This window comes from Mobula hypostoma, chromosome 3, assembly GCF_963921235.1.
Source record: "Mobula hypostoma chromosome 3, sMobHyp1.1, whole genome shotgun sequence".
NCBI classification, from domain to species: Eukaryota; Metazoa; Chordata; class Chondrichthyes; order Myliobatiformes; family Myliobatidae; genus Mobula; species Mobula hypostoma.
Window position 1 is genome coordinate 1,094,797 of NC_086099.1, and position 118,473 is coordinate 1,213,269.

A 118,473-nucleotide genomic window follows, 5' to 3' on the forward strand; every position below is an offset into this window, starting at 1 on the left:
TCAACTGTGACAGTGGAAAAGTGTGTATGGAACCGAAGGAAACAGCAGAGGTACTTAATGAATAGTTTGCTTCAATATTCACTACGGGAAAGGATTTTGGCGATTGTAGGGATGACCTACAGCGGATTGAAAAGCTTCAGAATGCAGATATTAAGAGAGGATGTGCTGGAGCCTTTGCAAGGCATCAAATTGCATATGTCAATGCGACCGGACGAGATGTTCCCAAGGCTACAGAGGGACGCGAGGAAGGAGCCTCTGGCAATGATCTTTGCAACGTCAGTGGGGACGGAGTGGTTCTGGAGGATTGAAGGGTTGCCGCTTTAGTTCCCTTATTCAGGAAAGAAAGTCGAGAGAGCCCAAAGCTCCAAAGGAGGAAAGAGGGCAGTTCCTCAGTGGAGTGACACTCAAAAGATGAACATGCATAGGATCCACAGAGAATAAAATGTTTGGATTCGGAATTAGCTTGCTCACAGAATACAAAGTCGGATGCGATCTGGAGGTGTGTCATTTCTGATGTTCTACAAGGAGCTGCTTGTGAAATATTTAAGTGTCTAGGATGGAAACGTTTCCAGGCGGGGTATGAAGTTTCAGAGAATATAAGGATTGGTAATGTTGTAATTAGTGTAAACGACAGGTAAATGATACAGTGAGATATTGGTTAGTTAAACCTATGGGATTTTACTGACAGATGGGATTTTACCACGTCGAAATGGTGGGTATTGCATTCTGGGACAATGATTACATTCACTGTTATTGGCAAGTCGATTAATATTGTTGATGAGATTCCAGTTCACATCTCCCTCGGAGTGTCTGTACAGGTGGTTGGTTTGTGATAAAGGTAAATGAGAAAGTTACATTTCTTATTACTGTCGAGGATGTGTCTTCAATAACCTGGATGCTGCTGCAATTTAAAATGCCAGTTCGGCCGCATTTGGAGTTGTAATTGCCCCATTATAGGAAGGATGTTGACGCGTTGGAGAGAATATGGTAGAGTTGCACTGAAACGCTGCATTGTGTTTACTAGTATGCTTATAGAGAGAATGTCTGATAATAGGAGCGGCTGCACAGACGTGTGTTTTCTCTAGACGGCAGAGGCTGAGGGCAGATATGATAAAGGTTAATAAGGTTATGAAGGGCATTCATGCAGCAGAAAACCTGTTTTTTTTTCCTCATCCGTAGGAATACAGACATGAAGCCGCAGAGATTCAGCACGACAGGCAGATTCAAGGAGATCTGGCATCGAGACCGGAAAGGAACAGGGAAGAAGACAGAATATGAACATAGGGAAATGGAATGAGTACAAGGCTTCAGCTGATAGGTGAAACAAAGTGTAGGGGAAGTTATCTGAGTGAGGGGGGGAAGAATTAAGAAGTTCTGACAAGATGGAAACATCTGACGGAAGAGGAAAGCCCCGCATGAGAGAATTGGAACGAGAACAGGCGCCAGTTAGATGTGATGGGCAGGCGAGAACAGAAGAGGCATGAGCCGCAGAGACTGAAGGCGGATCTGATAGTGGTTTATAAAATGACGAGGAATATTGACGCAGTAGACGGCTTGTGTCATGTTTCGAAGGTTGTAATGTCTCTTACGAGAGGGCTTGCAGTTAAGGTGTGAGGAGACAGTTCAAAAGGAGATGTCAAGCCAGTTTATTTTTACCACAGAGAGTGGTGGTTTCCTGGAATGTAAAGCCCATGATGATAGTGGAGGCAATTAGAATAGCTACGATAAAAATATTCCTAGATCATCCTTTGCAAGAGCAAAAATTCGCAGGACAAGGACGTTGAGTACGGAGTGAAACAAAGGAGATGATTTCACTTGACCATTATTGCTCTGGCCCCTGCACCAATGGCTTCACTTTCTTGGACTCTTCATCTAATGCTCTCGATGTCAATTACTTGTTTTCATTGTTACTTGCACAGTTGGTTGTCTCTGCACATCGGTTCAACCCCATGTTGGTGCGCTCTTCCATTGATTCTGTTATGCATATATTTCTATAAATTTATTGAGTATGCCCGCACTTAATTGTGTGGGCACGTGGCCAAGTGGTTAAGGCATTGGACTAGCTACCTGCCGGTTGTGAGTTCGAGCCCCAGCCGAGATGTGTTGTGTCCTTGAGCAAAGCACTTAATCACACATTGCTCTGCGACGACACTGGTGCCAAGCTGTATGGGTCCTAATGCCCTTCCCTTGGACAACATTGGTGTCATGGAGAGGGGAGACTTGCAGCATGGGCAGCTGCTGGTCTTCCATGCAACCTTGCTCAAGCTTGTGCCCTGGAGAGTGAAGACTTTCCAGGCGCAGATCCATGGTCTCGCCAGGCTAATGGGTGCCTTAATGCCCGCAAGAAATAAATCAGGGCTGTATTTAGTGATATATACTGTATGCAATTTGTTAATAAATGTCGTTGAAATCTGAGGAGGTATTGATTTAGTTGGACATTGGATTGCTAATTTGTACAACTCGGCACAATAGTGCAGACAATAGACCCGTTGTTTATTGTTTCAAGTGTATCTGCCTCACATACATTCGTCTGACATTTGTCTGTAGGACACCCTCTGGGTGATGACGTTATCCCCTGGGTATGTTTTAAAACTTTCCACTCTCACCTTAACTGTAAAAGTTGTGGTTTCGATGGTCTAATACAGCGATTGACCTGGCTTCATTCACCATATCTAAGCCCCACATAAGTCTTCACACTTTTCCGAGTCATCCCGCAAAGGGACAAAGTCCCAGCCTTCCCAGTGTCTCTTGATACCTCGGGCTGTTGCGGCCATGCAATATTCTCTAAATCGTCTGCAGCTTAATGATGTCCTTCCTCTACCAGTGTGACCAAGTAAGGTTTTATCAACATCTTGTAATTCTGCACTACAACACCCCTAACTGATCAAGGCAAGTGGGCAAGCACCACCTGAACCACCAATGTGAGGGACATAGATAAGGTGGATGGTAACATTTTCCCCTAGGGTCGGGGAGTTGAAAACTGGAGGAAATAAGTTTAAGCTCAGGAGCGAAGGTTTTAAAGGGGTCGCAAGGGGCACGTTTTCACATATGTGGAAGGAACTGCCGGAGGAATTGTCTAATGCAGGTACAGTAGCAGTGTAGCAGACTCGTACATCGAAAAGTTTTAACGGAACATAAGCTGGCAAATAGCTCTGGGAATCTGGGGCAGCATGGACCGGCCAGATAAAACACACAGCTCTGTGGAAGAATGCGTGGGACCAGGCGAGGGAAGAGACTGTCGTCTCACTAGGATCTCCACCCTCACCACCTCCTTTATGGTGAATCAATCTGTAAAGGATGCTTCCTGTGGTGGAGTGTGTAATGCTAGAGGGCATAGACTCAGAATAGAGAGGCGTCCGTTTACAACTAAGATAAGGAGGATTGCTTCAGCGGGAGAGTAGTGAATCTGTGGAATTCATTGCCACAGGCAGCTGTGGAGGCCAAACTTTTAATTATATCTAAGACAGAGGTTGATATATTAATGATTGGTCAATGTATGAAGGGATACGGGTGGGGGCGGGGTCAATGCTGAAGACAGGGACTGAGAAGAGAAATGGTGGAGCAGACTCGATAGACCAAATGGCCTAATTCTGCTCTTATATCATATGGCATTTTGGTAATGTACTCTATGTTCTCAAACTTTGTTTCATAAGTCAAGAATCCCCTTTTCATGGAAGGTGATGGGGATGTGATTTTAATTTGGTCGGAATGCCCCCCCCCCCCCACCTCCCACCACCTTTGGCACACACGATCTGCCGCCAATTCTACACCGCTCAGGCGGCATTGCACCGTCGCCATTCCCAGCATCCCTTGCTCCCGTCACATTTACAAACTCGTTTTCCACTCCATTTTGGCGTATTTGCACTGACAAATGTTTTAGCCCCCCTGGCTCTATGCACAGTACTATAGTTCCATGCAGAGTTTACCGTGGATGTTCTGCAAAACCGGACGCCTCTAAAATTTCGAAAAAACAATGGGCTTTGCTCAATCGCTGCCTATATGAATTTGTGTTTACCACATGACTTTATCAGATTACGAACGATGGAGAAGTAACATCTGTTCAAATGTCACAGACGCACAGTGAAAAACTGATGACAGGCAGGCTGAGGTGACAAAAGATTTTGGGGCTGGGTAATGCAATCAATTTTCTATAGCTTGATACCCCATTGAGAAATTTATATTACCCAACCCTTCCCGTTATCCTTGCCTTCAAAACGTCCGCTTTGCAAATTCCTCTTGAGACACAACCACCAGTTTACTGAGTCAACAGCGATATTATCGTACTTTCCCTGTTGTTCAAGGCTCTCCCTTTACTCTCATTCACCCAAAAATGTTCATTTTGAAACATCGGAATCTCTGTCAGTTCAGAAGCAATTCTTCTCCTTGTGATTGTCAAGTCTCTGTGATAATTTGGAATTTATTCAACAAATGTAACAATTGCGCCAGCTCATTCACCATTTGGCCAGTTTCCTACTTGAACTGTATGAAGTATGCAATCTTCCGCCGATATTTGGGATTTCAGAATGGTCAGCCACATGATTGTTTGAATTTATGACTACTTTTCCATAACTAATCATTTTGAAACTGTTTTGTTTGAAAACTCTACTGAATTCCAGTGGGACCTGGACATTATCTACAAAGATGCCCTTTTAAGGTAAACACATACTTCATTCCATTCTTGAGCTCTTTTCTGAATTTCTTCTGTGTCAGTGTATAGATACAAGTGTTAGTGCACATACTCAGAGTTTGCAACATGTACCCAAATTGCTGCAGTACATATACCGGGGAACTCAAATATCTGTTTTCAAAAGAATAATTTTGCGATTGCCAAATCAGGGAATGAACTACATAGGGTATCCAAAATAATATGAAATTAGCGGATATTGCAAACAACAAAATCATCGATTTTCTGCGGTTTTCTACCTCGGTATCCTTCTGACTATCACTGTTATTCCGAAGCCCTCGGCGGACTCTATTTGCCGCAATGATATATCTTACTGTTAACCCATTGAACACCAGAATTAAACCGATCGGTAGCAACGGTGTTAAAATGCTATCGAGTAATTCGTATCCTCTCCACAGTGGTGAAGTAGCGTATTTAGATGTGAAGGCGCAACGCCACGGTATGTTGTCAATAATGACGTAAGGTTCAATGGCAAAGTAATACGGGACACATTTGACGCAGCTCACTATAATCACGATCACGATAACTAGCGTTGCAGTTCGCTCAGTGCAGTATCGTTCTCCGAGCTTTCGACAACATATTGCGATGAAACGATCGAAGGTAAAACTGACCGTAAACCAAACAGAGCAGTCCCTGGTTATAACCCTAAGTACAAGTGTCAGAGCGCATACAGGAGTGATGAGCAGGGATCTAAAATAAATGTAGAATTTGTTGGTCCATTCCACTAAACCGAAAATTATAACCACCAATAGATCCGCTGTTGCCATTCCAACCAGGTAACGGGTGATGCATTTGGAGAGTCCACATTTTCCCTGAGATAGGATCACAATCGCCGTTAAATTAACTACCAGAAATTTGGAGAAACAAGAAAAAAAAACAGAATTATCGTTAGCTGCAAATGTCTGAATGCCCACCATTCTTCCAATGCTATGCAGTGTATAGTTATTTTGGAAGTGAAAAGCAGAAATTCAATGTGTGCGGACTCCGTCGGCGCACTCCGGTTGGTGGAGGATAATGGACAGGAGTGACGACTTTCGGACAGTTTAGAGCCGGCCATCCGATTTCCCTTGCTCACGTAGTAGTGAACCTTCGCTCGCTCCAGTAAACACGCTATTTCCATTATTAGAGGTGAAACAGCTGTAGTGAAATTCACGAGGTTCAATGTATAAGTTATTATTCAGTGATTTTTGGAAGAACAGACCAGAGTGTCGATATTCAACTGGAAGGTCATTTGAAAAAGCTGCCCATCTGCAAAACCGACAACTGTTGCTTCAGGATAACGAAGAAGATCAGACTATGAAACTATGGCAATATCGGTACCAAAGTATTTGACAAGCGGGGGGAAACAAAACATCACATCGAAAAAGTACGGAAACTGAAAAACAGAAATCAGATGCTTGAATCCTGAATTCTGGAAGCATGTTTCAGACGAGGGTAGCGTCTGTGCTGAGTAAAATGTCGAGAAGTGCAGCGAAACAAAAGCCAGAGTACGGCATCAGACATAGATTGACAAACTCCAGTAACTTACCTGGGACACCGATCGCTACAATTGCAGGATAGAAAATACCCACGATGTAGTAAATCGCTGGATATCCCATATTCCGTCAGAAGCAGCGATCAGTTGCACGGGATGTTCCAACTGCTCATATGGACTGGTGATCGGCTATACAGAGTTATATGCAAGTGAAAGTAATTCCACTGAGGAAATTAGGATGGTTATCACGTCAGCCACATAAGAGACAACCAGCTACACAAACACTGACATTAAAGTGTTTTCGCAGTCTGTCACTGTACCGTAAAGTCGTCTCCCCAAGGGATATTACAAGTTATTAACTTTTAAGTAAATATGAGCATTGCTAATTTAATTTCCAAGACACCTGGCTTCAGCTGCTGAAATGGGACATTTTCTGATCAGTGTCATGTCTAACATAAACAATCATCCTGAACAATCAACATGGACAATCAACTTCAAACTGATTTATTTTGTCACATTGGCGGAGCACATTCGCATCTAACATTGAAGGCGGGACATTAGCCCGGCAGGTTAAATGGACTACACTTTATTGAAGGGGTAGATAGGATCAGTTTTTTCTTAACGATCGTTCTGGTCATATCGAAACATTTGAATGACGAAAGGGACAGTAACAGCTGATACATGTATCACAATAAAACACGCTGTACATGTGCACTTCTAAGCATATAAAACAGTTCGAGAGCAATATTCCAGGGACCCTTGATAATACAAAGTTACGAGCCCACACCATATTCACTGCCGTTTGTGGACCGATTACTGAACCTTCTTTTCCTGCGCACACACACACGGGCCGCTAGGTGTGAGGAAATGAACCGCTCCTGGGGAAGGACTTGACCACTTTACCCATACCCGTGTCGTGCGGTGCAGTCTATTTAATTTTAAAGACATCAGCCAGAGCTGCCACAGCTCAACAACCATTTACTCATCCACATTCGCTTTGAACAGACGTAGAATTTAAAATCTCTGATCTATGAAGTTGCAGACTGGTCTATTATTTGCCATGAAGACATAATTAAATACTGTAAAATGCAAAGCATTATATTCGGACTGAAATTGTGCGCTGAAAAGCCAAAGTTGCTGATTTGGATCCAAGATCGGATTAGCAGAGAGTGGATGGTTGTTTTTTTTTTTAAACTGTCACTAGTTTGCCGTTGGGATTGGGGTCAGTCCCGTTGTTATTTATCATCTATGACAATGATCTGGTTGTCACTGTTGACAGGTAGATCAGAAAAAATGCGGACGGCCCCAAAATTGGGGGCGCCCTGTACAGCCAAGAAGGTTAGCCAAGCTTGAGCGTGACATTGGCTGGCTGGGAAATGGGTTGAGAAATGGCAGATGGAATTGAACAAATGTGATGCGGTCTGTGTTTGGAGAACAGCATACAGCAGAGAATGTTGCAGATTATCGGACAATGTACCAACGAGTGACGGAAACATAAGTGGAACGGTAACGCATGGAACCTTGGCTGTTGTTGTTGATTTCGTACTGATATCAGGAGTGACCCGGTGGTTAAGGAGAGATATTACCTCATTTTTTTATCATCACATTGGGTCGTCCTTATATTTCGAGGCATGGGCACGTATTTGTTTTCGTATATCTAAATGAAATTCGGCGATATTTATTTGCCTGCCCTTTTACACTCTTTTATTTAGCCATTCACATGAAAATAAATCCGGAGATTGTTCCGTGGATTTCCGGATTAAGAACCCCAAAGACGAAAATTGATGCAGTTTGTGTTCTGTATTCAGGTAATGGAAACGACCGGGGAACATATGGATGCCGAGCGTTCCGCATTTACACCTTGACATAACCGATGTGTTTTACTCTGATATCTTATAACAGAAATAAAATAGTAAATATAATTGTTAAAATACACTGTATATACGTAAACATACGTTTAACATACATAACTATTGAAAAAAAAATGTGCTGAATGCTGCCAATAAATGTGTATGTGTTTTTTTTCCCATCGGACTTAGTGATAACCACAAGGGAGAATTATTACACATCAGTAATCAGATTAATCACTGTTAAGGTGAGATGCAGTTAACCCGTTATATTTCGGCACTTGCAGAACTAGGGAATACGCTCTGTTATATGTTTGTAAAAATAAAATAAGACAGCTTTTTTCCATTAAGTGGTTTTGAAATACTTTGTAAAATTGCTCGAATGAGACAAATCATTGCAAGGAACAGAATAAAGCGGTCTCCGCGGATGGGCAGTAATGTAAAACACAGCCGGGTGAATACGCACAAACTCAGCACTAAGGACACTCACGGTCATTTGTCTGAGTTACTGGAGAGCCAATACCTAGATCTGGATTGGAGGTCAGCGTAGATAAAGCAGACACATTGTCTGTAATGTTGAAACGTCAGAACGATTACGGGGCTGGTTTATACTTCACAGAGACATATCGGCTCTCTATGCAGAATGATCCGAGCTTTGCTAACATGTCACTGACCATGCTGATGTAATCACTGTTTCTCTGAACCATCACTGAGCTGAAATGATGATATCATCGCTGGCCAGTCTGACAGCATCATTGCTAATCCTACTAACTATCGTCAACCCTACTGGTAATGTTGTCGCTTCTGCAGCCTCAACTGATCAAAGTGATAACGTCTTGGCGTAACTTCGACTTTCCTAAGACATGATACATTCCTAAGACATCCATATTTTGAAATTCTCATCCATGTACAAAATTCAGACAAGCTCCCCAGTCTTGCGTGCTCTAGCTGGGCACCGAAGGCGGTTGGCATGGCTGCAGCAGGTACGGTTGGCAGCCAGGAGGGCCCGCCATGCCCTCTTCCGGCAGTGGACCACCTGGGTCTTGACCAACGGGGCTTTCACCGAAGACTCCTCCGCAAAGAATGTTGGGGATTGGTAACCAAGAAGATAGTAAAGTGTGACATACCCGTTGCAGAGGAGGGGTGTAAATAGCGATCCTAGAGAAAGTAAATCGTCGATATTGAACGGTTAGAGTCGGCATGACAGCGCACAAATTTATATACCTGCCGATTTGCTCTTACTGGCCGACCGTACGTCTGTGGATTATAACAAAAGGAGAATCTGACTGAAGCGAGGAGTATCTGGTTCACGAAGGCTTGGAAAATAGCTGGACAGTTAGAAAATGGGAAAGGCGCAACTAGTCATTCGTAGTGAGCAGTGGGCGTTATGGTCGCCGTCTTCCATTCATCACCTGGCAGTTGCAGATCCACTGTACGCACGCTGTAGATCCGGACAAGTGAAGAGTGGAGCATTTTGAGTGTTTTACATCCGCTCCGGCTGTCGAGTAGTCATTCATGGCATTGTCTGCTGAGGGGTGAAGTCTCGGGGAGCAGTAATGCCGACAAGGAGATCATCGCGCAGCGTGTTGTCCGAGATGAGGCAAGTTGCTGGATTTCCATTTTCTGAAGGCGATAGCTAAGTCCTGATGTTCCAGTGGGAGTTGGCTGATGTCGAGGATTTCATTCGCCTCCGGGGTTTTACTGGGTGAAGTGAACTGAGGTTGCGGGCCAGTTGTCCGGTAAGTGAGTCAACAACTCAGCAGAGAAACGGATGACCAAGCGAAGTGGGGGTCGTGTGTGGAGAGGCAGGTTTAACCCACGATCAGAGGGGTGTTGGCTGAGTCGATTAGATGGAAAATGATGTATTTGTGGTACTCTATGATGCTCATGTGCACAGGCCGTGTGCGCGCCCTGACCAACCAATGCCTACAGGGAGTCCGGCAATGGCCCTGATGTTGAGGCAGTGTCAGAATGGCTCGGTGGGGAGCACAGGCAGCACACACAGAGTCCACACAAGCAGGTTGCTGCTGCGTTGGAAATCACCAGAGCTGACCAAGAACAGTCGTCGTGGTACACCGTTAAACGAGGGCAGAGCGGTGGGCGCCATTCACACAGGTGGAGGCCGTTAATATGGCAGGCTGCTCTGAATAGTTAGTTCGCATGGAATATAGGGAGAATTGGCTAAATAGATATATTGGCTTCAAGGTAGAAAGTAGAGGGCGATCATGGAAGGTTGTTTTTTAGGACTACAGGGCCCTGACTAACGATATGTGTCAGGTATTTGTTCCGGATTTATTGTTTTCTGATTTCTAATTCAACGGTCGGAAAACAATATACGTGCCATTGTTCGACATTTTGCAGAGGTTACCGGTATAGGTAGTTTAGTGGACAGTGAAGGGCGTTATCGAGATTCTCATTGGAATTTCTAGATGCTGCATTTGGAAAAGTCGATCAAGGTAGACTGTCCACTATAAACGGTTTGGCCCTGGGGTTTGCATTAGAATAGAGGGAGCGAAAGTCTATAGTTCCCTAAACGCGGCAGTGTAACATCAAGTAAGGCTGCACATGGACTAGTCTGTTCAGTTTTAGCCGGCCAGCTCCAGAAGAAGCTACGTTACACTGAACGTAGTGCTGGAGTGGTTTATCAATATGTAATAGAACACAAAAAATTCCAATGTGAGAGAAGTTGAACAGCGAGGGCATTTTTCTTTGGAGACGAGCAGAATGAAAGGACAACATATGGATGTGTCTGAGATAACGAGGAGTATCGACAGGGAAAATGCACTCAGTCTTTTTCCCATATTTGTGTAATATGCAATAAAATGGTATTCGTGAGCAATAAACAGCCAGCGAAAGCCGTGGAGACAGGCACAAAAACAACATTGAAAAGCAGTTGAAGAAATGCATGCTTTCGGAATCTTTGGAAAGTTATGCACCAGAACTTGGCTTAAGTGGGCTGCAAGGCCAACAGGATGGGCAGTAATGTGAATTCAACGGGGTGTGAGGAGAGAGCGTCAAACTGAAATAACTAACTTTTCTCCATCGACAGGTTATTTGTCTATTTATCCATTTAACAGCTGTGTAAGCGCAGGTGACTCCTACGGTTTATATATGTCCTGTCAACATAACGCCTTTCAGGCGAGCAGCCACTGTCTGCAGCAGCGCCAGACATGGGATGGACTATCCAGAGAGCCAATCCCCTTAAGGCTACCGACTAAGTCAAAATCCCAGAACAACTACTCACTCACTGTGCACACCAGAGCACTGATGGACATCTTCAACACCTTAGAAGCTGCTGTCCAGACGTATTAAGTCAGCCACTATGAAATATCAGCATCAATTAAGTTAATATTCTGTGTGAACTAAAATATTAAAGGGACGATGCAACACTCAGTCAATGACAATATATAGACGATAGACAATAGTTGCAGGAGTAGGACATTCGGACCTTCGAGCCAGCACCGCCATTCACTGTGATCATGGCTGATCATCCACAATCAGTATCCAGTTCCTGCCTTACCCCCATAACCTTTGATTCCGCTATCTTTAAGAACTCTATCCATCTTTTTCTTGAAAGCATCCAGAGACTTGGCCTCCACAGGCTTCTGGGGCAGAGCGTTCCATATATCCACCACACTCTGGGTGAAAAAGTTTTTCCTCAGCTTCGTTCTAAATGGCCTACCCCTTATCCTTAAACTGTGGCCTCTGGTTCTGGACTCACCCATCAGCGGGAACATGCTTCCTGCCTCCAGCGTGTCCAATCCCTTAATAATCTTATATGTTTCAATAAGATCCCCTCTCAGCCTTCTAAATTACAGAGTATACAAGCCCAGTCGCTCCACTCTTTCGACATATGACAGTCCCGCAATCCCGGAAAATAACCTTGTGAACCTACATTGCACTCCCTCAATAGCAAGAATGTCCTTCTTCAAATTTGGAGACCAAAACTGCACACAGTACTCTAGGTGTGGTCTCACCAGGGCCCTGTACAGCTGCAGAAGGACCTCTTTGCTCTTATACTCAATTCCCCTTGTTATGAAGGCCAGCATGCCATTAGCTTTCTTCACTGCCTGCTGTACTTGCATGCTTGTTTTCAGTGACTGACGTACAGGAACACCTAGATCTCGTTGCACTTCCCCTTTTCCTAACTTGATTCCATTTAGGTAATAATCTGCCTTCCTGTTCTTACCACCAAAGTGGATAACCTCACATTTATCCACAGTAAACTGCATCTGCCCACTCACCCGGCCTGTCCAAGTCACCCTGCATTCTCATAACTTCCTCCTCACATTTCACACTGCCACCCAGCTTTGTGTCATCGGCAAATTTGCTAATGTTATTTTTAATCCCTTCATCTAAATCATTAATATAAATTGTAAACAGCTGCGGTCCAGGCACTGAACCCTGCGGTACCCCACTGGTCACCGCCTGCCATTCCGAAAGGGAGCCGTTAATCGCTATTCCTTAGTCAGTACTCTGCTCCCAATACCATATGCCCTAATTTTGCCCACTAATCTGCAATGTGGGAGTTTATCAAAGGCTTTCTGAAAGTCCAGGTACACTACATCCACTGGCTCTCCCTTGTCCATTTTCATAGTCACATCCTCAAAAAATTCCAGAAGATTAGTCAAGCACGATTTCCCCTTCGTAAATGGTCAGACAGCGGACAGAGTACTGAAAGCGGTGTCAGGAACCTTATCCCGAAAAGAATGCGCTTTCATTGCAGACGGCCCAAATGTCGTACACGAGAGTGATCCCGAAATGAAAGGGTTAACGTACAAGGAGTGTTTGATGACCCTGGTTCCGTCTTCGCTGGAGTAAAAGAAACGAGAGATGGAACTCATTGAAAATTATATAATATTGAAAGATCGAGTGAGAGATTGGATGTGGAGGGAATAATTCGCACAGTGGGGGCGGGGTCTGGGAACAGACGACACTATCTCGGAATGCAAGGATATCCCGTTAGAAGAAAAATGTGGAGATAATTCTGCAGCTAAAGGGAGCTGAATCTTTGGAATTTATTCTCACAGATGCCTGTCGAGGCCAAGCCATTGGGTAAATAAAACAACAACAAAAAATGATACGTTACAGATTATTAAGGAGTCCAGGGTTATAGAGGGAAGACAGGAGAATGGGTTTGAGGGGAATAATAAAGCAGCCACGAGAAATGGCGGAGCAAAGTGGAGTCGACGGGCCGAATGGTCTAATTCTGCTCTCTTATCTTATGGCTTTGGTCAGTGCCATCCACTGGTACCGACGCCAATCATCCTGAAGTACTTCGAACTGCCACAGGGGGCATTCATCAAATTACTTACTGACAGAACGGCCCACCATCATTATTTGCCGTAAAGTATGTCGTGGGCAATGATAATGTCTATCACCGTGATTGTTCTTGGCATTTGTTTTCTACAGCAGTAATTTGCCTTTGCCTTATTGTGGGCAGTGTCTTTGCAAGATGGGTGACCCAGCCAAGATTAAAAATAGACAATAGACAATAGGTGCAGAAGTAGACCATTCGGTCCCTCAAGTCTGCACCGCCATTCTGAGATCATGGCTGATCATCTACTATCAATACCCGGTTCCTGCCTAGTCCCCATAACCCTTGATTTCCCTATCCATAAGATACCTATCTAACTCCTTCTTGAAAGCATCCAGAGGATTGGCCTCCACTGCCTTCTGAGGCAGCGCGTTCCACACCTCCACAACTCTCTGGGAGAAGAAGTTCCTCCTCAACTCTGTCCTAAATGACCTACCCCTTATTCTTAAACCATGCCCTCTGGTACTGGACTCTCCCAGCATCTGGAACATATTTCCTGCCTCTATCTTGCCCAATCCGTTAATAATCTTATATTTCTCAATCAGATCCCCCCTCAATTTTCTTAATTCCAGCGTGTACAAGCCCAGTCTCTCTAACTTCTCTGCGTAAGACAGTCCGGACATCCCAGGAATTAACCTAGTGAACCTACGCTGCACCTCCTCCACAGCCAGGATGTCCTTCCTTAACCCTGGAGACCAAAACTGCACACAATACTCCAGGTGTGGTCTCACCATTTCCCTGTACAAATGCAAAAGGATTTCCTTGCACTTGTACTCAATTCCCTTGGTAATAAAGGCCAACATTCCATTACTCTTCTTCACTGCCTGCTGCACTTGCTCATTCACCTTCAGAGACTGATGAACAAGTACTCCTAGATCTCTTTGTATTTCTCCCTTACCTAACTCCACACCGTACAGATAATAATCTGCCTTCCTATTCTTGCTCCCAAAGTGAATAACCTCACACTTATTCACATTAAACGCCATCTGCCAAGTTTCTGCCCACTCACCCAGTCTATCCAAGTCACCTTGAATTCTCCTAACACCCTCATCACATGTCACACTGCCACCCAGCTTAGTATCATCAGCAAACTTGCTGATGTTATTCACAATGCCTTCCTCTAAATCATTGACGTAAATCGTAAACAGCTGTGGTCCCAATACCGAGCCCTGTGGCACCCCACTAGTCACCACCTGCCATTCTGAGAAACACCAGTTCACTGCCACCCTTTGCTTTCTATCTGCCAACCAGTTTTCTATCCATGTCAATATCCTCCCTCCAATGCCATGAGCTCTGATTTTACCCACCAGTCTCCTATGTGGTACCTTATCAAGTGCCTTCTGAAAGTCAAGGTACATCTCATCCACTGGATCTCCCGCGTCTATCTTCCTGGTTACATCCTCGAAAAACTCCAATAGATTAGTCAAGCATGATTTGCCCTTGGTAACTTCATGCTGGCTCGGCCCAATCTTATCACTGCTATCAAGATATGCCGCTATTTCATCTTTAATAATGGACTCTAGCATCTTCCCCACTACTGATGTTAGGTTAACAGGGCGATAGTTCTCTGTTTTCTCATCAGGGTTTGTTTGCCTGTAGTTAGAAAACACATAACCAGGACTTGTGATACGCACCGGCTGCTCAGACAACCGTCCAACACCTTCTGCCGTAGTTCCATGTGACCTTGATCAGGGTGTTCAGCTGGTGCTACACATTTCCCAGGAGTGGCCAGCGGGCTAGTGAAGGGAAAGATCGCCTTGCACCTCGTTTTCTGGAGGTAAATCCCCACATACTCACGTATTAAATTTCTCGCCTATGGACATTTTTTACCATCACCATCTCAATATTTGTCCATTTTAAATGGAAACATGGAATGTAATTGAGTACCAGCACTGACAGCTCCAACCGAATATTGTAGCGGTTACCAAAACAGCATATTGAAATATGCGATATTTATTTTTAATATCGAAAGCAGAATTCAGCAATTCGATATATTTCTCGATGGACAATTTTGTTAAGCCGTGCCCACACGCTTTGGATTTTCTAGATTACCAGCAGACTAACCCTCCTCTCAATTGATATGATACGTGTTCTACCGAAGATCCCAGAAGGGAAATTCTGTGGAGGAGAACGACATTGCCGGATGTTATGCTAACTCCCGGGTGAGAGGTTGCTGGGTACTGTATCGCGGATCGAGTCCTTAAACTGGAGGGTAAACAGTCATAGCTTGTGGTACACTTGGCTATCGATGATCTCGGTAGGAAGAGCGACGAAGTTCTGCAAAATTGGTTTAGAGAGTTAGGTGCTATGTGTAAGAGTAGGTCTTCCAGGATTGCTACCACGTTCTAGTGGAGCCTGAAATAGGCTGAATATACAGCTTAACGCGGGATTATGAAAACTGTGGAGGAGAGAGGGCAACATATTTTTGGATCATTGTTTTCTCTTCCAGGGATGCCGGGACCTGTGCAGGGGGGAGAGTTTGCACCTGAACTTGAAGGGGACTAATCTGCGACTAGGAAGAATTTCTAGTGCTGCACCGGGCGCCGTGTGAGGGGTAAAAGAGAGTTGCAGGAAGTGGTAATACGACTATCAGAGTAGATATTGGAGAGGCTATGGACGCAGATGTTGTTAAGACCTCAAATAGAAATCTAATGATTGAGCATTGTGCGACAATATCGTAGGAAAGACAGATGAGCTCAGGTAAGGAAGCAACGCATGAAATTAAAGTATTGTAGCGATTAATGTGACTCGGTTTCAAGAGGGGCAGACCTGGCACCTTAATGTTTTGAAGTTCTCTGACATTATACAAGACAGAACGGGAGGGATTAGAGCGGCAAGTGTGGCGTTGCTAGTCACGGAAACTATCATAGAAACATAGAAACATAGAAAATAGTTGCAGGAGTAGGTTATTGGGCCCTTCGAGCGTGCACCGCCATTCAGTATGATCATGGCTGATCATCCAACTCAGAACCCTGTACTTGCCTTCCCTCCATAACCCCTGATCCCTTTAGCCACAAGGGCCATATCTAACTCCCTCTTAAATATAGCCAATACACTGGCCTCAACTGTTTCCTGTGGCAGAGAACTCCACAGATTCGCCACTCTCTGTGTGAAGAAGTTTTTCCTCATCTCGGTCCTAAAAGGCTTCCTCTTTATCCTCAAACTGTGACCCCTCGCTCTGGACTTCCCCAACATCTGGAACAATCTTCCTGCGTCTACCCTGTCCAATTCCTTTAGAATTTTATACGTTTCAGTAAGATCCCCCCTCAATCTTCTAAATTCCAGCGAGAATAAGCCTAGTCGATCCAGTCTTTCATCACATGAAAGTCCTGCCAACCCAGAAATCAATCTGGTGAACTTTCTTTATACTGCCATGAATTTGCCCACTCACCTAACCTATCCAACTCACTCTGCATCCCCTTAGCATCCTCCTCACAGCAAACACTGCCGCTCAGCATCGTGTCATCCGCAAACTTGGAGATGATGCATTTAATTCCCTCGTCTAAGTCATTAATATATATTGTAAACAACTGGGGACCCAGCACTGAGCCTTGCGGTACCCCACTAGTCACTGCCTGCCATTCTGAAAAGGTCCTGTTTATTCCCACTCTTTGCTTCCTGTCTGCCAACCAATTATCTATCCACATCAATACCTTACCCCCAATACCGTGTGCTTTAAGTTTGCACACTAATCTCCTGCGTGGGACCTTGTCAAAAGCCTTTTGAAAATCCAAATATGCCACATCCACTGGTTCTCCCCTATCCACTCTACTAGTTACATCCTCAAAAAATTCTGTGAGATTCGTCAGACATGATTTTCCTTTCACAAATTCATGCTGACTTTGTCCGATAATTTCACTGCTTTCCCAATGTGCTGTTATCACATCTTTGATAACTGACTCTAGCTTTTCCCCCACCACCGATGTTGGGCTAACCGGTTTATAATTCCCCGGTCTCTCTCTCCCTCCTTTTTTAAAAAGCGGGGTTACATTAGCCACCCTCCAATCCTCAGGAACTAATCCAGAACATAAAGAGTTCAGAAAACTTATCACTAATGCATCCACTATTTCTTGGGCTACTTCCTTAAGCACTCTGGGATGCGGACCATCTGGCCCTGGGGATTTATCTGCCTTTAATTCCTTCAATTTACCTAACACCACTTCCCTACTAACATCTATTTCGTTCAGTTCCTCCATCTCACTGGACCCTCCGCCCCTACTATTTCTGGAAGATTATTTATGTCCTCCTTAGTGAAGACAGAACCAAAGTAGTTATTCAATTGGTCTGCCATGTCCTTGCTCCCCATAATCAATTCACCTGTTTCTGTCTGTAGGGGACCTACATTTGTCTTTACCAGTCTTTTCCTTTTTACATATCTATAAAAGCTTTTACAGTCAGTTTTTATGTTCCTTGCCAGTTTTCTCTCATAATCTTTTTTCCCTTGCCTAATTAAGCCCTTTGTCCTCCTCTGCTGGATTCTGAATTTCTCCCAGTGCTCAGGTGAGCCACTTTTTCTGGCTAATTTGTATGCTTCTTCTTTGGAATTGATACTATCACATTTTACAAACTCTAAACCATCTGGACCCCTAACAGTATGGGAGTCCCAATCAATGTATGGAAAATTAAAATCCCCTAACACCACAACTTTATGTTTCCTGCAGTTGCCTGCTATCCTTCTGCAGATTTGCTCTTCCAAGTCTCGTTGACTATTGGGTGGTCTGTAATACAATCCCACTAATGTGGCCATACCTTTCCTCCACCCATAAGGACTCAATAGACAAGCCCTGTAATCTGTCCTGCCTGAGCACTGCTGTAATATTTTCCCTAACAAGCAATGCTACTCCCCCACCTTTCATTCCTCTGCCTCGATCACATCTGAAACGTCGGAACCCTGGAATATTAAGCTGGCAGTCCTGCCCCTCCTGTAGCCAAGTTTCACTAATTGCTACAACATCATAATTCCACGTGTCAATCCACGCCCTCAACTCATCCACCTTCCCCGCAATACTCCTAGCATTGAAATTTATACACCTCAGAAGATTTTTACCACCACTCACAACCTTTCTATCAGCGGACTTGCTTAAACTTTCAATATCATTTATTTTCACCCCAGTCACACTGTCAGCTCTGGCACTCTGGTTCCCATCCCCCTGCAAATCTAGTTTAAAGCCTCCCCAATAGCACTAACAAACCTCCCTGAAAGGATATTGGTCCCCCTGTGGTTCAAGTGTAACCTGTCTCTCTTGTACAGGTCCCACCTACCCCAGAAGAGGTCCCAATGATCCTGAAATCTGAAACCCTGCCCTAAACATCGAGAGCACCGGACGCAGTATATCACCCCGGCCGACTCACAGGTGAAGTGTCGCCTCACCTGGAAGGACTGTTTGGGGCCCTGAATGGTGCTAAGGGAGGAAGTGTAAGGACATGTATAGCACTGGTTCCGCTTACAAGGATAAGTGCCAGGAGGGAGATCAGTGGGGAGGGATGGGGGGGGACGAATGGACAAGGGAGTCGCGTAGGGAGCGATCCCTGCGGAAAGCGGGGGGCGGGGGAAAGAAAGATGTGCTTAGTGTTGGGATCCCGTTGGAGGTGGCGGAAGTTACGGAGAATAATATGTTGGACCCGGAGGCTGGTCGGGTGGTAGGTGAGGACCAGGGGAACCCTATTCCTAGTGGGATGGCGGGAGGATGGAGTGAGAGCAGCTGTACGTGAAATGGGGGAGATGCGTTTAAGAGCAGAGTTGATAGTGGAGGAAGGGAAGCCCCTTTCTTTAAAAAAGGAAGACATTTCCCTTGTCCTGGAATGAAAAGCCTCATCCTGAGAGCAGATGCGGCAGAGACGGAGGAATTGCGAGAAGGGGATGGCATTTTTGCAAGAGACAGGGTGAGAAGAGGAATAGTCCAGATAGCTGTGAGAGTCAGTAGGCTTATAGTAGACATCAGTGGATAAGCTGTCTCCAGAGACAGAGACAGAGAGATCTAGAAAGGGAAGGGAGGTGTCGGAAATGGGCCAGGTAAACTTGAGGGCAGGGTGAAAGTTGGAGGCAAAGTTAATAAAGTCAACGAGCTCACATGCGTGCAGGAAGCAGCGCCAATGCAGTCGTCGATGTAGCGAAGGAAAAGTGGGGGACAGATACCAGAATAGGCACGGAACATAGATTGTTCCACAAAGCCAACAAAAAGGCAGGCATAGCTAGGACCCATACGGCTGCCCATAGCTACACCTTTAGTTTGGACGAAGAAGATGTATTTGTTGAAGGGAGAATTCTGCTTCATGAGCGTGCATTTGAAGTCATTTGCCTGGCTTATGATATCCCTATGAAGCTTCCTGGCGAACATGTCCACACTCGGGAAACGAGGTATAAATGCCTGAAAGATGAAAATACCGTCGAAATGGGAACAGGGGTGTTCTGATACACCATTCCCCCTCTCTTAACACTGCTCTGCCATTCCATCACGTATCAGCTCATATCTGAGATCCCTTTCCGGTTCCCATCACTCGTACCCCACCTTCGAGATCAGCGACACATTCTCCCTTTTGTCAATCCTGCCTCACGATTCCGCAAAGTATTCGAATCTACTTGTCAGGCATGATTTCCCCTGAAATCTGAGTTCATCCTATTTAGTTGTGTGCCATTCAGTACCCGCAAAACTGGTCCTTATTAGCTGACACCAAAAGCGTACTGATGTGCAGAATTCCCCAACCTCATGGAAAACATTACTTTGTGCTGCGAGATCTCCGGACCTTAACATCCTACGCCAGGGCCGCTGCCAGTTCTTCCTCCTGTCATGGTCCGGTCCATGAAGTACGCGTTCTGGTTCACAGTCTGGTCCATGGACTCCAGACTCCGGCTCTTCCGGCTGTCCCTTGTTTCGGTTGGGATTAATCACAGGCACCTGATGCTCGTCTTGGGGCGGGAATATAAGTGGCCCTGGGTTCGAGTGTGGTTGCTGGTTCGGCTTGTCAGTATCCCGTCTTCGCCTCCGTGGGGTAATCAGGCCGTCTTTGTCATTACCCTGCGGTTGGATCTGTCCCTTCCTGACCTTGCCTCTGTTGAGTAGGCCAGGCCGTCTTTGCCGTTACCCTGAGGCTAGACTGTTCCCTTCCCTTCTCCTTCCTTCTGGAGCCTTGCCCTGCAACCTTGTCAAGTTCTACCACCGGAGCAAGAGAGGAACCTCTCTGTGTCAAGATAACGAACTGTCTATCGTTGAGTTGGAACTGTCTCTGTGTCCACGCCTTCGCTGGTAGGTCCGGCCGTTTGCCGCTACCTAGTGTTGGGAACCGTCTCGTCGTGTTCACCATTCTGTGTAGAACCCCTGTCCCAAGTCCTGTTCCCAAGGAGGGGTCCTGGCTCTGTGTTCCATTTACGAGTCCCGACCCTAAGTCCTGTTCCCAAGGAGCCGTCCTGGCTCTATGTTCCATGTCCCTGTGTTCCTGTCTCTCAAGTCCAAGGCTCCGTGTTCCCGTGCTCTAGACCGTGGCTCTGTGTTCCTACTTCCCCCAGGCCAAGGCTCTGTGTTCTGCGTTCCTGTCGTCCCAAGTCCAAGGTTCCGAGGTTCCTGTCGTTCCAAGTCCAAGGCTCGACTGTTCCTGAGTGCCAAGTTAAGGCTTCGTATTCTCGTCCTGTCAATGTGCTTCGTCCTGTGCTGGAGTTCCCTCATCCTGTACTGGAGTTCCCTCGTCTTGCCCAGGTGTCTCTCGTTCTGTCCTGTAGCCTCGCCTAGTCCTGTCTCCCAAGACCACGTCATGTCTTCGCCTAGTTCCGGAGTCCGAGCCCGAGTCAAGACACAGGTTCTGGGTCGTCGTCCAGTCTCTGGCTCGGAGTCCGAACCCAAGCCTTGTCATGTCCTCGCCTCGAAGAACCCAAGCCATGTCCAGTCCTGTAGCCACGTCATGTCCTCGCCTAGTTCCGGGGTAGGAGCCCGAGTCAAGATCCAGGTTCGGTGTCCTTGTCCGGTCTATGGCTCGGAGTCCAAGCCCAGGCTCCTAGTTCCCAGTTCCTTGGCCTGGTCCCGCTTGCCTAGCCAATGTCTGTGTTCTTGTCCCCACTCTCTAGTCAAGTCCTGTTCCTAATACTTCATTGTCTCTGTCTTGCATTTGGGTCCACTCTCAACGTCCCCCAGATGACACCTCCCGCACTAGAACTCGTAACTGGTTTCGATAGCTGAGACGCTGATGAAGTAATCATCAACGCGTACAGCAGGCCTGGGCATTCTCACTTCTCACCCACCTGTCTGGTCGAAGATAACAAAAAAAACAGAAAACATGCAGCCAGTCTGAAGGACACATTGAGGTTTTACAGGCAACTGGAATGGTCCCCGGTATAATAGGATAGACTCTTGACCTCACTATGTAATTCGATGTGATGTTGTACCATATGACTACTTGCACCCCACTTATGTAAACATAATGCTTTGTTGCACTGTGTTAATGTTTTGCCTCAATGAATAAATACAAGCATTGCATTTAACTTCTTAACCCTCCTGTCAATCTGTGTAGCCATGTTCAGGGAGTGATGAAGTTGGACTCCAAGACGTCTCTGCCCATCAACACTTCTGAGGGTCTTGCATTTAACAGTGTACTCTCTCTTTACACTTGACCTACCAAGATGCCAAGATGATGGTTACTACTCACATCTCACTGAGTTTTTTCAGGTCCTGTTGAATTCATTGTCAAGTGCACAAGTACGGGACGGTTCAGGTACCGAGAAGCATTGAGTTGCAGCAGCATCACAGGCAAGAACATTCAGATAATACACAGAGCATAAATTATGCAATTCCCTGGCATTACCAATATAGAATTATATATTTTGTGTCAATAATAGACTTCGAAATGTTGAATTTGCCCCCTCAGCCAAATTGTTGACACAATTTGGGAATAACTGGGCTCCAAGGCCCGGTTCCTACAACACCTACTGGGACATTCTGTCGGCCCGGGAAGGGACTGGTTATTCCTTCTCTTTAAACACATAGACAACAGGAACGGGAACAGGCCACTCGGCCCCTCCAGCCCATTCTGTCATTCAGTAAGACCCTGGGCTGGTCCATCGAGCCCATCACCACTGCTTTCCTCACTTTCCCCAGACCACTCACAGGTCAAAATTATGCTGGTGTTTGCCCAACGATGTGGTGAATCCCTCTGCTCGCCACCACTGTGAAATAAGGCATTTCGAAAGATGAATCCTTCCTGTCCACCCCACCATCCTGCACGGGGACAAACCTCCTGTCCGCCCCCTTTCACACCAGTTTTATTCTGGCAATAAAAACCCCTCTCCCCCTTCTGTCGGGAGTCATCCCCGGGGAGCCAGGATTAAGCCGATGGGCCGAGCGACTGCCTCCTACTACCCTGCGATGCATCAGATTCGGCCGCAGGAGACCGCTTCACAAGCATCTCCCACCCCTCCCCCTCCCTCAACATCCCTTGGAGGGAAGTGAAAATAAATGAAAAAGCAGGACATTTACTTTGAGATTTGTTCTGCTTTGACCAGGAGTATGGAGTAGGATCTGCTGATGGGCATCACCGGGCATAACGCCCTCTCGGCTGGTCACCTCTGCTATTGGGTGTAACCAGTAATTGACGTATCTTCACATCAATGAGAATAGCTCAACTGGTAAATACTGTTGTTGACAGTGGGGGTGGGGTGCGGGGAGGAGGCACGTGACAGTTGCTTAGTTGTTAAAAGGACCAAGCTCAAGCTGAGTAGCGTTGTGTGATGTAAGGCTGATCTTGGTGAAGTGAACCCATGTGTGACAACAGGCGCGTGGGGGCGGCAGTGTGATGTCACTTGTGGAAGAGCGCTCATATTTAAAAATACCTTAATGGATGCTTCTTATGATTTCCGTGGGACAACAAAATTAATCACGGGTTTCATCGCTGAATCCAATGTTTTCTGATGCAAAGTCCCCTGTTATGTGCCCATCTGTACCTTGTTGGTGATGGAGAAAACAGTTTGGTGTTTGTCTCAACGAGACTTGCCAGTGGGGTCCACACACAGTGTATTCAACAGGTCTAATAGGTTCAATGTGTGTATACAATATCAGATAAATGTATAAAATATACGTCATGAAATTCTTTTTATTTGCAGACATCCACGTAAGCAGAGATGCGTCCCAAAGAATGGATGTCAGTCAAAACATTGGAACACCAAAGACCCCAGATACCTAACTCCAACGCACAAGCAGCAGCAAAGAAAACACACCCCCACCTTCAGCGACTAAAAAAGCATCAGTCCCCTCCACCGAGCATGCAGCAAAGCATCAGTAAAGACACAGTCTTGCAGTATCCTCGATACTACTCATTCATGCAACAGTTCTGCACACCACAGGCTCTCGCTCTCTCTAATAAGGGAGAGCAGAGTTTCACAGTGAGAGCTGAGACATATTAGTCAACAGAAAGGTCGTAGTCCATATAGTCTTTGTTTCCTGGTAAACTAACACTGAAATTATAGACCATAGATGTCCCTTCCCTTTAAAATCAGTGAATCATTCAGACAGCTGATGGTTGAGAGGAATTGAGTTTGTTGGACATTAATGTTCACCCAGAGTGGTTCGGATATAGTTGATATTGAGTTCGGCGTTGTCACAGTGAAAGGGCCGGATGGCAGAACCCTCCCCATTGTTGAAAAAGTCCTTGCAGATGAGGCAACAATTGACCGCCAAATCTTTTGGGGTGGTCTACCATGTCTAGTGCTCTCGATGCATCCTCCTCTACACTGGCAACACCAGCTCCTGCGCATTTGTGTCGGCAGTGTTTCTGAGGGGTGGGGGTGTGTGTTGGGTTCGATGTTCTTGACCTGTTTTGTTCAAGCAGAGGTGGGTTATGGGGGTTGATGATCCGGATGCCATTCATTTTTACGAATGGAGAGGAGTCTGATGTTTCTGAACGATTTTCAATTGCGTTCTTTGTTTCGTGGCTATCTGCAGAAGAAAAAAAAATCAGTTGTATATGACACATTTTTATAATAAATAAACATTTGAATATCCACTACAAGCAGGATTTCCCGGTGTCCAAACATTTTAATTTTGATTCTCATTACCATTCCAACTCTCAGCCCATCACCTTCTCTTGTGCCAAGATGAAGCCACCCTCAGGGTCTAGGATCAGCACCTTATATTCGGTCTGTGTATCCTCCAACCTGATGGCATGACTATCAATTTCTCCTTCTGGTGAATAAATTTACCTCTCACCCCAACTACCTCCCTTCCGCTCTGACCTTTCAGTTCCTCTCACCTGCTTCTCACCTCTCCCTGGGTCCACTCCTCCGCACCTCTCTCCTATTGTTCACTTTCCTCTCCTATTCAATTTTTATTTCTTCAGTGCTTGAACTTTCCCACCAACCTGGCTTCACCTATCACCTTCTAGCTAGCCCTTTCCTCACCCGCCCCGCTTTTATTCACCCCCTTCCTTTCAGTCCTGAAGGAGGGTCTCAACTGGAAACGTTGACTATTTACTCTTTTTGATAGAATCTGCCTGATCTGCTGAGTTCCCTCAGCATTGTGTATGTGTTGCTTTGGATTTCCAGCATCTGCAGACTTCGTTGTGTTTGAGATTTCCCTCTCCATTGTCCTTCCAACCTCCGGGCCATTGGTCGCGCTGCAGAGACCTCCAACCACTGGTGGCAATGTGCAGACCTGCAGCCAAGGGTGGTGCTGCGTGATCTCCTTTTAAGCGCAGGAAAGGTGTGAACCCTAGGGGTTGCCGATGGTGAAGGGGTCGATCCCAGGTTTGTGTGAATCGGGGTTGCCGGACGGCTGGAAGCTCCGGGATCTCCAGTCATATCTGGTACCCACCTCTACCACTACATCTGGTGTCTTGTTCCACATATCCAACACTCAGGTGAAAAATACTAGCTCCTTGTCTGCACTGAAATCTCTCCTGTTGCACTTGAAGCCTGGTTTTAGACTTCCCTACCCTGGGGAAATGGCTGTGACCACCCATCTGGGATACTGTAAACTGGGGGAACAGAAATATGCTCGCATTGAGATGGGAGTGCCAAACTAATTTGGTTGTTAAACAGCTGCAAAGAGGGATACTTGTATGAGTTGCCTTACTTGGATGAACATAACAGGCAGGAAACAATATCGTAAAAGACTGCCAGTGAGTTAGAGACATACTCAGAAAATATGATTCATGTAAAAATTTAACATTTTATAGATGCAGCAATTCTGAAATAAATTCAGGGGAATGTTGGAAACACTTCGTTCTGTGGAAGAGGAAGTCGGTAAATCATCAAAGCACTGAAGAAGTGTCCCTCACCTATCCCATTAACAATGGGCAATCAGACCAGCTCAGAATGTCACATTTGTCACAATAATCAGGCCTGTTTCCTGACTCTGTCATTCTTTGATTGTGATTCTGCTACCCAGATCTGATAGATAGCATGGGAGCACAAATAATGAGATTTGTGATGATTCAAACAGAACCTATCTTGTTTGGAAACGCAGTCTCAAAGCAACAACTCAATTGAAGGTCAGGACATTTGTTTCTTCATGTCAATGCCAGGAATGACAAGTAATGCTGGTGGATGGGTAACCATTAGACTAACAGTTCAAGCTCCACCCCGGTAAAATTGGAGCGTTAAAGTCAGTTGATTAAAACAAAAGGGAAGTTATGAGCAGTATTGAGGGGGAACATTTGGGATATTCCCCCCTTCTCTTAAACAATGGGGTTGGGGGTTATGACTCCAATCCCAAAACTACTGTGAGGCGGCCAAAGTGATATGAGGGATGAGCAAAGAGCGACCGCCTTTTCTTTCTCTTTTCACCGATCATGGCAAGGCGAGTCTGCTTACAGCCACCAAGGATCACTTGAACATGTTACACAATTGGTAGCAGCAGCCACGGCCCCTGAGCTCCCTGACACTGACTCCGACTGTGGGGAACCTAGCAGTCAATCGCCAAGCCATCTCTAACTGCTCTGTCCAGCACCGCTCAGTACCTCACAGTGTCCAGCCTCTCCTTCATGGGCATTGTCTACATTTTGTGACACCTCAGTAAAATAGCAGCGCAATCAAGCAATCCACCTCTACTAAATATTCTGCCTTCTCACCACTCTCATCTGCAGTAAGATCTAAAAGTCTAAAGGAACATAACACCAGTATGAAATACAGCTTCTGTCCTGCTATTAAACTAGACAATTGAACATACCTCATCAGCTACAGATGAACTCTCCCAATCTATGGTACTGTGTTAAAGTCTTAGGGATATGGAACTACATTCTGAAAAGTAAAGATGACTTCAAAAATAATGAAATGAAAAGCTTTTAAATATCAGTTAAAACATAAAGAGCAGTAAACAGTAAAATAAAAGACTAAATTAAATCAGTATTTGCTGTGAGCACCTTCCATTTAAAACTTGATCAATTCTCTTGGGTTCAGGCTGCTGCAGTTTTATGAGTAAATCAGCTGCTATGTTCTTCCAAGCATCTTGAAGAACATGCCACAGTTCTGCAGACTTCGGCTGTTCTGCTTGCTTCTGGGCCTTCCGGCAATCGGAGACAGCCTCAACGATGTTTGTATTAGGGATCTGTGAAGGCTATATGAACTGTTGCAATACTCCTTGTTCCTCTTTTCACTGAAGATAGTTAACCTATGACCTTGGCCATGTTTCCGGGCTTATTTCCTCCCTGATTGTATTGTGAGATGGATGAGAATCTGTTGTTACTGCTCAGCATTGAGCACTCCATTACTTCTGGTCAGATCAGCAACTTCAAACCTGCAGGAAGCCATTACTGTGCTCCACTCATGGTTGCTGTGGCTCTCTCCAGCTCACTTACGGTCAAACTGTCTCCTGCTTGAGCCAAAATTTTCAATTTTTGACTTGTCAGTCCAGTGCACTTGCAGCCATTGTTCAGTATCCCAGTACCACTTTTCTTTTTCCCCATAGGTGAGTCTCCTGGCTTTGTTTGCATTTTGGACGGATGGCTTTTCAGTAACAACTCTTCCATAAAGCTCAGTTCAGACAAGACTTTTGCGGACTTGGGTTCCAGTGGTTTCTGAAAGTTCAGAGCTGAAAACAGTGCTGCCTTCTCCCAATTTATAAGAGCGTCAGTTTCATGTACCTTTCTCCTGCTGCATGCTGCTTACATGGCCGACCACTGCATTCTGATGCTCAGCTTTTCCCATTTCTTTGTGTTTCTTCAGGGAGATTGGACAGCACTTATTGACTCCCCTCTGCTGCAAAATTTCTGCTTTTGGGAGAGACCTTGTGATGCAGGTTGATCAACTTGTGTCTTGTTGCTATGCTCACTTTTGCCATGGTGTAAGTATTGATGAGTTTAAGGTTCAACTGTCACATCTCCGACAGCCCCCTGTTTGACACTGCTTGTACAGTTTGATACTTTCTATATGTTTCTGTTTCAGTTAATCAGTTTAGTAATTCAAAACATTAAGCCACTGATCATTAGCATTCTGTTTGTTAAATTTGCTTAATTATGCATTGAGTTCTATACCTATAAAGTAATCACGTTTTTAATTGAAAAGTGGTCTGTTACTGAATATGTTACTTCCTTTAATGAAATATAATTCATTCTCAGGTTTTGACATGTTTTTGCAAAATGAATGTTTGGAAATCTAAAATCTGCTCTTTTCTAATGAAACGCGGATGTTGAAGACTAAAAATAAATATCTAAAACAAAGTTAATATATAAATCAAAGGTGTCTAAGACCTTTGCACGATCTTACATTTTCCATGCTTTATTTGTCTACCTGTGATGGTAACATTATAGTCTGTCTCATGAAATCTAACATCACAATCTATCAGGATGGTGAAAAATAACGATGTTCATGATTACTATATCTTGGTATTTGAGGCAATAATAAACCAATTTGAAATGCATGCCTTAGAAAGACATAAACGAGGCCATCCAATTCATCTACTGAAATGGATTTCCCACAGCCAGATCCTCACACTCACTTCTGTGTAACCCATTCTCTGCCACAAGCCAACGCTATGCCTCCTGTCTGCACACTGGGGTATTCCCCCTTCCGCAAACATAATGCTGGGTAAAACAGAGAAGCCTGTATAGAGTGGTGAAGCCTATAATGCACACACACACAGACACACACCTCCAACACCCCCCCCCACAACACACACACAGACACACACCTCCAACACCCCCCCACAACACACACACAGACACACACCTCCAACACCCCCCCCACAACACACGCACAGACACACACCTCCAACACCCCCCCCTGCAACACACACACAGACACACACCTCCAACACCCCCCCCGCAACACACACACAGACACACACCTTCAACACCCCACCCCCGCAACTCACACACAGACACACACCTCCAACACCCCACCCCCACAACACACACAGACACACACCTCCAACACCCCACCCCCGCAACTCACACACAGACACACACCTCCAACACCCCCCGCAACATACACAGACACACACCTCCAACACCCCACCCCCGCAACACACACACAGACACACACCTCCAACACCCCACCCCCACAACACACACACAGACACACACCTCCAACACCCCCCCCACAACACACGCACAGACACACACCTCCAACACCCCCCCCGCAACTCACACACAGACACACACCTCCAACACCCCACCCCCACAACACACACAGACACACACCTCCAACACCCCACCCCCGCAACTCACACACAGACACACACCTCCAACACCCCCCCACAACATACACAGACACACACCTCCAACACCCCACCCCCGCAACACACACACAGACACACACCTCCAACACCCCACCCCCACAACACACACACAGACACACACCTCCAACACCTCCCCCGCAACACACACAGACACACACCTCCAACACCCCACCCCCGCAACACACACACAGACACACACCTCCAACACCCCCCCCCCGCAACACACACATAAGCACACACCTCCAACACCCCACCCCCGCAACACACACACAGACACACACCTCCAACACCCCACCCCCACAACACACACAGACACACACCTCCAACACCCCCCCGCAACACACACACAGACGCACATCTCCAACACCCCCCCCCCGCAACACACACACCTCCGACACCCCACCCCCGCAACACACACACAAGCACACAGACTCTGTCTCGCACACACTGTCTCATACACAGGTACACACAGATTCTGAGGCACTTTGACACACACATACACACAATTGCCCTCTTATTCACACCCACTGACATACTAACACATACAGACACTTGCACACTCACAGATACTGAAACTGACAGATGCCCACCCACACCGACAAACACTTACCTACGGACTCTCTCACACTCTGTCACACACACTGATGTTCACAAAAACAGAAGAATGCCGCCCAGTATTCAACCCGGCCATTAATTCCATTCTTTCCCCCATACATCATTAACATTGGAAGTATGTGGCAGTCTGATTGTCAAATCATCATCGAACCAACTGGAAGAATATAGACTGCCAGACGAAGTCAGTAGATCGAGCTGAATTTGTAGGGCAAGTGGGGGACATAGAGGAACTGTGGACAATTCCTTTCTTCTGGCATATGGACAAGTTTGGGACATTGAGGAACTGTGGACAATTCCTCTCCCCTGGCATATGGACAACTGGGGGACATAGAGGAACTGTGGACAATTCTTTTCCCCTGGCATATGCTGCTCGGCTCCACCCATCTGAGCTCTTCCTGCAGACTCTCTGTTGTCCTGGCATCTGGCATCTACAGACTCCAAAGTGTCAGGACCCTTGACTGGGTTCACTTCGACATCAACTGCTACCCGTTCCTGTCTGTAGATGTATCTGTAACCTCACATCTTGAAACATCATCAGGCTGAATGGCTTTCTGTAAAAGCATCCGATGCCTCTAGGCCTGTATCACTAGAATCAACAATAATGACGAGTGATTTCATTGAAATCAGTCGAATGGTGAAAGGTTTTGATCAATTGGATGTGGAAAGAAACTTTCCTATCGTGGGAGAGTCTAGGGCCAGAGGACACAACCACAGAATAGGGGGCATCCATTTAGAATGGAGATGAGGAGGAAATTCTTTAGCCAGTGAGTGGTGAATCTGTCGAATTTGTTGCCTCCGGCATCTGTGGCGGCCTAGTCTTTACATAAATTTACGACAGATGTTGATAGATTCTTGATTGGTCAGGGCATGAGGGATACAAGGAGAAGGCAGGAGATTGGGGTATAGAGGAAAACTGGATCAGCCATGCTGAGATGGTGGAGCAGACTCGTTGGGCCAAATGGTCTAATTCTACTCCTGTATCTTATCTTCGTGCACTTGGTAAGATAACTTTGCTATAAAACTTTCGGCTGTGGGGTATGGGGAAAGAACACAATGAAGTCACTGAAACCAAGAGTGGGCGACCTCAGAGGGCACTGTAATGGTTTCCAACAAGAGAATTCACGTTGTAATAATGTAACCTCAAGAGCAGGAAGCTGAGATGTCTTGTCTCGGGTTGCCATGGTTATCAGGAGTACAGTTGTGGAAAACTCCCCGGAGTTCCAACTAGTCGCGCCATGTATTGACGAAGGGTCTCGGCCTGAAACGTCGACTGCGCCTCTTCCTATAGATGCTGCTTGGCCTGCTGCGTTCACCAGCAACTTTGATGTGTGTTGCTTGAATTTCCAGCATCTGCAGAATTCCTGTTGTTTGCGCCATGTATTTACTGTTTATGATGTGTTGGCAGTTACTGGTTAGCAGCCTCATTAGTAAATGCTGGGGATGGCAGCAATTAAATTTTTATATTTAGAATTCTGCTGCCACCGCACTGCCAGTCAATCTTTGTCAAATGCCCCGCTGGTTGATGAGCTCCTTCAGATGACTTGTTACAGTGGCTGAGATGGCTGCAGGTAGAGAGGCCCATGTCTTGCCCATAGTAGCGGATCACTGGAGAGCAGCAAATGAGTTCTCAGGATGTGGTCCACTCTGTGTGTGTGTGTGTGTGGGGGGGGGTTGATGGGGCAGGAAGCTTATTCGTGATGGGTAGCCAAGCCACGAAAAGAAAATGGAATAACCCTCAGTGAGGGCTCTGAGAGCGAGAAAAAATAGGCATGCGCCCCCACGACTGTGTCAATCACTAAGCACCCATTTGCCCAAATCCTTGTCATTGGCAGAAGGTTGGAGCTTAGGAAGAAGTAGGCATGGATACACAGCCGGTATGCTAGCAAGGCCACACCGGGACTGACAGGCATGGATTGGGTTCATTTGTTTAAGGAGAGACTGGAACTGGAGGCAGTCGAAAGGAGATTCATTGTTCTGATACGTGGAGTGACAGATCATGACAGGCTTAGATAGAGAAACAGTATTATTTTCTTTGCATTGATATGTCTAAAACCAGAGGGCATGCACTTAAAGAGAGAGGGGATACATTTGAATGAAATGCGGGAACATTTTTTTTTACACAAAAAGTGGTGGCTGCCTGGGGTGGTAATGGAGTGATATACGATGGTGTTGTTCAAGGGGCTCTTGGATAGGGACATGAATGAACAGAACATTGGAAATCTATATTGCGTAGGCAGAATGGATCCATTTGGTCGGGTTTGGTTACTAATATAATGAGTCTGGCACAATGCCATGGGCCGGCGGGCCGGTTCCTGTGCTACATTGTTCTATGTTCTAATTCGTGTGCAAGTTGTCGGGCTGATAGAGGATTGGGGGTAACCTTACTGAAGCATGGTGGTCCCCGAGGGCACAGGACAGGATGGATCTGGATGTTTTACCCCTTGGGAGAGTCTTGATCAAGGGGTCAGTATTACCGGATTGGTGGGTGGGGGTGGGCAGGAACAGCGGTCATTTATCACTTTGAGAGCTGGGTGCTGCTGGCAGAGAATGGAGGATCTCCGGATTTCTCGGTCCTGATGTGAGGTGGAGGACAGATCATTGGTGAGGTGGGTTGAATGGAAGATTAAAGGCAAAGGGCAATTGGGGCAGAATGGGGAGCTGAGGACAGATGGCATTGAATTGTGGAACACGTTAGAGGGGCAAATTAAACAACTCCTGCCTCTAATTCTTGGCATTCTCATTAACTCCCACATCCCCAATGACTCCACCTGATGACTGATTAAAAGTGAATAAACCAACCTGCATCTTGTTGGGATGTGGAGGCAATCTCACTTGGTGAAATTTAGAACAAATTGAACAGGCAGATAACACTTAAGGTCAGGTTCAAACCCACGCCACTGGAACTAGCCACTGTGCCACCTGGTGATTTATAGTCACTCAGGGCTTTCTGAGGGGAAATTTACCACACAGGTCCACCAAGGTGATGACCTGCCATTGGACACATGCCATCTATATTAAAGTAATATATTTTGGAGTAATGAGTCCTCTTTAATATAGATGGCATGTGTCCAATGGCATGAATTTGACACTGAATCTCTTGAAGGGGCCTGAAAAAAATGCACATGAAGTGGAAAGCGGAAAACTAAGTTATTTGTAACAAAGCAGTGAAAGTCACTATCAGCCCAGTCTGACCCCGTCACAGAATTAATTCGATCCCTGTATGTCGAACAGGAGCAGAGCTCGTAGACAATACCAGTGATTACAATGAACACTGAATAGCTGACGGACTAAAGGCGAGTGAGGTTAAAGCTGGAATGATACACAGAATGACGTAATCTCTGGTTACACTAGGACATCAGGCATTGGAGAGTATTGTCAACATGCAGGGAAGGTTTGAATGAAATTTATTTACCTGCTTGTCATTGTCTTGATGAGCCAGGAAACGAATCCACTCGCCAGTGCCACTCCAGCAGCAACTCCAATCACAATCCCGGCCATCACTCCACGTGACAAACCACTTGGAGGTGGTACGATTTTTTCTGGAAAAGAAGACAGAGATCATGAGATACCAGTGAAATCTATTGAAGTACTGAAAGGCTGAGATAGAGTGGATGTGGACAGGATGCTTCCTATGGTGGGCAAGACTAGGTTTAGTGGGCACAGCCTCAGAGTAGAGTGATGTCCATTGGAATAGGGATGGGGAGGAATTTCAGCCAGAAGATGGTAAACCTGTGGAATTTACTGCCTCAGATGTATGTGGAGGCCGTCATTGAGTATATTTAAAGTGAAAGATGGCCAAGTCTAGATTAGTCAGAAAACTGAAGGTTGTGGGGAGAAGACCGGTGGATGGGGTTGGAGGGATTACACATCAGCCTCATTCAGCTCCTGTCTTAGGGCCTTTTGCGATGATGGGAATCCAGTGGAACACAACACAGTAAATATCCATTCTCCTTTGATTAACTTTGCTAACTAGGTGTTTTGTTTTAATGCAGTTTAAAATGCATACTCAAAATCTTAGTGGACACAGAGCAATAGAAATTTCCAGCGTGGACACAGGGCCTTACTGCGACTGGTCTACACCAGCTCAGATTCCCAATCACGGTCGTCCCAGTTGCCACGTTTGGCTCCAATCTCGCTAAATCTTTGCCTTTCTTATCCCCATACCTTTAATTATCATTACTGCCCCTATCTCAGACTCTTCCCCTGTCAGCTTGTTCCACATATCAATCACCTTCTTGGTGATAATATTGCCCTTGAGGTTCCTATTAGATCTCCTCTCTCTCACCTTAAGCCAATGCCCCAACTTGGGTGAAAAAAATATCTGTGACCAATTTTACACGTATATCTGGTCTGTTTAATATTTGAATTAACCCATAAAGTTTATGGATTAGACAATAAACTCACTCAATTACCTTTTGCCTTTGTTTTAAGCAACTTACGTGTTCATTCCAGAGCACACAAGTGGTGCAGAGACAAATTTTTACAGTATGTTATTGGAAAACATTGCTCAATGGGGACAGTAGTTTTGGTGGGGTGGAGGTTGTTCACAATGGAAAAGGCTTAAAACACTTACATATCATAACATTTGTCAATGAGATAGTGAGTCTGAACTGCTCTCTAACTGGGAATGGATCACAGAACATGCAGAAGTACATCATATAAACAAGGCCTTTGGCCCTTGACACGTCTGCTGACCACGGTGCCACTTTAAAACACACCTCCGCCTGCTCAGGATCTATATCATCCATTCCTGGTCTGCTCCTGTGTGTGTTTGAGTGCCTCCTAAACGTCTGTCCCGTCTCCCTCCACCACCTCCATCAGAGCCCTTTCCAGACATGCAGCTCGCAGTGCAAAAATAAAACTTGTCCCGCACATCTTTAAATTTCCTGCTTTGGTTCATGAAACTCTGGTCTCCAGGGTGACATTTCTGCAGTAGGAAAATGACTCTATTCACTTTTGTCATAACTTTATAACACCTCTGTCATGTCTCCTCTCAGCCATCAATCCTCCATAGAAAAGTCCAGTTTTGTCCAACCTCTCTGCCAGGCAGCATTCAGCTGAACATTTTCAGCACTCTATCAAAGACCTCCATTTACTTCCAGTAATGAGGTGACCAGACTGCACAGAGTACTCCTGATGTGACCTGTCTAAAGTTCTGAACACGGCATCATTACTTCCTAACCTTTAAACTCAGTCTCCTGACCGATGAAGGCAAGGATGATGTGTGTCTTTCCACTTGTGTTGCCAATTAATTGTCCTCTCATTCACAAGTAGGGTCCTAATAAAGTCAATAATTTCCACAAAATGTCCCTCCCCTACTAGTGTGGTGGTCTGCACAGTGGATTGCATATAAACACAGGTAACAAGTTGAAGGACCTTTCATATGGTCACCCTCTTCTACATATGCCATAGTTAATCTGGAAAGAGTACCCTAAAAAATAAATACGAGTATGTTGGCAGGACACGAATACCTGGGTTAGAGCGAGTGGTGATGAAGGTTACCAACGTCACAGAAACTGCACATGGTAAAGGCCTTTTATCAAGGTTTGGGTAGTCCAAAGCAAGGAACAGGTGTATAGGGTAAGAAGAGAATGATGTAAAAGAACTCGAGACATAGGGTAGTGAGTACATAGAAAGAGCTGCCACAAGAAGTGGCTGAGGAAGGTACAATCGTATCATTTAAGAAACACCTGGATAAGGATGGGTTTGGAGGTGCATAGGCTGAACACATGAAACTGGAACAAGGTGGATGGGCACTTTGGTCAGGACGGACTGAAGGGATGTGTCTGTGCTGTATTGCTCTCTGATACTGTGACTCTATAACTAGTAATTATTCTGATACTGACTCTAATTGATCAATACCACCATCACATACATTTATGAGTTTATCTCCACTTAGAATGACTATGTGCCTGCCTTTGTTAAAACAAGTTGCTGCATGATTTGATCGTTAAATGGCTACTTGAGAAGTTGATATTGCTTGTGGTTTGAGTCAGTTGATAAACAGTAGCAAAAAAGCGCAGGGCTTATTTGATTTGCAATGTCAAAAGACACCCATTTCCAGAAAGGTTATTTCAAATAAAACTCAGCTGAAATTTCATGAAATATTTGAATATACTATTATAGTTTTTGAGCGCTATCAACTTCTCCCTTAAGTCTGATATACAAGATGGGAGCTGACGCCTGTCACATAATCGTGCTGTGAATCAGTGTAGGGAGACATAATGGAGGCGCCCTGCTTGGCAATTGACGAGGAGAGGCCACTGCACAGGATCGGAAAAAGCTGTTGATACGTAGTTGTAAACTCAGCCAGTTCCATCATGGGCACGAGCCTCCCCATCATTGAGGACATCATAGAAACTTGGTGTTTTGAGGCAGCACCCACCATCAAGACCAAGTCATCTTCTTGACCTGGGGGAGGTACAGAAGGTTGAAGACACACACTCAGCGTTTCAGGACCAGCTTTTTCATCCAATTGATGATTGTACAATGAATACCTACTCACTATTTCCCTCTGTTTTTGTACTACTTATTTATTTATCCATATTGTAATTTATACTTGTTTTTCTAATGTTGTATTGCAGTGTACTGCCACAAAACAGCAAATTGCATGATATATACCAGTGAAGTTAGAGCTAATTTGGTACCGATTCTGTATTATTCCAGTTTTCATGTAGAGGGAAATGATTTAGTCACAGTACAATGCAATATTAAAATCACTCTTTCAATTCTTGCTTTAAGCAAAGTTATGCCAAAAGAAAAACAATAATAATAAAACACAACGGGCACAATCATTTGGAGGTCCTTGAGATTCCAAACCATGTCATACCAACACAAGTGGACCACTCAGCCCTCTGAGTCCATGCTATCTTCCAGCAGTGTGATCACCTCCATCCCACTCCCACAGACCGCGCATGTTTGTAATGTGTCCTGTCCTGCAGAGGTGTACACTGTTTACTATTGTCACAAACACCATGGTACATGTCTTTTCTTGGATACTGTTTACACAGATCAAATCATTAGGCAGTACATTGAGTGAGAATAAGATAAAAGAGTAACGATGAAGAATAAAGTGTAACAGTCACCAAAAAAGTGCATCACGGTCAAACGCTAAGGTAGATTGCAAAGGCAAGGTTCCATCTTATTAGAAATAAAGGTCCAATAACAATGAGATGGAATCTGACCTTATGCCTGTTGGTACATGCTTTCAGGCATTGTATTGTCTGTACGAGGGAAAGGGTCAGAAAAGAGAGAAGAGGGAATGTCCATTGTGGGTGGGGTTTGATTACGCTGGCTGCTTTATCGCTGGGTGTCCAGCAGGGAGGATTAACTGAAAAGTTAGTTATATCGCTGCTTGATCGCTGGGTGTGTACGTCACTGGTCCTCCGTGCACCAGGGAGGATTAACTGAAAAGTTAGTTTCTTTTACCCATTGATTTGGATTTAACAGAGTTTTAAGAAAAAGAGAACAGAAACTTTGGAGATGCAGGAAATCCCAGTAAACACTCCAGCCATCAGGTAGCCTCAGTGCAGCAAGAAATGATTGAAGTCAAAAATTCTCTGTCAGAATTGTTTGAGGAATTCTATTCCTCTCCAGTGATGATTCATTTCACAATTGAATGTTGCATTATTGTTCTCCCGCCTGCCCGTCCTACATTGGGATGTCAACTGCTGTATCTCTTTTCACTAAACTTCTGAGTGTTTCCAGTGTTTTCTGACTGTACTCCTGAACGTTGTGTTCCTTGAAACTCTGTAAAAGCTCCAAGACTGGTTTGTTAATTTGTTCAGTGGCTGTATTTAATTCCCGAATGGGTTGTTTCCTTAACTTCGTGAAGTTACATTCGCACTGCTCAGGGTTCTGTATTCAGAGAAACATTCCTACTTCTCAGAATTTCAGGAGCTTCACTCCACAATAGTCCGTAATGTCAAATGAAGCTGCATGGTGAAGACTGGAATTGAACGATTCTGCTTACAGGCAAGGGCACAGTATGCCTCTCGGTTACTGCAGCAGATAAACAGACAGCTTTCATCCTCCATCGCTCCAAGGAGAAAAAGCCGAGTTCACTCAACCTATTCTCATAAGGCATGCTCCCCATCCCGGCAACATCCTTGTAAATCTCCTCTGTACCTTTCCTATGGTTTCCACATTCTTCCTGTAGTGAGGCGACCAAAACTGAGCATGTTACTCCAAGTAGGGTCTGACCATGGCCCTATATAGCTGCAACATTCTCTCTCGGCTCTTAAACTCAATCCCACGATTGAAGAAGGCCAATACACCATATGCCTTTTTAACCACGGAGTCAACCTGCACAGCGGCTTTGAGTATCCTATGGACTCCGACCTCATGATCCTTCTGATCTTCCACCCTGCCAAGAGTCTCAACATTAATGATATATCCTGCCATCATATTTGACCAAACAAAATGAACCACCTCACACTTATCTGGGTTAAAATCCAACTGCCACTTCTCAGCCCATTTTTGCATCCTATCAATGTTCCGCTGCAACCTCTGACAGTCCTCCACACTATCCACAACACCCCCAACCTTTGTGTCATCAGCAAATTTACTAACCCACCCCTCCACTTCCTCATCCAGATCATTTATAAAAATCACAAACAGTAAGGGTCCCAGAACAGATCCCTGAGGCACACCACTGGTCACTGACATCCATGCAGAATATGACCCATCTACAACCACACTTTGCTTTCTGTGGGCAAGCCAATTCTGGATCCACAAAGCAATGTCCACTTGGATCCCATGCCTTCTTACTTTCTCAATAAGCCTTCCATGGGGTACCTTGTCAAATGCCTTGCCGAAATCCATATACACTACATCTACCGCTCTACCATAGAAACCAAAGAAACTACAGCACAGAAACAGGCCTTTTGGCCCTTCTTGGTTGTGCCGAACCATTTTCTGCCTAGTCCCACTGACCTGAACACGGACCATATCCTTCCATACACCTCCCATCCATGTACCTGTCCAATTTATTCTTAAATGTTAATAAAGAACCCGCATTTACCACCTCCTCTGGCAGCACATTCCATACTCCCACAACTCTCTGTGTGAAGAAGCCCCCCCTAATGTTCCCTATAAACTTTTCCCCCCTCACCCTTAACCTATATCCTCTGTTTTTTTTTTCTCCCCTTGCCTCAGTGGAAAAAGCCTGCTTGCATTCACTCTATCAATACCCATCATAATTTTATATACCTCTGTCAAATCTCCCCTCATTCTTCTACGCTCCAGGGAATAAAGTCCTAACCTATTCAACCTTTCTCTGTAACTGAGTTTCTCAAGTCCTGGCAACATCCTTGTAAACCTTCTCTGCACTCTTTCAACCTTATTTATATCCTTCCTGTAATTTGGTGACCAAAACTGAACACAAAAATCCAGATTCGGCCTCACCAATGCCTTATACAACCTCATCATAACATTCCAGCTCTTATACTCAATACTTTGATTAATAAAGGCCAATGTACCAAAAGCTCTCTTTACGACCCTATCTACTTCTGACGCCACTTTTAGGGAATTTTGTATCTGTATTCCCAGATCCCTCTGTTCTACTGCACTCCTCAGTGCCTTACCATTAACCCTGTATGTTCGACCTTGGTTTGTCCTTCCAACGTGCAATACCTCACACTTGTCTGTATTAATCTCCATCTGCCATTTTTCAGCCCATTTTTCCAGCTGATCCAAGTCCCTCTGCAGGCTCTGAAAACCTTCCTCACTGTCTACTACACCTCCAATCTTTGTATATCAGCAAATTTGCTGATCCAATTTACCACATTAACATCCAGATCATTGATATAGATAACAAATAACAATGAACCCAGCACTGATCCCTGTGGCACACGACTAGTCACAGGTCTCCACTCAGAGAAGCAATTCTCTACCACCACTCTTTGGCTTCTTCCATTGAGCCAATGTCTAATCCAATTTACAACCTCTCCATGTATACCTAGCGACTGAATTTTCCTAACTAACCTCCCATGCAGGACCTTGTCAAAGGCCTTACTGAAGTCCATATAGACAATATCTACTGCCTTCCCTTCATCCACTTCCTGGTATCCTCCTCGAAAAACTCCAATCGATTGGTCAAACATGACCTACCACGCACAAAGCCTAATAAGTCCCTGTCTATCCAAATGCTTGTAGATTCTGTCTCTTAGTCCTCCCTCCAATAACTTACCTACTACCGACGCTAAACTCAACGGCCTATAATTTCCCGGATTACTTTTCGATCCTTGTTTAAACAACAGAACAACATGAGCCAGTCTCCAATCCTCCGGCACCTCACCCATAGACAGCGACATTTAAAATATTTCTGCCAGGGCCCCCGCAATTTCAACACTAGTCTCCTTCAAGGTCCGAGGGAACACCCTGTCAGGTCCTGGGGGATTATCCACTTTAATTTTCCTCAAGACAGCAAGGACTTCCTCCTTTTCAATCTGTACAGTTTCCATGATCCCACTACTTGATTCCCTCAATTCCAAAGACTTCATGCCAGTTTCCTTAGTAAATACAGATGCAAAAATCCTATTTAAGATCTCCCCCATTTCCTTTGGTTCCGCACATAGCTGACCACTCTGATCTTCAAGAGGACAAATTTTATCCCTTACAATCCTTTTGCTCTTAATTTACCTGTAAAAGCTCTTTGTATTATCCTTCACTTTGACTGCCAAGGCAACCTCATGTCTTCTTTTAGTCCTCCTGATTACTTTCTTAAGTATTTTCTTGCACTTCTTATACTCCTCAAGCACCTGATTTACTCCCTGCTTCCTATACACGTCTTACAACTCCCTCTTCATCAGAGTTGCAATATCCCTTGAGAACCAAGGTTCCTTATTCCTATTCAATTTGCCTTTAATCCTGACAGGAACATACAAACTCTGCACTCTCAAATTTTCCCCTTTGAAGGCTTCCCACCTACCAATCACATCTTTGCCAGAGAACAACCTGTCCCAATCCACACTTTTTAGATCCTTTCTCATTTCTTCAAATTTGGCCTTCTTCCAGTTCAGAAGCTCAACTCCAGGACCAGATCTATCCTTGTCCATGATCAAATTGAAACTAATGGTGTTATGATCACTGGAACCAAAGTGCTCCCCTACACAGACTTCCGTCACTTGTCCTAACTCGTTTCCTAACAGGAGATCCAATCTTGCATCCCCTCTAGTTGGTCCTTCTATATATTGATATAGAAAACTTTCCTGAACACATTTTACAAACTCTAAACCATCTAGATCCCTAACAGTATGGGAGTCCCAATCAATGTATGGAAACTTAAAATCCCCTACCACCACAACTTTATGTTTCCTGCAGTTGCCTGCTATCTCTCCGCAGATTTGCTCTTCCAATCCTCGTTGACTATTGGGTGGTCTGTAATACAATCCCACTAATGTGGCCATACCTTTCCTGTTTCTCAGCTCCGCCCATAAGGACTCAGTAGACAAGCCCACTAATCTGTCCTGCCTGAGCACTGCTGTAATATTTTCCCTAACAAGCAATGCTACTCCCCCTCCTTTCATTCCTCTGCCTCGATCACATTTGAAACATCGGAACCCTGGAATATTAAGCTGCCAGCCCTGCCCCTCCTGTAGCCAAATTTCACTAATTGCTAAAACGTCATAACGTCTACCTTCATCAATGCGTTTAATTGCATCTTCAGAAAATTCAATCAGGCTGGTAAGGCAGGATCTGCCTGTGACAAAGCCATGCTGACTATTCCTAATTATGTTATGCCTCTCCAAATGTTCATAAATCCTGCTTCTCCTGATCTTCTCCGTCAACGTACCAACCACTGAAGAAAGACTCACTGATCTATAATTTCCTCGGCTATCCCTACTCCCTTTCTTGAATAAGGGAACAACATCTGCAACCCTCCAATCCTCCGGAACCTCTCCCGTCCTCCTTAATGATGCAACGATCATTACCAGAGGCTCAGCAGTCTCCTCCCTCGCTTCCCACAGTACGATGGGCTATATCCCGTCTGGTCCCGGTGGCTTTTCCAACTTGTTGCTTTCCATAAGACCATAAGACAAAGGAGCAGAAGTCGGCCATTCAGCCCACCGAGTCTGCTCCACCATTTTATCATGAGCTGATCCATTCTCCCATTTAGTCCCACTCGCCTGCCTTCTCACCATAACCTTTGATGCCCTGGCTACTCGGATACCTATCAATCTCTGCCTTAAATACACCCAATGACTTGGCCTCCAGTGCCGCCCGTGCAACAAATTCCATCGATTCACCACCCTCTGGCTACAAAAATTTCTTCACATCTCTGTTCTGAATGGGAGCCCTTCAATCCTTAAGTCATGCCCTCTCGTACTAGACTCCCTCATCATGGGAAACAACTTTGCCACATCCACTCTGTCCATGCTTTCAACATTCGAAATGTTTCTATCAGGTCCCCCCTCATTCTTCTAAACTCCAAGGAATACAGTCCAAGAGCGGACAAACGGTCCTCATATGTTAACCCTCTCATTCCCGGAATCATTCCAGTGAATCTTCTCTGTACCCTCTCCAACGTCAGCACATCCTTTCTTAAATAAGGAGACCAAAACTGCCCACAGTACTCCAAGTGAGGTCTCACCAGTGCCTTATAGAGCCTCAACATCACATCCCTGCTCCTATGCTCTATTACTCTAGAAATGAATGCCAACATTGTATTTGCCTTCTTCACTACTGTCTCAACCTGGAGGTTAACCTGAAGGGTATCCTGTACGAGGACTCCCAAGTCCCGTTGCATCTCAGAACTTTGAATTCTTTCCCTATTTAAATAATAGTCTGCCCGTTTGTTTTTTCTGCGAAAGTGCATAACCATACACTTTCCAACATTGTATTTCATTTGCCACTTCTTTGCCCATTCTTCCAATCTATCCAAGTCTCTCTGCAGACTCTCTGTTTCCTCAGCACTACCGGCCCCTCCACCTGTCTTCGTATCATCAGCAAACTCAGCCACAAAGCCATCTATTCCATAATCCAAATCGTTGATGTACAATGTAAAAAGAAGCGGCCCCAACACGGACCCCTGTGGAACACCACTGGTAACCGACAGCCAACCAGAATAGGATCCCTTTATTCCCACTCTGCGTTTCCTGCCAATCAGCCAACGCTCTATCCACGTATGTAACTTTCCCGTAATTCCATGGGCTCTTAACTTGTTAGGTAGCCTCATGTGTGGCACCTTGTCAAAGGCCTTCTGAAAATCCAAATATACAACGTCCACTGCATCTCCCTTGTCTAGCCTACTTGTAATTTCCTCAAAAAATTGTAATAGGTTTGTCAGGCAGGATTTTCCTTTAAGGAAACCATGTTGAGTTCTGCCTATCTTGTCATATGCCTCCAGGTACTCTGTAACCTCATCCTTGACAATCAACTCCAACAACTTCCCAACCACCGATGTCAAGCTAACAGGTGCACAATTTCTTTTTTGCTTCCTTGTCCCCTTCTTAAACAGCGGAGTGACATTTGCAATCTTCCAGTCCTCCGGAACCATTCCAAAACCTCTTCCTTAATATCTAAATACTCTAGTTTTCAGTCCACTGCAAGTCATCCCTACAATCGCCAAGATCCTTTTCCGTAGTGAATACTGAAGCAAAGTATTCAATAAGTACCTCTGCTATTTCCTCCGGTTCCATATGAACTTTTCACTGTCACACTTTATTGGTCCTATTCTCTCACTTCATATCCTCTTGCTCTTCACATACCTGTGGAATGCATTGGGGCTTTTCTTAATCCTGTCCACCAAGGCCTTCTCATTAGCCACATTTCTTCCGTACGTTTCCCTGAGAACATCTGTTTCCAATTTATTCTTCCAAGTTCCTGCTGATCGCTTCATATTTCCCCTTACTCCAATTAAATGTTTCCCTAATTTGTCTGTTCCTGTCCCCCTCCAATGCTATGGTAAAGGAGATAGAATTGTGATCACTATCTCCAAAATCCTGTCCTACTGAGAGACCTGACACCTGACCAGGTTCATTTCCCAATCCAAGAACAGCCTCTCCTCTAGGCCTATCTACATATTGTGTCAAGAAATCTTCCTGAACACACCTAACAAACTCCACCCCATCCAAACCCCTTGCTCTAGGGAGATGCCAATCGATAGTTCGGAAATTAAAATCTCCCACCACAACAACCCTGTTATTATTACTCCTTTCCAGAATCTGTCTCCTTACGTGCTCCTCGATATCCCTGTTACAATTGGTTGGTGTATAAAAAACACCCAGTAGAGTTATTGACCCCTTCCTGTTCCTAACCTCCACCCACAGAGACTCTGCAGATACCCCTCCATGGTTTCCTCCTTTTCTGTAGCCGTGACGCTATCTCTGATCAGCAGTGCCACACCCCCACCTGTTTTGCCTCCCTCCCTGTCCTTCTTGAAACATCTAAAGCCTGGCACTTGAAGTAGCCATTCCTGTCCCTGCACCATCCAAGTCTCTCTAATAACCACAACACCATAGCAACAAGTGCTGATCCACGCTCTCAGCTCACCGGCTCTATTCATAATACTAACTTCAATAATTTGGTAAATTGGATCAAATTCGATGATAAAATGCTGCAGCAGACTCCATGGGCAAAGTGGCCTAATTCTGCCCTTATATTATAAGAAATGTCTTATAATAGCCCATGATGTAATGCAGAGACGGTGTTATTGGTCAGACAGCACTTGGAGTACTGTGAGCAGTTTTGTGTTGCACTTGTGAGGAATTGTGCCTCGCGTTTGGAGAGGATCCAGAGGGTGTCAACAAGTAGGGCTCCCCCTGAGCTGTGCAGATGGGCGTCCAGGCAGTAGCTGAAATGTTCCCGCGCACATAGCTGTTGTGACCGCGCAGCTAGAATTCTCTTTTATACTGTATAATGTTAATTTAAAGTGCTTCACATTTTTTCAGGTTTTTTGCAGCTCAGAGTTATTGTTTGGCTGCACAGCTGAAAAAAAATCATAGGGATTGTTCTTCACAAGAAAGATTCCAGGACTGAAGAGAGTGGGGAATGTATGATACCTCAAGGTGTGTAGTCACAATACTTTAGAAAACTAAGAGGACATCTCATTGAAACACACACAAATTAAAAGTACTAAAGTCCTAGATGGAGTAGATAATGCGAGTTTCCGTGTTGTATGACTCTATGAATCTATAGTATTCTTCTCTGCTGACAGAAAGAGAAACTGGCATAAATGTCTGACTTTGTTACTACAAGCATAACCCATAAATTGAAGAGTACAAAGTTCCTCACTCAATAACCAAAATCTAGCTCCCAGGCAACAATGAAATGTGTGTACAGCTTTTGAACACGAGTGTATACTGGTAACCAATGCTGGTATCATTGTGTTTCCACACATGTAGGAAGTAGTAACCCTGAAAGGGTTTTCAAAGCTTGCAAATATTTACTTTAACAACTCAAAAGCTGTCTTGTAGATTTATCAAAGTATAGTGTTGTCTGCATTCAACTCTGAACATACACTGAAGACTTGATAGTTTCTAGGCTCACACAGGAGACTTTCAAATAAATCCACCTTGTCTGGTGATGATTGTAGGTCCCCTACAGACAGAAACAGGTGAATTGATTATGGGGAGCAAGGACACGGCAGACCAATTGAATAATTACTTTGGTTCTGTCTTCACTAAGGAGGACATAAATAATCTTCCAGAAATAGTAGGGGACAGAGGGTCCAGTGAGATGGAGGAACTGAGCGAAATACATGTTAGTAGGGAAGTGGTGTTGGGTAAATTGAAGGGATTAAAGGCAGATAAATCCCCAGGGCCAGATGATCTGCATCCCAGAGTGCTTAAGGAAGTAGCCCAAGAAATAGTGGATGCATTAGTGATAATTTTTCAAAACTCGTTAGATTCTGGACTAGTTCCTGAGGATTGGAGGGTGGCTAATGTAACCCCACTTTTTAAAAAAGGAGGGAGAGAGAAACCTGGGAATTATAGACCGGTTAGCCTAACGTCGGTGGTGGGGAAACTGCTGGAGTCAGTTATCAAAGATGTGATAACAGCACATTTGGAAAGCAGTGAAATCATCGGACAAAGTCAGCATGGATTTGTGAAAGGAAAATCATGTCTGATGAATCTCATAGAATTTTTTGAGGATGTAACTAGTAGAGTGGATAGGGGAGAACCAGTGGATGTGGTATATTTGGATTTTCAAAAGGCTTTTGACAAGGTCCCACACAGGAGATTAGTGTGCAAACTTAAAGCACACGGTATTGGGGGTAAGGTGTTGATGTGGATAGAGAATTGGTTAGCAGACAGGAAGCAAAGAGTGGGAATAAACGGGACCTTTTCAGAATGGCAGGCAGTGACTAGTGGGGTACCGCAAGGCTCAGTGCTGGGACCCCAGTTGTTTACAATATATATTAATGACTTGGATGAGGGAATTAAATGCAGCATCTCCAAGTTTGCGGATGACACGAAGCTGGGTGGCAGTGTTAGCTGTGAGGAGGATGCTAAGAGGATGCAGAGTGACTTGGATAGTTTGGGTGAGTGGGCAAATTCATGGCAGATGCAATTTAATGTGGATAAATGTGAAGTTATCCACTTTGGTGGCAAAAATAGGAAAACAGATTATTATCTGAATGGTGGCCAATTAGGAAAAGGGGAGGTGCAACGAGACCCGGGTGTCATTATACACCAGTCATTGAAAGTGGGCATGCAGGTACAGCAGGCGGTGAAAAAGGCGAATGGTATGCTGGCATTTATAGCGAGAGGATTCGAGTACAGGAGCAGAGAGGTACTACTGCAGTTGTACAAGGCCTTGGTGAGACCACACCTGGAGTATAGTGTGCAGTTTTGGTCCCCTAATCTGAGGAAAGACATCCTTGCCATAGAGGGAGTACAAAGAAGGTTCACCAGATTGATTCCTGGGATGGCAGGACTTTCATATGAAGAAAGACTGGATGAACTGGGCTTGTACTCGTTGGAATTTAGAAGATTGAGGGGGGATCTGATTGAAACGTATAAAATCCTAAAGGGATTGGACAGGCTAGATGCAGGAAGATTGTTCCCGATGTTGGGGAAGTCCAGAACGAGGGGTCACAGTTTGAGGATAAAGGGGAAGCCTTTTAGGACCAAGATTAGGAAAAACTTCTTCATACAGAGAGTGGTGAATCTGTGGAATTCTCTGCCACAGGGAACAGTTGAGGCCAGTTCATTGGCTATATTTAAGAGGGAGTTAGATATGGCCCTTGTGGCTAGGGGGATCAGAGGGTATGGAGGGAAGGCTGGTGCAGGGTTCTGAGTTGGATGATCAGCCATGATCATAATAAATGGCAGTGCAGGCTTGAAGGGCTGAATGGCCTACTCCTGCACCTATTTTCTATGTTTCTATGATGCAGGGCTGTGGTCAAGTTGCAACAGGGTGTACATTTTCCCATTCCGGAGAATCTGGGAGCACAGATCGGAGACTGAACAGGAACAGAACATGGTTTACTGAGAACATTATTGATCTCTGAGAACGGCATCTGAGGAAATGTCATCCATCTGAACACCTATTGCGTTACATTTCTCTCTTCATCGTTTCTGCCTAGCTTGCTGATGTTTCTGATAATTTGTCTTTTTAATTTCAGAGTTATTGCATCCACATTATTTTGTCTTTTCATCACTAGAGAAAAAGAAGGCAATTTCCTCTGTGGTTATTTGAGATGGCTGAGCAGAATCTGAATGCTCAGATTACATAGCATTGGTTGCATCATCAGATTTTTATTTTCAGGACAACTAGTGTGGTTGAATAGATTTTCTGGTAGTTGCTTTGCACTGAAAGCTAATGGGCATCCTTCACCTGAACACCATCCTTGCCAACAGCAACAGAAGCAACTTTCTAGTTAAACACGTGAGCCATTACACACGTGACATTTGATCAGGTTGATCATTTCATCAGGAGCCAAAACTCATTCTTCTCACCTCTGAGGAACACATTTTTTCACAACCTCTGTTTTCCTATTAATCGTTTTATATTTCAACGCAGGATCATCATCTGATTCTGAACTTCTGCGTTATATGTCTATTTTGAAAGAGTCTTTCAGTGTTCCAGAGTGGTGACATTGTTGGCAGTGCGTTCCAGGGCGTCACAGGACACTTCAGCTGACGTGCGGGGGGTTAAACTGCCCACAAGATCACACAAAGCAATTATCAACTCAACACCACACACACACATGAACAGTCACACACACACACACACACACACACACACACACACACACACACACATACACGCATGCACACAGGTGCTAAAGAATTAATGTGATTCAAAACACGGAATGAGTTTGAATACTGAACAGTAATGAGTGAAACATTGAAATAAGTTCTGTATCGAAGAGTAGTTCTTTTTTGAAGTAAACTGGCATAATCATGCCGGATGTGAAAGTTAGGCTGAGCTGGGGGTCACACGGCCTCGGGTTCCACAGCCACAAGCCCCCACGATCTTATTTTGTCCACCCAGCTGACACCCAACTGGCAAGATCCCATAGTAACTGTCGGGCAGAGTTATCCTATGCATCGGCTAACATTTCCCAATCAACAAAAGATGAACCATCAAGACGTTAGTGACTTACAGTGTAACAAAGTAAGTTGGAAAGTAAAGATAAAACAAAGAAAAATAGCAGCCCTCCAATACATGTGCAAACAAGACCAATGTCTGACTTACCAGTGACTTCGAGAGTGATGGTCACTAAGGTTTGTGGGCCACGGGTTGGAACCATGTTCACGTGGTATTCCCCACTGTCTGACTTCTTCACCGACTTCAGCAGTAGCGACCCGGTGGAGGTGAGTAGCTCAGCTCGCGATGTATAGGAGTTATCAATAGACACGAGTTCATCGATCCACTGACAGACTGTTTTCTCGTTAAAGGTCCAGCTTCCACTGGAGACCTTCCCCAACGGCTGCACTGAAAACAATGCATCTCCCCCGACAGTTGCAGATATTTTCTTGTGCTGTACCTCGATGGTAAAATGCTGAGACCCACCTGAGGAAGAGAACATCGTATGAGGGTAAAGCGACAAAGGTGCAGAGACTGGAGAAATATACGTAGCTCAATAATTACAGATGTTTAAAATCTAAACACAACTCAATACGCAGATCCTGTCTTGTAAACTAATCTTCTATCCTACATCCACCCACCATTCTGTTAATTCTCTGAAACCCTCACCAGCAGTTATGAACAAGCGTTGGAAACCACAGCAATGCCATATCAAGAGAACAGCGTCTACCTTAACAAAGAAACATAGAAACATAGAAAACCTACAGCACAATACAGGCCCTTCAGCCCACAAAGATATGCCGAACATGTCCCTACTTTAGAAATCACTAGGCTTACCTATAGTCCTCTGTTTCTAAGCTCCATGTACCTATACAATAGTCTTAAACAACCCTATCGTATCTGCCTCTACCACCATTGGCGGCAGCCCATTCTACGCACTCACCACTCGCTGAGTAAAAAACTCACCCCTGATGTCTCCTCTGTGCCTACTCCCCAGCAACTTGAACCTGTGTCCTCTTGTGGCAACCATTTCAACCCTGGGAAAAAGCCTCTGACTATCCACACGATCAATGCCTCTCATCATCTTATACACCTCTATCAGGTCACCTCTCATCCTCTGACACTCCAAGGAGAAAAGGCCAAGTTCGCTCAACTTATTCTCACAAGACATGCTCACCAATCCAGGCAACATTCTTGTAAATCTCCTCTGCACCCTTTCTATGGCTTCCACATCCTTCCTGTAGTGAGGCAACCAGAACTGAGGACAGTACTCCAAGTGGGGTCTGACCAGGATCCTATATAGCTGCAACATTACCTCTCGGCTCCTAAATTCAACTCCACGATTAATGAAGGCCAATACACCGTATGCCTTCTTAACCACAGAGTCAACCTGCGCAGCTGCTTTGTATGTCCAATGGACTCAGACCCCAAGATCCCTCTTATCCTGCACACTGCCCAGGGTCTTACAATTGATACTGTATTCTGCCATCATATTTGACCTACCAAACTGAACCACTTAAGACTTATCTGGGTTGAACTCCATCTGCCACTTCTCAGCCCAGTTTTGCATCCTATCAATGTCCCGCTGTAACCTCTGATAGCTCTCTACACTATCCACAACACCCCCAACGTTTGTGTCATCATAAAACTTACTAACCCATCCCTCCACTTCTTCATTCAGGTCCTTTATAAAAATCACGATGAGTAATGGTCCCAGAACAGATCCCTGAGGCACACCACTGGTGACCGACCTCCATGCAGAATATGACCCATCAAGAACCACACTTTGCCCTCCGTGGGCAAGCCAGTTCTGAATCCACGAAGCAATGTCCCCTTGGATCCCATGCCTCCTTACTTTCTGAATAAGCCTTGCATGGGTACCTTATCAAATGCTTTGCTAAAATCCATATACACTACATCTACTGCTCTTCCCTCATCAATGTGTTTAGTCACATCCTCAAAAAATTCAATCAGGCTCGTAAGGCATGACCTGCCCTTGACAAAGCCATGCTGACTATTCCTAATCATATTATACCTCTCTAAATGTTCATAAATCCTGTCTCTCAGAATCTTCTTCATCAACTTACCAACCACTGAAGTAAAACTCACTGGTCGATAATTTCCTGGGCTATCTCTACTCCCTTTCTTCAATAAAGGAACAACATCCTTTATTGAGGTATTGAGCAATGAGGAAGGGTTAATTAGCAATCTTGTCGTGAGAGGCCACTGGGGTAAGAGTGACCATAATATGGTGGAATTCTGCATTAAGAGGGACAGTGACATAGTTAATTCAGAAACAAAGATTCTGAACTTAAAGAAGGGTAACTTTGAAGGTATGAGACGTGAATTAGCTAAGATAGACTGGCAAATGATACTTAAAGGGTTGATGGTGGATATGCAATGGCAAGCATTTAAAGATAGCATGGATGAACTACAACAATTGTTCATCCCAGTTTAGCAAAAAGAATAAATCAAGGAAGGTTGTGCACCCGTGGCTGACAAGGGAAATTAGGGATAGTATCAATTCCAAAGAAGAAGCATACAAATTAGCCAGAAAAAGTGGCTCACCTGAGGACTGGGAGAAATTCAGAGTCCAGCAGAGGAGGACAAAGGGCTTAATTAGGAAGGGGAAAAAAGATTATGAGAGAAAACTGGCAGGGAACATAAAAACTGACTGTAAAAGCTTTTATAGATATGTGAAAAGAAAAAGATTGCTTAAGACAAATGTAGGTCCCCTACAGACAGAAACAGGTGAATTGATTATGCAGAGCAAGGACAGGGCAGACCAATTGAATAATTACTTTGGTTCTGTCTTCACTAAGGAGGACATAAATAATCATCCGGAAACAGTAGGGGACAGAGGGTCCAGTGAGATGGAGGAACTGAGGGAAATACATGTTGGTAGGGAAGTGGTGTTAGGTAAATTGAAGGGATTAAAGGCAGATAAATCCCCAGGGCCAGAAGGTCTGCATCCCAGAGTGCTTAAGGAAGTGGCCCAAGAAATAGTGGATGCATTAGTGATAATTTTTCAAAACTCTTTAGATTCTGGACTAGTTCCTGAGGATTGGAGGGTGGCTAATGTAACCCTGCTTTTTAAAAAATGAGGGAGAGAGAAACCGGGGAATTATAGACCGGTTAGCCTAACATCGGTGGTGGGTAAAATGCTAGAGTCAGTTATCCAAGATGTGATAACAGCACATTTGGAAAGCGGTGAAATCATCGGACAAAGTCAGCATGGATTTGTGAAAGGAAAATCATGTCTGACACATCTCACAGACTTTTTTAAGGATGTAACTAGTAGAGTGGATAGGGGAGAACCAGTGGATGTGGTATATTTGGATTTTCAAAAGGCTTTTGACAAGGTCCCACACAGGCGATTAGTGTGCAAACTTAAAGCACACGGTATTGGGGGTAAGGTATTGATGTGGATAGAGAACTGGTTGGCAGACAGGAAGCAAAGAGTGGGAATAAACGGGACCTTTTCAGAATGGCAGGCAGTGACTAGTGGGGTACCACAAGGCTCAGTGCTGGGACCCCAGCTGTTTACAATATATATTAATGACTTAGATGAGGGAATTAAATGCAGCATCTCCAAGTTTGTGGATGACATGAAGCTGGGCGGCAGTGTTAGCTGTCAGGAGGATGCTAAGAGGATGCAGGGTGACTTGGACAGGGTAGGTGAGTGGGCAAATTCATGGCAGATGCAATTTAATGTGGATAAATGTGACGTTATCCACTTTGGTGGCAAAAACAGGAAAACAGATTATTATCTGAACGGTGGCCGATTAGGAAAAGGGGAGGTGCAACAAGACCTGGGTGTCATTATACACCAGTCATTGAAAGTGGGCATGCAGGTACAGTGGGTGGTGAAAAAGGCGAATGGTATGCTGGCATTCATAGCAAGAGGATTCGAGTACAGGAGCAGGGAGGTACTACTGCAGTTGTACAAGGCCTTGGTGAGACCACACCTGGAGTATTGTGTGCAGTTTTGGTCCCCTAATCTGAGGAAAGACATTCTTGCCATAGAGGGAGTACAAAGAAGGTTCACCAGATTGATTCCTGGGATGGCAGGACTGTCATATGATGAAAGACTGGATCGACTAGGCTTATACTCGTTGGAATTTAGAAGATTGAGGGGGGGTCTGATTGAAACGTATAAAATCCTAAAGGGATTGGACAGGCTAGATTCAGGAAGATTGTTCCCAATGTTGGGGAAGTCCAGAATGAGGGGTCACAGTTTGAGGATAAAGGGGAAGCCTTTTAGGACTGAGATTAGGAAAATCCTCTTCACACAGAGAGTGGTGAATCTGTGGAATTCTCTGCCAAGGAAACAGCTGAGGCCAGTTCATTGGCTATATTTAAGAAGGAGTTAGATATGGCCCTTGTGGTTAAAGGGATCGGGGGTATGGAGGGAAGGCAGGTACAGGGTTCTGAGTTGGATGATCAGCCATGATCATACTGAATGGTGGTGCAGGCTCGAAGGGCCGAATGGCCTACTCCTACACCTATTTTCTATGTTTCTATCCGCAACCCTCCATTCCTCCGGAACCTCTCCCATCCCCACTGATGATGTAAAGATCATCACCAGAGGCTCAGCAATCTCCTCACTCACCTCCCACAGTAGCCTTCTACTACACTCGGAGACAAAAGCGCACTTCCTGGTCTCCGGGCTACATCATTTGATTCAGTCGTCAGAAGTACCAGAGCTCATTGGACCAAACCCCGTCCAGCAAATCTAATTTGCTTGCACACACACGCGACACACACACACACACACACACACACACACACACACACACACACACACCTGTCATGTAAGACCCTGATTTTCCTGGTGATGTTGTTAGTGAGTCTGCTTACAGTTCGTTCTACCCAATTATCATACCACCCACCTATGACTCTGGTGTTTGAGCACCTTCCCAGCTCAGCATCAGAATCAGATTTATTATCGATAGCATGTGTCGTGAAATCAGCTACTCATTTGTCACCGCTCAGGATTTATTAGTTTCATGTAAGCTCCTGAATCGGTGTGATTTGGTGGGGGAGGATATCCAAAACCAGAAGAAAGGTTCTGAGTGAGTCGTCATGCAATCATGGACGTGTTTTTACTCAAAGCGGGTGGTGAACACTTGGCATTCTCTGACTTGGAGAGCTCTGAATATGGTGCTGGTTGGAGTCAGGGAGGGGGGACGCTTAGTATTGCTATCATTCAGAATTTCCAACCGAGTCTGAAGAGTGCTTGGACTTCTTGGATGCTGTATGTATCGGAGCATGGATATGAGACAAAGGTCAGATTAGCCTTCATCGTCTCTTGGGAGGAGCGAGACGGGGGAGCCACACGTTCTGCTCCACGTTCTCATGTTTAGATCTTAGTAATGGCCGTTTCTCAAGTCCGGGTTTCGATCTTAGAAAAAGGGAGTGCAAGTCAGAATTTTCACTATCTACCTTATCAATCTCTCTCAGCATTCTTATACATGATCAATGACTATCCGGTTGGCGTGATATCTCAATGCATGTCTGCCTAACCCTGATGTAATGTACGCTGGATTTCATGTGTAATTCCCCCCAAGCCCTGTGCAGTTTAAGCTATATTTCAGATCTTGATTTTCCAAAATCGTTGTTATAACACCACCATCACGTATGTTTTCAGAGCATGCTATAGGTTCATGTCAAATTAACATTATTCCCCATATTTACTCAAATAAATCCTCCTACCAACACGAACAAAAATACACACCTATTCACCATTATTTCTGCAAAGTAGAATTTGCTTAGTGTATTCATGGAAACTGCGACTGTTGCTACAAAATATCCTTTTGAAAATCAACATGAATAAGCAACAACTATATTTTTAATTCTGTGGAGCATATAATCATTAATTTAGCTGCTGTGACCATGGCACATTTTGGTCCAACATAAATAATTGTTTGTTTTTTTGTCCCCTGTGCCTCCCTATTCTGGGAATGAAGGTGAAAGTGTTGTGAAAGTTCAGATAGTTCTGATGTTATCTCCCTTTGTAATCGGTTCATTCACCATTAACCAAACTCAATAATGTGGGTTCTCTCCACCAGCTTCCCATGTAGATAATGATTAGTGTAGTCTCCTAACTACAAAGAGAAAGACATGCTACCCATTTTCAGAATAAATTATGAAAGAGAATTAAGCAATGATACAGAGTGGTTCCCATCTATGAAAAGGGTATTCCTGTTCTCGGCAGCTTCATTTCCAAGACTTTTAATCGATGCACATAGTATCCATGACTTCTTCAATGCGCCATGTCTCAAAAAGGCGACGTGCATCATTGAAGACCCACAACACAAAGGTCTTGCCCTCTTCTCAGTGGGGCAATCGGGAATGAGGTAGAGAAGCCTAACAGCGCACACTTGACGATTCAGGAACAGCTTCTTCTTTTCTGCCACTCGATCTCTGAATGGGTACTGAACCTATGAACACTACCCTGTACTTTTTTCATGACTTGTGCCAATATATTGCACCTGATTCTGACAAAAGGAGATTCACAACTGCACACTGTGATAACTGCCGTCGGTGATAATACAATACCGGCCGTACTTTCAGTGTCTCAGTTGAAAGAGCAACTGCACAGAACGCAGGCAAGAGCATGGTCCTACAGGGGGACAGTGCACAATCCGCGGGCCTGGGGTCACTATGGAAGGCAATGGTCACTTGCGTCACCAAGCCATCTCCACCTTGCAGGTTGGTCTGATCTGATCTCGCACCTCGGCTCCCCTATCTGCAGAATCTTTACTGTCGCCTTAACGACGAGTAACACGACACGACTATGGCATCCTTGACACAGTGGTGTCAAGAAAACAACCTCAATGTCGCAAAAACAAAGCAGTTGATTGTGGACTACAGCAGAAATGGAGCCAGGCTAACCCCTATTGACATCAATGGATCCGGGGTTCAGAGGGTGAACAGCTTTAGGTTCCTCAGCATCACGTCACCGAGCATCTCACGTAATCTGTACATACCAGCTGTAAGAGGTGCTGTTGCGCCTTTTTCACCTCAGACAGCTGAAGAAGTTTGGTATGGGCCCCCAAAACCTTAGAACTTTTTACAAGGGCACAATTCAGAGCATCTGACAGGCTGCATCACTGCCTGGTATGGGAACCTCAATCGCAGGACTCTGTAGATGTGAACTTCCCACTATTCAGGATATATTCAAAGACAGGTATGTAAAAATGGCCCGAAGGATCGTTGGAGGCCCGAGTCAGCCCAACCACAAATGTTCCAGCTGCTACCATTCGGTAAATGGTACCGCAGCATAAAACCCAGGACAGCTTCTTCCACCGGGCCATCAGACTGATTAATTCATACTGATACAGCTGTATTTCTATATTGTATTGACCGTCCTGTTGTTTGTACTATTTATTATAATTTACCATAAATAATTGCACATTGCACATTCAGATGGAGAGGTAAGGTAAATATGTTTACTCCTCATGTATACGAAAGATGTAAGTAATAAAGTCAATTCAGTAATTCAATTTATTCCTGGCCAATGTACCTTCACTGGAGTGCAAGTCATAGGAGCTAGGGGTAAGACTGCTGTATTGGAGGGACACAAGTGATTATTGTGTTTTCTGTTTCACTGAGACACTGCTCACCTCTCAGTCCACCAGATGGACCGGTCAGCAGCATCAGGTATGAACAGAGGCAGCGGCGGAGTCTGCTTCGTCATTAACTGATCACGGCGCTCAGACGTAGTGCTCTTGTTTCATTCTCGATCTCCAGACCCAGACCATCTAGTGATTATATGCCGACCATCCTACATACCGAAGGATTTCTCTGCCACGATCCTCACTGCCGTTTATGTACTGCCAAAGGCAGATGTCAAGCAAGCACTGGGTGTATTTAATGTCATTATAAAGAAACAAGAAATGGCATATCCCAACGGCTTTCATATCTTTGCCGGACACCTTTAATCAGGCTAGTTTGAATAAGTCTCTGCCCAACTACATTAGCACATCACCTGCGGTACCTGAGGACCCAGCGCACTCGACGATTGATGCACTACTATCCAGAATGCCTGTTGTTTCATCCCTAGACCACATTAGCGGAAATCCGACATCTGACTGCCCTCACCCTACTTGCACACAGGCAGAGACTAAGCAGCCAGGCAGCAGGTATTATTCCAATAAAGTGTTTGTCCTGGGTGGCTAATCAGCTGAGTGTACTGTCCCGGACATCATTGTCTACATTCGGCGGCCTGATGTACCACACTGTTTCAGGCAAGCTGCAGTCGTACCAGTCCGCAGAAGATCCCGGTCATCTGATCAAAGACTAACATCTTGTTGCACTAGCATCCATTGTGCGAAGTGCTTCCGGATGTTGCTCCTGAAAAACACGAACCCGTGCCTGAGGAACGAGGTCATTCTTTTCCAAATTGCCCAGCGTCACAGCTGGTCAACACCAGATGTAATTGAATTGGCTGGTCACTCAGTACTGGAACATCTATATAATAAATATTCATAGGTCAGAGTGATTTAAATTCATCACAACTCATCACCCCCTCAAAACAAATCATTAGGCCCCACAAACGGCCCGATAGCTTCCTGATCAACTGGATCCTCGATTTTCTCAGATGCAGACACCAGTAAGTACAGATTTAATACAAAAAAAGACATCCGTGGGCCTGATTCGAGATATCCCTGCTCCTGGCAACAGGGAAGCAACATTATCATCCGGGTGTTTCCTTTACGTCAACGGAATCTCCTTTTTGATCTTCTGATTAAGTAATCTCCTGTCACTATTGTGCTCCTGTCTCCCCCATTTTCCTCTGAGCTACAGAGCCAGACTCAGTGCTGGAGACATATACGGCTTCCTTCTGGTAAGACGTCTCCCCAACAGTATCCAAAGCAGTGTACAGTACTGAATATTGAGGGGTAAGGCTACAGGGGCATTCTGCACACGTCAACTATCCCTTTTCCGTCTCCTGACTGTTACCCAGGGACCCTCCTCCTTCAGCTTAGGAGTGACCTATCCATCACCTCCTCATTCTTCCGTTTGGGTCAAAGTTCAGCGAGCTGCAGCTTCAGTTGCCTAACACGGTCACTTAGAAGCCGCAACTCGATTAATTTCATGCAGATGTAATTGCAGGACCTTCATTGCTGACCTGAACGCTCGCAGACCGCAGTACGTAGATAAGTAAGAATTAAGTGCATAAATACTTAAGTAAGCAAGTGAATGAACAAATCAATAAATAAGTAAACAAATAAGAAAATGAACAAGTAAATAAACGAGTGAGCAATGAAAGAAACAAGGAAATGAATAACTAATATTGCTGATATAAATAAATTCACAAACAAGAAAGTAAGTAAATAAAGGAGGAAACAAACAAATAAAAGAGGAATTCGGAGGCCCTGTTCATGGGTTCTCGGACAGTTATTGCCTATACCGTGACCGTATTGCGAGCTCCGTTCCAAATCTACAGTTTACTACAATTTCTACAATTTCCTTCGCGTTTTCTGTTCAAGTAGCTGACAGTCACATCACATAAGATAGACTGACCCTTCTGAACAGTGGAAAGATGTTACTTACCCACTATGTGCCGCCTTTCCTACGCTGGGATCCCCTGCTTGTGCGATCCATGGGAGACTCATCTCGTACACTGCCACTACCTCGGAGGAAGGGATGAGATGGTGAGGCTCTGCCTCTGCCTCTGGTGAGGCTGAGACGGCGTGCTAATCGGCCGCGGCTCCCTTGCATATCCCTGGCTAACGTTCAGTCCCTGGACAACAAGTTATGCGAACTGAGAGCCAGAATCTTCTACCAGCCAGAAACAAAGGAATGTAACATTTTGTGGCTCGTGGAGACCTGGCTGACGGAGGAGATACCGGACCACGCTGTTGAACCCTCTGGGTTCTCCCTGTTCCGGGTGGATAGTCAAAAAAATCTCTGGGAAGAGTAATGGAGGAGGGATATGCTTCATGGTCAAAAATGTTTGGTGCGATCCCCGGAATGTGCATGCCCTCAAATCCTTTTGTTCCCCAGAGCTGGAATAATTGGTGCTGTTGTGTAGACGCTACTGGCTGCTGAGGGAGTTCATCACGGCTGTTATCATCACAGCGATGTATATTCCGCCGCAGGCTGATACTGACCTGGCTCTCAAGAAACTGTACCATCAACACGCTGGAGACTGCGCTACCAGAGGCCGCCTTCATCACCGTCGGAGATTTAAATCAAGCGTCGCTGACGGAAGTCTCTCTGAAGCTTTGTCAGCACATCCAGGTGAGCTCTCTGGGAGATAGAACACTTGACCACTGCTACTCTCCCTTCCGCAGCACCTACAAAGCTCTCCTTCGCCCAGCTTTTGGAAAATCAGATCACTCTTTGTTCCCGTTTCTCCCGAGGTACGGGCAGAAACTGATACAAGAGGCTATCATAGTTACAACTGTCCACAGTTAGTCTGACCAATCGGTCTCCATGCTACAGGATTGCTTCCCTGACGAATATTGGAATGTTTTCCATGATAAGGATCTCTCTGAGTTCACGGATGGAGTCATGTGCGTCATCGGGAAGTACATCAACGATATGGTCCCCCAGAAGTCGGTCAGGGCCTTCCCGAACCAGAAACCCTGGATCAATGGTTCCATGCAAGCAGGATTTACCGCTGGACACAGAGCTTACGTTGCCAATGATCAGCAGGAGCTCAAGAAAAGCAGCTACAATCTGTGCAAAGCCATCAAGGCTGCGAAACAACAATACAGGGACAAGACTGAGTCAAGAGTCTCTACGAATAGCACATGTGACTTGTAGCGAGGGTTGCACACCATCGCAGACCGAAACCAAACGTAGTGGCGCCAACATCACAGCCTCTCTCCCAGGTGAGCTCAGTCGCTTTTACGCTCCGTTCGATGTCGCTAACTTTGAACCTCCAAGGAAAGCCACTGCTACAACCTGCAACGTGGTCATCTCCAAGGCTCTGGTACACAGGTGTTTCCAACGACTGGATAGTCACAAGGCTGCAGGATCGGAAGGCAGCCCAGGGTGAGTACTTAAGATGTGCGCAGCACAACTGGCAGGTGTGTTTACAGACATTTTTAATCTCTCCCTCTCCCAGTGCCGAGTATCCTCCTGCATCACATTGTCCACCACTAACCCTGTACTAAAAAAGACCAAGGTAACATGTCTGAACAACTGGTGTCCTGTTGCACCCACCTCAATAATAAGCAAATGCTTTGAGGGGCAGGTCAAGGACTGCATCTGCAGCTTGCTACCACCAAAAGTGGACCCCCTACAATTTGCCTACCACCACAACCAATTGACGGACGACGCAACAGCCACTGTTCTACATACCATCCTTGCACATTTGGAGAAGGAGGATGCTTATGTGAGAATGCTGTTCTTGGACTACAGCTCTGCATTCAACACCATAATTTCTTCCAGGCTCGACAGGAAGCTCAGAGACCTCGGCCTTGACCCTGCCTTATGCATCTGGATCCTGGACTTCCTGTGAGATCGCCGGCAGGTGGTAAGAATGGGCTCCCTCACTTCCAACCCTCTGACTCTCAATACAGGAGCCCCAGGGCTGTGTACTGAGTCCCCTCCTTTACTCTCTGTATAGCCATAACTGTATCGCCACCCACAGCTCCAATCTGCTAATTAAATTTGCCGATGACACTACATTGATAGGCCTTATCTCAAATATTGATGAGGTGGCCTACGGGGAAGACGTCATCTCTCTGACACAGTGGTGTTAAGAAAACAACCTCTCCCCCAGTGTCGCAAAAACAAAGGAACTGGTTGTGGGTAACACGAGGAATGGATACAGGCTAATCCCTATTGACATCAATGGATCTGGGGTAGAGAGGGTAAACAGCTTCAAGTTCCTCGGCATCCACATCACCAAGGATTTCACGTGGTCGGTACTTACAGCACTTCTTTCACCTCAGACAGGTGAAAAAGTTTGGTATGCGCCCCCAAATCCTAAGAACTTCCAATAGAGGCACAACTGAGAGCATCCTGACTGGCTGCATCACTGCCTGGTATGGGAACTGTACCTCCCTTACTCGCAGGACTCTGCAGAGAGTGGTGCAGACATCCCAGCGCATCTGTAGTTGTGAACTTCCCATGATTCAGGACATTTACAAAGACAGGTGTGAAAAAGGGCTCGAAGGATCATTGGGAACATGAGTCACCCCAACCACAATCTATTCCAGCTGCTGCCATCCGGGAAACGGTACCGCAGCACAAAAGCCAGGAGCAGCACACTCCGGGACAGCTTCTTCCACCAGGCCATCAGACTGATTAACTCATGCTGATTTAGTGTTAGATTGTAACATTCTATGTTACATTGACTGTTCTCTTTATTATAAATTATTGTAAATTACTATGATTGCATATTGCACATTTAGACGGAGACGTAACATAAAGATTTTTACTCATGTGTGTGAAGAATGTAAGAAGAAAAGTCAATTCAATTTTGTTCAATTCTGTAACCAATGACTTTTTAAAAGCTTCACCTTTGTCCGGCATCCTTTACTCATTTAACATTTGTGAGTTTTTGCCTTATGCCACCGGAATTTGTTTTCACAACATTTCGGTCTTTGACTTGAATGTTTGTTTTGTATAACAACCTGGAAACGAGGTCATTGGTCATGAGTCCCAAACGATTTCCACATGGACACATAAGCCAATCACACATTCTCATTCACTCACAAGTGGTCCAATCTGACCATTTGACTTTCGGTACCATTTGCGTCATACATCATAATACATTCCTGGAGGCAATCTAAACGGTTGGCACTTAGACGGCCCAGGCAATTCGCTTCGGGAAAGACGGGTAATAGTGGATATGACGCTGGAGAAGTAATAATGGGAACAAAGAAATGGCGGATGATCTTAATAATTATTTTGCTTCATTCTTCACTGTGGAAAACATCAGCAGTCTGCCAGAAATTGTACAGTGTCGGGGAAGGATTGACTGTAGTTGCTATTACTAATGAGAAGGTGTTGGGTAGTTGAAAAGTCTTAAGGTAGATAGGCCACCCAGACCAGATGGGCTATGCCCCATTTCACAAAAGTGGCAGCTGAAGAGATTATGGAGGCATTGATAGTGATTATTTAGGAAGCACTAGAATTTGGAATGATTTCCGAGGACTAGAAAGTTGCAAAAGTCGCCCCACTCGTTAAGAAAGGGAGGACCAAAAAAAGGAAATTATAGGCCATTTACCTGACTTCAGTGGTTAGGGACTTGTTGGGCTCCATTATTAAGAATGATGTTTTGGGATACTTGCAGGCACATGGTAAAGTAAGCCAAAGTCAGCATGGTTTCCTTAAGGAAATATCTCCACCTGACAAGTCTCCTGTCATTTTTGAGGAAATAACTGAGAAGATAGACAAATGAGATTCAGAGGATGTTTGATAGTTGGATATGCAGGAGGCCATTGATAAGGTGCTGCACAATCGAGAGGCTGCTTAACAAGATAAAAGCTCATGGTATCACAGGAAATATGGAAACATAAAAAGATTGCCTGATCGGCAGGAGGCAAGGAGTGGAGACAAAGGTGTATTTTCTGATTGGCCGCTGGTGGCTGGCAATGTTTCTCGGGGGTCAGTATTGGAATTGCTTATTTTCACGTTCAAAGCTCCAAGTTGCAAAGGGAATTGTAGGTCCTCTTGCAGGGTTCCCTGAAGGCGAGATTATAAGTTCCGTCCGTGAGGAGGAAGGAAAATGGAATGTCAGCATTCATTTCAAGACGGCTAATACAAAAGCAAAAATTGCCGTGCCAAGCCTTTTTAAGGCACGTATGGTCCCCCAAGCATTAGTTTGAGCAGTTTTGGGTCCCTTACCTAAAACAAAATGTGCTGACATTGGAGGAAGTTCACAGGTGTTCACAAAAATGAATGTGGTATTAAATGGCTTATCGTATGAGGAGCGTTTGATGGCTCAGGGTCTGTTCAAACTAAAATGAATGATGATTTCATTGAAACCCATCTTATGTTGAGAGGCCGAGATAGGGTGGATGGTGTGAGGACGGTTCGTGTACTTGGGGAATCTGGAACCAGAGGTCGTAACCTCACAAAGCAGGGACGCCCATTTAGAACGGAGGTGAGGAGGAATTTCTTTAACCAGAGTGTGGTGAATCTGTGGAATTCATAGTCACGGGCAGCTATGGAAGGCCATATCACTGGGTCTGTTTATGGCTGAGGTTAGTCGATTCTCGTCAGGACGAAGGTTACGGGGAGAAGACAGGAGAATGGGGTTGAGAGGGAAATGGATCAAACGTGATCAAGTGGCGGAGCAGACTCGATACGCCCGATGGATGAATTCTGCGTCATGTCTCATGGCCTTCTCTAAGGAAGGATTTGCTGGTCTTCCAGAGGATCTACAGGAGGTTTTCGAGAATGATCCCGGGAGTGAAAGTGTTCATGCATGAAGAGCGTTTGATGCCGCTACGCCTGTACATGTCATGATGGAGTTTAGAAGAATGAAGGGGGATCGCATTGAAACCTATTGAATATTGAGAGGCCAAAATAGACTGGAGATGGAGAGGATATTTCCTATAATGAGGGAGTTTAGGATCAGAGGGCAAAATATGGATTAGACGGGCCTCTCTTTTTAACAGAGATGAGGAGCAATTGGCTTAGCTGGAGGGTAATGATTCTGTGAAATTATTTGCTGCTCAACATTTTTTTTGCGGCACTGAAGGATCAGGTCTGGACTATTTTTCTTCTCTCGTGGCTCTATCATACTGACATCTTTATATGGTTGATATCTTGTTCTGTGTGATGTGTGCTTTGAGCGGTGCAACTGTTGGCACCGTGTTTTGCACCTTCACCCCAGAGTACCAATGTCTCATTTGTCTGTATTCATGGACACTCATGCATGGTTGACTGACAATTAAATCTGACTTGATTCAGACAAAAACCTTGACAGCCCTGCCTCGGCTTTGTGAGGCCAGTCCAGTGTGGAATCAGTGGAATCAGTCTACTGAGACTCTGACAGAGGGACTTGGCCTAAATTATTGATTATTCCCCACCCTCCATGCATTCACCTAACTTTCAGCACTTTGTTACATTACCCTTGTTTAAACACATAACATGCACTGGGATTCTATTTAATCCTACTGGTTAAGTATATTTTATTGCCCTGATACCCCTCCGGTTCCTTGTGCAAGCCATTGGTTATTTACATCCTTCAGAATCCTATCCTATTTCACCGAAGAACATGAAACATTTTTTGAGGAATCCAATTCACCTTTGGTCCTCAGGCCAAACATTCAGCAGTGCAGCAACACATCAGAACAGACCATAAGGTCAGCAAATGCAACTTATCTACAGTGAGCTGTCTCCTGACCCTACACCACCTCTCACCATCCCCTTCATCTCAGCCAGGAAAACACACTACAGAAACTTCCCTCATCTCCTCTGGGCAACAACAGGGAAAACTGATGACAAATTGACTGACGCCCTTCCAGAACACAAACTAGACTCTCGCATTTGTGAACTCCTGGAAATACAACAATCACCCGATGTTACTTTTATAATTGCAAGATGGAAGAATCTACCACTTTAGAAACAGTCTACAGGTGAAACAGACCCTGTCTATTCCCTGGACTCTTACATCGCCCATAAAAACCGTTGTCATAATGTTGTTGGCACTTCATCCATATCCGCCTGATTCAGGAGATCCTCATCCCTTACCTCATAAAGCTTTGCATGGGGAGAAGAGTAATTCGACCTGTGCCTGTTTGATTGTTCCAGTACTCAAGGCCGCTTTACAGGATTGATGAACCCATTAGATGGCATTTCTCTCTGTTCCCCTTAGCGCTCGTGTATGTCTCTTTCACTGGTCTTTTTGGCTATATTTGCACCATCAGGACAAACGTTTAATTGTACAGATCCCAGTGATCATACCTGTGTCCATTCTGATTCTGACTGATGATTACTGATTGTCGTCTTCTTGATTACACTTTTATCCCGGTGCAGGAAGCCTCCATCTGCTGGTGATTCTATGAATTACACACAACAAGCAGACAGTAAGTCATTGAGAGCAGGATTACTTTGCAAGGTATGATGGTATCTCCATCCCCTGTATCAGAGCAGCAGTTGGCTTAGGCACCAAGCTTCCCCCATTACCATCAATTTCCACGTCATGTCTGTGTGTCTGTCCAGTGATATCTAGCGCCTCCCAATGATAGAGTCACAGTGCAATACCCGACGGAATCAGACACTTTGGCCCACTGAGACCATGCTGACGATGATGCCCACCATGATGGTCCTAATTTCCTGTGATGGGCCCACATCCCTCCATGCCATGCCTCTCCATGTACTCGTGCAAACTGCTTCTGCCACTTCCTGCGACATCTCACTCCACATAATCAGCAGACTCTGCGTGAAGAATATTGCTGTTCATATTCCTTATAAATCTTTCCCTCTCACCCTAAATTGAATTCTCTCGTTTTGGTCTGCATCTACGAAAAGGAAACCTGCGAAGAGTTCTGTCACCGAACCAGGTTCATTAGCTTGTACTAGATACGGTATGGCACATCTCCCAGCTGGCCCATCCACACAGTAAGTCAGGAATCCTTCCTGGACAACAAGCATATTTTGCCCTGTTTAACATTTTTGAATCAGGAGGTGAGAATCAACATTAGGGAAGTTGATGTCAACAAAGACAATGACTCTGCGATATTTGCATCTTTCCAAAACATGTCAACTTATCTGCTCCTCATTGTTCCGGTGGGCTTTTTAGTGGTGGTGGGGGTTTGGGACTATAGAATCCACTGAGAGTGATTACTCTTTCCCTTCTCTGAATTTCACCCACACTAGACACCCCCTCCCCCTTCATTTCTGCAGCTGTGGATTACCAATTCCACTTGTCTTCCTTTCACTTCTCTCCATGTGCCTTTGAGACAAATAAACCCTGTTACATCAGACATCCAATCCTGCCCATCTAACAGTCATGTCTGTGTAATGGTGATAACATGTATCATCCACAGACTGAATCAAGTTCTAAATTATTTTTATTTTAAATATTGTACTGAAGCAAACAGATTTCAACCCATCCAGTGATGTCCTTTCCACAGCCCATCATTCCACAGACTCTCTGACATCTACCTTTATATCAACTGCTCCACTATCTGACCTAACATTCTCTTTCCCATCCCCTGACCAACCGAGTTTAAACTGACCTCGGAAGCTGTACCAGTCCTGCCTAGAAGGACATTGATTCATTCCAAGTACAGGTATAACCCGTCCCTACGATACATTGTCAAATAGGAACATAATTTCCATCTAAATCACCCTTCTTCTTAATTGCAGATTCATATGCACTGCATATTTAATTAGCAGAAAAGTACTCAATGAGGCCTGGTGTATATAAATGTAAATTATTGGTTGGCAATTGCTAGTTTGGACTGAAGGAGAAGTGCTGTTGGATGGTTCTGGGGTTCTCCATGGGAGCAATTCGGCTGTACCTCTGCTTAACAACCAACTAGGCTTACTGGACTAACTTGAATGTTGAAATGCCAAGCATAAGCAATTGTCAATACTTGGCAATTTTCCTCAAATCGTGCATTTCTCATCAAAGAATCAGTGGAGGGTGAGTGCTCTGGGAATGGAACCAATAAGTGAAATAAACAGATAAAAACCAATTCACTGGTCTGTAGAAAAAGCAGATTTATTCCATCCTCATGTTGTTTTAGGATCTATAATAGTGAAAAAGAGAGTGAAGTGTGTTTGAAGTTTCAAACACAACTTGCTACGTGTGTGATTCTCACAGCTATGGAAAAATATGCACCATAATATTTAATTTGGAGTTGCTTCCTGTGCAAATATGAACAATGGTGCTCGTGGTTTCCATCTACAATCTTACATGCAAGGTTTCAAGAGTAAATTGTGGACATTCACTGAGAATATAGCACGTTGCTCATGCTAATGAATTGGCAATGTGATACAATAATTGAAATCAGTTCACAGCACATAGTTTCACCAATGAATGAGCTATGAAAGAAGAGCCCCAGACATGAGACTAATCTCTTGACACCATTTGTAAGAGTTTTTTAGCTGCTTCCAATCAGTCATGTCAGGTGTGTGATGGAATACGTTTCACTTTTCTGGGGAGGAGTATGTCCTCACAGTTATTTTGCAAGTCCATTGTTACTGTGAACAGGTAGGAAAGTGGAACTGAGGCTAAGACAGATAGATCGATACTTTTTGACCCCAAAGGAAATTGCAGTGTCACCGTAGCATTACAAATGCATAAATATTAAAAGAGAAGTAAGAAAGAAGGAAAAATAAGTTACCTCAAACAATCTAACTGAAGGGGATATCCACTTCCCAAGTTATAGAGTGACTCATTAGAGAGCTTAATGGCCGAGGGATAGAATGACTTCATAAAACACTCTTTGAAGCAGTGCATGCCTTAGCCATCACTGAAGGTGCTCCTCTGTTCAGCTAAGGTGACATGCAGGGGGTGAGAAACATTGTCCAGAATTGCCAGGATTTTCCATAGCATCCTTTGTTCTAACTCAGCCTCCAGTGTGTTCACTTTGACTCATATAACAGAGCCAGGCTTTCTAATCAGTTTATTGAGCCTGTTGGCATCACCCGTTTGATGCCATTGCCTCAGCACACCAACGCATAGAAAATTGTTCTGGCAACAACAGACTGGTAGAACATGTGAAGGAGGGACCTGCATACTACAAAGGACCTCAGTCTCCAGAGCAAGTAGAGGTGTCTCTACCCTCCTCGTACACAGCCACTGTGTTGGTCTCCACACAAGCCTGTCATCCAGGTACTGGTAGATTCCCACCACATCCATACCCTCACCATCAATAGTAACAGGGAGCAGTGCTGGCTTAGTCTTCCTAAAGTCCATCACCATCTCCTTGGTCTTACTGACGTTAAGCTGCTGATGATTCAGCTTGCACCTTTTGTCAAAGTCCTCCACCAGGGCCCAGTACTCATCCAACCATCTTCCCTTTACCCAACCATTGCTGAGACAGCAGAGAATTTCTGCCGATGATATGGCTTAGGGTTGTATCTGAAGTCCAAGCTAGGTACAGGGTAAACAGGAAGGGATGCAATGTAGTCCCCTGTGGGGCCACAGTGCTGCTCATAGCCATGTCTGACACACAGCTCTGAAGCTGCACAAACTGTGGTCTGCCAGTCAGGTAGACCCACATAGTCCAATGGAGCATCGAATGGTCAAATGGCCACATCATTGGGTTTACGTACATTATGCTCACTGTATGAAGATTATGACGGAACAGTAAGTATGGGTCTTGCCAGAGCTGCTCTTGACCAGAGTGTAGGTAACAATAAATGTACCCTCCCTATATTGGCGATAATGAAATGAAAAGTAATTAAATAATATGCTGGCTGCTGTCCTTTCAGGAAGGGAACCTCCTCTCCAAATATCCATCAGGAAACCCCAACCTTGGAGATCATTTATACCGTCCTCCTAGAAATGACTTAGTGATACTTTTAATACAATGGTATTTAGAAACAGGAAATGAGGCCGATCTTGCACGCAATGTCACATCACACAAACGTATAAACGAAACAAATTCCCAGGTGCCGCCACCCTCCCGGGCCCGGTCTCAGTGATCCCAGAAACTGAGATCAGTGCGAAGGGTGAACCAACCTCCTGCCACTGGAAACACTGGTGAGTGGAGATGGTCTGGGCTGCGCTGTCCTTAAAAATCCGTAGCTCTGGCTCGACGTTCAAAACTGCAAGGGAAGGGGGACAATTTCATTAATATTTCAAACAGCAGTGGGTGCGGGAGTAATACAGTACTAAGCAATTTTGTTAATTAAAATCGTGGAAGAACACCTTTAAGAATCAATATGTCACATATCCATTGTCTATTTGATAATTTAGTAATTTCTGAGCATTACTGTTCAATTACTGTTCAGTGCCTTGATAGTGTGAGCGGACAGTGATGGAGAGGAAGACGATGGATGACTTCTCTCAGTATATTACCTCGTGTGTACCCTCCTGATTCTGATCCCAGCAAGTCAGCGTTATGGTTGCAGAGGTAAATTAACAAACACAAGTAAGTTTCAGCTCCGTTTGGAAAACATTAACTAAGTTCACATCTAGCTCCTGGGCTCAGTGATTGCTCGGAATCAAGCTGTTCGCTGCAACTTGGACTTTTGGAGTAAATTTGTCAGTTTACTCACTTTTCTTATGTCCATGTCTGGTAACAGTAACTATGCTTTGTTTGGCCCTTCTGTCTGTGCTTCAGAGGAAGCATAGCGAGATCAGGCCCAACACAATATTATTCTTCAGTCGCATTATACTTTTCACAACACAACTCGTTTATTACCCACAGCAAACTCCAGCTGATAGGGGCCGGGGTTACTGTAACATCACTGGCCCCCAGACACCAATAGAATGCGCATTGCTTGCTAAGTATTCGATTGTTTTTCTCTTGTTATTTCCCAGATACTGATTGTACACATTCAAACTGTAGCTGGGCTGAAATTGGCAAAAAAGGACGTGAAGAAGCAGATCTGCTCCTGATTATTGCATTTAAAAAGAAACCACATGTTCCAACCTGGATGCAAGATATTGATGAGGCTGCAGAGAAGGCAAGCTATATTTCATTCAGAGCTTGAGATTTGGTTTGTCACCCAAAATACTCGAAAACTTCTACAAATGTACCGAGGAGAGCATTCTGACAGGCTGCATCACTGTCTGCTGTGGGGGAGGACGGTGGGTCCACTGCACAGGACCAAAATGAGCTGCAGAAACTTGTGAAATTAGTCAGCTCTATCATGGGCACTAGCCTCCGTAGTATCCAATACATCTTCAATGAGCGGTGCCTCAGGAAGCCGGCGTCCATCATGAAGGACCCCGGTCACGCAGGACCTGTCCCTTTCACGTTGTTCTCATCAGGAAGGAAGTACAGAATTCTGAAGGCACATTCAGCGATTCCAGAACAGCTTCTTCCCCTCTGCTATCCAATTTCTGAATGACACAGAGCCCATGAACACCACATCACCACATTTTTATTTGTTGTTTTTACACTATATACTGTATTTTAACAGAATTATTTAATACACATACATACAGAAGATGGCGTGCGACACAGCTTGCGCGGCCACTCCGGTGAATGATGTCTGTAATCTGTCAAGTAGGGTGCCGTGCACAATCCTGATTTGATGGAGACAGACGTGAGAGCACGGGTGAACATCTGGAGAAACTTCTAAAATGCCTTTTTCGCTGCCACTGTTACTGTGTGGTCCAGAATCTCCGGAGGGGAAGGCCCCGAGTCCTCGGCTTTGCTTGTTGCTTGGCGGCCGGGGCGGGGTCAAAACGCTCGGCAGAGATGGTGCTCAGTGTCGGAGGCTCTAAGTTTTCGGACCGACTCAGGGTCGGCTGTGGTCAGGTGCTTCCAATGCATCGATAGTTGTTGGTGCCTGGAGGTTTATGGCAGAGACAGTTTCTCCCTTCTGCCGCCTGCTATCGGTGAATATCGGGAGTCAATCAGAACTTTGAGACTTATTCTTACCGTTCCCATGCTCTGCTCTTTATCAAATTATGGTATTGCTTTGCACTGCTGTAACTATATGTTATAATTATGTGGTCTTGTCAGTGTTAGTCCTTGGTTTGTCCTGTTTTTTTTTGTGATAGCACTCTGGAGGAACATTGTATTATTTCTTAATGCATGCATTTCTAAATGACAATAAATGAGGACTGAGTGTCCTCATAATCTAATCTAATCTATACAGACCGGAATCCAGTATTTTTCTCTATATTTATTGTAAGGTACTAGATATGACATCCATTATATGCACTTGGGTAAACAGGGTCTAATTGGGGATACTCAACATGGCTTTGCCTGTGGCAGATCACATCCAATGAATTTTACAGATGTTTTTGAAGCTGTTACCAAGAAGTTAGATGAAGGGAAAGCTGAATGTTGCCTGCATGATCTGTGACAAAGTACTCCACGGGAGGTTGGCCCAGAAGGGGTAAGTTATTTGGCATTCAGTCAACTGGATTCAATGTTGGCTTAGTGGGAGAAGCCAGTATATAGTGTCACTCTCTAGTCCTGTGTTCTGCAGGCATTGGTGCTGGGTCTGGGTCTGTTGTTGTTTATCATCCCTATGAATAATTGAATAATAATGCGGCAAACAGATTCAAAAACTTGCAGAAGACGTTAACATAGAAACATAGAAAATAGGTGCAGGAGTAGGCCATTCGGCCCTTCGAGCCTGCACCGCCATTTATTATGATCATGGCTGATCATCCAACTCAGAACCCAGCCTTCCCTCCATACCCCCTGACCCCTGTAGCCACAAGGGCCATATCTAACTCCCTCTTAAACATAGCCAATGAACTGGCCTCAACAGTTTGCTGTGGCAGAGAATTCCACAGATTCACCACTCTCTGTGTGAAGAAGTTTTTCCTAATCTCGGTCCTAAAAGGCTTCCCCTCTATCCTCAAACTGTGACCCCTCGTTCTAGACCTCCCCAACATCGGGAACAATCTTCCCGCATCTAGCCTGTCCAATCCCTTTAGGATCTTATACGTTTCAATCAGATCCCCCCTCAATCTTCTAAATTCCAACGAGTACAAGCCCAGTTCATCCAGTCTTTCTTCATATGAAAGACCTGCCATCCCAGGAATCAATCTGGTGAACCTTCTTTGTACTCCCTCTATGGCAAAGATGTCTTTCCTCAGATTAGGGGACCAAAACTGCACACAATACTCCAGGTGTGGTCTCACCAAGGCCTTGTACAACTGCAGTAGTACCTCCCTGCTCCTGTACTCGAATCCTCTCGCTATAAATGCCAGCATACCGTTCGCCTTTTTCACCGCCTGCTGTACCTGCATGCCCACTTTCAATGACTGGTGTATAATGACACCCAGGTCTCGTTGCACCTCCCCTTTTCCTAATCGGCCACCATTCAGATAATAATCTGTTTTCCTATTTTTGCCACCAAAGTGGATAACTTCACATTTATCCACATTAAATTGCATCTGCCATGAGTTTGCCCACTCACCCAACCTATCCAAGTCACCCTGCATCCTCTTAGCATCCTCCTCACTGCTAACACTGCCACCCAGCTTCGTGTCATCCGCAAACTTGGAGATGCTGCATTTAATTCCCTCATCCAAGTCATTAATATATATTGTAAACAACTGGGGTCCCAGCACTGAGCCTTGCGGTACCCCACTAGTCACCGCCTGCCATTCTGAAAAGGTCCCGTTTATTCCCACTCTTTGCTTCCTGTCTGCTAACCAATTCTCCACCCACACCAATACCTTACTCCCAATACCGTGTGCTTTAAGTTTGCACACTAATCTCCTGTGTGGGACCTTGTCAAAAGCCTTTTGAAAATCCAAATATACCACATCCACTGGTTCTCCCCTATCCACTCTACTAGTTACATCCTCAAAAAATTCTATGAGATTCGTCAGACATGATTTTCCTTTCACAAATCCATGCTGACTTTGTCCGATCATTTCACCGCTTTCCAAATGTGCTGTTATCACATCCTTGATAACTGACTCCAGCAGTTTCCCCACCACCGACGTTAGGCTAACCGGCCTATAATTCCCCGGTTTCTCTCTCCCTCCTTTTTTAAAAAGTGGGGTTACATTAGCCACCCTCCAATCCTCAGGAACTAGTCCAGAATCTAACGAGTTTTGAAAAATTATCACTAATGCATCCACTATTTCTTGGGCTACTTCCTTAAGCACTCTGGGATGCAGACCATCTGGCCCTGGGGATTTATCTGCCTTCAATCCCTTCAATTTACCTAACACCACTTCCCTACTAACATGTATTTCACTCAGTTCCTCCATCTCACTGGACCCTCTGTCCCTTACTATTTCTGGAAGATTATTTATGTCCTCCTTAGTGAAGACAGAACCAAAGTAATTATTCAATTGGTCTGCCATGTCCTTGCTCCGCATAATCAATTCACCTGTTTCTGTCTGCAGGGGACCTACATTTGTCTTTATCAGTCTTTTCCTTTTTACATATCTATAAAAGCTTTTACAGTCCGTTTTTATGTTCTCTGCCAGTTTTCTCTCATAATCTTTTTTCCCCTTCCTAATTAAGCCCTTTGTCCTCCTCTGCTGAACTCTGAATTTCTCCCAGTCCTCAGGTGAGCCACTTTCTCTGGCTAATTTGTATGCTACTTCTTTGGAATTGATACTATCCCTAATTTCTCTTGTCAGCCACGGGTGCACTACCTTCCTTGATTTATTCTTTTGCCAAACTGGGATGAACAATTGTTGTAGTTCATCCATGCAACCTTTAAATGCTTGCCATTGCATATCCACCGTCAATCCTTTAAGTGTCATTTGCCAGTCTATCTTAGCTAATTCACGTCTCATACCTTCAAAGTTACCCCTCTTTAAGTTCAGAACCTTTGTTTCTGAATTAACTACGTCACTCTCCATGTTAATGAAGAATTCCACCATATTATGGTCACTCTTACCCAAGGGGCCTCTCACAACAAGATCGCTAATTAACCCTTCCTCATTGCTCAAAACCCAGTCCAGAATAGCCTGCTCTCTAGTTGGTTCCTCGACATGTTGGTTCAAAAAACCATCCCGCATACATTCCAAGAAATCCTCTTCCTCAGCACCTTTACCAATTTGGTTCACCCAGTCTACATGTAGATTGAAGTCACCCATTATAACTGCTGTTCCTTTATTGCACACATTTCTAATTTCCTGTTTAATACCATCTCCAACCTCACTACTACTGTTAGGTGGCCTGTACACAACGCCCACCAGCGTCTTCTGCCCCTTAGTGTTACGCAGCTCTACCCATATCGATTCCACATCTTCCCGGCTTATGTCCTTCCTTTCTATTGCGTTAATCTCTTTTTTAACCAGCAACGCCACCCCACCTCCCCTTCCTTCATGTCTATCCCTCCTGAATATTGAATATCCCTGAACGTTGAGCTCCCATCCCTGGTCACCCTGGAGCCATGTCTCTGTGATCCCAACTATATCATAATCATTAATAACAATCTGCACTTTCAATTCATCCACCTTATTACGAATGCTCCTTGCATTGACACATAAAGCCTTCAGGCGCTCTTTTACAACTCTCTTAGCCCTTTTTAATGCTTGCCCTGGATTTGTCGGCCTGCCACTTTTACTTTTCTCCTTTGTACTTTTTGCTTCTACGCTCACTTTACACCCCTCTGTCTCTCTGCACTGGTTCCCATCCCTCTGTTGTGAACTAACCTCCTCACGCCTAGCCTCTTTAATTTGATTCCCACCCCCCAACCGTTCTAGTTTAAAGTCACCTCAGTAGCCCCCGCTAATCTCCCTGCCAGGATGTTGGTCCCCCTAGGATTTAAGTGTAACCCGTCCTTTTTGTACAGGTCACGCCTGCACCAATAGAGGTCCCAATGATCCAAAAACTTGGATCCCTGCCCCCTGCTCCAATCCCTCAGCCACGCATTTATCCTCCACCTCATCGCATTCCTACTCTCACTGTCGCGTGGCACAGGCAGTAATCCCGAGATTACTACCTTTGCGGTCCTTTTTCTCAACTCCCTTCCTAGCTCCCTATATTCTTCTTTCAGGACCTCATCCCTTTTCCTACCTATGTCATTGGTACCTATATGTACCACGACCTCTGGCTCCTCACCCTCCCACTTCAGGATATCTTGGACACGATCAGAAATATCCCGGACCCTGGCACCAGGGAGGCAAACTACCATCCGGGTCTCTGGACTGCGTCCACAGAATCGCCTATCTGACCCCCTTACTATCGAGTCCCCTATCACAACTGCCCTCCTCTTCCTTGCCCTACCCTTCTGAGCTACAGGGCCAGACTCTGTGCCGGAGGCACGGCCACTGTCGCTTCCCCCAGGTAAGCTGTCCCCTCCAACAGTACTCAAACAGGAGTACCTGTTGTTAAGGGGCACAGCCACCGGGGTACTCCCCATCACCTGCCTTTTCCCCTTCCCCCTCCTAACCGTGACCCACTTGTCTGCCTCCCGTGGCCCCGGTGTGACCACCTGCCTTCCACTCCTCTCTATCACCTCCTCGCTCTCCCTGACCAGACGAAGGTCATCGAACTGCAGCTCCAGTTCCGTAACGCGGTCCCTTAGGAGCTGCATCTCGATGCACTTGGCGCAGATGTAGACGTCCGGGAGGCTTGAAGACTCCAGGGCCTCCCACATCCGACACCGAGAACAGCAAACTGCCCTCACAGTCATAATGCCCCTCTCCTCAAATAGCAACAGAAAATGAATGTCTAACCTTCCTCGCCTCGCTCGCTTCCGCCTAAGCCCGGTGAGCCGAAGCCCTTAAGTCTTCACTCTGCTCCCGGCTCACTCCGCCACCCGCAAACTACGCTGCCCGCTCTATGAGGCTCTGTTCCTTTTAAATCTGCCGCGCTGCACAGCCCGATGTCACACGCCTGCGCAGTCCCGCCTCTCAGAAAGCCGTTGGAGAAAAAAAATAACGAAAATTTCAAAAATCTCTTTCTCGGCACTCCCACTCAGACTCTCAGACTCCTTCTTCGAATCAAACCCGAAGCAGGATGTCTGCCCTTTTAAATCTGCCGCGCTGCACTGCCCGACGTCACACGTCAGATTAGGGGTGGAGTGGAGAGGGCAGAAAGTGATCAAAGCTTGTAAGCTGATCTAGACCAGCTGGGAAAATGGGCTGAAAAATAACAAGTGGGGTTTAACATAGACAATTGCAAGGTGCTGCACTTTGACAGGACAAGCCAGGCTAAAACTTACAGAGTGAGTGTTCGGGGACTGAGGTCTGCGGTAGAACAAAGGGACCTTACTGACATGGTGCCAAAAGAAATGTTGAAGTTTTCCAAGGTGGGAATTAACTGTTCATTCTAAACTTTGCAGTTACTTACTAAGGTATTGAAAGAAGAAAATTACAAGCGTGGATTTTTGTTCAGTCCTGTCCTTGTTTTTGTTCAGTGCTTCTTTATGTTTTTTCCATGAAATTGTTTCACAGATAGACCCAGATTCCACACTGGCCATGTAGAATCCAGGTTAAGGTAATGGAAATTTCTGCATCTCTATTCCAGATATGAGATGCCCTCATTTCAGAGGGAAATTGCTCATGGGTAGACAGTTAAATTAGGAATTTTAAGTTAACATTTTGGAAGATTGGAATATTTGCGGAACAATCCTAAAAGTTGTTTTTACTCACAAAACTGCCTTCTTTTTATAAACATAAAATATGTTGCTCAAGACTTTGGACATAGTAATTTTTGCATTTGCATTTCTTTTAAAAATAGTTATGATGCAATCATAGTATTTGTCATGCAAATTACCAATTTAAATATTGGGCTGTTTCAAAAAGCAGTTTGCCATTAATTCCCTCACCATCTTAACATACTCATTTATCCAGCTGTTGCTGGGTGGTCGAATCGAAATGATTTGGTCAGTCTGCCCTGACACTGTAGGGATGAGATGCAGTTGTAAAGGGTACAAAAATTTTCTACCTTCCTTGCAGAAAACCTTCACGTACTGGAGAAAAGCACGGACATCATGATATGACAGCAGATTATCTCCAGGGACCATTTGTATCAAAACAAAAATAGAGAAGTTGGAAGGAGATTAGCAATGCAAAGTGATTTAAATGGGCAGGAACAGCTGCCACAGACTGGCGAGATCGGAAGGTAGAAGGAACAACAGCTTAAACTTACGGGTCTACCAAAGAAGAAAGAGGACTCAAATATGTACTATGCTGGGGAGAATGGTGTGACGGGCGTGGACAAAAACTTTCCGTATTCCAGAAGCTGCAAATGTACAGTTCTGAAATAAAATTCTCAAGATGAAGTATCGCAGAGGAAATAATAATTATCAGCTTTTAGGCCCAATTATTAGATTATGAGAACACTCAGTCCTCGCTTATTATCACTTAGAAATGCATGCATTAAAAAATGAAACAACGTTCCTCCAGAATGATATCACAAGAAACACAGGACAAACCAAGACTAAAACTGACAAAACCACATAATTATAACATATAGTTACAACAGTGCAAAGCAATACCATAATTTGATAAAGAGCAGACAACGGGCACGGTAAAAAAAAGTCTCAAAGTCCCGATAGACTCATCATCTCACGCAGGCGGCAGAAGGGAGAAACTCTCCCTGCCATGAACCTCCAAGCGCCGCCAACTCACCAATGCAGCACCATTGGAAGCTCCCGACCGCAGCGGACTCTGAGTCCATCCGAAAACTTCGAGCCTCCGACCAGCCCTCTGACACAGCCTCTCCGAGCACCATCTCTGCCGAGCGCTTCGACCTCACTCCGGCCACCGAGCAACAAGCAAAGCCGAGGACTTGGGGACTTCTCCTCCGGAGATTCTGGATCACACAGTAGCAGCAGCAAAGCAGGCATTTCAGAAGTTTCACCAGATGTTCCCCCGTGCTCTCACGTCCGTCTCTATCAAATCAGGATTGTGCACAGCATCCCACTCGACAAATAACAGACATCACTACCGGAGTGGCCGCTGCGAGCTGCATCGTGCCGCCATCTTCTCCTCCCGCCTATTGAACAGCTTTCGGGTAATGATGGCTGTGGTAAGGTTGCAGTACAGTGGGAGCATACTCATGTGAACATTGAGCTGGACAGTAACTCGCATAAGAGGCACATCGGTTGAGGTGGGCACGCCAAGCATTTTTCGAATGTTGTTTCAATCATTATAAAATATTCACAGGAGGACATCGTACACCAGGATAGTCAGTGGAAAGGGCATTGAAGGACATGGATAAGTGATTCTTTCAGGACCCAGGACCCTTCAGATTTTTCAAAACTACTAGACAATCGACCATCCCACACCCTTAAGTAACTTAAATGATACCAGAGCCCAGGGTAACACAGAGGGGTTGGGATCAGTGTTAGGAGATGTGAGCAAATTTGTCACTTTGGTACTTGGATACCAGCACCTGTGGGTAGTTTTTAATCAAACCAAAATAATGGTGCTCGCCTGCAACAAGACAGTTATTTACTCACATTCTTAGAAGGCAGTGAAGCAGGAGAGAGTTTAAACCTGTCAAAGATAGAAGGAAAAGGGGACTTTTAGAATTACTGAGACCAGGTTATGCCTCGGGGTACTCACTGTCAATACCTTAAATACAATAGAATTAGAAAGCTAGATACAGTCCCTTCAGTAGAAAATACAGGATATTCCTGGAGAACGTTATCGAGATCAGTACCAGACTAATCAGATTGTCCGTGGTGTATCCCAGGTAACTCTGGATGTAGTGAAGCCCCTTCAAGATACAATGAACCTGGTTACTGACCACATAGACTCAACTATGAAGGAAACACAGAAGAGTGAGATTTGTGCCGAATAGTCTACATGATTAATAGCCATGATTGGCACAAATTTATTACAACTTGATCCATATCAAGTACCAAACTGGGCATCAGGAGGCAGAGAAAAGAATGGCTTGAAGTCAAGGTACCCTTATGTCACATTACACGTCTTACACCAACCAACAGTGCACTGGGTACAGATGGTGATAGTAAAGGGAGGTTTTAATGTTACTGCAGAGTTCCACATTCCGCAACAGGGGAATAATGTAACCTGCCCTTTGAAAGGGATTCACATTGTTGTCAAGTGTCGTGAAAACAGTTGTGGGTTCAGTACTAAAGAGAATTGTTCATTGTCTATTCTGCCTATGAATAATCAAGTCTTTCTTGCCATATGCATTGGTGGAACAGTCATATTACATAGTGGGCACGTGGCCAAGTGGTTAAGGCATTGGACTAACGACCTAAAGGTCGTGAGTTTGAGCCCAGCCGAGGCAGCGTGTTGTGTCCTTGAGCAAGGCACTTAATCACATATTGCTCTGCGACGACACTGGTGCCAAGCCGTATGGGTCCTAATGCCCTTCCCTTGGACAACGTTGGTGTCGTGGAGAGGGGAGACTTGCAGCATGGGCAACTGCTGGTCTTCCATACAACCTTGCCCAGGCCTTTGCCCTGGAGAGTGAAGACTCGGAAGACTAACGGATGCCTTTACTTTACTTTACATATTACATAGCAACAGCAGGGACGAGTCCTCCAAGGGCTGGAAACAGTGTCCCCTAAAGTAAATGTTACCTCTATCTGTATACAATGTGATTGTAGCACACCTGCTGGGTGTCCATGAATAGTCAACAGAATGAGTGGAGGATCATGATCCTAAGATTAACATCCTTGGATCAAGATGAGGGAGATGTTGGCCAGACGGAACTACAAGAGTAAACCCTACATCAGACTGCCTTTTGATGATTACAGCTTCACATTCAACACAAATATACACTCAGTTCTAATCGACAAGCTCCAAAAACCTGAGTCCCTGTTCCTCTCTCTGAACTGGATTGTTAATTTCCTCACCGGGAGAGCACGGTCTGTGCAGATCGGAAACAGCTTCTCCTCCTTCCTGACAGTCAACACTGGTGCACCTACGTGCTTAGCCCACTGCTCTACTCTCTCTATACCCATGACTGTGTGGCTAGGCACAGCTCAACAGTCAACTAGAAGTTTGCTATTGTTGGCAGGATTCCAGATGGTGATAAGGAGGTGTGCAACTGTAACATAGATCAGCTGGTTGAACAGTACCAAAACAACAAGCTTGTACTCAGATCGGTAAGACAAAGGAATTGATTGATTGTGGATTTCAGGAAGGGGAAGTGGAGGGAAGAGCAGTGAAGGGTGGTGCTAGCAGCTTCAAGTTTCAGTTTGTCACAATCTTTGAAGATCTAAGCCGGCTCTAACATCTGGATACAATTACAAATAGCATGACAGCCGCTGTATTTCATCAGGAGTTTGATGCGATCCTGGATGTTACCAGACTCCAGAAAATGTTAACGGATGCACCACACAACAACAAGTTTCACAACGTACGCCAGTGACATTGAGCGCTGATTCAGTTCTCGGTACCGATTTTGAGAGGGTCTGAGACCAGAGGTCACAGCCTCAGAATGGAGGGACGGAGATGAGGATGAATGTCTTTACCCAGAGAGTGATGAATCTGTGGAATGCTTTGCCACAGGCAGCTGTGGAGACCAAGGCTTAATGTGTATTTAAGGCAGAGTTTGATAGATTCTTGATTAGTCTGGGCATGAAGGGATACGGGGAGAAGGAAGATTAGACCAGCCATAACGTAATGGCCGAGCAGACTGAACGGACCAAATAGCCTAATTCTGCTCCTCTGTCTTTGAGACTAGTAGACAGGTATATGGAGGAATTTAAGGTGGGGGCTTATATGGGAGGCAGGGTTTGAGGGTCGGCACAACATTGTGGGCCGAAGGGCCTGTACTGTGCTGTACTATTCTATGTTCTATGTCTTATGGAGTAGGTTTGGGCTAGCTTGTCTGCAGGATATTCAGGGATGGTTAAGCCGTGTGGGGCCCTGGTGAACTTTTTAAATTACAATAAATTTGAGAGGCGGGATCTGGCTCCTGTTATCCTTGTATTGCAGTGGGCGGCGGTAATGCTATAAAGAGGAAGAATCAGGAATCACAGGCTGTACATAACAACAGAGGGAGTCAGATCTGTATCTCATCGCCTTGCCTGAACGGGCCGACAAGGCAGAAACTCATACAAGTGGAGCTGCGTCCGGGAAGTACAATTTCTCCATCTTTCCGTTCGGTGAATTGAACTGGGGACACTCTGCCCGATATCAGACCAGCAACACTCCGCGACGGGCGCAAATACTCACGGAGGAGCCGAGAGCCTCTCTCGACGGGCGAAAACTTTGCCCCAACTCCGGACCGAGGTAACACTGAATGCGGAAGCACGGAAGGAAACGGCCGCCCGCTGGCGGTATGCGCATGCGCGACATGATATCCGAGACCGTGTGCTTCCCGGCGCAGCAAATTCCGTTTGACTGGCTCTACACTCAACCCTGGAGCATCGGACAGCAAAGCTACAAACATCCGAATGCTCTTTATCGATGGCAGCTCGGCATTCGATACTATCATCCCCTCAAACCTAATCGATACGTTTCAAACTTGGTCTCAATATCCCCTTGTGCAACCTGGACACGCCGGTTGCTGCCTTGCAGACGCCAGTCAGTTTTATATCGATTGTTATTGCTATTAATTAATCATTGCCCGATGTCAGTTATCGAAAAGTAACTAATCATGTAGGGGTCGTTTAGCGGATAGATTCTGAAATGGTTTCAGTAGTGGGAGAGACATATTTACAAATTAAGGGGCCAATCAGTTAAAATCAAGGTGTGCAGAAGTTCCTTCTCTCAAAAGAGTATTGAATCTCTGGAATCCTCTGCTCCTACTTGTGGTGGGGACCAGTTCATTATCGTGCAGATTCACAAAAGTTTGTTTTCATTCAGTTCAGATTGGCAACAACATCTGCTCCACAACCTCATCAGCACAGGTCACCACGAAACTGTGTGTTTAGCCCCCTGCTTTACACCTATGACTCTATGGCTAAGCACAGCTCCGATCCATATTCAAGTTTGCTGACGACAGCCCTGTCATAGGCCGAAACAAGTGTGGTGATAAATGTAGGAAGGAAATTGAAAATCTGGCCGAGTGTTGCACAATAACAACATCTCACTCAATGTCAGCAAGACCAGGGAGCTGATTATTGTCTTCAGGAGGAGAGTCCAGACGTCCATCGGTGGATCAGAGGTGGAGGGGGTCAGCAACTTTTTATTCCTCACTGTTAATATTTCAGAGGACCTGGCCTGGGCCCAGCAGGTGCGTGCAATTATGAAGAAACTACCGCCGTATCTCTTCACCCTGAGGATTTTGTCAAGATTCTTCGGCAGGACATATAAAACTTTGACAAATTTCTATAGATGTGTGGTGGAGAGTATATTAACAGGCTGCACCGTGACCTAAGAGGGAAACACCAATGCCCTTTAAGGGAAAGTCCTACAAAGAATTGTGGATAGAAACCAGTGCATCACAGGCAAAGCCCTCCCCACTATTGAGCATTTCTACATGGACAGTTGTTACAGGAAAGCAGCATCCAACATCATAGCACCCACCACCCAGACCATGTTCTCCTCTTGCTGCTGCCATGAAGAAGAAGGTACAGGAGCCTCACGACTCACAACTCCAGGTTCAGGAACAGCTATTGCCCCTCACCCAGCAGGATCATGAATCAAAGGAGATAACTTCACTCAATTTCACTCATCCCATCACCACAACCTATGGACTCACTTTCAACAACTCTTTATCAGATGATATTTTTGCTAACTTTTAAATTATTATGATCATCATCATCATTATCATTTCATTTTTACTTTTTTATTTACACAATTGTTTTTATCACAGTGTTTGCTTGTCGGCCTTGTTGGGGATGGTCCTTCGTTGATTCTATTCCGGTTCTTCAATTTAATGTGTATACCCACAAGAAAACAAATCTCAGGGTTGTATAGTGACCTGTGTGTAATTTCATTGCATATTTCAAAGTAAGTTTATTTTCTGATCTCCCAGGCCTGATCACTACTTCCACCCTTCTCTCCTCCATCGTTCATCACCCTCCTCACCTGGATCCATCTCACACTTCGCTAAATCTTCCCAGCTCTGCCCCCACCCCTTCCCCTCACCATACTAATCACCGTCCCCTGACTCAGTCTTGGCCTGAAATTTCCCTCCAGCTGTTCATTTCCCTCCACAGATGCCGCCCTGATGTTTCTGCCGGATCCTCAATTTTGTGCATCCTGCAGTCTCTGCTCATCTGCTGACCTCTGCTTTTTGTGAGGAGGCTGACTGAGTATTCACTGCCCTTTTGAGTCTCGTGATTCACAATACTCTGAGGGAAGACAATTCCCCTCCTCCCAGTCCTGAACAGTCCACCCCTTTTCTGAGACTGTGGTCCCTGGTTCAACCAATCAGTTCAATCAGTTTGTCTCTCAGACCTACATTCTCTAAACGGAACAGTTCTCGCATTTCATCTTTCTTCTGGGATGACAACACCACTCTGGGATCACTAGGAAGAATGCCCTCTATAACAAATATTATCTAACCTCTTTTTTAAACCACTGTGTAATTATTTTCCATCTTCCACAGCCCTGTGTGACTCCGAACGCTCACCTCCGTCCACTTGTCACTACTTCCAGCTTCTCACCTCCCCTCTCCTGGATCCAGCTCTCGCTGAATAGTTCGGCCCTTTTTCTCTCGTCATCTCCCCTCCACTTACAGTCCAGAGGGAGAGCATCGACCCAAAATCTCGACTGGCCATTTCTGTCACCAGATGCTGCCTTTGCGGCTGAGGCCCAGTCCTGATGAAGGGTCTCGGCCCAAAATTTTGACTATTTCTTCTTTTCTGCAGATGCTGCCTGGCCTGCTGATTTCCTCCTGCGTTTTATGTGTGTTGCCTGAGGTGTTCCAGTAGTTCATTATTTGCACAACTAAACTCTGTGAGGAAAGAGAGCAGGATTTTACACAGTATTGTGGGTGCAGTCTGAAGGAAGAGTATGAGGATAGTTTCAGTCTTATACCCAGTAACTCCTCCAGTAAATACCTTTCACCTCCCTCCCTACCCACTGCACATCAGTCCCTCACCATTTAAACACACTCAGTGTTTCTGTGTCTCCTGCAGAAGTGGGTAACCTCTCCTTGCCAGCTGACCTGTCCCCGTTCATTCAGTTTCCCTTTGTCACCCTGAAGCTACTACTACTATGTCGACTCAGGCCTAGGGGGCCGGCGTCCGGCATGATGATGGACTCTCCGCTTCTCCATCTCCCTCATCAGTGTGTTCAGTTCATCTACATTAGTCGCACTGCTGTCTTCTAGGAGCGTGTTGACCATAGTCTTGGGAGGGCGCCCAGGGTTCATCCCCCTGTGCTTGGGCTCCCATATGATGACTAGGCTGGCAGGTAGATCGGGGTGGCGTAGACAGTGCCCCGCTAGTTGCAGTCTTCTCACCTCAATTTTAGTGGTGAGCATCACGATATAGAGCTCAACGTTTGTCATGTACTGTTGCCAACTCACGTCAAGAGCCATCCGGAGCATTCGTGTATAGCAACCATCTAGAGACTTTCGCATAGTCTTGGTGAGTGTCCACACCTCACATCCGTGCATGAGAATGGACGCTGAAGCTTCTTGATGATACAATCACTACTCAAACCTCGGGGTTTTCTCACTTTCAGTTGAGTTTAATTGCTGAGTGCACAAGTCCAGGGTGCTACAGGCACAGCGAAACACTTACTTGCAGTAGCATCACAGATTTGTTATTGCCCCACAACCATCAGACACTGGAAGCAAAGGAGATAACGTCACCCACCCCATCACTGACCCGTTCCCACAATCCATGGAGCCACCTTCAAGGACCTTTCACCTCATGTTTCCGACATTTTTGCTCAAGTATTTATATATTATTATTATTATTTTCTATTTTTTTGGATTTGCACAGTGTGTTCTCTTTCCTACATTGTGTCAGTCCTGTTGTGTCTGGTCTTTCACTGAATCTATTGTGTCTCTTACATTGACTGTGTATGCCCACAAGACAATGAATCTCAGTATTGTATAAGGCAACGCATTGTACTTTGATAATAAATTTATTTTGAACTTGTACTTTGGAATGTAGATTAGATAAATTATACAGATCTGTGTCACCCAAAATTTAAAAAATGAATTTTGCATCATTTTGCCATATAAATGTGAATTCACTGTCAACAACAGACTCAGAAATGTACAGGTACAGAGGAGATGAGGAGATGTCAGGGGCAAGTTTTTTACACAGAGAGTGGTGAGTGCATGGAATTGGCAGCCAGCGGCGGTAATGGGGGCAGAAACGATAGAGTCTTTTACAAAACTCCTGGATGGGTACATGGAGCTTAGAAAAATAGAGGGCTATGAGTAACACTGGGTAATTTCTAAGGTAGGGACATGTTCAGCACAGCTTTGTGGGCCGAAGGGCCGGTATTGTGCTGTAGGTTTTCTATGTTTCTATGTAGCATTTGGTATCTCAGCCAAATTGTTGATCGAGTTTGGGAATAACTGAGCTCCAAGCCCCAGTCCCTATAATACCCACTGGGACATCCTACAGGTCCGGGAAGGGTCTGGTTATTCCTTCCCTGTAAGCACAAGGACAACAGGGACAGGAGCAGGCCACTCGGCCCCTCCAGCCCATCCTGTCATTCAGTAAGACCTCGGGTCTGTCTGCCGTTGACCCCCAACACCCCACTTTGCCCGGACCATTGGCCCCACTTGCAGGGCAACAGTCTGCCGGTGTTTGCCCCCCAATGTAGTGAATCCCTCTGCTCGACACCACTGTGGGCTCAGACATTTCCACAGATGAGCCCCTCCTGTCCCCACCGGGACAAACATCTTGTCCAGCCCCTCTCACACCGTCTTCATCCTTCTAATAAAATCCACCCACTCCCTCCTACCTGAGGGAACTGGCATCAAGCCGATAGGCCAAGCGGTCTGTTCCTAAATCAAACTCTGACTGCAGCAGATGCTTCACAAATGCCCCAACTTCCCTCGGAGGGAAATAGAAATAAATCAAAATGTGGAACCTTTACTTTGAGTATTGTTCGGGTTGAACGGGGAGCACAAATGCAGCAGACACCAACAAAATCAACAAACTCATTCATAAGGCCAGTGATGTTGCGGGGATGGAACTGGACTCTCTCACGGTGGTGTCTGAAAAGAGGATGCTGTCTAAGTTGCATGCCATCTTAGACAATGTCTCCCACCCACTACATAATGTACTGGGTGGGCACAGGAGTACATTCCGCCAGAGACTCATTCCTCCAAGATGCAGCACAGAGCGTCATAGGAAGTCATTCCTGCCTGTGGCCATCAAACTTTACAACTCCTCCCTTGGAAGGTCAGACACCCTGAGCCAATAGGCTGGTCCTGGACTTACTTCCTGCATAAATAATTTACATATTACTGTTTAACTATTTATGGTTTTATTACTATTTATTATTTATGGTGCAACTGTATCTTGTTCCTTGCCATAGATGGAGTACAAAGAAGTTTCACCAGACCTTGCCATAGAGGGAGTACAAAGAAGGTTCACCAGATTGATTCCTGGGATGGCAGGACTTTCATATGAAGAAAGACTGGATGAACTAGGCTTGTACTCATTGGAATTTAGAAGATTGAGGGGGGATCTGATTGAAACATATAAAATCCTAAAGGGAACACACATCAAAGTTGCTGGTGAACGCAGCAGGCCAGGCAGCATCTGTAGGAAGAGGTGCAGTCGACGTTTCAGGACGAAGGGTCTCGGCCTGAAACATTGACTGCAGTCCTGAGGAAGGGTCTCGGCCTGAAACGTCGACTGTACCTCTTCCTACAGATGCTGCCTGGCCTGCTGCGTTCACCAGCAACTTTGATGTGTGTTGCTTGAATTTCCAGCATCTGCAGAATTCCTGTTGTTTGCGTTTAAAATCCTAAAGGGATTGGACAGGCTAGATGCAGGAAGATTGTTCCCGATGTTGGGGAAGTCCAGAACGAGGGGTCACAGTTTGAGGATAAAGGGGAAGCCTTTTAGGACTGAGATTAGGAAAAACTTCTTCACACAGAGAGTGGTGAATCTGTGGAATTCTCTGCCACAGGAAAAGGTTGAGGCCAGTTCATTGGCTATATTTAAGAGGGAGTTAGATATGGCCTTTGTGGCTACGGGGATCAGCGGGTATGGAGGGAAGGCTGGTGCAGGGTTCTGAGTTGGATGATCAGCCATAATCATAATAAGTGGCGGTGCAGGCTCGAAGGGCCGAATGGCCTACTCCTGCACCTATTTTCTATGTTTCTATGTTTCTATGTAACGAAAACCAATTTTCCCCGGGATCAATAAAGTATGACTATGACTATGACTAGATTCAGCCGGACTAACGCCCTCTCGGCTTGTCCCGCTCCGCTATTGGGTGTAACCAGTGATTGACATCGCAAGCACCAATGGGAATAGAGTAGATCCGAAATACTCTGTTGGCTGGGAAGGTGGGGAGTGTCAGGTGATCGTCTGCTCTGCCGTTGAACCGTCTCAGCGCGTGTGGAGCTCGTGTATGTAACGTCAGCCGCGTGTGGGTGCCAGTGTGACGTCACGTGTGTGTTGGAGGGCGATCTTAATAGATGTTTCTTATAACTTCAGTGTTAATAAGGGTTTTCATCCTAAATCCAAATCTAAAACAGAATTGCTAGCGGGATGTATACACAGTCTATTCTTCAACAGAATACCTTTGACTGTCTCGCCTGATTAATTAACTCTGACAATGTTGAGGTGACCCTTCCCCTAACAGCCAGAGTCATTCAGACAGTTGATCGCTGAGAAGAATTATGTTTGCTCGTCTTTAAAGTTCACCAAGAGACGGCTGGACGAAGCTGATGTGGAGGTCAGAGTGTCTCAGTTAAAGGGCCGAACCTCCTGCGGTTGCCGCTGCATCCTCCGACCACGGATAGCGCCGTGGGGGCCTCCGGCTACCGGTGGCGCTGCGGGGAGCTCCAGCCACGGTTGGCGACATGGCGACCTCCGAGCACTGGTGGCGCTGCGGCGAACTCCTGGTAAGCGCAGGCGCAGTGCCGCCCCCAGGTGATTTTGGTGGTGTTCCGTTCGGTCGCAGGTGAGGAAGTGGCTGGTCTCGGATTTGTGTAAATTGAGGGTCGCTCGCAGGCCCGCAGCCCCGATTCCAGTTTTACGCCCGAGCCCGGACTGTGGGATCAGTCAGTTTTTGGGAGGGGGGCTGTTGCTAGAATGTGCTATGATTGATTTCACGTTGCGTGACCGTGGGGTGAATGGGTTCTGGGGCAAATTGAACGGTAAACCAATGAGGAGCTGGTCCATTTGGTCAGACAGCATGAGTGTCCTTTCAGGAAACTGCAATTCCCTCTTCATATTCATTACTGTCTAATCTTGCTGTTAACATTGTGTTTACAGAGCCCAGAGTCTGGGAACAGCTGTCACGGTCATGGGCTGCGAGTGCATATTGGGGGGGACGGGGGACGGGGGCGGTGAAGTCAGTGACCTCTGCAGCAGAAAAGGACATGGGTCTGAACAGCCTTCTGTGATCTATAAATATCCCTACAGTGGGTTCGGACCTGGTGACATAGAAACATAGAAAACCTACAGCACAATATAGACCGCAAACAACAGGAATTCTGCAGATGCTGGAAATTCAAGCAACACACATCAAAGTTGCTGGTGAACGCAGCAGGCCAGGCAGCATCTCTAGGAAGAGGCACAGTCGACGTTTCAGGCCGAGACCCTTCGTCAGGACTTCTCGGCCTGAAAATTCGACTGCACCTCTTCCTAGAGATGCTGCTTGGCCTGCTGCGTTCACCAGCAACTTTGATGTGTGTTGCACAATATAGACCCTTCGGCCCACAGAGTTGTGCCGAACATGTCCCTACCTTAGAACGACCTAGGCTTTATCCATAGCCCTCTACCTTTCTAAACTCCATATAGCCATCCAGGAGTCTCTTACAAGACCCTATCGTTTCCGCCTCCACCACCATCACCGGCAGCCCATTCCACGCACTCACCACTCTCTGAGTAAAAACTTACCCCTGGCATCTCTTCTGTACCTACTTCCAAGCACCTTAAACCTGTGCCCTCTTGTGCTAGCCATTCTCAGCCCTGGGGAATAGCCTCTGACTATCCACTCAATCAATACCTCCCGTTATCTTGTGCATCTGTATCAGGTCACCTCTCATTCTCCGTCACTCCAAGGAGAAAAGGCCGAGTTCACACAACCTATTCTCATAAGGCATGCTCCCCAATCCAGGCAACATCCTTGTAAATCTTCTCTGCACCCTTTCTATGGCTTCCACATCCTTCCTGTAGTGAGGCGACCAGAACTGAGCACAGTACTCCAAGTGGGGTCTGACCAGGGTCCTATCTAGCTGCATCATTACCTCTCGGCTCCTAAATTCAATTCCACGATTGATGAGGACCGTTGCACCATATGCCTTCTTAACCGCAGAGCCAACCTGTGCAGCTGCTTTCAGTGTCCTATGGACTCGGACCCCAAGATCCCTCTGATCCTCCACGCTGCCAAGAGTCTTACCATTAATGCTATATTCTGCCATCATATTTGACCTACCAAAATGAACCACTTCACACTTATCTGGGTTGAACTCCCTCTGCCACTTCTCAGTCCAGTTTTGCATCCTATCAATGTCCCGTTGTAACATCTGACAGCCCTCCACACTATCCACAACACACCCAACCTTTGTGTCGTCAGTGAATTTACTAACCCATCCCTCCACTTCCTCATCCAGGTCATTTATAAAAGAGTAGTGGTCCCAGAACAGATCCCTGAGGCACACCACTGTCTGGAGAAAGGGAGAGAGTGGATACTACAGATCTATTATTTAAATGGAACTAATATTTTGAAAAGCAGGATGATTTCCAATCCTGGTAGCATCTGGTAAAACTCTCCTGCACCTTCTCCGAGTTCTCCAGATCCTTCCGGTAATGGGGCGACAGAATTGAACCAATACTCCAAGTGCAGCCAAACCAAAGTTTTATACATCTGTAACGTAAGGCTTCGATACTCAGTGCTCCGAACAATGAAGTGAACTATGTGGTCGTATCTTCTTCATTTACTTGCGTTGTCACACCGAGCAAGCTACAGACATTGACACCAAGTTCCCTCTGCACCTCAATGATGTTAGCGTCTGATATCTACTTTAAACATCCCCCATACCTTCACACCTTTCTGGATTTAACTCTATCTGCTATTTCCCCACCCGCCTCTGCAATTTATCTATACCCCACTGGACTCTTTGAGAAACTTCTTCACTCTCCATAACTCAATGTCTCACCACAGCTTCAGAAACCATATATTTCATTTTCAGACTACATTTACAAGATCTCTCGTCACGGTCCCGGGACGTTGACGAATGAGACTCTAATCCCCTTTGAAACTCGCCAGTTCAAAACTCTGATCAGCTGATATGTAAACGACTCTCACCAGACAGGGATTTGCCCTGTCACAGCTGCTCCCAACCTGACCCCTACCGTTTCATCTGCCTTTGCCAATTTAACATCCCCACACTGTTTATCACCTAAGCTGATCACCTCTCCTTATCCATCACCATCTCAGAACTTGAGTTGTCTTCATTGTTCCTGAAGCCTCTCCCACTGAAACCCGAGCACGTCCTGAAATAGGGGAAGGCCGATGTCAATGTAGGACCGGGTCTGGATGAAGTGTGGGAAAGTTACTTGCAGTGAAAGTACACCCGAAGAATGTGAAACCTCACAGCATGTCAGGATCCTGACAGGAGAGTGCGGGACCTCAGAGTGTGCCAGAGCCTTGCAAAGTGGGTAAAGGGTTTCACATCGTCTGAGGGCTCTAGCAGGAGTGTGCGGCATCTCGCAGCATGTCGGTAGACTGCAAGAGGTTCGTGGAGTCTCGCAGCGTGTCAGCCCCTGCCAGGGGTGTGCGGGGTTTCACAGCGCATTCGGATCCTGCCAGGGCTGTGTGGGGTTTCCCAATAACAGGTATACTCTTTATAGAGGTTAACAGATCTTGAAAATGTCATTTTAGTCTTCACCATGTATGAGGGGCCACCCAACAGAGTTTATATCATCTTCTTAGAGAGTTGAGGGTTCTGAGGAAAACAGTGGTGATCTGGCGCTAAACAATGCAGACATGTTTTCTCAGTATTCATTCATTCAATGTATTCTGCTGAGATAGAGAATGTAGGAAAGCATGGATTGTACAAACAGTTACATTAGACAATGCCAAACTAGTCGAGAAGATGTTCTTCAATGATCCAGGGGAGTATCTATTTCATGTTCAGAAGTGATTACTTGGAGTGCCAGGCTTTAGATGTTCCAGAAAGGACAGGGAGGGAGACAAAAGAGGTGGGGGCATGGCACTGTTGATCAGAGATAGTGTCGCGGCTGCAGAACAGGAGGAAGTCATGGAGGGATTGCCTACTGAGTCTCTGGGTGGAGGTTAGAAACAGGAAAGGGTCAATAACTCGACTGAGTGTTTTTTATAGATCACGCAATAGTAACAGGGACATCGAACAGTAGATAGAGTGACCGATTCTGGAAGGGTGCAATAATACTGTAACTGGGTTGGCGTGGTGGGAGATTTTAATTTGCAAAATATTGATTGGAATTACCTTAGAGCAAGGGCTTTAGGTGGGGTGGAGTTTGTTAGGTGTTTTCAGGAAAGTTTACGAACATAATATGTAGATAAGCCTATAAGAGGAGAAGCTGTACTTGGTCTGGTATTAGTAAATGAACCTGGTCAGGTGTCAGATCTCTCAGTGGGAGAGCATTTTGGAGATAGTGATCACATCTATCTCCTATTATGGAGATAGTGATCATCATTCATAGAATAGTACAGCACATTACAGGCCCTTCGGCCCGCAACCATCAAACCCTGCCTCCCCGATAACCACCCCCCCGCCTTAAATTCCTCAATATACCTGTCTAGTAGTTTCTTAAACTTCACTAGTGTATCTGCCTCCACCACTGACTCAGGCAGTGCATTCCACACACCAACCTCTCTCTGAGTAAAAAACCTTCCTCTAATATCCCCCTTGAACTTCCCAGTTCTTATCTTAAAGCCATGTCCTCTTGTATTGAGCAGTGGTGCCCTGGGGAAGAGGTGCTGGCTATCCACTCTATCTATCCCTCTTATTATCTTGTACACCTCTATCATGTCTCCTCCATACTCCTTCTCTCCCAAATGTTTCCCTTCCAAACAAGTTTGGCCAGCTTCTCTGTCAGACACATGGAGAAGTTCAGTCTGGAAACAGGCTATTTGACCCATCTAGTCAATACTGAGAAAACATTTAAACTGTCTAATGCAACTACCTGCACTGGGACCATCACCCTCCATACCCCTACCATCCAGGCTCCCATTCAAACTTCTGTTAAATGGTGAAACCGAGCTCATATTCACCATTTGTGCTGGCATCTCATTCCACACTCTCACGACCATTTCAGTAAAGAGATTTTCCACATGTTCCCATTAAATTTTCACCTTCCCCACTTACCCATGACCTCTGGTTGTTGTCCCACCCAACCTCAGTGGAAAAGCTGCTTGCTTTTACCCGATCTATACCCTCATAATTTTGTAGACTTCTAACAAATACCCAAAGCAATGTATAATTTACTTGTTTATGTTTAGAGCCTTTTTTAGATGTATAAGATGATGAGGGGCATTGATCATGTGGATAGCCTGAGTTTTATTCCCAGGGCTGAAATGGCTAACACAAGGGGGTAGAGTTTTAAGGTGCTTGGAAATAGATACCGAGGGGATGTCAGGGGTAAGTTTTTTCACACAGACGGTGGTGGGTGCGTGGAATGCACTGCCGGCTATTTTTGTGACAGTGTTTCAGTTACTGTGGGGCCAGGAACCCATGCAGCTCAGTGGGAACAGGGAATAATACCAATGGAGAGAGTCAAACTGAGCCAGGTCACAGATTGGAGATGGCAGAAATTCCCCATTCTTATAGAGACGGGAAGAGCATCAGAGAATTTGTTGGTCACTCCAGATACCAGCACTGTGCCCAGTTAGAAGATGATTTCTCTCTCCAACTTGGGTTGAACTTCACTGTAACAGTGTGATGCCAGATCACACCTTGACAACTCAAGTGATCTCATCTGAAATGTTGTCCTACAGCCATTGATGGATTTTGTAAATCTTTTTACAGGTTAAAAATGACAAGGAATTTGTCTACGGGAATCTCAAACACAACACGCCAGTTTTGCTGTTTCTGTCCAGATGTTTAAGAAGTGGAGCAAGGGATTCACTTGATCATCCTTCCTGCTCAGACTGTGGGGAGCGATTCACTCGAACATGTGACTGACTTTGATTTTACACAGGGGGGAGCCCACTCATCTGATCAGACAGTGAGAATGGATTCAGTCGGTCATTTCAACTGAAAGTACATCAGCAAGTTCACACTAGGCAAGGCCATTCACCTGTTCTGTGTGTGAGAAGGGATTCAGTCAGTCTTCCCACCAGTGGACACACCAGTTAGTTCACACTGGGCAGAGGTTGGTCATCTGCTGAATTTGTGGGAAAGGATTCTGTCAGTCATCTGACCTAATGGCTCACCAGCGAGTTCACACCGGGGAGTGGCTGTTCCCCTGCTCAGACTGTGAGAAGGGATTCACTTGTTCATCTAAACTGAAGGTACATCAGAGAGTTCACACTGGGGAGAAGCCGTTCACCTGCTCAGACTGTGAGAAGGGATTCACTTGTTCATCTAAACTGAAGGTACATCAGAGAGTTCACACTGGGGAGAAGCCGTTCACCTGCTCAGACTGTGGGAAAGGATTCACTCAGTCATCCCACCTACAAGCACACCGGTCAGTTCACACAGGGGAGAGGCCATTCACCTGCTCACTGTGTGGGAAGGGATTCACTCGGTCATCTCAACGACAGAGACACCAGCGAGTTCACACTGGGGAGAGGCCGTTCACCTGCTATGAATGTGGGAAGCTATTCACTCAGTCATCTAACCTTATGTAACTCTCGCTTCGGCTAGCAGCTTAGTATAGGGGGTGATAGCACCCCCAGCCCAGCCAAACTTAAGAAATCTCGTTTGGGTGGATGCTGCGTGATGTGTCCCCTGTTACAAGTCAGTACCTCAAAATAACAAACGGTACACAATATGCGAGTAAATGATTGAGCTTTATAATTCTTACTTTGACTATAAGGTTAGTGAAGTAAACAAAAAAAAAGAAAAAGGGCCCACTCTCACCATTCACGTCTTCTCATCTCTCCCCAGCAAAAGACCACGAAAATCTCTCTTCCAGACTCACAAGAAAGAATATTTCTCTCCTTGGATAGCCCCACATTCCAAAACCCTGTTATCTCCAGTCATAACCTAAACATTGCTGCTGCAGAGAAACCATTACCTCAGCAGTGAAACATTACAGAGAGGCCATTACATGAGCAGTGAAACCTTACAGCATGTTACACTTGTGACACACTACCGGGTTCAGACTGGGGAGGAAGTTTCAATAAGCTTTATACTGGGTATTTGTCCATCACCATTGCTGAATGCAATTTCGAGAGTGACTGTCAGTGCTGAACTCTGCAATTATTGCTGCTGCTCACAACACCCAGTTCTGCACTCTGGTCACTGGGCATTGGAGGAGTTTCTTCTGCAGCATATTCATCTTTAATGGGACTGGAGTTTAATATTCTGGATCTGAGACAAATGAATCAGTTCTATTTTCAACTCTGTCTTCGCTACTTAGTGAATTTATAACACAACTAGTGTACAGTAGAGAGCCAACTCAGGCTGGCTGGATCCTACCAGTGATTCAGTTCCATGACAGTCCTTTTAAATCCTCCCCTGTGGTTCCCCTCTCGCTCTCCCTGTGGTGATGAGTTCCAAACAGTCATCAATCTGTGGGTGAAGAGGTTTCCCTTGAATTTTCCGCAGACTGAAGAAACATAGAAACATAGAAAATAGGTGCAGGAGTAGGCCATTCGGCCCTTCGAGCCTGCACCGCCATTTATTATCATCATGGCTGATCATCCAACTCAGAACCCCGCCCCAGCCTTCCCTCCATACCCCCTGACCCCCGTAGCCACAAGGGCCATATCTAACTCCCTCTTAAATATAGCCAATGAACTGGCCTCAACTGTTTCCTGTGGCAGAGAATTCCACAGATTCACCACTCTCTGTGTGAAGAAGTTTTTCCTAATCTCGGTCCTAAAAGGCTTCCCCTCTATCCTCAAACTGTGGCCCCTCGTTCTGGACTTCCCCAACATCGGGAACAATCTTCCTGCATCCAGCCTATCCAATCCCTTTAGGATCTTATACGTTTCAATCAGATCCCCCCTCAATCTTCTAAATTCCAACGAGTACAAGCCCAGTTCATCCAGTCTTTCTTCATATGAAAGTCCTGCCATCCCAGAAATCAATCTGGTGAACCTTCTTTGTACTCCCTCTATGGCAAGGATGTCTTTCCTCAGATTAGGGAACCAAAACTGCACACGATACTCCAGGTGTGGTCTCACCAAGGCCTTGTACAACTGCAGTAGTACCTCCCTGCTCCTGTACTCGAATCCTCTCGCTATAAATGCCAGCATACCATTCGCCTTTTTCACCGCCTGCTGTACCTGCATGCCCACTTTCAATGACTGGTGTATAATGACACCCAGGTCTCGTTGCACCTCCCCTTTTCCTAATCGGCCACCTTTCAGATAATAATCTGTTTTCCTATTTTTGCCATTAAATTGGGTAACTTCACATTTATCCACATTAAATTGCATCTGCCATGAATTTGCCCACTCACCCAACCTATCCAAGTCACCCTGCATCCTCTTAGCATCCTCCTCACTGCTAACACTGCCACCCAGCTTCGTGTCATCCGCAAACTTGGAGATGCTGCATTTAATTCCCTCATCCAAGTTATTAATATATATTGTAAACAACTGGGGTCCCAGCACTGCGCCTTGCAGTACCCCACTAGTCACCGCCTGCCATTCTGAAAAGGTCCCGTTTATTCCCACTCTTTGCTTCCTGTCTGCTAACCAATTCTCCACCCACACCAATACCTTACCCCCAATACCGTGTGCTTTAAGTTTGCACACTAATCTCCTATGTGGGACCTTGTCAAAAGCCTTTTGAAAATCCAAATATACCACATCCACTGGTTCTCCCCTATCCACTCTACTAGTTACATCCTCAAAAAATTCTGTGAGATTCGTCAGACATGATTTTCCTTTCACAAATCCATGCTGACTTTGTCCGATGATTTCACCGCTTTCCAAATGTGCTGTTATCACATCCTTGATAACTGACTCCAGCAGTTTCCCCACCACCGACGTTAGGCTAACCGGTCTATAATTCCCCGGTTTCTCTCTCCCTCCTTTTTTAAAAAAAGTCGAGCTGATTGCAGTTCTGTCTAAGTTGTTCTTCACCCCTCAAATCTCTGGGCTGAGGAAGAATGACATTGGCAGTGAACCTCCTTATTCAGGGCTCACTTCCACATCATGGGTCATTTTCCCTGCCTCTGAAGGGTTGTTAGGAAACACCACTGTCCTCTAACGATTGAAAGCAGTAAGGGAAACCATTACTTGGCTGTTCAATGGAGCAGGATGAGAAATGTTGATTCCCATCCATAGATGCTGCCTGACATGCTGAGCACCTCCACCACTTTGTGTGTAGTTCTCTAGATTTCTAGCATTTGCAGGTCCTCTTGTTTCCCAGATACTTATATGTTTCTTGAATGAACAAGCCAGGAACATGCTGGTAGTGGGGTTCTCGCTCTGTTGGTAAAAAATAAATTAAATCATTAGAAAGAGGTGGGATAGGGTTGGAAGGTGTAGAATCTCTGTGGGTAGAATTAAGGAATAGCAAATGTAAAGAAAATCCCTGATAGGAATTGTGTAGAGACCTCCAAACATTGTGGTCCACGAATTACAATGGGAGATAGAAAATGCGTGCCTAAAGGCCAATGTTACAATAGTCATGGGGGATTGTCATGCAGGTGATTAGGAAAATTAGGATGGTGTTGGTCCCAAGAGGAGGAATTCTTCGAATGCCTACAAGATGCTTTTTCAGAGCAGCTCGTGGTTGAGCCCACTTGGGGATCAGCTATTCTGGATTGGGTGTTGTAATGAACCGGAATTAATTAGGTCACTTAAATTCAAAGAACCCTCAGGGGCAAGTGATCTTAATATGATCAAATTCACCCTAACTTTAGAGAAGGAGAAGCTAAAGTCAGATGTGGAATATAGACAATTAGAGAGGCATGAGAGAAAAATTGGTCAAAATTGATTTTGAAAGGAACATGGGCAAGGATGAAAACAGAGCAGCAATGGCTGGAATTTCTGGGAGCAATTCGGAAGGCACAGGATATACACATCACAAAGAAGAAGTAATATTCTAAAGGTAAGGTGATAAAACGGTGGCTGACAAGAGAAACCAAAGACAAAAGAGATGTGGAGGCTTTAGCAATGATCTTTCAAGAATCGTTAAGGAAATTTATCCTCAGAAGTTTTTTCCTTCACTACTCCCCCTCTCCCAGTTTCACCTATCACCTACCACTTCTTCCCCCTCTTTCACCCCAACAATTCTTCCTCTGATGTCTCATATTTTCCCCAGTCCCGATGAAGGGTCTCGGCCTGAAACGACGACTGTTTACTATTCCCCATATATGCTCCCTGGCCTCCTAGGTTCCTCCAGCATTTTGTGTATGTGTTGCTTGGATTTCCAGCATCCATCAGACCATAAGACAAAGGAGCAGAAGTCAGCCATTAGGCCTATCCATAGAGTTTCTCCTGTTTTTGATAAAAGCAAAAGCGGGGACATATGATATAACAAGAAAATAGTGGGAAGTTAGAGGATTGGAAAGCTTTTACATAACCAACAGGCGACAACTAAAAAAAAACACACAGGAGAGACAAGATGATAAATTAAGGTAAGTGAGCAAATAACATCAAGTATCAAAAGTTGTTCAGATATATGAAGAGTAAAAGAGATGCAAGAGTTGATATTGTACCACTGGAAGATGGTGCTGGCAAGTTAGTAATAGAGAAAAGAAATAGTGGCCGAATGTAATAAGATTTTGTGGCAATCTTCACTGTGTAACACACTAGCAGTATAAGACCATAAGACATAGGAGCAGAATTAGGCCATTCCATAAGACTATAAGACAAAGGAGCAGAAGTCGGCTATTCGGCCCATCGAGTCTGCTCCGCCATTCTATCATGGGCTGATCCAATCTCCCATTCAGTCCCATTCCCCTGCCTTCTCACCATAACCTTTGATGCCCTGGCTACTCAGATACCTATCAATCTCTGCATTGAATACATCCAATGACTTGGCCTCCACTGCCGCCCGTGGCAACAAATTCCATAGATTCACCACCCACTGGCTAAAAAAATTTCTTTGCATCTCTGTTCTGAATGAGCGCCCTTCAATCCTTAAGTCATGCCCTCTCGTACTAGACTCCCCCACCATGGTAAACAACTTTGCCACCTCCACTCTGTCCATGCTTTCAACATTAGAAATGTTTCTATGAGGTCTCCCCTTATTTTTCTAAACTCCAAAGAATACAGTCCAAGAGCGGACAAACAGTCCTCATATGTTAACCCTCTCATTCCCGGAATCATTCTAGTGAATCTTCTCTGTACCCTCTCCAACGTCAGCACATCCTTTCTTAAATAAGGAGACCAAAACTGCACACAGTACTCCAAGTGCGGTCTTACCAGCGCCTTATAGAGCCTCAACATCACATCCCGGCTCCTATACTCTATTCCTCTGGAAATGAATGCCAACATTGCATTCGCCTTCTTCACCACCGACTCAACCTGGAGGTTAACCTTAAGGGTATCCTGCACGAGGACTCCCAAGTCCTGTTGCATCTCAGAACTTTGAATTCTCTCCCATTCAGCACCATCGAGTGTGCTCTGCCGTTCTATCATGGCTGATTCCAGTTCTGAATCAACCCCATGAACCTGCCTCCTTGGCATATCCTGTAATGCTCTGACTGATCAGCAAACTATTAGCTTCTGCCTTAAATGTACCCACAGACTTGACCCCCACCGCTGTCTGTGTCAGAGAGTTCCACAGATTCACTGCTCTCTGACTAAATAAAATCCTCCTTAACTACTCTAAAAGGTCACTCCTCAGTTTTGAGGCTGTGCCCTCTGTTATGGCTACCCCCACCATACGAAAAGTCCTCTCCTCATCCACCCTATCTCGACCTTTCCACATTCGGCGGGTTTCAGTGAGATTTACCCCCCACAGCCGCATTTATTAAACATAGGTCAGTACAGGAGTACAGGCCCAAGGCTGGCAAATGCTCCTCATATCTTAACCCCTTCATTCCCAGAATCATCTTCTTGAATATCCTCTGGACTCTCTCCAATGACAACACACCTTTTCTGAGATATGGTTCTCACATACTCTAATTACGGCCAAAGTAGTGTCTTATAAAGTACCAGCATTATCTCCTTGCTTATATATTCCACTTCACTTTAAATAAATGCCAGCATTGCATTTGCCTTCTTTACCACGGACTCAACCGTGGAAGTCTTGCCCGAGGAATCATATTTCCTTCTGTACTTCTGTTGTTTGAACCTTCTCCCCAATCAGATAATAGTTCACTATAGTTCCTTTTGCCAAAATGCATTATCGTACATTTCCCAATATTGTATTCCATCTGCCACTTGTTTGCCCATTTTCAGATTTGTCTGTGTCCTGCTGCAATCGCATTGCTTCCTCAGCACTACCAACGCCTCCACCTATCTTTGTATCATCCGCAAACCTTACCACAAAGCCATCAATTCCATTATCCAAATCACTGACAAACAATGTGAAAAGTAGCGGACCGAATACTCAGCCCTGAAGACCACTAGTCACTGCTCGCCAACCAGAAAGGGCTCCTTTTATTCCCATTCGCTGCCTCTTGGCTGTCAGCCATTCCTCTATCCATGCCAGTATTTCTTCTGATCTTTATCCTTTTAAGCAGTGTCATGTGTGACACCTTATCAGATACCTTCTGAAAATCCAAGTAAATGATATCCACTGCCTCTCGTTTGTCCATCCTGCTTATGACTTCCTCAAAGAACTCTAACAGATTTGTCAGGCAAGATTTCCCTGTACAGAAGCTATGCTGACTTTGACTTACTTTATCATTAGTCTCCTAGTATCCCAAAACCTCATCTGTTATGATTGGTAGGTGGGAAGCCTTCAAAGGGGAAAATCTGAGAGTGCAGAGTTTGTATGTTCCTGTCAGGCTTAAAGGCAAATTGAATAGGAATAAGGAACCTTGGTTCTCAAGGAATATTGCAACTCTGATGAAGAGGGAGTTGTATGAAATGTATAGGAAACGGGGTAAATCAGGTGCTTGAGGAGTATAAGAAGTGCAAGAAAATACTTAAGAAAGAAATCAGGAGGGCTAAAAGAAGACATAAAGTTGCCTTGGCAGTCAAAGTGAAAGATAATCCAAAGAGCTTTTACAGGTATATTAAGAGCAAAAGGATTGTAAGGGATCAAATTGGTCCTCTTGCATGGTTGGCTATGTGCAGAACCAAAGGAAATGGGGGAGATCTTAAATAGGTTTTTTGCGTCTGTATTTACTTAGGAAACTGGCATGAAGTCTATGGAATTAAGGGAAACTAGTAGTGAGATCATGGAAACTGTACAGATTGAAAAGGAGGAGGTCCTTGCTGCCTTGAGGAGAATTAAAGTGGATAAATCCCCGGGACCTGACAGGGTGTTCCCTGGGACCTTGAAGGAGACTAGTGTTGAAAATGCAGGGGCCCTGGCAGAAATATTTAAAATGTCGCTGTCTACAGGTGAAGTGCCGGAGGATTGGAGAGTGGCTCATGTTGATCCATTGTTTAAAAAAGGATCGAAAAGTAATCCGGGAAATTATAGGCCGGTAAGTTTAACGTCGGTAGGAAGTAAGTTATTGGAGGGAGTACTAAGAGACAGAATCTACAAGCATTTGGATAGACAGGGACTTATTAGGGAGAGTCAACATGGCTTTGTGCGTGGTAGGTCATGTTTGACCAATCTATTGGAGTTTTTCGAGGAGGTTACGAGGAAAGTGGATGAAGGGAAGGCAGTGGATATTGTCCACATGGACTTCAGTAAGGCCTTTGACAAGGTCCCGCATGGGAGGTTAGTTCGGAAAATTCAGTCGCTTGGTATACATGGATAGGTGGTAATTTGGATTACACACTGGCTCAATGGAAGAAGCCAAAGAGTGGTAGTGGAGAATTGCTTTTCCGAGTGGAGGCCTGTGACTAGTGGTGTGCCACAGGGATCAGTGCTGGGTCCATTGTTATTTGTCATCTATATCAATGATCTAGATGATAATGTGGTAAATTGGATCAGCAAGTTGCTGATGATACAAAGATTGGAGGTGTAGTAGACAGTGAGGAAGATTTTCAGAGCCTGCAGAGGGACTTGGACCAGCTGGAAAAATGGGCTGAAAAATGGCAGATGGAGTTTAATACAGACAAGTGTGAGGTATTGCACATTGGAAGGACAAACCAAGGTAGAACATACAGGGTTAATGGTTAGGCATTGAGGAGTGCAGTGGAACAGAGGGATCTGGGAATACAGATACAAAATTCCCTAAAAGTAGCGTCACAGGTAGATAGGGTCGTAAAGAGAGTTTTTGGTACATTGGCCTTTATTAATCAAAGTATTGAGTATAAGAGCTGGAATGTTATGATGAGGTTGTATAAGGCATTGGTGAGGCCGAATCTGGAGTATTGTGTTCAGTTTTGGTCACCAAATTACAGGAAGGATATAAATAAGGTTGAAAGAGTGCAGAGAAGGTTTACAAGGATGTTGCCGGGACTTGAGAAACTCAGTTACAGAGAAAGGTTGAATAGGTTAGGACTTTATTCCCTGGAGCGTAGAAGAATCAGGGGAGATTTGATAGAGGTATATAACATTATGATGGGTATCGATAGAGTGAATGCAAGCATGCTTTTTCCACTGAGGCAAGGGGAGAAAAAAACTAGAGGACATGGGTTAAGGGTGAGGAGGGAAAAGTTTAAAGGAAACATTAGGTGGGGCTTCTTCACACAGAGAGTGGTGGGAGTATGGAATGAGCTGCCAGACGAGGTGGTAAATGCGGGTTCTTTTTTAAAATTTAAGAATAAATTGGACAGATACATGGATGGGAGGTGTATAGAGGGATATGGTCAGTGTGCAGGTCAGTGGGACTAGGTAGAAAATGGTTCGGCACAGCCAAGAGAAGGGCCAAAAGGCCTGTTTCTATGCTGTAGTTTCTATGGTTTCTGTTTTGAAACTCTTTTGGCGGTAATGATGTTTGTGTTCCAACAGTTTCCTGTTTACACATTTGGGATTTTCCATATATTATGCCAAGATGAAGAACAGTTCTGCAGAGAGGGCTGTGTTTCAAAGCAAAAGCGGTATAGCCAATGCCTGCTAGGTTTTCCAAATGTCTAATTTCAGATTGTGAGCGGATCCAGGAGTGCCCCTATTAACTGTTTGAAGAGAGACAGAGAGAGACTTTTATGAATAATGGTTTGGTTTGGAAAGGAGAGAGAAACAGAGTTATTTACCATTGATATGTTGCTTTTGAAAAGAGAGAGAGAGAGACGAAGATTAACAGTTGGACTGTCACTTTCAGGCATTGGAAGTAACTGGATTTTTACTGAATTTGGAGTTGGAGACAGCACCGAGCAGCTCGGAAGTTGCTATGGTGACCAAAGGCAGATTGTTGCTATTTCTTCAAGGACTTGTTGCCTGCTTGTGCACTTCTTTGCAGACAAAGGAGGGACGGACTCTTTGAATGACAGGTGATGCTCAGCACAGAGAAATGAGTGGGAGGTCAGATGATACAGACCTCAGGACACATGATCTGGACACTGAATGAGCATTGTTGTGCCCGCAGAGAAAGTGAGTTTTGGAGGATCAATCAGGCGGATTGATCCAAGTTGCTATTCCAGTTTGAGGAGAAGGGGTTGACTGGTGGGGTGTTGTCTGTGTGTCCACCCTCGCCTGGGTGATAGCTCCACCACAGAAGAACGGTCCCCCTAGTTAAAGTCACGGTCAGTGACTTGTAAAGGATTTCGGAGGACGACGAGAAGATCGACGGTATCAGCTCACCTGAAGACTCAACTCACTCACTCTCTCTCTCTCTCTCTCTCTCTCTCTCTCTCTCTCTCTCTCTCTCTCTCTCTCTCTCTCTCTCTCTCTCTCTCTCTCTCCATCACTACTCAACGAAACACCACGAACTGAACTGAACTGAACTTTACTCAACATCGTAAGACGGTATCTTTTTACCCCTAGACTTAAAGAAGCTTCGTTTTCATACATATATATATATATTCCACACTTACTTTTATATATAATCATTGTTAACCTGTTTGATTTATCTACATTTATATTACTGTATTGCGTAGTTACTAATAAATATTTGTAGTTTATAGCGATACGAGACTCCAAAGTGTTTTCTATTTCTGCTGGTTCTTTATCCCCGTCACGGGGTACGTGACAAGATGAATACATCTAGATATATTCTGGGTCGATTGTGAGTGTTTGTACTCTCTCGCGATGGCCACTTGAAGCAAACTTTTCGGTTCCATTCGCGAGCCAGATGACTGATGAAGGTGCGGGTGAAGAGCTGTACGGAGCTGCACAGCGCATGGTGATTGGGATCGTTCTGTGCAAGGGAGTAGGTGGGCAGGGATGGCAGATAGAGAGGAGATACGAAGCAGACAGATCGGAAAGGGAAAAGAGGAGAGAGAAGGGGACTCGAGGTGGGGAAAGTGCGGGGGAGTGAGACGTTTGAGAGAGATGAATGGAGGTGTGGGGAGACGGGTTAAGGGGGAAGACGGGTCGTATGTTGAGGAAAGGGGGAGAGAGAAGTTGGGGGGTCTGACGGGGCGAGCTGGGGCGAGAGAGGGGAGAAGGGTGTAGGGAAAAGGGACATAGAGAGTGGGTGGAGGAGAGGGGTGGGGGGAATGAGGGAGTGGGAGGAGTGGCATGAGATGGATGAGGAGGTGGGGGAATGAGGGGGGTGAGAGGTTTAGCGGAGAGAATATGGAAGGGAAGAAAAAGGGAGGAGAGAGGCGAGAGAAAAGCAAGGGGAGAGAGGATGTACAGATGAGAGAGGGGTGATGAGCAAGATTATCTCGAAAGCACTGTTCGGATTGTCTCAGTTCAGAATGCCGCAGACCGGCTTATACAATAAAATTAAAAATAATAATACTAAAGCCACAGATGATCGGATGTTGAGGTAAATTAAACTACTGGAAACTCACAAACTCTGATGGCAATTATAACAAGCAACACACATCAAAGTTGCTGGTGAACGCAGCAGGCCAAGCAGCATCTATAGGAAGAGGCGCAGTCGACGTTTCAGGCCGAGACCCTTCGTCAGGACCCTGACGAAGGGTCTCGGCCTGAAACGTCAACTGCGCCTCTTCCTATAGATGCCCTGACGAAGGGTCTCGGCCTGAAACGTCAACTGCGCCTCTTCCTATAGATGCTGCTTGGCCTGCTGCGTTCACCAGCAACTTTGATGTGTGTTGCTTGAATTTCCAGCATCTGCAGAATTCCTGTTGTTGGCAATTGTAACAAGTTAACCTTCAGACTGCAGACACTGGGGAACTTTGTTTCTATATCATCTTGCTTTGATAGTTTTGCTACTGTAACAGAAATATTTAAATACACTATTAAATTAGCTTTGTTCACAGTTGTATGTGAGGGCGGATTGTCCAACTGGTTTGCTTGTTTTCAGCCGTAAAGCCGCTCCCCGCTCTGAGGAATGCCTGCGTGTCGGAATCCGCCCTGTGGGCAGCCAGCAGTTTGCACACAGAAAATCGCGCTGTGAGTCTCACAGAACAACAACCTCGGCCCGTTTTAAACTCCCTCTGGCGGCGATGATATTTCTGATCCTGAAGTTTCTTGTCAGCATTATTGAGATTTTAGACAGTTCATGTCAAGATTAAAAACAGATCTCTAACCAGGGATTACGATTTCAAAGCAAGCGTATGAAAAAAAACTGTTTAGACAACATGTTTTCCGTTTCCAAAACGTGTAATTTCAGATGTTGTTTTTTCTTTGAGGCTGTGTTTATTGTGGGTGTTTCGCCTGATCACCTCGACATCCTGTAGCAGCAAAGCCTTTGATTTCGTTCAAGGTAACGGCACACAGTAAACAGAGGGGGTGGGGCGGTGGTGGGAAAAGGGAGGGGGGACTGGTTGCAGAAAGAGGCAGGCGGCAGGCGGCATTACGGTGCGAAAGCCATGATTTTATTATACGGGGCAGAAGGCTGGATGGGCTGCGTGGCCGATTTCTGCGTCGCATATTTACAGTAAAGGTCAGACTCCAGAGTTACTGTAAAACAATTTAAAAATTACGGACCATCACACATGTAAATTACTTGTCGCTGAACCAAAAACGAACATTGCAGTAATTAAATCATCCAGATCGTTAACAGAGATGATAAGCGACAACGGACCGAGCACCGATCCCCGCGGAACCCCACTAGTCACTGGTCTCCAGTCAGAGGGCAAAACATTTACTACCGCGTACTGGCTTTTCCCAGGAAGCCGATGCCGAAGATATATTGCCATATCTTCCTTAACGTTAAGCCCCTGAACCTTCTTAACTAACCTCCGATGTGGGAATCTGCCGAATGCCCTGGTAAATTGTTCTAAATTATTCTAATACTTTTTCATTCAGTAAATTAACTGTTCCCTTTTCCCCCGGAGCAGGAATGTCATGTTGTTCCAGTCTGATACTTTACCAACAACGTTTTTGAATATTCGCTAACAGTTGCACTCAGTCCCCACTCTCTGTCTTACGGTGTGTTTACAGAATTCACGTTTGTGTACTGCACCCCTCTCGCCATGAGAATTATCAGGATCTGGCCCTGTTCTCCCCGCCCTCTCCCCATTTCACACAATTTTCTGCACTTCCCAGTTAACGTTCTCTCTGTTTTTTTTTTGTTCTTCTTAGTGTCTGTATCGATATGGAGGCCTCGATAGAATTTTTTTTTACTATACCGAAATCATCATATTTGAATCCGGCCTGATAGCGATTACGGCGATATGGCTGTAAGATGACCGGGTCTGGGTGCTCATTGTTACAGATCACACGAATGCTGCGAAAGAACAGCAGCTCAAAGGCAAAGAGGATACCGTGAGGGGATCCAGGAGTGCCCCTATTAACTGTTTGAAGTGAGACAGAGAGAGACATTCATCATTGATGGTTTGTTTGGAAAGGAGAGAGAGACACAGAGTTATTTACCACCGATATGTTGCTTTTGAAAAGAGAGAGAGAGACGAAGATTAACGGTTGGACTGTCACTTTAAGGGATTGGCAGTAACTTTGGATTTCTACTGCGTTTGGAGTTGGAGACAGCACCGAGCAGCTCGAAGGTTGTTATGGTGACCGAAGGCGGTGTTATTTAATGGACACTCGATGTTGTGATTTTCAGCAGGTTGTTGATATTTCTTCAAGGACTTGTTGCCTGCTTGTGCATTTCTTTGCAGACAAAGGAAGGAGGGACTCTTTGAATGACAGGTGATGTTCAGCACAGAGAAATAAGTGGGAGGTCAGATGATACACATGATCTGGACACTGAATGAGCATTGTTGTGCCCGCAGAGAAAGTGGGTTTTGGAGGATCAATCAGGCGGATTGATCCAAATTGCTATTCCATCGGTGAAGAAGGGATTGACTGGTGGGGAGTTGTCTCTGTGTCCACCCTCGCCTGGGTGATAGCTCCACCACAGGAAAACCGGTCCCCCCCCCCCCCGGTTAAAGTCACAGTCGGTGAATTGTAAAGGATTTCAGAGGACGACGAGAAGGTCGACGGCATCAGCTCACCTGAAGACTCAACTCACTCTCTCTCTCTCTCTCTATCGCTATTCAACTCAATACCACGAACTGAACTGAACTGAACTTTACTCAACATCGTAAGACTGTATCTTTTTACCCCTAGACTTAAAGAAGCTTCGTTTTCATACATACACATTTCCACACTTACTGATTTACTTACTTTTATATATAACCATTGCTAACCTGTTTGATTTATCTACATTTATATTACTGTATTGCGTAGTTACTAATAAATATTATTAGTTTATAGCAATACTGGACTCCAAAGTGTTTTCCATCTCTGCTGGTTCTTTAACCCGTCACGGGGTACGTGACAATACAAACTGGACGCGATTGTAAATCAGTGTTAGCAGGGAAATCATGCTACGAAAAGAACGGACAGCAGGGAGTCTGCAAGAGATGTTTGAGATTAGGAACAGTTCTCTAACCAGGTGTTACAATGGCAAAGCAAGCGTGCGAAGAGCTGTTCAGGAAACGAGTTCCCTTTTACCAAAACTTGCCGTTTCAGATGAATGTATGTTGTTTTCTCTTTGAGACTGCGTTTATTGTGGGTGTTTCGAACTGATCTCCTGAAAGTCCTGTCGAAGCAAAGGCTTCGATTCTCGATGCATAGCAAACAGTGGGGGTGACCAGTTACAGAAAGCGGCGGGCGGCATTGCGGAACGAAAGCCATTATTTCACTGTGTGGGTCAGAAGGCTCGGTGGGCGAAAGGCCAATTTATTCCTGGTATGTTTACAAGAAAAGCTCTGACTACAGCGTGATTCTATCCAATTTAATGAGGTCCGACCAAGGCACTTGGGTGTCCATTTGGAAGCCTCGATAGTTTATTCCGAAAGCGTCCTCTTTCAGCCCGGCGTAATAGCGGTTACAGAGATATAGCTGTAAGATGACCGGGTTGGGTGCTCATTATTACAGCAGGTCAAAGGACAAGAGGCAGCGCAGATGTTCAGTAAGGAATCCGAATATTCTTCAGTGTTGATAAAGATGAGGCAGTAATGCAGAATGTGTGTGATTTTAAAATCAGACAATGGAAATAGTAAACACAGGAGAGTCTGCAGAACTATTTGCTGTAATAACCCAAAAGGTCAGACACCATCTATGGAGAGGAATTTCTCGACCCGAGACATCGAATGTTTATTCCTCTCCATAGATACTGCCGGATCTCCGAATTTCCTCCAGTATTTTGTGGTTATTATAGGAACAGTGTCGACTGGGCGAAGGAAAATAGCATTTGAAGGTGTACGTCTTCATATTGGCAGACAAGCAACTGCCAAAGCTATCACAAATTATGGAGTCTGGAAGATTACTTCTTAGACCGTATGTTACAAACCTACCAGGGAAAAGGTTGTTTGCGTTTGCTTCTCTCTGTGAAACGAAGAGGAATTCCTAAGAAATCTTGTGAATGTCTCTATGCTGCTGGGCGCGGGAGGTCCCTCAGCTCAGTTGGATACTTCCGGTCCATTGACACCAAAGGGTAAGAGGCCGTTATCAAGCCTCACACCTGAGATCCGCCGCCATTCCTCTCAGTGTGCGGACTTTGGCACTGGGGCACTGGCTAGAGGCTGGCCAGTGCCGGTGGTCAAGGAATTCCTGAGACGCGGGGAAGGCATGATATGGGATGTAGTTCGACGAGTTCAGCTTGCTCACGTCCCAGCTACTCTTGGAAGTTGTAGTGAGGGTAATCTCCGGAGCTTCTCCGTCTCTCACAATATTAATCTGCCGGCAGGTTGTTAACATCTTAAATTATATGCAAAAATATTTGAGAAAATATAGACCAACAAGGAATGATTTTACTTTCACCGCTCAGGGCAGAAACTAATCATGAAAGTTATGAAATGGGGGAAGAAATTGTGGAGATGTGCTGTTGCCCAATTCCTAGTGTCGGAGTGCAGGAGCTGATGTCCCCGGGGCTGCTGCAGCTCCGTCCACACCGCAAGCGCCCTCTGAGCGCACTGGGATCGAGTCTGTTTCAAAAAGGCTCGGATGTCCCTGTGAATAGAGCCACAAGTCGGCAGTGCCAAGACTCCGGCTCTGTGGAAAGTGAAACGAAAGGAGTGGTTTTCCCATCGCTGACCAGCGGAACAGTGACATTACTGCAGCACGACGGCTGTTATTGGGTCCGGGGATGGGGATTGATCTTTGTCCGATAGCTACGCAGTTTGTTATTGGGGAACACAGAAGAACACAGGAAGTGGCTCTTCGGCACTATGGACCCAATCGGAATTAATCCCGCAGCCATCAGAACTAGCTGTCATATGCAAAAAAAAATGGCGTAAACATTGGTGACTTTGTGACAGCAGTGTAAAGCGAGACATAATTACAGGAAAAAAACTGTATTACAGTAAGTATGTCACTAAAAATTAAATGTAGTCAGTATTGCGAAAAATGAATTTAGTGATGTAGGTTTACGGGTTCCAAGTCCATTCAGAAATCGGATGGCAGAAGGAACGAAGCTGTTCCTGAACCGTTGTGTGTGTAGCTTCAGCCTCCTGTACCTCCTTTCTGATAAGATGCAAAACTGGGCTGAGAAGTGGCAGATGGGGCTCAGCCCAGATAAGTGTGAGGTGGTTCATTTTGGTAGGTCAAATATGATGGCAGAATATAGTATTAATGGTAAGGCTCTTGGCAGTGTGGTGGATCAGAGGGATCTTCGGGTCCGAGTCCATAGGACACTGAAAGCAGCTGCGTAGGTTGACTCTGTGGTGAAGAAAGCATACGGTGTATTGGCCTTCATCAATTGTGGAATTGAATTTAGGAGCCGAGAGGTAATGTTGCAGCTACATAGGACTCTGGTCAGACCCCACTTGGAGTACTGTGCTCAGTTCTGGTCGCCTCACTACAGGAAGGATGTGGAAACTATAGAAAGGGTGCAGAGGAGGTTTACAAGGATATTGCCTGAATTGGGGAGCATGCCTTATGAAAATAGGTTGAGTGAACTCGGCCTTTTCTCCTTGGAGCGACGGAGAATGAGAGGTGACCTGATAGAGGTGTATAAGATGATGAGAGGCATTGATCATGTGGACAGTCAGAGGCTTTTTCCCAGGGCTGAAATGGTTGCCACAAGAGGACACAGGTTTAAGGTGCTGGGGAGTAGGTACAGAGGAGATGTCAGGGGTAAGTTTTTTACTCAGAGAGTGGTTGGTGAGTGCGTGGAATGGGCTGCCGGTAACGGTGGTGGAGGCGGATAGGACAGGGTCTTTTTAGAGACTTTTAGATAGATACATGGAGCTTAGATAAATAGAAAGCTATGGGTAACCCTGGTAATTTCTATGGTCGGGACACGTTCGGCACAACCTTGTGCGGCGAAGGGTCTATATTATGCTGGAGATTTTCTATGTTTTTTTCTACAGTATCAATGGAGAGAGGACATGTCCTGCGTAACACGGGCCTCTAATGATTGATGCCGCCTTTTTGAGGCATCACTCCATGAATATATCCTGGCTGCTACAGAGGCTACTGACCATGATGGGGCTGACAGAATTCGCAACGTTCTGCAGCCTCTTTCCAGTCTGTGCAGTAGCTCCTTCGCCCCCACCCCACCGTAGCAGAAGATGACGCAGCCAAGTAGAATACTGTCCACAATACATCTCAAGAAATCTGCGAGTCCTTGGTGACATATCAAATCTCGTCAGACTTCTGATGAAATATTGCCGCTCTCGTTCTGTCTTTGAGGCTGCACTTCCCAAGCCGTACTCGCAGTCCATGAATGAGACAGCTGTCCGCAGACTCTGGGACTCTGTAACAAACACAACGTTAAAAGCAAGATTAGACAGAAATTAATATGTAACCAGAATTGTTGCTTCCTGAAAGGACACATATCCTGTCTGATGCAACGGACCAGATCCTCCCTAGTTTACAAATGAATTTGCCCCGGGACCCATATTCCCCGGGTGATAGAACAGCCAAACATCCCACTTTCTCCCAAAAGCGCACCTCCCAACAACCATCGCCGGACCCACACCCACACGTCCACCCATAACCTCTACCCAGACCGCCTTCAGATCAAAACTGAAGTCAACAGGGTGAGTTGCAATGTAAAAGCGGACAAAATCGACAAGGAGAATATAGGACTGAAGCTATTATAGAGATAGAGATAGAAAACCTTCAGCACAATACACCACAATGTTGTGCTGAACATGTAGAGTACTTACTTTAGGATTACCTAGAGTTACCCATAGTCCATTATTTTTTCTAACCTCTATGTACCTATCCAGGAGTCTCTTAAAAGACCCTATCGTATCCACCTCCACTACCATCGCCGGCAGCCTATTCCACGCATTCACCACTCACTGCGCAAAATCTAACCCCTGACATCTCCTCTGTACCTACTTCCAAGCACCTTAAAACTGTGCCCTCTCATGCTAGCTATTTCAGCCCTGGGGAAAAGCCTCTGACTATCCATATGATTAATGCGTTTCATTATCTTATACACCTCTATCAGGTCACCTCTCATCCTCCGTCACGCCAAATAGAAAAGGCCAAGATCACCCAACGCATTCTCATAAGGCGTGCTCCCCAATCCAGGCAACATCCTTGTAAATCTCTGCATCCTTTCTATGGTTCCCACATCCTTCCTGTAGTGAGGCGACCAGAACTGAGCAAGTGGGCTCTGACCAGGGTTCTATATAGCTGCAACATTACCTCTCGGCTCCAAAACCCAATCCCATGGGTGATGAAGGCCAATACACCGTATGCCTACTTAACCACAGAGTCAACCTGCGCAGCTGTTTTGAGTGTCCTGTGGACTCGGACCCCAAGATCCCTCTGATCCTCCATACTGCCAAGAGCCTTACCATTAATACTATATTCCGCCACCATATTTGACCTACCAAAATGAACCACCTCACACTTATCTGGGTTGAACTCCATCTGCCACTTCTCAGCCCAGTTTTGCATCCTATCGATATCCCGCTGTAACCTCTGACAGCCCTCCACACTATCCACAACACCCCCAACCTTTGTGTCATCAGCAAACTTACTAACCCATCCCTCCACTTCCTCATCCAGGTCATTTATAAAAATCACAAAGAGTAGTGGGTCCCAGAACAGATCCCTGAGGCATACCACTGGTCACCGACCTCCATGCAGAATATGACCCATCTACAACCACTCTTTGCCTTCTGTGGGTAAGCCAGTTCTGGATCCACAAAGCAATGTCCCCTTGGATCCCATGCCTCCTTACTTTCGCAATAAGCCTTGCATGGGGTAACTTACTTTCTGAAATGTGTATACACTGCATTAATTGTTTTACCTTCATCAATGTGTTTAGTCACAATCTCAAAAATTCAATCAGACTAGTAAGGCACGACCTGCCCTTGACAAAGCCATGCTGACGATTCCTAATCATATTATGCCTCTCCAATTGTTCATAAATCCTGCCTCTCAGAATCTTTTCCATCAACTTACCTACCACTGAAGTAAGACTCACTGGTCTATAATTTCCTGGGCTATCTCTACTCTCTTTCTTGATTAAGGGAACAACATCTGCAACCCTCCAATCCTCCAGAACCTCTCCCGTCCACATTGATGATACAAAGGTCATTGCCAGAGGCTCAGCAATCTCCTCCCTCACCTCCCACAGTAGCCTGGGATACATCTCATCTGGTCCCGGTGACTTATCCAACTTATGTTTTCCAAAAGCTCCAGCACACCGTCTTTTATAATACCTATATGCTCAAGCTTATCAGTCCACTGTAAATCATCCCTACAATCACCAAGATCCTTTTCTGTAGTGAATACTGAAGTATTCATTAAGTACCTCCGCTATCTCATCCGGTTCCATAAATACTTTTCCACTGTCATACTTGATTGGTCCTATTCTCTCACATTTTATCCTCTTGCTCTTCACATACTGGACAATGCCTTGGGGTTTTCCTTAATCCTGTCCGCCAAGGCCTTTTCAAGGCCGCTTCTGGCTCTGCTAAATTTATTCTTAAGCTCCTTCCTACTAGCCTTATAATCTTCTGGATCTCTATCATTACCTAGTTTTTTGAACCTTTCGTAAGCTTTTCTTTTTCTTCTTGACTAGATTTACATCAGCCTTTGTACACCACGGTTCCTGTACCCTACCACCCTGTCCCTATCTCATTGGAACGTACCTATGCAGAACTCCTTGTAAATGTCCCCTGAACATTTGCCACATTTCTGCCATACATTTCCCTGAGAACATCTGTTCCCAACTTACGCTTCCAAGTTCCTGTCTGATAGTTTCATATTTCCCCTTACTCTAATTAAACGCTTCCCTAACATGTTTGTTCCTATCCCTCTCCAATGCTCTGGTAAAGGAGATAGAAGTGTGAACACTATATCTAAAATGCACTCCCACTGAGAGATCTGATACCCGACCTGGTTCATTTCTCAATACCAGATCAAGTACAGCCTCTCCTCTTGTAGGCTCATCTACATATTGTATCAAGAAACCTTCCTGAACACACCAAACAAACTCTACCCCATCTAAACCCCTTGCTCTTCGGAGATGCCAATCAATATTGGGGAAATTAAAATCCCTCATCACGACAACTCTGTTATAGAAACATAGAAACATAGAAAATAGGTGCAGGAGTAGGCCATTCGGCCCTTCGAGCCTGCACCGCCATTTATTATGATCATGGCTGATCATCCAACTCAGAACCCAGCCTTCCCTCCATACCCCCTGACCCCTGTAGCCACAAGGGCCATATCTAACTCCCTCTTAAACATAGCCAATGAACTGGCCTCAACAGTTTGCTGTGGCAGAGAATTCCACAGATTCACCACTCTCTGTGTGAAGAAGTTTTTCCTAATCTCGGTCCTAAAAGGCTTCCCCTCTATCCTCAAACTGTGACCCCTCGTTCTGGACTTCCCCAACATCGGGAACAATCTTCCTGCATCTCGCCTGTCCAATCTTTTTAGGATCTTATACGTTTCAATCAGATCCCCCCTCAATCTTCTAAATTCCAACGAGTACAAGCCCAGTTCATCCAGTCTTTCTTCATATGAAAGTCCTGCCATCCCAGGAATCAATCTGGTGAACCTTCTTTGTACTCCCTCTATGGCAAAGATGTCTTTCCTCAGATTAGGGGACCAAAACTGCACACAATACTCCAGGTGTGGTCTCACCAAGGCCTTGTACAACTGCAGTAGTACCTCCCTGCTCCTGTACTCGAATCCTCTCGCTATAAATGCCAGCATACCATTCGCCTTTTTCACCGCCTGCTGTACCTGCATGCCCACTTTCAATGACTGGTGTATAATGACACCCAGGTCTCGTTGCACCTCCCCTTTTCCTAATCGGCCACCATTCAGATAATAATCTGTTTTCCTATTTTTGCCACCAAAGTGGATAACTTCACATTTATCCACATTAAATTGCATCTGCCATGAGTTTGCCCACTCACCCAACCTATCCAAGTCACCCTGCATCCTCTTACCATCCTCCTCACTGCAAACACTGCCGCCCAGCTTTGTGTCATCCGCAAACTTGGAGATGCTGCATTTAATTCCCTCATCCAAGTCATTAATATATATTGTAAACAACTGGGGTCCCAGCACTGAGCCTTGCGGTACCCCACCAGTCACCGCCTGCCATTCTGAAAAGGTCCCGTTTATTCCCACTCTTTGCTTCCTGTCTGCTAACCAATTCTCCACCCACACCAATACCTTACCCCCAATACCATGTGCTTTAAGTTTGCACACTAATCTCCTGTGTGGGTCCTTGTCAAAAGCCTTTTGAAAATCCAAATATACCACATCCACTGGTTCTCCCCTATCCACTCTACTAGTTACATCTTCAAAAAATTCTATGAGATTCGTCAGACATGATTTTCCTTTCACAAATCCATGCTGACTTTGTCCGATCATTTCTCCGCTTTCCAAATGTGCTGTTATCACATCCTTGATAACTGACTCCAGCAGTTTCCTCACCACCGACGTTAGGCTAACCGGTCTATAATTCCCCGGTTTCTCTCTCCCTCCTTTTTTTAAAAATTGGGGTTACATTAGCCACCCTCCAATCCTCAGGAACTAGTCCAGAATCTAACGAGTTTTGAAAAATTATCACTAATGCATCCACTATTTCTTGGGCTACTTCCTTAAGCACTCTTGGATGCAGACCATCTGGCCCTGGGGTTTTATCTGCCTTCAATCCCTTCAATTTACCTAACACCACTTCCCTACTAACATGTATTTCACTCAGTTCCTCCATCTCACTGGACCCTCTGTCCCTTACTATTTCTGGAAGATTATTTATGTCCTCCTTAGTGAAGACAGAACCAAAGTAATTATTCAATTGGTCTGCCATGTCCTTGCTCCCCATAATCAATTCACCTGTTTATTAGTGCACTGTTACAGAATCTGTCTCCCTATCTGCTCCTCGATCTCCCTGTTACTATTGTGTGGTCTATAAAAAACACCCAGTAAAGTTATTGACCCCTTCCTATTCCTAACTTCTACCCACAGAGATTCCATAGACAACCCCTCCATGACTTCCTCCTTTTCTGCAGCCGTGACACTATCTCTGATCAGCAGTGCCACGCCCCCACCTCTTTTGCCTCCCTCCCTGTCCTTCCTGAAACATCTAAAGCCTGGCACTCTAAATAACCATTCCTGCCCCTGAACCATCCAAGGCTCTGTAATGGCCACAACATCATAGCTCCAAGTGTTGATGCACGCTCTAAGCTCATCTGCTTTATTCATAATACTCCTCGCATTAAAATAGACACATTTCAAACCATCGGTCTGAGCGCGTCCCTTCTCTATCACCCGCCTATCCTCCCTCTTGCACTGTCTCCAAGCTTTCTCTATTCGTGAGCCAACCGCCCCTTCCTCTGTCCCTTCAGTTTGGTTCCCACCCCCCAGCAATTCTAGTCTAAACTCTCCCCGATAGCCTTAGTAAACATCCCCGCCAGGATATTGGTCCCCCTGGGATTCAGGTGCAGCTATATAGGACCCTGGTCAGACCCCACTTGGAGTACTGGGCTCAGTTCTGGTCGCCTCACTCACTACAGGAAGGATGTGGAAACTATAGAAAGGGTGCAGAGGAGATTTACAAGGATGTTGCCTGGATTGGGGAGCATGCCTTATGAGAATAGGTTGAATGAACTCGGCCTTTTCTCCTTGGAGCGACGAAGGATGAGAGGTGACCTGATAGAGGTGTATAAGATGATGAGAGGCATTGATCGTGTGGATAGTCAGAGGTTTTTTCCCAGGGCTGAAATGGTTGCCACAAGAGGGCACAGGTTTATGGTGCTGTAGAGTAGGTGCAGAGGAGATATCAGGGGTAAGTTTTTTACTCAGAGAGTGGTGAGTGTGTGGAATGGGCTGCCGGCGACGGTGATGGAAGCGCATACAGTCGGGTCTTTTAAGAGACTTTTGGATAGATACATAAGCCGAGTAATCTCTAAGGTAAGGACATGTTCGGCACATCTTTGTGGGCCGAAGGGCCTGTATTGTGCTGTAGGTTTTCTATGTTTCTGTCTATCAGACAGTTCCTGTACCCCTCCACCCCGGAGGGGTTCGCTGCTTAAAACTCTCCTCAGCCCCTTTCTTTCTCCCTTTCCGCTTGCAAACTCCCGATATGCCAACAGATCCGAACCCACTGTAAGGACATTTATATCCTGGTGACCAGGGATGGGAGCTCAACGTTCAGGGATATTCAATATTCAGGAGGGATAGACACGAAGGAAGGGGAGGTGGGGTGGCGTTGCTGGTTAAAAAAGAGATTAACGCAATAGAAAGGAAGGACATAAGCCGGGAAGATGTGGAATCGATATGGGTAGAGCTGCGTAACACTAAGGGGCAGAAGACGCTGGTGGGAGTTGTGTACAGGCCACCTAACAGTAGTAGTGAGGTCGGAGATGGTATTAAACAGGAAATTAGAAATGTGTGCAATAAAGGAACAGCAGTTATAATGGGTGACTTCAATCTACATGTAGACTGGGTGAACCAAATTGGTAAAGGTGCTGAGGAAGAGGATTTCTTGGAATGTATGCGAGATGGTTTTTTGAACCAACATGTCGAGGAACCGACTAGAGAGCAGGCTATTCTGGACTGGGTTTTGAGCAATGAGGAAGGGTTAATTAGCGATCTTGTCGTGAGAGGCCCCTTGGGTAAGAGTGACCATAATATAGTGGAATTCTTCATTAACATGGAGAGTGACGTAGTTAATTCAGAAACAAAGGTTCTGAACTTAAAGAGGGGTAACTTTGAAGGTATGAGACATGAATTAGCTAAGATAGACTGGCAAATGACACTTCAAGGATTGACGGTGGATATGCAATGGCAGGCATTTAAAGGTTGCATGGATGAACTACAACAATTGTTCATCCCAGTTTGGCAAAAGAATAAATCAAGGAAGGTAGTGCACCCGTGGCTGACAAGAGAAATTAGGGATAGTATCAATTCCAAAGAAGTAGCATACAAATTAGCCAGAGAAAGTGGCTCACCTGAGGACTGGGAGAAATTCAGAGTTCAGCAGAGGAGGACAAAGGGCTTAATTAGGAAGGGGAAAAAAGATTATGAGAGAAAACTGGCAGAGAACATAAAAACGGACTGTAAAAGCTTTTATAGATATGTAAAAAGGAAAAGACTGATAAAGACAAATGTAGGTCCCCTGCAAACAGAAACAGGTGAATTGATTATGGGGAGCAAGGACATGGCAGACCAATTGAATAATTACTTTGGTTCTGTCTTCACTAAGGAGGACATAAATAATCTTCCAGAAATAGTAAGGGACAGAGGGTCCAGTGAGATGGAGGAACTGAGCGAAATACATGTTAGTAGGGAAGTGGTGTTAGGTAAATTGAAGGGATTGAAGGCAGATAAATCCCCAGGGCCAGATGGTCTGCATCCCAGAGTGCTTAAGGAAGTGGCCCAAGAAATAGTGGATGCATTAGTGATAATTTTTCAAAACTCGTTAGATTCTGGACTAGTTCCTGAGGATTGGAGGGTGGCTAATGTAACCCCACTTTTTAAAAAAGGAGGGAGAGAGAAACCGGGGAATTATAGGCCGGTTAGCCTAACGTCGGTGGTGGGGAAACTGCTGGAGTCAGTTATCAAGGATGTGATAACAGCACATTTGGAAAGCGGTGAAATGATCAGACAAAGTCAGCATGGATTTGTGAAAGGAAAATCATGTCTGACGAATCTCATAGAATTTTTTGAGGATGTAACTAGTAGAGTGGATAGGGGAGAACCAGTGGATGTGGTATATTTGGATTTTCAAAAGGCTTTTGACAAGGTCCCACATAGGAGATTAGTGTGCAAACTTAAAGCACACGGTATTGGGGGTAAGGTATTGGTGTGGGTGGAGAATTGGTTAGCAGACAGGAAGCAAAGAGTGGGAATAAACGGGACCTTTTCAGAATGGCAGGCGGTGACTAGTGGGGTACCGCAAGGCTCAGTGCTGGGACCCCAGTTGTTTACAATATATATTAATGACTTGGATGAGGGAATTAAATGCAGCATCTCCAAGTTTGCGGATGACACGAAGCTGGGTGGCAGTGTTAGCAGTGAGGAGGATGCTAAGAGGATGCAGGGTGACTTGGATAGGTTGGGTGAGTGGGCAAACTCATGGCAGATGCAATTTAATGTGGATAAATGTGAAGTTATCCACTTTGGTGGCAAAAATAGGAAAACAGATTATTATCTGAATGGTGGCCGATTAGGAAAAGGGGAGGTGCAACGAGACCTGGGTGTCATTATACACCAGTCATTGAAAGTGGGCATGCAGGTACAGCAGGCGGTGAAAAAGGCGAACGGTATGCTGGCATTTATAGCGAGAGGATTCGAGTACAGGAGCAGGGAGGTACTACTGCAGTTGTACAAGGCCTTGGTGAGACCACACCTGGAGTATTGTGTGCAGTTTTGGTCCCCTAATCTGAGGAAAGACATCTTTGCCATAGAGGGAGTACAAAGAAGGTTCACCAGATTGATTCCTGGGATGGCAGGTCTTTCATATGAAGAAAGACTGGATGAACTGGGCTTGTACTCGTTGGAATTTAGAAGATTGAGGGGGGATCTGATTGAAACGTATAAGATCCTAAAGGGATTGGACAGGCTAGATGCAGGAAGATTGTTCCCGATGTTGGGGAGGTCTAGAACGAGGGGTCACAGTTTGAGGATAGAGGGGAAGCCTTTTAGGACCGAGGTTAGGAAAAACTTCTTCACACAGAGAGTGGTGAATCTGTGGAATTCTCTGCCACAGCAAACTGTTGAGGCCAGTTCATTAGCTATGTTTAAAAGGAAGTTAGATATGGCCCTTGTGGCTACAGGGGTCAGGGGGTATGGAGGGAAGGCTGGGTTCTGAGTTGGATGATCAGCCATGATCATAATAAATGGCGGTGCAGGCTCGAAGGGCCGAATGGCCTACTCCTGCACCTATTTTCTATGTTTCTATGTTTCTATATCTCACACGAGACTGAACAAATCCGTGTCGTTCTCTGATACAGAGGTCACTGACACCCCACCGCCATCCCAATCTGCACTAACAACCCATGACGGTGACAGTTCTTCCCAGACGCTGGGGCTTTGTAACAAACACAATGTTAAAAGCAAGATTAATCAGTAATTATAAAAGAAAATACCGGCGGAACTCAGCAGGCCGGGCAGCATCTATGGAAAAGAGTCAACAGTCGACGTTTCCAGTTGAACCCTCCTTCAGGACCGAGAAGGAAGGGGGGAAATATCTGAATAAAAACGGGGCGGGTGGGGAAGGGGTAACTATGGTTCAGATTGTCAGGCTGTTGAATTTACCAGGAGACAAAGACTGCAGGGACGAGAGGTTTCCTGTTGACTAATACACTGTGTGTGGACCCCGGTGGCAATTCTGGTGTTGTGACCCAAGTCGAAACAAACACCCCGCTGCCCACTCCACCAACAACACGGCACAGCCGGACACATAACAGGGGACTTGACTCTCACAACACTGGATTCAGTGATGAAACCCGTCATTAATGTTGTCCCACTGAAATTATAAGAAACGTCCATAAAGGAAAAAAAGTCCAATTTTTCTATTTTCTATTTATGATTTATAATTTAAATGTTTAATATTTACTAATTTTAACTATTTTTAATATTTAATATATGTAATCCAGAGACTGTGAAGCACAGAATCAAATATCGCTGTGATGATTGTACGTTCTAGTACCACTGCTTTGGCGACAATAAAGTATGAAGTAAAGTAAAGGTCCTTTTAAATACGAGTGCTCTCCCACGGTGACGTCACACAGCCCCCTCCCC

At 45.3% G+C, this 118,473-nt stretch overlaps 2 protein-coding genes across 4 annotated transcripts; one reads left to right on the forward strand and one right to left on the reverse strand.

The window, feature by feature from the left end:
• Nucleotides 1–23,384: 23,384 nt before the first annotated feature.
• Nucleotides 23,385–79,854, reverse strand: LOC134343342 (carcinoembryonic antigen-related cell adhesion molecule 1-like). 2 transcript variants are annotated; one of them, XM_063042030.1, is made up of 7 exons: nucleotides 79,716–79,811; nucleotides 77,018–77,054; nucleotides 67,683–67,768; nucleotides 63,950–64,044; nucleotides 48,236–48,553; nucleotides 33,003–33,129; nucleotides 23,385–24,238 (listed from the first exon to the last, which is right to left on the reverse strand). In XM_063042030.1, the coding sequence occupies exons 4-7, from the start codon at nucleotides 63,957–63,959 to the stop codon at nucleotides 24,235–24,237; spliced, it is 459 nt and encodes a 152-aa protein (XP_062898100.1). In that variant the 5' UTR covers nucleotides 63,960–64,044; nucleotides 67,683–67,768; nucleotides 77,018–77,054; nucleotides 79,716–79,811; the 3' UTR covers nucleotides 23,385–24,234. The 2 variants fall into 2 exon arrangements, with proteins under 2 accessions (XP_062898100.1, XP_062898099.1); XM_063042029.1 differs by lacking the exon at nucleotides 77,018–77,054 and having other exon boundaries at nucleotides 79,716–79,854.
• Nucleotides 79,855–85,956: 6,102 nt separating this feature from the next.
• LOC134343804 (zinc finger protein 239-like) lies at nucleotides 85,957–100,083 on the forward strand. 2 transcript variants are annotated; one of them, XM_063042552.1, is made up of 2 exons: nucleotides 85,957–86,543; nucleotides 91,600–100,083. In XM_063042552.1, the coding sequence occupies exon 2, from the start codon at nucleotides 91,998–92,000 to the stop codon at nucleotides 92,421–92,423; it is 426 nt and encodes a 141-aa protein (XP_062898622.1). In that variant the 5' UTR covers nucleotides 85,957–86,543; nucleotides 91,600–91,997; the 3' UTR covers nucleotides 92,424–100,083. The 2 variants fall into 2 exon arrangements, with proteins under 2 accessions (XP_062898622.1, XP_062898623.1); XM_063042553.1 differs by having other exon boundaries at nucleotides 85,957–86,484.
• Nucleotides 100,084–118,473: the final 18,390 nt, after the last annotated feature.

Coding starts and splice junctions, on each gene's coding strand:
- LOC134343342 (XM_063042029.1), bottom strand. Junction 33,130..48,235: donor CATCACTCTCGAAGTCACTG/GTAAGTCAGACA, acceptor CTTCTTTTCCAG/AAAAAATCGTACCACCTCCA.
- LOC134343804 (XM_063042552.1), top strand. CDS start 91,998: ATGGCTCACCAGCGAGTTCACACCGGGGAGTGGCTGTTCCCCTGCTCA.